Source organism: Taudactylus pleione, unplaced genomic scaffold (assembly GCF_031769625.1).
Source record: "Taudactylus pleione unplaced genomic scaffold, aTauple2 ptg000471l, whole genome shotgun sequence".
In the NCBI taxonomy this organism is placed as follows: domain Eukaryota; kingdom Metazoa; phylum Chordata; class Amphibia; order Anura; family Myobatrachidae; genus Taudactylus; species Taudactylus pleione.
Genome location: NW_028284873.1, coordinates 3518048 through 3640779, shown reverse-complemented (window position 1 = coordinate 3640779; position 122732 = coordinate 3518048). Strand labels below are relative to the sequence as shown.

At 44.8% G+C, this 122732-nt stretch overlaps 1 protein-coding gene across 3 annotated transcripts; it reads right to left on the bottom strand.

Annotated features, from left to right (window-relative positions):
- Window positions 1-6507: 6507 nt before the first annotated feature.
- Window positions 6508-96292, bottom strand: LOC148504024 (excitatory amino acid transporter 1-like). 3 transcript variants are annotated; one of them, XM_088448891.1, is made up of 15 exons: window positions 92753-92874; window positions 92128-92211; window positions 81029-81169; window positions 80408-80491; window positions 63920-64015; window positions 61852-61919; window positions 34718-34971; window positions 33632-33769; window positions 32586-32790; window positions 31325-31367; window positions 17612-17946; window positions 11496-11729; window positions 10649-10843; window positions 8321-8455; window positions 6508-8005 (listed from the first exon to the last, which is right to left on the bottom strand). In XM_088448891.1, exons 7-15 carry the CDS (start codon window positions 34935-34937, stop codon window positions 7807-7809), a joined length of 1704 nt encoding a protein of 567 aa, XP_088305017.1. In that variant the 5' UTR covers window positions 34938-34971; window positions 61852-61919; window positions 63920-64015; window positions 80408-80491; window positions 81029-81169; window positions 92128-92211; window positions 92753-92874; the 3' UTR covers window positions 6508-7806. The 3 variants fall into 3 exon arrangements, with proteins under 3 accessions (XP_088305017.1, XP_088305016.1, XP_088305015.1); XM_088448890.1 differs by lacking the exons at window positions 63920-64015; window positions 92753-92874 and adding an exon at window positions 96193-96292; XM_088448889.1 differs by lacking the exon at window positions 63920-64015.
- Between the last annotated feature and the right edge of the window lie 26440 nt (window positions 96293-122732).

The window sequence follows — 122732 nt, the reverse complement described above, 5'->3', positions numbered from 1 at the left end:
AGCAGTCACTTGTGTGCGGCTCTGCAATTCTGTCCATCTCTGAATCAGGGCCATTATCTGTATCACATCACAAATACTAGTCCGTCCTTCATGTCTCCAGCATGCATGGTCTCACCTAATTTAACCTAACCACACATTGACTGCTTTAATATTGGTGACTCATAATGTTTCTTTATTACAGTAGTTACCCACTCTTATCCCACCAGCAGCAATAGTTGTGATTCTGCTACCTTATGGTATCAAGTGCCCCTACACCTCTTAGATAGTAAGCCCATATAGGCAAGGTCATCTTTACCTTCTGTTTCATATTATTGTTAGTCATTTTTGTTTGTTCCATCATCTTTTCAATAATCAGTTCTGTGTAATACGTGTACACTATACGAATAAAAATAATAATAATCACCCCTTTATGGTTAGCACATGGCTTCATTATGGCTATATATATATATATATATATATATATATATATATATATATATATATATTTTTTTTTTTTTTTTTTTTTTTTTTTTTTCAATTCCTCTCTACAAGTATTCTTTTGAATTTATCCAGTTTCTCAACTTATAAACCCATGTTTTCATACTTTCTTATCTATATGTTCTGTACATTTCAATATACAAAATAAAACGACTCCACATTAAATATATACATCTTTATTTTCTGCAAATGTCTGCACACAAGGTCACAGTATTCCACTTAAAGTGTGGTCACACAGCACCACTTACCGGGTGTGCAAGAATACAGCTCATACATGGAGCTCTGATAGGTAAGGACACCATTTGTGTTCCACCATTTAAAAAGTATCAACATACATTTCTAAAAGAACTATTAAAACTTTAGAACAGATGTTTATAAATACTATACACATGATACATGAGTTGACATTTGTTCAAGTTAGTATAGATTCCATTTTCTTTCTTAACATTTTATTTAACTGTATGAATATTTTTTTTTCCTTGAAAGATCACAATTGTACATGTTTACATGATTAACAAAAACAACTGTGGAAACTGCCTTTATTGTATATTATTTGGCTACACAATATGGCAGTCCTGGACCATGTGAGGTGGCCTGACAAATGCTAGACATCCCAGTCACAGAGGATAATAATATAGTCATTTAAGAGCCAATAGCAGACACAATTGAGATTCCTTTAAAATATTATAAAATATCAAAAGATTCATACACTCTAACATTTTACAAAACACAATACCATCTTATTAAATCAAATTCTTAATAAACTATCTTTTTAAAACGTCAAAATCGGAGAAAAAAAACAGCAATGTTGTCATAGGTTGTGGTCTTCCAGAGATTTTAGTTCTAGAACATCGTATCATACAAAATGTATCTTTAACCTTAATCCTATAGGTTTTGAAGTTTGATTAAAGAAATGAAGTAAAAAATAATTATTTTAGTAATTTACAATTAAATAAAGAAATTAGTGGTGTAAATTGTTGTTGTTTTTTTTTTGTTTTGAATGACTCCTAAACCAAAATGTAAAATGGGTATGAATTCAGTGGTTATCAATAGTACACATTCACTATACAAAAATACTCAATCCTAAAATGCTGTCTGCCATACATTAACAAACTAACAGCAGCCTACACAAGTATCTGAACAAAATATATAGCAAAAGTAAAAAATAAACTATGGCAAAGCATTTTCTATGAACACTACATGAAACCAATGAAAGCCCAATGTGACGTATAACATATTTCAAAAGCATGCACAGACCATTATGGACATCAAAAGGTTTTGATTCTTTATTGGGAGACTGTTAATGTGACTGTTATAAAATGCAATTTTATAGAGTTAAATTTACTGCATTTTTTATTGTATTTTAGATTTAATGGCACTTTAAATGCTGTCTTATCTATTTAGCAGCAACTGTCTTTTGCTCAGATCTTGTCACACTTATAGTTTAATAGTTAAGATTTTTATTATTTAGTGCCCCGTTTACCCCATATGTAGTCACAAAATCTCCTATTTATACTGTATAATATACAAAGCAACACACAGATTAAGAAAGAAACAAAAACCCATCATTTGGATATCATGTTTGGATGAGTTTTTTTCTTTGCTTAGTTTTGCCCCTAATAGATTTCAATTCAACCTAACCATTAACTATATACACTTATTTAATATTGATAAAGAAAACATCAACATAAAATTAAAAAAACAATCAATCAGAGAGGTTATAGTACAATAAAAGTAAATGCAGATATTTATGTACAGACATCCAGATCCCAGGTAGCAGTATTAACATTGCCATTAATTAATCTTACTAACATAATAATTACCCATTTATAATAGGTAACACAATCATTGTTTACAAGTTAATTTATGTTACAAATCCTGATGCATTTTAATTGTTATATTCACAGATATAAATCAAACCAGGAGATGCTGTACCATACCTGAACTGGGTATCCAGCATATAACTCTGGCTATTTAGTCAATTTTCATGTATGGTTACATAGAGTCCAGTTACACCCAGGCGCAAGCTATGCTACATTGCGGCATTAGACGCAATACTACAGTTTTTACTTTTCTTTTCTTTACCAAAAAGCTTCTCTACATTAGGCTTCTTGCACTGTATGCAAGGTACTTCTACTGTCCACACCTTGCTCAAGCTCAGTTACTGAGACGATTACTTCAAATGCAGGGGAGTATACATAAACACAAGCACAAAAAAAACAAGCACCTCAGCAGTGAAATTGAAATGATTATGGTGTTGTGTCTGGATTTCATGACAACCTCTTACATGGGAAATTAGGAAGCAGCGTCCTATGCTGTCCTGCCTAGTTTCATTGCCTATACAGCCACGGACCTGCAAAAATACCTCAAAACCCAACACCGTCACCGACAAACTTTCTATCATGGGACAGTTCAACTGTGCTAAATATGTAGACACTTTGCATTGCCAAAGTAAGACGACTCCTGGGGTGAGAGGTGACAGAACATACCACTGCACAATTCATGAAAGTATTAACATTTACTTATATAGCACCAACATTTTCTGTGTAGACTTACAGAGGCATTCCATTCAGGACTATGTTTTATGTAACCGAGAACTCAATTTTGGGGCAAGTAATATACACCAAAGGGTAGTTGTTGTTTTCTTATTATTACTTTCTTCTGTATAACTGGAATGATTCAGAGTTGTATGGAAATAGGAGAAGGCTCCTTAGGAGTGATAATCAGCCAAATGTGCATGCGCAAAACAATGAAAACTAAAAGAGAAAATGTGCACATTGTAAACTATGGCCCTGATTCAGAGCCGGACGCTCTGACCAGAGCGCTCGCTCTGAATCAGGGCCCACCTCCATAAATATGGAGCGTCCTCCTGGACGCTCGTATAGCTGTGGGTCACCACCCACAGCCTATACGAGCGTGCAGGATGATGGTCGCGATGGTCTTGACCATCGCGACCATCGCCAGTGCGAGCAGAAGCCTGCGGTTGAGTTTCTCAACCGCAAGGCCAGGAGTGACTTTGGCTCTATCAGAGCCAAAATCACTCTCACTGACATCACTAGTGATGTCAGTGGGGCCGGCTTCTGACGGTAGGCGTTCCCTTGGGAACGCCTCCGTCTGGCAGGCACGCCCCCGGCACGCCCACCAAAGGGGGCGTGCTGTCAATCAACATCGACAGCACGCCCCCTTTGATCAGACACAACGAGCGAAGGAAAGTCCTTCGCTCGTCGCGTCTCGCGCATGCGCATGACGGAGCTCCCTCCGTCGTGCGCATGCGCAGTGCACACCATCGACCCACTTGCGAGCGGACAGCCGCTCGCGAGTGGGTCTGAATCAGGCCCTATGTACACACTGGCCATTGCACATAGTGAAACACTGGCTTAAGAAAAGTGAGTGTGTGATGGGTGTGTGTGGTGGCTGCACTCGCACTGCGATTGAGGGCATGACATGGGCGGATCATTTGGTCCACTGAGTATCATAGGGCTTACTCAGAAACTGCTACTAATATTCGATAATGATCGAATAAACCATCGATTTTTGGAGCACTGCACATAGCAGAAGTTGTAGGCAAGAACATTTTCAATCTAATTATTACCTAACTCTAATGTTAAACTTATATAGTGGTTTTTCTAAAAACTTTTTGCACACAGATGTAATTTATGTGTTTGAAGTTTGGCAATTTGTAACTATTTTTTGAACTGTAAATAACTGGTGGCAGATTTACCTAGGGGCTGCGAGACTGCAGCCCCCCCAGTAAAATCAACCACTTCAGTGAGCCAGTGCAGTCAGTGACTGCACTGGCTATACTGTGACTGGAGGTGGCTTCCCATTGGAAGCGAAAAATGCCAGTCACGCACAGAACAGGCAGCCCAGGCCTGTGGAGGAGGTGATGTGTGGCAGACGGGTAACATGTCTCTGTAACATGGTCACGTGCCACAGGTTCCAAGGTAAGATGAAGCTGTGTTTAGGAGTGTCTATAACTTTAACTGTGTTGTTGAATTGTAGGTCCCACTATAATTTTTATTATAGATAGATATATTAGAGACCATCGCAAAGAGATATCTATCTAAGGATAGGCAACTAGCCCCGGTGCTCTTCACAATGTAATGTATATGGAAATAGTTGCAGTAGAAGGCACTCAGGGACTCCTTAATAATTAAATTAAGATGCAGAAACTTGATTTATTGAACAGACCGTTTCTGCATTTTAATTTCATTATGAAGGAGTTCCTGAGTGCCTTCTACTGCAAATATATATATATATATATATGGATTTTCCGGTACTCACTGCATACTGCCGCGATCTGACCCCGTTGTCCTCCGTCACGAAGATGATGGTAACCACTATCTTCTACACAAAGCCACACAATCGGTGGCACTCAGGGATTGAAAGGGATTGACTTTATATCTATCTATATAGATATAAAGTCAATATCTATATAGAGTCAATATAGATCTATATAGATAGCTATAAAGTCAATCCCTGAGTGCCGCCGATTGTGTGACTTTGTGTAGAAGATAGTGGTTACCATCATCTTCGTGACGGAGGACAACGGGGTCAGATCTCCGCAGTATGCAGTGAGTGCCAGGAAATCCATATTATAATGTGTTTTGGGATCATCTGTATCGTGCCGCACAACAAGCAAACAGTGGTGGAAATAGTTACATGTGCTTTATATATAGAAAGTCTTACACATTGTATTAATTACAGCACAAGTCTAAAAGTGACTTATGTAACATGACTTGCGTTCCTCTAGAGAAAGGAAATCACTTGTAAAAAAAGGATACTACGTTGTATCTAATTTATAATTAAATAGTGAACATACATGATTTACTTTATTTCATCACATTAAGCACAGAAGTTACTGACAAGAAATAAGTGTTTCATTCTGGTTTTTAAATTAAATGGTCATTTAAAAATCCAAAAGCAGTGTACGTTTACATGGATTAGTGTAAAATAGCTGTGTAATGATGCATAATTCACTGAATAAGGTGTTAATTACATGGATGTGAGCACACTGACTAATGTTTCTGATGTATTAAGTGGAAGAATTGGTTACATTGCCATGAAGATTGAACAAAGCAAAAGCATGGGAGGTAATGTCACCCAACTACCGATGTAGGCTGACAGCAGATGCAGAAATACATTGGTTACATTATTCAAACCACAGATGATTGCATGTGGGAATTGTTCGCAGTTGTGTAGAAATGCACATGCACTTAAGGTTCTGGGCAGGACATGAAGTGTGGCCTTGTGAGCATTATCGCATACAGGCAGTGTGGGCAGCAATTCATTAGCATGCGTTCTGTCGCGGCCATTCACGGATGTGGCTGCGTTTATTTGTTATTGCGTACAACTCTGAATCAGGCCCATCCTGCGTCATGACGGCCTACCATAAAATGCAGATGGCCATGAAATAGTGTAGTGTGGGCAGCGGCCAATGCTAAATTAATATCTCCCCCCTCCATTAACCCATAAGGTAGGGGGGTTTGGCTCATAGGTAATACACTCCACCAGGAATTCCACCAGTATCTCAGTGACACAGAGTATATCAATAGCGAACTTATTCTGTAAGACTCACAAGCTGCAACAGAGTAAAGTTCAGGAACCGGTGCTAAGTGGGCAACAGGATTCCATCGCATTAACACTGAGGTATGCAAATCACAGTCTTTCTATTCCAAGTAAGCATTATGACAATAGAGAACTAAATGTGTTTTTAAAGCAGTCATTACACTTATTCACTGCTTGCCTTCATATACAGTCTGTGTAGAATAGGTCTTTCTGATCATCATTTCACCATAGAATGCCTAACTATCAGAATCTGGCTATAGCCTGGAACCTGCACCTGAGAAAAAGACCTAGGGGTCTATTTACTAAGCAGTGTTAGGAGACAGAGTGAAAAGTGATAAGGTGTCAGCCAATCAGCTCCTAATTGCCATCTCACAGGCTGTGTTTGAAAAATGACAGTTGGGAGCCGATTGGCTGGTACCTTATCACTTTGCACTCTGTCTCCTAACACTGCTTAGTAAATAGACCCCTAGAAATCTTGTGTCAACCCCCATAGCTTGTATTACTTATATATCATAAGCAGCCAGTACAGAAAGTTTTAATAACCATTTGTACCATATACTTGTTGCCACCAGCACCATAATGTAATACTTTATTAACATCTAGTATTCAAGTGCAATGAAAAGGCCTGCTCTAGCTAACATGATATACTCATAATAAATCGCTTTGCATCTACTTGTTCTCAGCTGACTAAACAACTGAAAGCGAGACCATCCCATGCAAGTAAAATTAGTGGCATTTTATATTGGACCAGAATCTAAAAAGAGCTTCATGAAGATTATGACAATCTGTTTAGCATTATTATTACTTCAGTAATGTTAAAAACGACAGTACTGTAGCGAGTACTGCTAAGGATATTAGTTAGTGTAGTGTAGTGTAGTGAAACAACAAACTATTACCTATTTCAGCAACAGGATTACATGTAGGATCAGTCTGTTCCGGTCGGTAATGCAGTTTGCACAATAAAATTGAAATCCCAGTTTTTCTAAAGAATTTATCTTCCTCAAAAGTATGTACCGCCTACGTAATGACCTGGAATATGGGAGTTTTGTGACCTGAAAAGCTACTGACATCTGTAGAATATGAGGATCTAGTATAAATGTGTGGCTTTCCATTTCTTCAAAGTTCTTTTAATAAGCAATATACTACTATGGGAATACCTATGTTACTTATCCATTAAGCTGCCATTCATTTTCAAAAAGTAATTTTCTTCATAAAGTTAATGTGAAGGAAATACTATGCTCATATTTGTTATACACAAAAGAAAATGTCCAGCTTAATGGGATTTCCAGCATTATCTTTCCTATTCATAAGACTCTATTAACACTTTACATTGTAACTGCAGCATTGGCAGACATATATGGCAAATGGAGGGGACAAGAGGGTATTTACTAAGCCTTGGATGGAGATCAAGTGAACGGTGATAAGGTACCAGCCAATCAGCTCCTAACTGCCATGTCACAGGCTGTGTTTGAAAAATGATTGGCTGGCACCTTATCTCCGTTCACTTTATCTCCTAACACAGCTTAGTAAATAGACCCCAAGATCTATTGTATTTGTCCAAAACACAACACAACTTTTCTGTTGACATTAATGCAGATTTCCTAGTGTGCTATGTTGTATGTGTCCTTTGTGTTGCCAAAACATTGACACAGAGAGGAATATTCTTTAGAACTGTCCAATTAAGCCAAACGTTGCAAAAATCCAATTCACATATACCGGGAGGAGATGACACAGGGTGCAGAACACCGTCACATATACCACTCACATAGATGTTTCACTATTGACCTGCTTCTGCATGTCATTTTCAGTACAGATGAGCTGATAGGGCTTTTCATCCTCTTCTAGAACAGAGTTTCCCAGCTCTGCATCTCGTTTCTGAAGCTCGTGTCTAGAAAGGTGCTCAACTATGCCAGCTCCTAAAGAGTCCCCAAGAACATTAGTGGTTGTGCGGAGACGGTCTCTGGAATACACAGAAAAATTAATGATACAAAACTACAAGGGTAAAAGTCATATTATAGCAGTGGCACAACAATAGCTATTTCTAACATCACTTTTTTTAAGACAAATATCAATGTTTCATTCCAAGATAGGAATTGTCTATATTCTACTACATTATTTATTATAATTGTGTCAGTTTTCTTCCTCACTGCATTAATAATTGAACACTCGTGCTCTATAAAGTGGTCTAATGAATTGTTTTATCCCTGCTAACAGTTTCTGGTATCAAGTCAGGTAACTGTCCCATATTTTGCTACCCCACTGCTTTGAGACTTACAGGAACCAATCCACAGCGATAATGAGCGTTATATCCTCTGTTGGAAGCCCCACCGATGTCAACACTATAACCATGGTAACCAGGCCGGCCTGAGGGATGCCCGCTGCTCCAATACTGGCAGCAGTTGCTGTGATACTGTGTGGAGAATAAAGATGATATTTCATACATCTATACTTATAATAAAGTTGTGATAGTTGTGTCTGTACATAGATTTTTTTTTTTCTGCAGAAATGTACTCCTTGGGACTCTGTATGAACTATGGAGACAAAAAAAAGATTTCTTTGAAATCTTTGTTTGTTTGACTGATCATTCCAACATCACATAAAAACTACTGGATGAATTAGGGTTACATTTTTTATTGTATACCTTAGTCACCTAGAAAGAACTGAGGTATGTATTATCTCAATGTGAAATCAGGGAGAGGAGCAATAAAGGAAAAGTCAGGTTCGTGCAGTGTGCAGGCTCCTCAAGCCAAAAATGACTAGATGTGTATAAATATAATTTTTGGGACAGATATACTTTTGGTGACTGTTTATGAACTATGACTTATATATATATATATATATAAGAAGTGTGATCTAATTTTATTATGTGAAGATTTCCATGTGTGAACATCTCCTGGCATTGGAGTACTGCACCATCTCTATGGCTTGTGCATTCTGTAAAATTCCTGCATTTTACCTGTATTGGTTATAACTTTCAGAGTTTCAGACCATGTTTAAAGCATGGAAACAAAATTGCCATGACATAGAATGTATATCTAATGCCCCGTATAAGAAGATTGCTACCACATAGAATAGATCTATGAAGATAAGAGCATTAAGACAGAAATTGGGGGCAGCATGGTTGGTGTAATGGTTAGCATTACTGTCTCACAGGACTGAGGTCTTGGGTTTGATTCCCAACACGGCTCTAACTGTCTAGAGTTTGTGTACTCTCTCAATGCTTGCATGGGTTTTGCTCAGGTACTCCAGTTTCCTCCCACAACCACAATCCAAACATATACAGGTACATATTGGCTCCAGACAAAAATTTGCCCTACTGTGTACATATAGTAGAGAATATAGATTGTAAGCACCAAAGTGGCAGGGACTGAATGGTGAATGGCCAAATATTCTCTCTAAAGCGCTGTGGAATATGTGTGCGGTATATAAATAACTGCTAAAATAAATAAATGGAATCTGGGGCAGTACTATGGAAAAGAAGCTAGTGTTGATGCCTCACAGTGCTAGGATCAGTGGCGTAAATTCATCCAAGACGCCGGAGGCAAGTTATAATTTGGTGCCCCCCACCCATCACAGCCTCTGACACTGTAATGTAGCAATTCACATGCAGACAGGCTATAGATGGACGAAGGTAGCAGCTGGTGGTCGGACATGGAGCTCTGCACTAGTGTATGGTGGCTCTCAGGTGCCGGGAAGGGGTGCCATGTATTGGACGGCTGTGACAGTACACCGGGTACATAGTTACAGCCCTAAGTGGGGTGAATATGTTGTGGACAATGGAGGAGGTGCCCCTTCAGAGCTGGAGCCGTTGGCAGGCACCTCCATTGTCTCCCATAGTTCTGCCCTTGGCTAGGATCATGGGTTCCATTCTGACAAGTACCCCATCTGTGTGGAGTTTGTATGTTCATTCAGTTTGTATTTTTGGACAGGCAACCATGAATAACATATCTATTGAATTGGATTAACACAATAGCCATTACTTTAATTCATAGGTGCCTACTCTCCTGGATTTTCTGTGAGAATAATTTATTTTGGTGAGTTCTCCTGGCTCTCAAGATGTTGGGTAACACTCCTGCATCCCCACTTCTCCCATGAAGTGGGTGTGGCAGGGGGCATGATGGTGCAATTTGTTAAGAATTATGTTGTTGCAATCCTGTCCACTGCAACATAATGCAGCTAATTGTGACATTACATCAAGACGGGTAGGGCCATGATTCGTAGCCTGACCTCCCCAGAACGCCCCAGAGGTCAGATAGGAAAAGTAGGAATTACGCTTTACCTATATTTCTTGCACTAGCTTTTACAATTTAAACTGTATAAGAAAATAAGAACTTCTGCTGCGGTTTTATTTACTTATATTGATGCAATATGCAGAAATTGTTATGCATAAAAGCTACCCGAGCAGTGTATCCTGTGCCAAGTGACTACACACTATTATCCTGCCTAACAGTGTAATCAAAGAGAATAAACTGCCAGACTAGCGCATACTTGCAGTTTTGACATGTGAAGCATATAATGAAAGACAAGGCACAGAAGGAAATGAATGGGGGACCATTCCTAAAACACTGACCGGGTACAAAATGGTACTGGGTCACCAACTTACCTGATAGTGATGATCTGACCAAAGTTCAATTCATAATTGTTTACTTGTGCAATAAAAATGGCAGCCAGTGCCTCATACAATGCTGTTCCATCCATATTTATGGTGGCTCCCACAGGCAGCACAAAACGAGTGATACGCTTGTCCACACCATTGTTTTCTTCTAAACACTTGAAAGTGATAGGAAGGGTAGCAGAACTGAAAAAGTAAAAATACATAGAATTATATATTACTCTATTTTAAAGTCAGCTAGACATGCAGGGCTCTATGTACCTGAATACAGGCTTATAGAGGAATTTACTAAAAAGCACATTGACAAAACAATTTTTGTTGCATTCCAAATGGAACACAGCACCACATTTTCTTGCAGTAACACCAAAGCCACGGATTTGACTGACGTCTGTGTAACCAGCATAGATGGCACACCATATAGATAGTGCATTCTGTTTGGAACGGAACAAGAAAAAACTCATGTGGTGAAGCCCAAAGGCAGTATTGTTCAAGCGACAGCAGTAAAATTGTTTATTTCAGTTTCCCTTATTTTTCCCTTTTTTTTTGTTATTATCTTGTGCTATTTGGTCTGATCAGTATGCCCACTTGTCCAAGTAATTGGTCAGTGCAACATGACCACACACACACACACAATATAATAAAATCACACATTTAGGGTGCATTCATTCAATGTGCATAGGCCAGCAGAGTAGGTCAGTTTGGCAAACTGCTTCCTTCAAACTGCCAGAGAAATTAATAGGACAATAACTATTCTCACAAATAACAACTCGGCTCAAATAATGTCTCCGTGTAGGAATCAAGAACTCATTAAGAGAACAGAGGTCATGTGGTTCTCTACCTTGATGATGTTCCCAAAGCAGTGACAAGGGCCTGAAGGAGCCCACCAATAAATGGCCAGGGGTTTCGCCGGGTAACAATGAAAAATAACAATGGGAGTACCACCAAAGCATGTATTAGAAGTCCTATTATGACAGTGATGGTGTACATGCCCAGCTGTCCCCCCATAACCAGTATGTCATCCATCTCTAGTATTTTTCCTGAGATCAGAAACAGGATTCCAATTGGAGCATACCTATGAGCCAATAGAAACAGAAACAGGTATTAGTTGAAAACCTGAGACATAGGTTACTAAAGCCACAAAATACTGTGTAGTACAAGTAATTTATAAGACATGCACCTAGGGTTGGTGTAGTCTGAGCTACCATTTTCTCTACAAGACACCTGTAAGAAAAAAATTAATTGCAGAAATGAGAAAAAAATAATGATAGATTGACCCTTCATGGACCAATCACATTTCACATATTGGGGATGTTTTAGTTTCACTGGGAAGAATGGTTACTTTTTATCTACTCAAAGTGAATTATATATGTACTATGTATATACAGTATATTCAAGACAGCCTGGGTTATTTTATCCTATTCATAGATTTCATTGGTTTATATGGAAAATAAGCAGCAACAGAAGAAGACTATAATAATATACTTTGTGTTTGTCATGTGTGGATTCCAAGTTTTGGACTTCTGTCTGGGACACATTGGAGAGATACTTGAAGAGAACTGGTTGTTTGACCATCCTGGTCAGACCAGATAAGGGAGTACCTGTTTTCTTGCTTGAGAGCAAAGTGTAAAATGATTAGGAAGGTTTTCAATGCCACCGATTTTCTAAAATGTTGATTGTAGGATTTAAAACGGCAATAACACTAAATGCAAAAACATTGCATTAAATATTTTTGCCAATTTTAATCCCTTGGGCAAAACCACACAAAACCAGCTTTGAAAACCTGTCACTTATTAAATATAGTAGATATAGAGCTTAGTATTAATGAAACACTCCATGGGCTGAATCCAATTAGGGGCAAGTTGGGCCCTGCGTGTCGTTCTCATGGAAAACGTGCAACATGAATTGCATTTGCAATCAGTGGCATTGCTATGTGGGCCAAAATGTCAGCTCCTCCTCGGTGACAGGAGCCAGGAGCTGCAGTGTGACATTCTTCTGCAGCACTCAGCCTCTGTCACAGAGGAGGAGCACAAAGCGCAATCACTAGCCTCCGGGAGCAGCCCAGCATCACTGGGGATGCTGGGCACGCCCCCAGAGGGTTTTCCCATGAAGCCATGCCCCCTTTTTTGGGCGCACGTGCCGCCGTTGCATAAGGGGTATATGGCGTGCGCACCGGTTGTCACCAGACCCTGTGATGCCTCTATTTGCACACCAGTTCAAACCCGCATAAATTTATCAGTGGAAATTTGCATTTCTTTGTGCACAGCCCCCTGAGAAGCAGAAAAGTTGGGACACAGTGCAGAACTTCTGGTACACCCCTCCCAATGAATAATCATGCACTTGAAGGGGTTTAAATAGCATATTACATGTCAGTTTTCAGGTAGAACTCTTAAAAGCTAATAAAGGGTTAAATTATGTAGGAAAGGTATGTAGAGGTATAAGTGATGTGGGACAGGTATGTGGATACGTAAGGGATGTGGGACAGGGATGTGGAGGTGTAAATGATGTGGGACAGGTATGTGAAGGTGTAAATGATGTGGGACAGGGATGTGGAGTTGTAATTGATGTGGGACAGGGATGTGGAGGTGTAAATGATGTGGGACAGGTATGGGGAGGTATAAATGATGTGGGACAGGGATGTGGAGGTATAAATGATGTGGGACAGGTATGGGGAGGTATAAATGATGTGGGACAGGGATGTAGAGGTATAAATGATGTGGGACAGGGATGTGGAGGTGTAAGTGATGTGGGAAAGGTATGTGGAGGTGTAAGTGATGTGGAACAGGTATGTGGAGGTGTAAATGTGGGACAGGGATGTGGATATGTAAGTGATGTGGGACAGGGATGTGGGGGGGTGTAAGTGATGTGGGACAGGTATGTGGAGGTATAAGTGATGTGGGACAGTGATGTGGAGGTGTAAGTGATGTGGGACAGGTATGTGGAGATGTATTGATAAGAGAGGGGTTTTAGAACTTGCATATGAGAGGTAAAAGTGTTTATTCCAACTTTTTACAAACTTGTATAAAAACACTGAAATACTATTATACAGACATTTTCTTTACCTCAGAATGCTGGAAAGACTTTTATTTGCTGAAAAACACTTGTTTAATTTTTTTCCACCATTAATAAAAAGTGCAAAAAAATGCTCTGAGTGATGTAATTAGGAATGGTGCTTTGCTATCCTTTGCAAGCCTTCGGGAACAATATTCTATTTCCTCTACAGATTTTTATAAGTATCTACAACCACATCATTGGTTGCAAAGTATGTATGGAGCTTTATTAATTCTGGTGACCACCCCAAAATATATTACTGAGATTTTTTTTTTTTTGGTAGGGTCTAAGAAGGATATGGTGGTATAGTTTGCTTTTGGGCTCTCAGAAACCTGGTCCCTTTCTAGCCTTAATAAATATGAAGTCGATCTTTCTAAAAGTCCCTTACAGAAGATGATTGGAGCTCTATATTCAGCATGTGTTTTATCTCTTCTAAATGTATCTTACATGCCGAGATGTTTTACAAACTGATTCACCTCACCGGCTATATTTGACCCCTGATAGATTACACAAAATATGGCCCTCTATTTCTAATCAATGCTGGCGAAACTGTGGTCAGGTGGGGGACCTTCACCACATTTTCTGGGCTTGCCCAAAACTTAAACAGTTGTGGCATCAAGTTTTTGAGTTAATTTCTAAAGTACGGTAACTGGGATTTCTACACCTCTAGATCCCCTTGTAGCATTATTTTTATTTCCACCAAGGAGCTGTAGCTTCTGGAGAAGGTATGTGATGGGACATATTATTGCTTACCATAGGCATTCAAATCTTTTACTAAATCTTACTGCTAGAGAAAATAAAATACAAACTCACTGTGATACTGAAACAGCTGGTGGGTCCTACTCTTGATCAGCTCCTAACACATCAATGAAGTGGTTTTGGTGGAGTGATTATAGGGCAGATGCTAGAGCCCCTGTCGGTATAGTCGGTACTTAAGTTGATTTAAATTATTTGGGCAGTTTTTAAGCAAGTTAAGTCTCCCTTATTATTTGTTTAGGGATGGGGATTGGATTTTTATTCTGACTCAGTGTAGCGAATAGGCCCAGAATGATTGCTAAAAATTATATTTCTTGATCTATACAGGGGCGTATCTATAGTGGGTGCAGGGTGTGTGGTGCACACGGGCCCCTGGGTCCAGGGGGGCCCCGCACTACACACCCTACACCCATAGCATTACTTGCCTCTCCAGAGTCCCACGTCAGAGCGGGGGTCGGCACTCTAAAAACTACTGGAAAATGGCCGCCGCAGCCATATTTCCGTCGCTTGCGCATGCGCAGTACAGGGAAAATGGCCATGGCAGCCATTTTTCCGGTGACCTGTGCATACTCTATAGACTCCGGCCCTGGCCGTGCACAGTTCAGTGTGCTGCCGGCCACCGGACAGAGAGGAGGGGGCTCGTGTCGGAGACTGCACACGGGCCCCCTCCTCTCTAGAAATGCCCCTGAATCTATATGCGATAAACCAGCTGCATTTGATGTCCTGTAGTTGACCTGTGGTTGGTTCAGAGGGGCTGATGGGTATACTGTGGTTTACAACTTGTAAAGCCAGCCACACAGAGAAGAGAGGGTGATAACCATCTAGGACCATTCTTGTGATTTGGGGAATGTTTACACAACTATGTACTGGCCTGTGTCAGTTTAAGAGGGGATTATGCAGTCACACATCTTTATAACAGGGACCCTGTTGGTTTGGCCAGGTAACCCTGTATTGGAAGTCACAGGGGCCCTCTATTGGTCTCAAACCCTGCTGACTTGATAGGGAAAACCTGTTTAAGTAGGACCAAAGAATTAGAGATCTATAAAAGGAAATGCCATCCAGCATTTAATGTAACAATAACTTTCTGTGATCTCCTGCACAACAGAGACTTATGCTTTGTAAGTTCTTATTCTCTAATTCCTCCCTTTTATTTGATTTCTGAAATTATTTGCATATACTGTATATAATCTGTGCATCATTTTTATTGATATTTTTTGTAACTAAGCCTTGAAAATATTTTTTGGATTAAACACATTTAATCTAACATATTCTCTGTGATTCTTATTGAATTTGTGAGCCTGTTAGGCCCATGCAACAAGCATGCAATGCAATGAAAAAGCTACCTAATGGTAGCGAAACGCGTTGGTGGCTTCCCCTGATCTAGGCACTTATCATTGGGACTATTCTAAGGACACACACTGGAGCCTGCATTGGAGTTGGGACACACCTTTTTCCAGCACTGATTTCCCAGAGGTATTTCCTTGCGTTGGATGTTCGCCAGCTGTGATGCCCTCGCTAATTATAGGATCCTCATTTCATCTGGACTTAAGCTGGTAATCATTTCCCCATTGTTGGACATACAACTATACTTCAGTTTTGCCTGAAAGACATTGTCTTCCATCTTTATGTCCTAATATTGCTGCAGCAATTAGTGCCTACAGGGTCAATATCATGCATGATTATTTCTTTTATGTTTATTGAACTTTTAAACTATCCTTTTAGTGTATCCACATTTATTTGTGTATTAATTACTGTGTACTAGTTATTGTTTTTTTAGTATTGTTTTTTTATTATTGTTTTTTCATTAAATTTGTGTATTTATTAGCGCTGCATATTTCCTCTTTTTTTTCACTAGGCCCATGCAACATACCTGTGTGTAACTGAAGGTAAAGTGTTAATAATTTGTTCAGGAAATGCAAAGGGTTCGTTAATCGTTTTGTGGTGGCAGTGAAATTGTGTATTTTGGTAAGTGACTGAGGTGCGACATCGTCACGACCATCTGATCCAGATTGCTGTATCTGTGAGTCAGTAAGGGGATGTGAAACTCAAGTTTGTGTTTTTATTCTTTATTATAAGTATTGTTTTTCTACTGTTGGTGATCAATTACAATATGTTTCCGGTGTGTCTATTTGCGATTTGTATTTCTCTTTTAAATTTTTTGGACGTACTCTTATTACTGATATTTTTCCCTTCTCCCGTTTTCCCTCCCCCCTCTTATATTTTACTTTGTTTTATATGTTTGAAAGAATATTTTCCAAGATTGTTTGTATCTGGTTATATTACGGATTTTCAATAAAATTTTTATTTTTTTTAAAACATGTGTACCTGTGAGTACCGCAAATTATCATTTCTAATTGGATCTCCCATTTCTCGGGGAAGCGTGTTGCCTGTGAGTACCGCAAATTATCATTTCTAATTGGATCTCCCATTTCTCGGGGAAGCGTGTTGAAAGTGGAGTGAGCTACTGTGCAGACTCAATGATACCCAAACTGTCCTAAATTGTATAATATACCACACATGGGCAGTTTAAGAGAGGAGGTCTCCTTTAAAATGGCACCCACGCCATGGCCCCAGAGACACCTCTACTACACATGTGCAAATCTCTGGGGAAATGGCTGCTGCACCATTTTCCTTATGATTTGCACTGCTACTACAGCACCAAAGCGAGACTCCGGAGAGGTAAGTATCAATAATGGGCGCAGAGTGTGCAGTGTGGGCCCGCACACCCTGCACCCATTATAGATGTGCCAATTATACTCCATACTAAATTACAATAAACAGCAAGTACATAGCCAACATCTGTGGAACATACATAGTCCACAAATTCCACTTCACTTTACCATTTCTAAAATGTCATAATTGCACCACAGTATTCTCTCATATGCGGAATCCTGTGCTCCCTTACATCATTGGGCCGGATCTGCCGCCTAAAGCAATCTGACAATAATCCACCACTGGGATAATTCAACCACAGACATTTCATATCATTTTGAATATTGAAGAGATGAAATAACTATGCTTAATTTATAAAGCATATTATGCATATATTAATGACGTCAATAAGATTTACAATATGGCATGTATCAATAAAATATATATATTTTTTTATCCTATATTTGCAATATCATTGTTAAGTGATTTTATCCTTACCATATAATGATCGCCACCAACCTCATGATTGCCTCATTAAGGCAATCAAAGAACTCTCTCAAAGCCCTTCCTTGTTCTTTCATCTTTCCAATCACCAGCCCAAAGCACATGGAGAAGACCACCAGGCCTAATGCATTCACTCCATTTGCTGAGCCTGCCACAGGCACCACCTCTTCCATATTCATCATGTCTTGCAGATTTCCTATTGCGCGGGTCACATTCTCAACAATGTTACTTATGTTAAATGATTCTGTGGGCTGTTCTGTGGTCACTGTGAGGTTCTGGTCAAGTGGGACAGGCAATTGGTAAACTCTTGTGTTGTAATGTGTCTTGTACTGAAACAACAGCAACAAAAAAAAAGATCAGCTAGATGTATTGCATTACAGAATAAATTTGGTTTTAATCATAAAGAATGTTTGTTTTCACTTTATTGCTCTGTAGTTAACAAAGCATTTCTTAAATTGGCCATACATTGCAGTAGACCAGCCAACAAGGGTGAAGCAAACAGCCCAATAGTTGGAGCACTTCCATACAGAGGGTGGGGTACGAATTACTCTAGGCCGGGTTTGTTGGAGGGGCCAGATGGGGCTCAGGTCAGCTGCTGAAAGGGACCTATGCTGTGCACAGCGCCAAGTATAGTAATCATTTTTTTTTGGAGGAGGCATGAACATGCCTTCCATGTTTGACCACTCCCCCCGTACCCGAGCCCATCTCAGCTCTGGACTATCCTGCCTCCATACACTACATGATGCATGGAGGAGATATCCATTCACAGCATGAAGTTGGTTGATCGGTTTGGCTTTCAAACATAATGATCCAGACCGGTTAAATTAACAATAATCGTTCAGTACCATACACTGTACCAGCCATTTAGTTGATGGTGTACACGATCATTGTGCAGTATAGACCAGCTTTGATAATTCCATTTATGAGAGTACCCATATAGCTTCCTCTTCAGAGGTTACATGTATCATCCACCTACACAAAAACAAACAGAAAAAAATCTCCCAACAGCGTCAAATATAGGAATTCTGTAAAATGTACAGAAAATGTATCCATTATATGGAAGCTATCATAGTAGGGGCTGACAGAGTGTTGAGCGCCGTCTCATAATTACATTTCTAATTCATTGTCAAATACCACATTATTATTTTGCTATATGAATAGCATAAATGTCATTTACAGGCATACATATAGATTCTGAATGCACATGTATATTACATATTTGTATCAGGCAATAAGTATAAAGGTTTTAAAAAGAAGGGACGTGTAGTTGTGAAGTAATACTGACATATCTAGCTTCCTAATTCCATCTAAAACACACCGGTGTGCCAATTAGAATCAGGCACAATGGTTCTAACTAGAGATAAGCGGGTTCGGATCTCAGAGACCACTCGAATTTTGATATCCGGGGAGAGAACCAAGGCAAAACCATAGAGATGAAATCTCACGGTTCGTGAGCTTTCGTCTATATAAGGGACCACTGCTGTAGAGACTGAACAGCGAGGGTGGGTAGTGTAGGGCTGGGAGGTACTTACCTGTGCTGGTGCTGTGCAGTCTGCTGTGCCCTGGCCTGGTGCACTGCTGATCCATCTGGTGCTGTCACTGCTGTGCTGTCTGCTGTGTCCATCTGGGCTGGTGCTGATCCATCTGGGCTGGTGCTGTGCTGTCTACTGTGTCCATCTGGGCTGGTGCTGTGCTGTCTACTGTGTCCATCTGGGCTGGTGCTGTGCTGTCTGCTGGGTCCTTCTGGGCGGGTGCTGATCCATCTGGGCTGGTGCTGTGTCCATCTGGGCTGGTGCTGTTGCTGATCCATCTGGACTGGTGATGTGCAGTCTGCTGCATCCATATGGGCCCAAGTTCTGGACCCGAAAAAAAAAAATCTGTGCTCTGGGCCCAAGTTCTGGCCGCAAATTTAATTTTTTTTTTAAATGTCTTTTTTGTCTATTATTTTTCCTAGTGTGTGCGTGTTAGGCTTAGCCGCACAAGACACAGCAAGTCAGCAATGCAACCTAGTGCTGCCGAACTCGTCGTCATCAATCTGTGCTCTGGGCCCAAGTTGTGGACCTGAAAAAAACATAAAAAAGTGTATTTTTTTTTTATATTTGTCTCTGTGTGTGCACGTGTTAGGCTTAGCCACACAAGATACAGCAAGTCAGCAATGCAGCCTAGTGCTGCCCGACTCCAGTTGTCATCAATCTGTGCTCTGGGCCCAAGTTGTGGACCGGCAAAAAAAATAAAACACATAGTGTCTTTTTTTTTGCTCTAATTTTGTTCTGTGTGTGTGTGTGCCAGTTAGGCTTAGCCACACAAGATACAGCCAGTAACGCAAGTTGCAACCTAGTGCTGCCCAACTCCAGTTTTCATCAATAGGTGCCCCGAGCAAGAAAAATAAAACATAGTGTATTTTTATTGTCAAATTTTTTTCTGTGTGCGCACGACTGCACGTGTGTGAATTTTGTAAACGCACCTTGGCTACACTATTGGTGCTTGTGACACTGCTTCAAGACCGCAGAAAATATGGAGGGCTGTCACATGACAGGTGACCAAGGCAAAGAACCACATGTTGTAGCTGCCGCCAGCAGTGCAAGGCTGTCAACTTCCTCATCCTCTATGAAGGCCCAAGCCCCAGGGCTTAACTCACGCCATCAATATGGTAAACCTACTTTTACTGAAGTTAAGAAAAAAAAATTGAAAGGCAAGTTGCCTTTAGATAGACAAAAAATTGGCAATATGCCATTCACTACACAAAGTGACAAGGAAAGGATAAGGTCTTGGCCTTTATTTATTTACTGCTGGTTCCGATTCTGATAGCCCTTCTGCTTGTAGTAGTAGTGGTACCAGTAAAAAAAACTTAAGTTGTTAAGATGAGTAAGACAACTCTGGAAAAAAACAACTGTGTGCCCTGAGAAATCGAAATCACAAATCCCAGAGGAGAGTGCAAGTGTATCCGTGGTTGCCATGTGTGAGCCAGACCTAAATTCTAGTGTACTGGAGGATCCTCCAAGTTCCAACATTTGTGTGCCCTCTGTAAATGTGGGGAAGGGCAGTCAACATCTTGCAGACGTAGTTGGTGAGGGTGCTTCTGTGGAATTGTACATGGAAGAGGAGGATATTTTGGTAGTTGAAGGCGCTAAACATGATGAGGATATTGATGATGAAGATGTTGGTGATGAGAATGTTGATGATGAAGATGTTGGTGATGAGGATGTTGGTGCCGAGGATGTCCTTTCTGTAAGTAAGGCAACAGCTGTTGCCCATGGATTGAAAAAGCCATAGCCCATTGTTGTCATGCCGGGGCAAAAGACAAAAAAATCCACTTCTCACGTGTGGAATTATTTCCACCCCAATCCGGACAATAGTTGTCAAGCCATATGTACCCGTTGCCACGCAAGAGTAAGTAGAGGGAGGGACCTAAACCACCTAGGAACCTCCTCCTAGTTACGTCACTTGGAGCGCATTCATCAAATATCAAAGTGTATGTCGCCAAGTTCCAAAATTCAAAGCATAACAAGTCCAGTGTAACCTACCTGCTCCCTCTCTGTGGGTTCCTAGCGCCTTAGATCTCCAACACAAACACCTGCATCATCAACATCCTCATTCGTCATTGGGAGTAGTTCTGCTGCATCTAATGTTGGTATTCGAAGCATGATTGACTCCTCTCCTATCCGTGATTCCTCAGAAGAATCTTGATGACTACGCCTGTTGCTGCTGCTGTTGCTGTAAGTGGATCTTCATCCCAGAAGGGGACCAGGAGGAAGACTACTTGAAGTGTATCCTCCAAATTACAATTAACTGTCAAACAATCATTTGCAAGGGCAAACAAGTATGACAGCAATCACCCAGTTGTGCAGCAGATTACTGATGCCATAACAGCTATGCTGATATTGGATGTGCATCCAGTATCCGCCATTACTGCAGTGGGTTTTCAGCAGTCCTCAGAAAAGCCATTGTACCCACTATCCACTTGACCACTGATATGTGGACAAGTGGGATAGGGCAAACTAAGGAATACATGACTGTGACAGCCCACTGGGTAGATGTATTGCCTACAACAGCAACAACATCTACCAAAAGACAGCTGATACAGAGGCAGGCTACTCTTTGCATAACTGGTTTCACTAAGAGGCATACCGCTGAAAACCTATTAGAAAAACTCAAGGAAATCATTGCTAAATGGCTTACCCCCCTTGGACTCTCCTCAGGATTTGTGATTTTGGACAATGCCACCAATATTGTGAGAGCATTACATGTGGGCAAATTCCAACACGTCCCATGTTTTGCTCACACATTTAATTTGGTGGTGCAACATTTTTTTAAAAATGACAGGGGTGTGCAGGAGATGCTCTCCGTGGCCCGCAAAATATCTGGACATATTAGACATTCGGCAAACGCTTGAAGATTGCATGACCAGCAAGTACTGTTAAATTTGCCCTGCCATCAGCTGAAGCAAGAGGTAGTAACTCGATGGAATTCTACTCTCTATATGCTTCAGCGGCTGGAGGAACAGCAAAAGGCCATCCAGGGCTATACAACGGCCTATGACATAGGCCGTGGAGGGGGAATGCACCTTACTCAGGCGCAGTGGAGAATAATTTCCGTGTTGTGCAAGGTTCTCAAACCCTTTGAACTTGCTACACATGAAGTTAGTTCAGACACTGCCAGCTTGAGTCAGATTATTCCCTTCATCAGACTTTTGCAAAAACAACTGGAGAAACTGAAAGAAGAACGGAAACGGAGCGATTGCGCAAGGTATGTCAGACTGGTGGATCAAGCCCTTGATTCACTTCACCAGGATCGAAGAGTCGTCAATCTATTGAAATCTGAAAAATATATTTTGGCAACCATTCTGGATCCTAGGTTTAAGTCCTACCTTGTGAGTTTTTTTTCCAACAGAACGAAATCTTAAACTATGCAAAGAGCTGTTGGTAAAAAAAATGTCAGCTGCAGCCGCACGTGAAATGCCATAATCTCCTCCTTCGGTTTCTGCAGCTGCCAGGAAAAAACAAAATTTTCCTTACAGAATGCCTGCTGGTCATGCAGATCATTCACCAAAAAATTACATCTGGTCGGGCCTGAGAGAACTGCCTACTAGCGACATGTCTTCTACCGTGACTATGTGTGATACGGTCTCCATTCACAGAATGGTGGAGGACTATTTCACAGATAACATCCTAATAGGCATGTCAGACAGTCCCTTTCAGTACTGGCAGGAAAAAGAGGCAATTTGGAGGCCCATACACAAACTGGCTTTGCATTACTTAAGTTGCCCACCCTCCAGTGTGTATTCTGAAAGAGTTTTCAGTGCAGCTGGCAACCTTGTCAGTGATTGGCATAGGGGATTACTTCCTCAAAATGTGAAAAAGATGATGTTCATTAAATTGAATTGCAAATTCCATGAGGAAGACCTCTACCAACAATTACATCAAAAAATTACAAAGGCGCCTATGGTGGATTCCAGCGGGGACAAATTAAGAATGAAGAAGAGGATGTACACACTGATTGGGATGACAAGGACAACTTGTAATGTAAAGCCAGTTTGTGTATGGGATAATTTTCATTTCCATGTCCAATGCACATTGGCAGCTTGTTTTATGGGGGTCCAAACAAACCAATAATTTCAGCCACAATTGGCAGTCCTTGTCGCTGAAATGATTGGTTTGTCAAACTGTGAATGTCCTGTTTCGTATACAACATAAGGGTGGGTGGGAGGGCCCAAGGACTATTCCATCTTGCACCTTTTTCCTTTCCATTATGTGCTGGTTGGGGCATTGCTGCCTGACATTTTAAATTAATGTTATGGTTGGTTTAGGAACCAATGATTTGTTTTTAAATCAATTTATTATCAATTTTACAGCCAGGGGCTGCACCAATGAATTTATTTTTATTATTAATTATTCAACCCGGGGCTGCACCAATGAATTGTTTTTTAATTAATTTATTATCAATTTTACAGCCAGGGGCTGCACCAACTATCAATTCTTCAATCCTCAAGGGTATTCCAACCATCATCTTTGCACAGTCCTCAACTCTATTAATAATTACATCAATCAGTTTTGAGCCAGCAAGCTGGATGCAACCTTTTGGCCCTTTAACTAGATGAAAAAAATGAATATTGTGAGCTGTGAGGTGGTCAAAATTGACTGTAAATGAGTGGAAATAAATGTTATTGAGGTTATTAATACTGTAGGAACAAAAAAGGCCAATTTAATGTGATTTTAGCTGTTTTTTTTTATTTTTTAAGAAAAAAATCCAGAACCAAAACCAAATCCGAACACAAAACACGGAGGTGAGGTTTTGGCAAAACCAATCCAGATCCAAAACCAAAACACAGGAGTCGGCGCACATCTCTAAGACTTTATAGTATGTTAGAACTAAATAGTGCATTTCATAGTCATTGAAGACCTTTTATCTCAAACAGATGAGGAGAGATCTTCTAAAATACCTGAACACAATTGCAATGGGCTAGATTTTATACATTTAGATATTGTTACAAAACAATAGCAGGGATATGGTACAGAAGGCAGAAATCATAGGACACACAGATTGGTTTCTGCTGCTTATAACCTTCCTCTGATTGTGCCCCCTGAGAAAAGATGAGACACATCTGAGAAAAGGCTGGGGGATACGGATGTCCTTGTAGCACCATATGGTTTGTGGTACCGTGTCCTGAAAAGACCGGCAGCAGGGGGCCTTCCCGAACACAACCTCTTGAACTGTAAAAAATATTCATCAGGACCTTTTAAATAGGAATGACAACATGAAACAAAACAGAAGTTTGAAAAAAAAAAAAGGAGGATAAGAAAAAGTGAAAGAATGAATGTATAGCTGTAACCTGGACCGGGGTGGGCAGTAACGCCCCTCCAGCTGTTGTTGAACTATACGTCCCAGCATACCTTGCAACAGTTTTAGCATGGTTCAAAAGGGAAACTGTAGCAGGGCATGCTGGGATGTGCAGTTACACAACAGCTGGGGGATCGCTTATTGCCCACCCTTATAAGGTATTGTTTAAAGTGCAGAGGAAACGTGTTAAAATTAAAAATCAAATATTTTTGGTTAAACCTTTGACCTACAAAGATCACATGGCTAAAAAGTATTTTTTCTATTTTAAAAGGTAGTGTACACTGCACACCTAAGCACCACATACCGAATGCATACCGGCGTTAATAAGGCTGGTATGCCCTTCCAAATGTGATTACAATGGCAAAGGACAGCTCTTGCAAAAAAGAGCTGCCCTTTGCGAAAAGGAGACTTCCGGGTATATGATATGGGAAGTCCTTCTGCGCATGTGCATGCCGGCGCGCAAGCCACAAGGGACCCTGGGAGGGATACTATTGTGAGGAATGTGAAAAAGAAGCCCATAGGCTTCAATTAGGCAATGTCATCTGTAGATGTCATTGCCTACAGGAAACAAGCTCTGGAAAGTCAGACTTATGTTATATAATATTCATTAATAAAAGTTAGTTGACTAAAATTGTGTATGAGTCTTACTGATATGAGAAGATAAAAAAGTGAGACTTGTGAATGGTCCATTTTGTGCAAGAAACAATACAGTGGGATATGTATTAAATAACTTGTTATGGAGCTGAACATTATATGTAGGGCTTATGCAGAGTGCGTTTTATGGCAGTTTGTGTAGTAGTTCTTGCAAGAATTTGCACTGCGCATGTTCAGAAAGTGAATGCAAGCACGTGTTGCCAAACAGACACACATGCATTTAGAACATATCAAATGAACAGTGAAGCAGACCTGTTAGTGGGAAGGGGCATCCGCACATGGAAACAGCAGAGCCGGCCCTAGGCATAGGCATTGTAGGCAAATGCCTAGGGGTAACTAGAATGCCTATAGGCATCCCAAGGCTTGGGCCAGCGTTACATTTTTTTTTTTTTTCAACTGGCTGAGGCGCTGATCGCTATCTCAGTGATCCGAGCCAGCCAGGAGGAGATGTCAGGAAGCTGCAGCAGCAGAACAGAAAGTCGGTGCTTATGGTGCATACACACGGTCAGATTTTCTGTGAGATCTGAACGATAACCAGGGCCGGAGCTACCACTAGGCAAACTTAGGCAGCTGCCTAAGAGCACCGGCCACTGCAGGGCGATAATGTGGACCACACAGAAGTGCAGTCCGCACTACACCAGGGCAGCAACTAGGGGGGTCTGGAGGTGCACGTTCACCGGGTGCGCCGCTGTACCCGGTGCCAGTGACCTCCAGCCTGGCGCTGCAGAGAGGCTCCAAGCCAGACGTCCGCTGGTAATATTTATTACCAGCGGGCGCCCGGCTCCTTCTCTGCAGTGACCCGGTGTAGCCGGAGGCTGGAGTTCTCTCCTGAACTCCAGCTTCCGGCTCTCCCGACGGGCACTATGGGGGAGATGTCATGACGTCTCCCCCATAGTTCCGAGGAGCAGCCGGCGGAACGGACGCGACGCTAGATGCAGGAGCAGGGTTCAAGGTAAGTATTTTTTTTAAATAAGCTGCACTACAGGGGCATGGGCATTATCACAGGGGCATTACTATGGGGGCATGGGCATTACCACAGTGGCATTACTATGGGGGCATGGGCATTACCACAGGGGCATTACTATGGGAGCATGGGCACTACAGGGGCATGAGCACTGCAGGAGCATTACTATTGGGGCATGAGCACTACAGGGGCATTACTATTGGGGCATGGACACTACAGAGGCATTACCACAGGAGCATTAATATGGGGGCATGGGCATTACCACAGGGGCATTATAATGGGGGCAGGGGTATTACCACAAGGGCATTAATATGAGAGCATGGGCATTACTATGGGGTATTAACATATGGGCATTACTATGGGGGCATTACAATATGGGCACTACTACAGGGGCATTACTATGGGGGCATTATCATATGGGCACTACTACAGGGGCATTACTATATGGGCACTTCTACAGGGGCATTACCTCAGGGGACATTACTATAGGGGCACTGATGCAGGGGGAATTACCAGGGGGGGGCAAATTACTGTCTTGCCCCTGGTGACAAAAATCCTAGTTTCGGCCCTGACTACACTACTGGTATAACCGCGCCGGCAGCTGTGTGTTTGTTTTACCAGCCTCTCATTGGCTGCTGCGCCCACTGCCGGAGCCGGGCTGGAGCTCACTCATGAGCTCCATCTTCAAGTTCCCACAGTGGGTGATGGGAGAGACGTCATGACGTCTCTCCCATCATGCAGAGCGGGCCAGCCCGGGAGGACGCTGGACGGAGAAGCAGATGCTGGAGCGGGAATTAAGGTAAGTGGAGGTTTTTTTATTTTCGTGTGTGTGTGTGTGTGTGTCTGTCTGGCCGGTTGGGACCACTACTATGGGGACATGGGGGACACTGCCTAGAGGGGGATTACTACTGGGGGTACTACTAGGGGCAGTGATGGGTGTACTACTGGGGGCACTGCACACTGGTGTGACCACTACTGGAAGATACGCATAGAGGGGAATTACTACTAGGGTCACTGCTGGGGGTACTACTAGGGGCACTGCACATTGGTGGGACACTGAATAGAGGGGGATTACTACTAGGGGTACTGCTGGGAGGACTACTGCTGGGGGGGGCTACTACTGGGGCACTACATAGTGGAGGGCTTACTGCTGGGGGGTTATTACTGGGGGCGCTACATAGGGGGGGATTCCTGCTGGGGGGGCTACTAATAGGTGCACTGCTGCTGGAGGACTACTACTATTGGGGGCACTGCACTGGTGGGACCACTACTGGGGGCACTGCATAGGGTGGGATTACTGCTGGGGGGTGGGGAACTACTACTAGGGGCACTGCTGGTGGAGGGGTGCTACTGGGGGGATTACTACTGGGGGCACTGCTGGGGGGGAGACTACTACTGGGAGCACTGCAACGGGGGGACACACTACTGGGGGCACTGCATAGGAAACATTACTATTGGTGGGGGACTACTACTGGGGGCACTGTATAAGGGGCACTACTGAGGGCACTGTATAAGGGGCACTATATTGGGGACATGGGGGGACCACTACTGGGGGCACTGTATAAGGTCTTGTTTAGCCATCGAGGGGGGGGGGGGCGTAAGGCTGAAGAAATGCCTAGGGTGCCAAGAAACCATGCACCGGCCCTGACGATAACGATTTTAAAAATTGTTCAATCGTTCACATCTGAAAGAAAATCTGACATGTGAACCTGCAGCGATGAACGATGTGCGTTCCCGCTTGTCAGATAAGAAATATCCGACATCTGATGTGTTTGCAGTCAGATTTGGACGATTCGATTCATTATAATACAGTCTAAAATCATTCAATCGTTGAAATCGTTGGTAAAATTGTTCATCGTTCATCTAACAGATCTGACCGTGTGCATGCACCATTAGTCTCAGACAGGCAGGAAGTAGGGATGGTCGTCGACCATCTAGGATTATAAACCATCGATGGACCATGGCAGATGTTGAATACTTTAACCATTGATGGTGGAGAACCAGATGGTTTTCCACCATCGATGATAGCCGTGGGCCCAATGTTTTTTTTTTTTTTACACTTACAGAGGGCTGCTGCTGCACAGAGCTGCTTGGCTGTCACCCAGCAGCCCTGTGCAGCCCACGGCTTTTACATACAGTGTTTTGTTTCAGAAATGGGATGGCCCGTCTCATTGACAGGCTCAGCTTTCAGTCAAACACTAACCCCACCCTCACCCCTCTGCTCTTGCATAGAAGCTGCAGCGCCAGCTTCTGTTCTGCACATGCTCAAAAACACCAATGTTAAAACTATCAATGGCAGTACACAGAATAGTTACCTACTATTGATGGTTTGTGCCATCATCGCCATCAATAGTATCCATCGATGGAAGACACATCGATGGCCATCCCTAGCAGGAAGTGTATTTACAATTTCTGCCTGAGTCTAGGGACGGCCAATGGTGGGTAACCATTGATGGTCACCATCAATTCTACCATCGGTGATTATCATCGATGGTATAAAACCATATAAAGGGAAACCATTGATGGTTTCAACCACCGATGGTCATGTATGCTCTATGATATTCTGCGTTGCCGACCAATCAGAACAGAGGGGTGGGGCTTCACAGGTGAATGAGGGCATAGTTAGGCTCAGTGTCCTGTCATTAAGTTAATAAAAAAAAAAAAAAAAAAACATTTAGGGGGCTCTTTGTCATCGATGGTAAATGTATCAGACATTGGCTGTTAACCATCGATGTTTTGTTTACATCGATGACCGATGGCCATCCCTATCTGAGGGTGAGCAGCTGCAGAGGAAGCCAGGCAACACGCGTGGAGCTTCAGGTCCCTGCCTAGCCGTACAGGATGCAGGTAAGAGCTGGAAGGGGAGGCAGATACATATGGAGAGTTAGGGCTTAAGTGGCTGATTACACTTATGGGGGAGGGGGAAAAGCAGAAGCATGAAGTTGTGGGAGCTCAGGGCTGATGACACTGCTATTGGGGGGCAGGGCAGGAGGCAGACACACATGAGGAGTGGGGGCTTAGGGTGCTAATGACACTGCCTAATCTCCTGTCCCTGTGTATGCTGAGGTCTGGAGGAGAGAGAACTTCCTCCAGGTAGCGGCAGCCACGTTCCTTTCATGTAGGTGTAACAACTATGACACTAGTGCACTATTGGTCCGTAGTCTCCCCCTCCCAGGGACGTCTTAAGAGAGGAGGGCACCAGTGTGCACTCCCCGTGCGGGGCCCCCTCCTCTCTCCCCGGTGGCCGGCAGCTGACTGACCAGCCACCAGAGCATTAGTAGACTCCGGGCACTAGAGATTACTTGTTTATACCCTGCACCATTATGAGGGGAGTTTGTTTGTTTCTTTCATAAGTAATTATTTATGGAGATAGTGAGACTCGGTGAAATTCTTTATCAGAAATCCTTCTATGGAACCAACATTCTGTACTTTAAAGTGCTTCTGCCCTTAGACTGAATATTTACTAATATGTGTGGGGGAGCCAGATTTTCAACAATCTAAAAAAACCTCCCACATCAAGTTGTGCTTGTCCAGAACTAGACATAGTGATCTCTGCCTCAGATACCTCCTGTGAGAACATTGCTGCAGGCAGAAAGGCACTCCCTCGTCACTGTGCTCAACCTACTAAGAGGTTTTTTGGAAACTCAGAGCCTAAAGCACCTCCTGTTGCTGTTCACACATTCACAGAAAGGGTTCTCACAGTTAGTGGCTCAAGAACAGGGTCTTAGGCCCTCATTCAGAGCCACTCGCTAGCGGCAGTACGCTCGTTCCGAGCGATGTTCGCACATCTGCGCATGCGTACGGTTTTTAGTACGCATGCGCGAACCAGTCAGTGCGGCCGAAAATCGTTGGTACGCAATATAGCGAGTGCCTGCTATTTTGAGTGACAGAATGAGGCGTATGTGGGTGGTAACAGGGGAAGGTGCTTGAAAACGGGGAGTGGAGATCAGAACGCAGGCGTGCTTAAAGGTCAAAATGGGCGTTTTAAGGGAGTGCATAATTAATACAGCAGCGTCATTGACCACGTCACTTGGTTTTTTTTAACTCAGAACTGCTCGCAAAATAGCGGTTGAAATCACCAACCACAAGAATAGCGAGCAGTTCATACGCTGTACGATGTACTCGATTAATCTAATAAATAGCGGACATGACGTATGGTGCATGCGGCCAGGGGGCGTTTTTATCAAAAAAACGAGCGTATGTTTTGCTCGCTCGTTCAGACTTAGAGGTGTGAACAGACTGCAATGTGCGAACGGATTATTTGCATAGCCACCCCTTGTTTTTGAACGAACGCAAATAGCGAACGGCTCTGAATGAGGGCCTTAGTGCGCAGACATATTAAATATTATGCACCTACAAAGAACATAAATCAGTAAATGAAAGCGTTATGCTATAACTGAGCATGTGGAGCACAGAACCCCATGGATTGTACAACTTACTATAGAAGTATAGTATAGTGGGCCTGGTTCAGAGCCGGACGCTCTGACCAGAGCACTCGCTCTGAATCAGTGCCCTCCTACCTAAAAATGGAGCGGCCTCCTGGTCGCTCGCATAGCTGTGGGTGACCACCCACAGCATATGCGAGCGGCCAAAAAGGTGGTCGCGATGGTCAAGACCATCGCGAGCATCAGGCTTGCGATGAGACCCTGTGGTAGGGTCTCGGTGACCGCAAGCCCTGGAGTGATTTTGGCTCTATCAGAGCCAAAATCACTCCCACTGACTTCACTAGTGATGTCAGTGGGGCCGGACCCAGACGGTAGGCGTTCCCAAGGGAATGCCTCCGTCTGACAGCCACGCCCCCGGCACGCCCACCAAAGGGGGTGTGCTGTCAGTCACCATCGACAGCACGCCCCCTTTGGTGCGAGACGCATAGCGACGGCTTGGCTGTCGCTGTCCGGGTCTCGCGCATGCACACGACGGAGCTCCCTCCATCGTGCGCATGCGCATTGGGGTAACATCGACCCGTTTGCGAGCGTCCTGCGCTTGCGAGCGGGTCTGAATGACCCCCAGAGTCACTACAGATATACAAAAATATTTAGAGTGAACCAACCACAATATAGAGTGCAAAAAAATGTTATACAGAAATACATAATTAGAAATACGGAAGCAAGTCACATTCGGTGCTTGGAGATTAATGGAGGAAAAAAAAATATATTATATATATAATAAAAAGGGTATATTTATAGCAGGTTTTTAACACAAAGGAAATGACAACGACAAACTGAAGACCACATCTCTTCTCAAACACATACCTGTTTGAAGCAAGCTTCCACCAAATTGGGAGGGAACATATTCCTTTAAGAAAAGAAAGTTACATGCTAAATAAAATCATGGCAGTGTCCACATGCTAAGCATCCAGCGTGCCCCCTCCCCTCTAAGCCAGCACTTACAGTCTATGAATTACTGGAGAAGAAAGCTCTTCAGTTTAACAACATTAATCACGTATGATTACAGCAGTGTAACAGTTAATGATGACTGCAGATTAATGTACTCATTGGCTTGGTGTCTCTCTGCAGGAACAGAGCAGCGGGAGGTCAAGTCAAGCTATTGATTCATTTAACATTTAGCTGGTGGTATTAAAGTCAGCTGTTTTTGCCCTTGCCAACAAATTACACTTGATTTGTGCACACTACCCTGTTATTGTGGTATGTATATTTCTCTTATTGGATGTGTAGTGGCTGCAGCTAACAAGTGCAATATGTTTAGCTGCCCAGATGCTGAAATGTGGTTCATTTTATCTTCAGTGATATCCATTACTTCACAGTACTTTATAGTCTATTACTTCATAGTTTGTCCTCAAATCATTACCAGAACGTATAGATAACTTGTTGAAAGCCCTTTGGGTAAGGACGCATGGACTTACCGGGGTTGGTAGAATAACTGCCCCTCTATGTTAGTCTTTGGGGCTTAGTGTGGGCTTACAAAAACGTTTTATGGGGCCTCCTAAACCTTAGTTCCTTAGGAGACCACCAAGGTTTGATTAAGAGGTGAGCCATCCTTGCTGGGGACACTGTAGCTTTGTGTCACTTATTGTCTTTGGTGTTATTGCCAATGTAGGGTAACATGGGCTGTATGTTTTAAATTCAAAAATCTAGACCAGCTCAGAGAGGTGTGTGTGTGTGTGTGTGTGGGGGTGTGTGAAAACAATAGGGACAGTCCCTTATTCTAGACATCAAAAACAGCTTTAAAAGGGGCTGATTAAGTTTAGCAGAAAATTCAGACAACTGCCAGATTAGGCCTTCAAATGTTACTCTTACTCCAAGACTAAAAGCCATAGTAGCTGGACAATGCCTCTTCTTTATATTGACATGTTAATGGGTGAGCCAGCACATGCTAGGTCCATATAACAGATTCAAACTAAAGATATACTATGGGCAATAACTTTGTCAGCTAAAAAAGAGCAACCTACAACACAACACAAACTACTAAATTTCAGAAATTCCAGAGCACTACTAGTCAGCTAGAGCAGGGACCCTTTCTATTGTGTTACCTGCAGAAATTCAGAATTCCTACCGTATTAAATCCAAAATGGCATCTGTAGCCTGTACTCTCTCAATTTTCCCTTGGGATGTCATGTTCTCCTTGGTGCCTTTGCCTGGATGAATGATGATCACCATTACAATGCCAATGAAAACAGCTATGAAGGTGGTTACAGTGTAATATACCACAGCACGAAGGCCCATTTTGCCAGACGCTTTGCTGTCCAGAGATGCCATACCTATAACAGATAACCAGTTCATTGTCAAGAAGGTACGTAGCACAGAAATCAGTGCACATCTGATAACTATGGCTGTTAATGTGTTGATATAGTTGGAAGAGGCAAACAGCGATCCATCCTGTGCACACCATATACAAATAAAATAGAACATTGTGGGGTTTCTACTTGTATGAGCATTCAGGGCCGTAACTAGGGTAGTGTGACCAGTGCCATGGCACAAGGGCACCGCATGGCAGGGGGTGCTGTTTGGGCCTGTCAATTTTCCTGTTTATTATCATTCTCACTTATAGCTTCCTCTTCTTTTATCCCCAGCATCTCCTGGCCTCCCCTATCTCTTCCCTGACCCTTCCCCATGATGCCATGGCCCTTTTTCAAATGCGTTATCTTATGTCCCTATTTAAAAAACTAAGAAAACTTAAATGATTAGGGAACTCTAGGAAAAAACTGTGTTGGACTGTTAAGCTGTGTATACACAATGTATCGTATGATATATCGTTCTAGCTCAGATCGATATATTCTACACATCGTATGGTGTGTACGCCCGATTCATCATTCATTGCATCATCCCATCTGCTGTCCTGCATGGAAGATGCAATGAACGACGTGGCGTAGTTACATGCAGCATGTACATCGCATTGGTATATGACGGATCATACAGAGTTTACAGCGCGCGTGATGTATTGTTACATCTGTTGGGTCACACCGACGTATGGTGTGTACCCAGCTTTGGTAAACATTGGTGAACTTGTAACATAATCAGCTTTGGAGGGTTTATGCTGCAAATAACTGGATAATCCAGATCTTTATTGCTGGTCATTGGAAACAAGACGCTGAGCCTTACCGGTCACTAAACTGGACACTATGAGCGGCAGCACTAGCATCTGCAGCATCCTCATAAGCAGCTCTCCCGGGAAGGAAAAATACTTGATCTGACGATAAGACATCTTATATGGCCTCAGTGCAAAGGCCAGCACAATACCTAGAAAATTCACAAAATCCATATTAACAAAACTGTGCAGACATTTAGGTTTATATTTGGCTATTTGCAATATAAAAATATGTTATAATACCTGTGTCAAAATGTTTTAAGGGCTTTATGTATCAAGCAGTGAAATGAGTGAAGAAGAGGACCAGTAGAGAAGTTGCCCTTAGCAACCAATCAGCTCCTACAGATGTGTATATGGGTGCAGGGTGTGCGTTGCACATGGGCCCCTGGGGCGAGGGGGACTCACACCGCACCCTGCACCCTTATCATACTTACCACTCCAGAGTCCCACATCGGCGCCGGTGTCAGCGCTGCGGAAAACGCTTGTAAAATGGACACTGTGGCCATTTTCCCAGCATTTTGTGCATGCGCAGTATGAAAACACCGGGAAAATAGTGCGGCAGCCATGCCGCAACCTGCTCATACGCTGTAGACGGAGACTGCATTCGGGCCCTCGCCTCTCTTGAAATGCCCCTGGCTCCTACCTATTATTTTATAGACTGTACTTGATAAATGCTACTTCAAAACTGTTTGGTTGCTATGGGCAACTTCTCCACTTCCACACAGTTTCCACTGCTTGATACATAAACCCCATAGTTGTAATAACCATCACATGTACATAAAAGTATGTAAACATTTCAGCAATTTATCACTGAAGATATTTCATATACTGAAAAATATCTGATGAAAAAGTCTTGAACATCAAAAGGGTGGTACGGGGACTCATACAGGGACCTACTTATACTTTAACTAATGGGTGGTAATGTAACAGATTGGGACCATCACTGCACAATGACTGCTATTTTTAAATGGACAGTGGGTTTTCAGCTTTTCAGAACTGTCCCACGATAAATGATAGCCCTGTGTACGTCCTATAACTATAAACTGAATTAGTAGTAAAAATGTGAATCACAATAATGACAACAGCACAAGATATCATACCCAGAACTACAGCTGCGATGGTGAGGATCACAAAAGCATTTCGACACAGGAATCCACGGACACTGCCAAGTGTCACCTTGCGCATTCGCTTCCCAGCTCGCGTTGCTCTCATCCGCATTGCATGTTGCCAGCTGTGCACGCATCCTTCTGGCTTAACCCCCTTTGCAGAGTCCTCCTTTAAGAACAGGCTGTCAGCATTACCATCTTTCTCGCTCATCATGAAATTTTGACGCTTGATTTAGGAAATATGGCTGCTGTAAAAATGAGAAAATAGATAAAATATCTTTGTTGAATGTGATACTGGAAGAAAAGTTGCTTTATGGCAATAAAGATGTGCCAATGTAAGTAGTTGCATATATGTTGTTTAATAAGCATTTAGCATTTCAGTTAAAAAAATTAAAGAATACATTTTACAAAAATTTGGACCTGGTTACATTATTACGTTATAGAAACAATCCTTTCCTTGTAGGGGGCAGAAATACAGAAATACAGTTTGTTCCTTAATATGTCAGCAGCTTGGCACGCATACATACAGATACTTAGGTTCTCAGTCCCTTTGGTTGAATGTTGCTCTCTTTTTAAGACACTGAAGAATGTTTATAAAACCAAGCTGGTAGAAAGTGCTGGCTAACAATCACAGAAATGGTGCAACTTGTTATAATTGAAAAACGAATTTCATCTGTTGTTTTACAGTGTAATGAGCTCAGACGTGGCAGGAACCCGGAACTCAGAGTTTATAATAGCTTGGGAAATGCATGAGTGAGTGCTAAAAGCCACCTAATACCTTAAAGGTATGCTAACCCTGTATATTTTCTAGGGGTACAGTAAAGAATAAGGGATGCATGTATAAAAATGTTACCTTTTTATTATAATCTCTTTACCTCCGCCCTAGGGTCTCCTGTCAATCTTACAGAGTTGAGTTAATCCCCTGACAAAACAATAACTTGAGAGGTGGTCTATTGGTAAACAGCTACGAGTGTCACATTGCTGGGAGGAGGTATAAAGTCATTGTGGGTGTGCCCAAATACAGAAAGTACTGAAAATATGACAGAGGAGGCACTATTTTCACTAAGCAATGCTGAGTAGTTTTGGAATTGCTCATCTCTTAGGTATTTGCTCCATATTTCCAACAATTTTGTGTCACTTTGCTATATAGCTACTGGCTATAGTCATCTACTTTTAGTATTTTAAGACATTTAACACTCAAAATTTAGCAACACAGGACAGAACAAAAGACAATTTGCACATGTGTAGCTGGTTATGTAGGCTTATTATATTTCGATGTATAGCCATCATATTCCATCCCCTGTACTAGGCAAAATAAGCAACGAACATGTAGAAATTACATTTTTTATGGTACTAAATGGTGGAGGTGGCAACTACTTTTTTGGGGAGGTTAATGATTTTATTACAATATCCAGTAATACTTGGTACTTTTTGACTCCTGCGGTTTGTTGATAATACTTTGTATTACTTGAGCTGGTGAAACAAATGGGACCAATAGCTTCCACAAGATGATTTTTTCAGTGGAGGTGGTGTTCATTTACATCTTCTACAAGCTATGCTGCAAACGGTTCATTTTAAAGGTCAGGTCAGGTGATAGAGTGCTGCAGGGTATGTTGTGTCCATTTTAACAGTAAGTACAAATGATATTTATGTAAGGAGTTCCATGCTAAGTTGATACTTAAAAAAAACTGTTCTACCACCTGCAATTTCAATAACATTTCCTATTTGCCCCATCCCTCCCAAAAATTACTGGAAAGCCAAGACAGCGATTTCTTTTTTTCTTTGATAGATTGTGGTAAAGAAGATTTTTATTGCTGCAATAAACAACAAGAGAAAACCTTTTCAGAGGGATCTAAATAAATACACCCCTAAGTGTGAGTCATATTACACAAGTATATGGTTGTTTATCTTGGAATATTATATGTACCATGGAGCCCTGGGATTTTCAGTTTGTTGATAATCTAAAATTACACATATTTATATATATATATATATTTCCCCCCAAAAAATGTACAGCTATTGGGACTGGATACTTTAAATGGATAGCATAATGGGAGTGGGACATAAAGATGTAATACAAGGTACTATGATTTGATGGACATTTGGAGTGTAGCACGGTATGACTAGCAGGCAAGAGGAGAGGAGACACCTATATCGGTGTTTGGGGTGGCAAAACCTAACCACTAATTCCACGTTCTTTGTGCGAGGCTAGCATCTTATCATTCAACATATATTCTTCCATTCTACGTTTTACCTCTGAGAAGTCTAGTCTACGGGACGTTCAGGCTCTAGCTATGGTTTGCTTATCTTCATGTTTTATATGCTCCACATGCAACAGTAGGGCATATGAAGTGCTAGAAGCGTCCTCATACAGATGTGTCCATATACATCTATCCTCCGTGCACTATAAGTAACATTACACAAATTGATGTGAATAAGATAAAAAAGAAGCTTCTGGTAATTAAAATGAAACGTGGCATGCCTATATTCTGTGTGCGACTACGGATGTATCTGCATGCGAAATGTTAGTGTCAGTGGCTGCAACACTGTAAAGTAGCATTTCACATGCAGATACATGCTCATACCCAGAGTCCATGAAACTGGGATAAGGAGTCGATCCAATCGATGGTGAACCAATGTTTTAGATCACTGCGCTATTGCTTTTCTCTGTGGTATAGAGATATACAGATAGCCAATTTCTCAGTTGTGTTGTCGATTGCCCTGTGAGATCGGGATGCAGTTATATGACCGGCGGGCGGCTAATGCCCGATGGAGGATATAACATAGGTGTCGAAATACTGGAGGACGTGTGACCGAACGAGGTAAGTCCTAGATGTCCTTAGTGATAGCCACGGGGGGGGGGGGGAGGGGAGGAGGATTAGCATTAGGCACTTAGGGCACGATTCTATTCAACGCGATGTAAATAGCGCCCGGAGATAGCTCCCAGAGCTATTCAATTCATCGCGATGTTAGGTCGGGTAAGGCTCGCTCCCGCGCCTTAAACAGGGTGTTTAGGCGCGATAACTGGCATTCCCCGACCTAACTTCCCAGCGCGAGGCTGTTTTCCAGGCGCAAAGGGCAGAAAACAGCCTCGCGCCGGGACTTTTGTCGGATTTCTTCTCTCATCCCCGGAGGGATGAGAGAAGAAATCATTAGTCGGACTTGGCAGCGCGGTGTATTGAATAGCTCCGGGAGCTCACTCCCGGAGCTATTTACATCGCGTTGAATAGAATCGTGCCCTTAGAGTTAGGCACCCCCTGGAGAGGGTTAGTGTTAGGCTAGGAGAAGGAGGGGGTTTAGGGTTAGGCGCCACAGGGGGGAGGTTGGGGTTAGAAACCCTCCCCCCCCCGGGAGGGTTAGGTTTAGGGTGCAGAAAGGGCGGGTTAGGATTAGGCACCCCCAGAGGAATTTAGGGTTAGGCACCCCTAAGGGAGGGGGGAAAGGGGAGGGTAATAGTACCGACCTGCCCCAGTTGGGATCTTCATCCTGTCGGGCATCCGCAGTCAGTATTTGAACCAGCCGGCATTTCAATACCATTCCGTGAGATAATTTTCTATGTAACTGGGTTAAAGAGTCAAGACTATCGATGGTACTATCAATAATGTACCAATTTTTCAGGTTATATTGCAATAATTTTTTCATCTGTGTTGTGGACTGCTTTGTGATATCACATTTTAGTAAATAATTATATTAAAACCTGCACCCCATAATCATTAGAGACTTTCTTTGGTGAATTTGCCAGGTTAAAATAAATATTTTTTTACAATCTTCCACTACATATTTTGGTACAGAACTTGTGGAAACAATGAATTGTCATATGCTATAGCAGACAGAACCCACTGCTCTAATGCAAATAGAATATGGCCTCAGAATTGCAATATGTTCTGTGGGTTACACTGTCACTCAGCAGAGCTTTGGACCACAAATTTTCACCTTGACGATTTAGATCATGGTGGAAGAAGTACACAATTAGCTATTTATACTGTGTGAACACTTGGGTATATTTACTAAAATGAGAGTTTTTAGAAATGGAGATGTTGCCCATAGCAACCAATCAGATTCTACGTAACATTCAACTAGCACCTTCTAGACGATAATAGTTAGAATCTGATTGGTTGCTATGGGCAACATCTCCACATCTAAAAACTCTCACTTTAGTAAATATACCCTTACACTAATTTCCATCTTTATACAGTCAGTGTATATTACACTAAAGATTGCAACCAGGGTTTATAGAAATAGAAGTTTTAAAGAAAAACGAGTCAACACTCAGAGACTTGTTAATATCATATTTTACTAAATTATTTATTAACAGTTATATTTTAAAACACACATTAATCTAATAGCGTGCCCCCCCAAAAAAAGAGTTTCTCTTTTTGTTTTGTTGCTCTAGGCACAAAATATAAATACATACTATTAACATGCAAGGAGGCTTAATGTATGTGTACACATCTGTATAACATAAAAGCATTTACAAATGTGTGGGGCATGTATATAGAAAAACTGTGTGTGCCAGTGCTATGTCTTATGGGTGAATATGGATGTTTAATAGATGTAAATGAAATGTGTGCTGAAAGGGTTACAATTCACACACTAAAGCTGGCCACACACTAGACCAGTGATTCCCAAACTCGGTCCTCAAGGCACACTAACAGTCCTGGTTTTAGTGATATCCATGCTTAAGCACAGATGGTTAAATAAAAAAAACTGAGGTACTAATTAAGTCACCTGTGCTCAACTATGGCTAACCTTAAAACCTGGACTGTTAGTGTGCCTTGAGGACCGTGGTTGGGAACCCCTGCACTAGACCAACTTACATCCAACCATCCAACTAGTTGATTAACAGTCCTGGTTTTAGTGATATCCATGATTGTGCACAGATGGTTAAATCAATATAACTAAGGTACTAATTAAGTCACTTGTGCTCAAGTATGGCTATCCCTAAAATCTGGACTGTTAGTGTGCCTTGAGGACCTTGGTTGGGAACCCCTGTTGTAGGGTATGACAAGTAGAATGACTCAAATTGGCCTTTTGTTGACATAAGTTATGAGACTTTAAATTTTCTATTTTAACTATAGCAATTGCCAATGACAAAATATCCTGTTTACATTAAATCTTGTTTTCATGAACTGTTTATAGGAAGAGCTCTGAATTATTAAGTAGTAATGCACTGCAGGAGTTATACACTTCCATTTAAAAGGGAAAACAACATCCTCCCTTTCAAATAAAACATTTGCTTATTTTACCCCCCATGAATCACAGACTTACAGTACCTAATAGAGATAGATATTCAATGATTTTATACCATTAAATCATGGCTTGCTGAAACATTGTTACATAAACATTAAATAAGCAGTGCATAATATACAGCCAGACACATTGTATTGCATGGCACTAAGTGCTCAATCCAATTAGGTGCGAATGGCAAGTAGAGAGTTTGTTTCTTGAAACTCGCACAGTTCGTAGTGAAGTGCGCTCCCGGGAATTCTCCAATCAAATGAAAAATACCTATTCGCACTACTCGCAGCGGAAGCGTGCGAATGACTGCCAAATGAGATTTGCGAGAAATGCATGAAAATGTGGGGGAGACCATCCTGGATCCTCCAAAACAAATAATTTAGTTAGCAGAACCATATAGAAGCCTGTTTGTGGGCATTAGGAAGGTACTGTAGGTTTTTAAATGATGCCAAATGGCTGATTTCTGTGGGGTTTTTTAAATGCAAGAAAATTATAAAAAACTATCTTTTTTCGTTTAATCTCAAACAAATTAAATGAAAAATGAAAGAAAAAAAAAGTAGGAAAAAAAAAAAAGGTGATTTGGTCGTACTTTGAGGGCACCTTGAAAAATGTAAAAAAAAGTTCTGAAACAATTATTTTTCAACTAAAAAATTATGGTAATTAAATTTGGGGTGCCTAAACGAATGATAAAGTTGACTTTGGGGTAATTTGAGGACATTTTTTTTTTTTACTCCAAAAAATTACATGTAATTATTGGACTACTTAAGATAATTGGAAACTTCCAAATGCCTAATTTGTCATTAGGGGGAGTGTCCAAGGGGTTCAGCACGGTGTCCCGACATTTTAATTTTAAAATAATGATTTTCCTTTCCATCTCTCACCCTCAGGGAGGTGCGAGTGGAAAGCTGCGAATTCAGTCTGACTGATTCAGTGAGAGTTGCCAATAACTGAATTCGCTATGCGAATTCGAAGTGAAAATAGTAACTCGCACCTAATAGGACTGACCCCTAAAAGTCTCAGCATGGTATCACCTCTTATGTTTAGAATTAGGGTGTGCAGTTCAGCCTCCCCTAAACCTCTTTTTCCTCTGTATGTGTGTCATACCTGCCTACTCTCCCCCACTGAAGAGTAGGCAGCCCTACCACATCTAGTCAACTTCCTAGTGAAGTGGGCACTATGGGGAGGTTAATCCCGCGAATTGTGGGTAAACAGTGAAGGGGCCAGTATTTGTAAGAAAATTATGTCATATTGGCTCCGCCCCCTCTCGGTTAACCCACGATTAATGGCATTTCCTCTGAGGGAGCGGGGCCTAGTGACATGTTGCGCTGGGCTCCATCCCCACCTCAAGTCAGCTGCGTCTCTCCTCCTGCCATCAGACCATACAGATGCCCCTTATATGCCATCAGACTCCTTCATATACTTTTAAATGTTATCACACTCTCCCACATGCCCCTTATAGACCATCAGACCCCGCTCTTTCTTCGGTCCCCCTTCCATCATTTAGGGCTGCTTCATATATTTCCTGGACTGGTATTTCTGCCGAATCTACCCCTGGCAACACTCACGTTCTACATGGGATTCACATAACTTTCGAGTTCTCACCCTAAAGCCACGTACAGTACTTTCACAATACAAAAGAGGAAGGAGGGGGATTCCGCACAGAATACTAAATTTGTATATGTATAGTTTTGATGACCAACATTTCAATTATTTAATCCTCATACGAGGTCCAATTAGCTCAAGTTGGTGGTGCTCCCTAGAGTCAAGAACAAGTATGTGTATCAGGAGAGAGAATAAAGATGGACTCCTTTTCTGGGGCACTCTTAACAAGTAGTATTATATACAGTCAGGTGCATAAATATTGGGACATTGACAGAAATTTCATATTTTGGCCTCTATTCGCCACCACAATGGCTTTGAAATGAAACAAACAAGATGTGATTTAACTGCAGACTTTCAGATTTAATTTGAGGGCAATTACATCCAAATCAGGTGAACGGTGTAGGAATTACAATGGTTTCTATATGTGACTCCCACTTTTTAAGGGGCCAAAAGTAATGGGACTATCAGCTCAAAAGCTATTTCATGGACAGGTGTGGGCTATTCCCTCATTATTTCATTATCAATTAAGCAGGTAAAAGGTCTGGAGTTGATTCTAGGTGTGACATTTGCATTTGGAATCAGTTGCTGTCGACTCTCAATTAGAGATCGAAAGTGCTGTCACTATCAGTGAAGCAAGCCATTATTAGGATGAAAAATCAAAACAAACCCATCAGGGAGATAGCAAAAACATTAGGTGTGGCCAAATCAACTGTTTGGAACATTCTTAAAAAGAAAGAATGCACCGGAGAGCTCAGCAACACCAAAAGACACTGAAGACCACGGAAAACAACTGTGGTGGATGACAGAAGAATTATTTCCCTGGTGAAGAAAAACCCCTTCACAACAGTTGGCCAAATCAAGAACACTCTCCAGGAGGTAGGTGTATATGTGTCAAAGTCAACAATCAAGAGAAGACTTCACAAGAGTGAATATAGAGGGTTCACCACAAGATGTAAACCATTGGTGAGCCTCAAAAACAGGAAGACCAGATTAGAGTTTGCCAAACAACATCTAAAAAAGCCATTACAGTTCTGGAACAACATCCTATGGACAGATGAGACAAAGATCAACTTGTACCAGAGTGATGGGAAGAGAAGAGTATGGAGAAGGAAAGGAACTGCTCATGATCCAAAACATACCACCTCATCAGTGAAGCATGGTGGTGGTAGTGTCATGGCGTGGGCATGTATGGCTGCCAATGGAACTGGTTCCCTTGTATTTATTGATTATGTGACTGCTGACAAAAGCAGCAGAATTAATTCTGAAGTGTTTTGGGCAATATTATATGCTCATATTCAGTCAAATGCTTCACAACTCATTGGACGGCACTTCACAGTGCAGATAGACAATGACCCGAAGCATACTGCAAAAGCAACCAAACAGTTTTTTTAGGCTAAAAAGTGGAATGTTATGCAATGGCCAAGTCAATCCCCTGACCTGAATCCAATTGAGCATGCATTTCACTTGATGAAGACAAAACTGAAGGGGAAATGCCCCAAGAACAAGCAGGAACTGGAGACATTTGCAGTAGAGGCCTGGCAGAGCATCACCAGGGATGAAACCCAGCGTCTGCTGATGTCTATGCCTTCCAGACTTCAGGCTGTAATTGCCTGCAAAGGATTTGCAACAAAGTATTAAAAAGTGAAAGTTAGATTTAGGATTGTGGGAGGCACATATAGAAACCATTGTAATTCCTACACCATTCACCTGATTTGGATGTAATTACCCTCAAATTAAATCTGAAAGTCTGCAGTTAAAGCACATCTTGTTTGTTTCATTTCATTTCAAAGCTATTGTGGTGGTGAATAGAGGCCAAAATATGAAAATTCTGTCAATGTCCCAATATTTATGCACCCGACTGTATATTAAAATTTAACTTTTATTTATGTCTGTTTAAAATATGTCTCTAGCAATCATGAATCACAATAAAGTTTCTAAAACAGTTAGAATAAAGTCCATGTAAGAAAGGAGTTTTATTACATCAAGCTCCGAAAATACAATATTTTCGGAGCTTAAGTGCGGGAGCATTCGCCATCTTCAGATGGTGAGTGCTCCCACGCCGAGCTCCCAACCCGCTCCTTTCGTATGGGAAGAAGTCCTTTCGGATCCCTCCGCCCCTGTCCGGCCCCTCCTGGCGGATGTCAGGGCTCTTGTGCGCATGCATGATCTGTAGGTCACGCATGCACACTAGTGTCACTGTGAAGCCGCTCGAAGATACAGCTGATTTTCGGATCAGCTGTCTCCACACCGGAGCAATGATGAATTGCTCGGGCGCTCGTGCTTAATTAGAATGTTAATTATCAGGGTTTGGATAATTAACATCATGAATATGCCCTTAAGGTGTATATTTCCTAAGTGGCATATTATTTTTATTTTTGCGATTTAAAACATCAATAATATTAAATGCCTTGTTTTCATTCCTTTGGGCAAAAAAGCCAAAACATGTGGCATTTAGTAAGTATACTGCTAAATCTTTGCATACCCTGGTATTAAAAATAAATAAAGTTTTTTGGAGTATAGATCAATTTGAGCATGCATTAGGGTTGATGCATTGCACCAAAGTCAGGGCCGCAACTAGGGGGGGGCTAGAGGTGCACGTGCACCGGGCGCCGGAATGCGGGAGTGAAAAACGGCTGACTCAGGGTGGCTTGGGGGCTGCAGATTCAGAAAATGGACATCCAAAAATGGCCGCCGCCAAGAAGGAGACAGATGCTAGACGTCCTTACTGGACCTCTAGTGTCTGTCTCCTCCTTGGCGGTGGCCACTTTGGATGGCTGTTTTCAGCAGATTCCATGTGGACTAGCCATCCGCATGGACTCTGCTGAAAACGGCCATCCAAAAATGGCCGCCGCCAAGGAGGAGACAGATGCTAGAGGCCCTACTGGACCTCTAGTGTCTGTTAGGCCAGCGCAGTGCACACAGTGTTCCCGGAAGTGCCGGGAATGCTGGCGCTGCCGGGAGAAGATGCATCTTCTCCCATGAAACCCCCTGGCAACGAGCATGAAACCCCCTGGCAACAAGCATGAAACCCCCTGGCAACGAGCATGAAACCCCTGGTAACGAGTATGAAACTCCTTGGCAAGGAGCATGAAACCCCTGGTAACGAGTATGAAACTCCTTGGCAAGGAGCATGAAACCCCAGGCAACGAGCATGAAATCCCCTGGCAACAATCATGTAACCCCTGGCACTGAACATAAACCCCATGGCAACGAGCATGAAACCCTCTGGCAATGAGCATGTAACCCCTGGCAACGAGCATGGAACCCCTGGTAATATGCATAAAACCAACGACAACGAGCAGGTAATTTTAAAGTAATTAGAAGCCTTACTGTGGGGCATAAAATGGGGGAAATATGTAAGTGGCACTTTGGTAATAGGCATTACAGTGTGTGGCATAATGTGTAATGGGCATTATGGTGTGTGGAAAGTCACTATACCAGGGACGTCTGAGTAGTGCAGCACTGCCTTATTGAGGAGCAAGGACAAAATCCAAGTATGGGAGGGGAGGGGGCGCAAAATTACTGCCTTGCACCGGGTGACAGATATCCTAGTTTCGGCCCTGCCATAGTGTATAAGAGTGCTTTCACATGAGCTGAATGAGCATGGCACGCGCCATGGGGAGACACAGTAAGTTTCCTCGCATCGGAGCTCTGGTATGCTGCTGGTCTGATGGGGCCACCCGAACGCCAGGAGATACCTTTTTCTTTCCATTAGGACTAATTTTTTAAAATGTTGTCAACCAACAGGGGGAAGGGTCGCAGGTGGCAAATTGTTGTGAAGAATGTGAGGGGTGTGGTTAGGGCTGCTTTGTCAGTCTGAAGCAACAGGACCTGCACCCACATAAAGAGGGCAAAGAAGGCTGTAACATGATGCATGTGTGGCAGGTAGCCTACCCAAAGAGCTCTTCAACTGAAAGCTATTCACAAACGAAGACCTAGCTTATAGGAAAGCACTGTGTAAATATATATATATATATATATATACACACACACACACACACACACATATACACACACACACTTTTTAAGTTTTTCAGTCTCTAATCTGAAAAAAAAAAATGGATTGAGGGGGAAGGGGGTTGTGTCTAGAGGAGGCCTGACCCCTACCTAACTACACCTCCAAATCCCCCCCCCCCCCCCCTGTGCAGGCAATGTCAAAATTGTAGAAACACCAAGCAAAGTGAATGCATCATAGTTTGTTAAAATTGTTTGACACCAATTTGAACAACAGTTTGTATGAACCCCAAAAATTATAAAATAAACTTCATAACAAAACAAAAGTGAAATTACCAGTTTACAGAAAGAAACTATTTTGTGACATATAACTGTGTTGAAAACTTGTATTTTATCGCAATACTACTAATAATAATAAACAACAATATCTCATTTTATAGTACATATTTTCTTATTGTGTAAAAATGTCATATATGAGGAAATCAAAAACAAATTCCTGTATCGTACAAATTAAAGTATGCGATCCAGATTAGATTTTCGACTGCAAACAAACATTGTTGCTAAAAATATCGCCTCCATCTGTGTTTCTACGATATGAAGACACTATAGTAAACATATAAGGAAGGCACATACTGTAGTTGCCATGACATTGCTATAGAAACCCCATCTGTTGCTATGTGGGTGCATTTCTGTTGCTATAAGTGATTGTAACATTATTACTGAAAAATATGTAATGTATTTGTGAAACTCATCCAGAGTAGAAAAAACCCTGAAACATTATTGTATTCTGTGTATGTGTCTTTCTTGCAACTTCAGACACATGTCTCCAAACATCAGAAGTGGCTGCAGCAGGACAATATGCATGCCACCAGAAACAGGAAGGCGGTGTGGTCATGTGTCACAGGGGCATGGCCAGCGCTTCCAATGCACTGGACTGCACCCTGCCACAATTGCTTTCCTTTGAATGCCACAAGCATCTGCTGAGCAGTATTGAATGGGACTAAGGGGTCTATTTACTAAGCAGCATTAGGAGACAGAGTGAAAAGTGATAAGGTGCCAGTCAACCAGCTCTTAACTGCCATCTCACAGGCTGTGTTTGAAAAATGACAGTTGGGAGCTGATTGGCTGGCACCTTATCACTTTGCACTCTGTCTTCTAACACTGCTTAGTAAATAGACCCCTAAGTGGCTTGATTTACAGCATATAACCTCCCACTCCCCCATATAACTGATAAGTTGTAAAGGTGGATACAATGTACTGCCTTGCCTTATTATGAAACAAGATATATAGTTTTGTTTTGTTTTTGTTTTTTTTTAGAAAACTCAGTCTTAACTTGCTTATTGTATACTGATAAAGGTCCTGATTCTGAGTTGTACATAAACCCGATGTTTTGCGTAGGAATCCGATGTTTGAAGATCTGCGCATGCACACCTACTATGGGCCTTATTCAGCAGTGCACGCAGTTGCACTGCTAATCGCAGATTCCCGACTATCGGGAATCTGCGTGTGTGCAGGCAGGGGCACCGAGAGAGGGGGTGAGTGGGTACAAATTACCCGGGCCCGGGCATGCGGGAGGGGCCCAGGTCTGCGAACTCACTCACAGTGCCGGATGCTGCAGCCTGATTGGCAGTTTAGGAGCAGAGCAGTGGTGGCATCAGGCTGCATCCCAGAAAACGGAGTTGTGCGCCCTTTAATGTAGCTTCACTAGCTTCAGGTTACTCAGATGACCGATGTTAACGCAGTGATCCAATACTGCATCTACGGACGCAGCAGCGGATCACAGTAGCTGGCAGGAGGTGTCTATTTACACAAGATGACTCCTGCGTCATTAGCATATTTTTGCACAGCCGCTGCGTACAAAGTCCAGCGGCTGTGCAATAGCATGCAACTCTGAATCGGACCCAAAGTTCAATAAAGGTCGCTCCTACATCCTTCCATCCTTTATAACCCTTTAAGCAATAATGTTTGCTGCAGTAGACTTATTTACTTTGCCCAATTACATTATACTTTTACAAAAAGTTCTCTCTTCCATTTGCATTATCCGTATCACCAGGGCCGGCTCTTGGGGTGTTCGACCAGTGCGGTCGAACATGGGCGCCACCCCATAGAGGGCACACCCGTCCCAAGCATCCCGATTTTAACGGGACGGTACTGTCCCGCTGTTCCACCCGTGGGCCGAAGTAGCCCGCGGGTGGTCAAATCGGGAGGTTGGGGACCCCCACTGCCGCAGTTGTGCGGTGGTGCCGGACCCCGGAGTAGCTGAATGGATGCTGCGCATGCTAGCCTGACATTATGTTGAGGCGCGCCATGCGGGCACGCCTCCAAATAACATCACTTAGGGGGTGTGGCCGGTGGTAATTAGGCCACACACCCATTTTCGGTCACTCGCAGCTTCGCCGAGCGCGAATATTGAGCGGGCACAGTATGCTTCAACCCCTGGAGCTGGCCCTGCGTATCACTGAGTCTGAGAAAGATCTTCATTACATTCTGCTACCTCTCCCAATTCTCCAATTGCTTGAAAAGATCCTTTCCAAAACAAAAGTGCAGGAGTCCTGCTTTTCTATTTCAAGTGCAAGAAAATATGAACTATGCCAGTGGTCTCCAACCTGTAGCTCGCGGTCTTAATTTTGGTAGCTCATCTATATGCAGTATCGCCGAGTCAACTAGGAGGAAGTGATCTCTGACGTGTGCTACCCCGTGGCATCAATACCATGGGTGGAGCCACAGGAAAGCACGTCAGGTGATTGCCGCAGCCTCTACAGCAGTCACCTGACGTGCTTCCCCATGGTTCCACCCACGGCGCCTAAGCTACGGCAAAATCACACAGCACCCTGCCTATATGTGTTGCTCCTCTACTGCACGTACCTCCTTGGAGCCGGTAATTAACAGTGAAATGTGCCTGTGCTTAAATGCTATTTACAAACTACAACAATATCACTGTAATAATTAAATGCATTTTTTATGAATTTTTTTTTTTTTAATTTTCATTAAATTACCTTCAATTGTTCGGGTCATTAGCCAGGGGTCGGGTAGGAGATACCAGCAGTCGGGATGCCGCTGGTCAGAATACCGACACCCTGAAGGAAAGAAGGTAAGACTAACCCTAATCCCTAACCCTCCCCCTAGTGCCTAACCCCGCACCCTAACCCTCCCTCCAACGCCCGATACTTACCTTCGGGTTGCCATCGGTCGGGATTCTGGTCCCGGGATGCGGAGTACAACCCATAAACCAATTAACATTGGAGGCAATAAGTATTTTGGTCTTACCAACACATACATGTCATAAATGGGTCATCAAATGGCCACAAGGATGTGCACAAGGGAAAAAGTTTGTAGCGCATTTGCATAAACTCACACACAAGCGACCACCAATAGACGCTGCGTGCACTTCTGCGTCCACCTCTGAATCAGGCACCACATTATACCATGAATGAGCAGATGCCTCATATTCATTGCATTATTCTTTTTGGGGTTTAGCATTACTCACCTCCAGTCCTTTGGACATTTCAAATTGAAATATTGTGCATGCCAGGGGTGGAAACACCAGCGGTGCAGCTGGCCCGTATCGCCTGACCATTTACGCAGTGTTGATGCTAGATCCGAGTGGGTAGAAGGGCCTATGACAAAAGGGGGAGGGACATTGAGCTTGCAGTTTTACTATCCACATGGACATATAGTGGGAATAGCAACCTGTGGAGAGCGATGAGAGCCACTGTGCCTGAAGCATGAGTCCCAATCTGAACCTTGCCCCCCCCCCCTACCATTGCAGGTCACATTTTTGTGATGTTAGAGGTCCCTCAGCCCAGTTCACTTTAGACTTAAACAATACAGCAGGGTTTGACTGACGACCAGTGAGGAGCAGCTAATATGACAATGCGACGTCGGGGGGCACAGCCAAGGGATGTGGTCAAGGCAGAGCCAGATTAACAATTGGGCTAATGGAGCTCCAGGCCTCCACGTAAAAATATGCCCATCATCATGAGAGCATGATAATGACCAAGCAACAGCTGATCATACACTTGGCCATAAATCATAAGTATTAAAATTGCATTTCTATTTTCCTCTCAAAAAGATAAAATTGTTATACTTTAACATATTTAGGGAGACATTGGGGCTGACAGAGTAAAGGTGGCACTGGCCACACCCACACAGCATTAATCACACCCACATGGCACTGGCCAGTGCCATGTGGGTGTGATCAGTGCTGTGATCAGCACTGGTCACAGCTCCTCTGCTGCTCACAATAGGCTCTTTCACGTTTTCAGCACCGGGCCCATGTGGCCCTTAAACCAGCCCTGGGTCAAGGGAGGCAACAAGAAGAATGACAGGAGAGAATAACACTACAGCAGAATGTGGTTTGTGCTTCCAGCATCCATGCGGTTTAGCTGCAGGGAGGAGGCTGCGGGCAGCATCTATTGGCTCCATGCCAGGCGGGGCAGTATCAGTTAGTGGAGGGACACATGCATCACCATGGTAGGGAGGGTAAGGCACTTTTAATCACTGGCCAGGGGAAGGGACTAAAATGATGCAATCCTTATAGCTTTGTATTATATTGGCTCAGCTCCCTACGAACCCACGAATCGTGGCCTATCGGGGCTCTAATTGAGGTCCACGGCTCAGCATAAAAAAATTTTGTCCATCAGTGGGAAACTTAAATACATGAACCACTGGGAGGCCAGTGTTAGAAATGATGTGTGTGAAGAGTTATGGAGGCACACACCATTGAATAACTCAAACTTTAACTGCCCAGTTACTTAACTAGCAGTGTTGGTTTATTGATAGATAACAGGTACATACTCACTGTTACATGCTCACTGGTTAAGGGGCAGAACTTGAGCAGCAGGTGAGTGTATACTGCTTGCAGATAGTGGTCCAGGATGCTTGGACAGCCTTATATGCAGGTAATTAACCTGGCCAATTTATCATTAATCGCATTTATAATGAGATCTGGGCGCGATATTAGTGCCCATGATCGCATTGCAGAATGTGATTACATCATCAGGATGTATTATACAGCACCCACAGGGACAGGGGCTCTGAAAAGAGCACATCCCTGCAATGTAGTCCAAATCCTGCAGGGGCTACTGCGCATGTTTGGCCCCGCTGACCGCACATGCACAGGGCCCATATCCAGGGAGGGTTCCAGGGGGAACCCTCTGACGCCTGAACCTGCATTGTGTAGCCCATAGACAAATCTTCGGATGGTGGTAGCTAATCTCTGCAATACTTTGCATTCTGGATATTGGCAAATATGGCAGCATCGTATCCCCCATAGAAACCTATGGGGGAAGGGGTTGCTGGCGGGAATGGAGGGATTCTAGCAGGTATCACAGATATCTGCTGTGGTCCCTCTGTGATACATCTGGGGGAAATGTAATATTTGCATTGACACCTGAATATTGGTGTTTCAGGGTTTAAGCCGCATATATATACACAATGATAAATGGGCAGCTATAGGAGCTAAGTTGGAGACTTCTGTCTCCCATCATGTCACTCTTACACAGCAAAGACAAGGTGACCCCTACACATACACGTAGTCACCTCGTGGCCATCTGGATGGACAGAACACTGGATTCTATGTAGTGCACTCCACCTTTAACAGCTGGCCATTTTATTCAGATGCCCACCAGGAATGCTAAAGTATGAACATCACACATAAATACAGCACGGCCTGGGCTGACTAGCGGTCAGGGTTGATGCTTCGGCCGGGGGGGCCAGTGAAAGGGCTCCCCTGGCTGTGACATTAGCCCAAGAAAAAGTCTGGTGCTGGTTCTGGTAAATACAGGGGAACTCTATGCATTTTTTCCCCTGTATTTCCAGAACCAGGTTCTGCTCAGAGCCCAGTGCTGGTTGCGCTGAATATGGGGGACCCCTACGTCATTTGTCACCAATATTTTGGCAACCAGGACTGGTTCTGAATAGCCTGGTGCTGGTTGTGCTTCATATGGGGGACCCCTACTTTGTTTGTCCCCTGTATTTAGCACAACCAGTACTGGGTCTCCAAAGCTCGGTGCTTGTTTTTTTTTTTTCACACAGTCCCATTAAGGCTTCTTAGACATGATCTAAAATTTCACAAAACCTACTGAATTTCTGCCACTCAAACTAAAAAAAGCAATGAAATTACGAACATTAAGGCTGATGCCTTAATGGACGTGTTCCTTGCACAATACAGATATGGTATGTCATCACACGATGTTGTTAACTGTAGATTCAGCACTGGTGGAGCTGCTAATTCACAAAATTGTGTGTTCATTGGAATACACACATGCAGTCTATGCAACTGAAGTCTGAGCAGAAGATAGAGCTGTACAGATGGAATAAGAGTGGAGTGGATGGGGGAAGAGACAGAGTGGTGTGGATGGGGACATATAGGCATGGAGAGGGGGGAACATTAAGCAGCACTGATGGGAAGGAGCCAAAGTGATGCAGATGGGTGGAAAAGAGTGGTGCAGATGGGGGGGACAAAGTGATGCAAATGCGTGTAAAACAGTGGAGCGGATGTAGGGGAGACAGAGTGGCACGGTTTGGGAGAACAGAGTGACGTAGATGGGGGTACAGAGTGGCATGGATGCGGGAAGACAGAGCAGCGCAGATGGATAAAGACAGATTGGTATGGATGATGGAATACAGACTAGCACAATGGGAGACAACACATCAATAGAGATTGAGGAAAAACAGATTGGTGCGGATAGGGGGAAAGACAGATTGCCATCGTTGGGCTGAGTGGTGCAATGGAGGAAGAAAGAGTAGAACAGATGAGGGGAAGACAGAGTGGTGTGACTAGGGGGAATGTGGTGGTGCAGATGGAAGGAAACAGGGTGGCACGGATGCACGAAGACAGGGTGGCGGTAAATGCGGATGAGGGAATAAAGAACTAGCACAGATAGGAGACCTCACAGCTGCAAGGATTGGAGAAGTAATAGCAGCATGGAGGTGAAGATAGTGTACATGCATAGACAGAGTATGATAGTTCTAGAAATTAGGGAGCTGAATGTGTATTTTGAATGAGATAGGTGTATGGATTGAGAAGGATGTTGGTACCCACTGGAATTGTTGTGGTAAACGAATGGAAGATTGTGGGCACTGAATGGGATGTGGGAGCCACATAACTGCTTTGACCTCAGTTGCATAGACTGCGTGTGTACTCCAATGAGCACACAACTCTGTGAATTAGCAGCTCCACCATTTCGTGAGTGACAGCAATCTCACTCTGTGAGAGTGTTGAATCTGCAGTTAACCACAGGGTGTGATGGCATACCATATCTCTATTGCACAAGGAACACATCCATTAAGGCGTCAGCCTTAATGATCGAAAATTCATTGCTTTTTTTAGTTTGAGTGGCACAAATTCAGTAGGTTTTGTGAAATTTCATATCACGTCTAAGAAGCCTTAATGGGACATGTGAAACCATAAGTTTTTTTGTCTATGGAATATTTTTTATATATATATATATATATAATATATATATATATATATATACATATACGCACACACGGTAATTATATATTATATATATATATATACATATATAATTACATACACTTACATATGTACATACAAGCATAGACATATATTAAATTAACCCTTTCAAGTTGGAACAACCCCCTACCTCTAATCTTCTATAATCTGCAGCGCTGACTTCCTCGTCCTCACGGGGGTCATAGCTTATGTGAAATTATTACAGATGGCCCACATTCTGTTGTTATAAAATCACCAGTCCAAGAATGATCTTGTCCTTATTCTCTGCATTTTATTTATAGAGCTCTAGCCTTACAAATCCTTTTCTAATCTGTCACAGAGCTTCCTACACGGATTCTTATTCCGTACTACACATCCAATTGTCCTGTGTATATATAACAGGTATTTATAGGATAACTGTGGTTGTACCCAAAACTATATCATAATCTGTCACAAGAAACACAAAGAAAAAAGTGTTCAGACAACATATATTAAAAAGTTAAATATAATTGGAGAGAAATTAAACCACGAATATCTCCCTTTGATATGCAATCCTCAAGATTTGAATAAAATAAGTAAAAATGATCTCACTCATTTGAATATGGAGGGGATTGGTATATATATATATGCAGTGAGTATGATTTGTATTGATGTTGTCCCTATGTATGTTTATGGCAATTCATGTTCTGTATGTGAGGTTTGTGGTTTCTTGCATAAATGTTTTGTATACGGAGAGTTTGGTCTATTTGTGCGTGAGCCACTAATGGAAGTGTTTGGAGCACTAATATGTGTGTCTTACTTGGTACCTTTTGTAAAACCAGTTTGTTTTTTTTGCCTTTATTGATTATTGAGTAAATTTAGTTACAAGCTAGTGTCTTTACAATTATTTCACTGACTTTTATTTACTTAATTTCCTGTTTGGTGCATTTTGCTATTTTATTTTTTATGTGTGTGTCATATCCTCTACCTATTACTAGCTGGGATGTGCCAATGATATGTGCCATATCCTCCACCACGCAGTACTAGCTGGGAAGTAAAAGGTAAGTGTGCATATACTGCACATAATATCAACTGGGGCATTAAAGGTAATTTATTTTACCATATTAACGGTGAGGTGAAAGGTACAGGTGCCACACACACAAAAGTAGGAAAGTGAGAGGTAGCTGCAATATTCTCAGCACTACATTATTTATTGTTGGGAGAGAAATGGTATGTGTTACCCAGGGGCGTTTCTAGAGGGGAGGGGGCCAGTGTGCAGTCTCCGACACGGGCCCCTCCTCTCTGCCCGGCAGCGCACTGAGTTGTGCGCGGCCAGTGCCGGAGTTATAGACTCTGGGCACTAGAGTGTGCCCAGAGTCTAAAGTGTCTTTACAGGTCAACGGGAAAATAGCCGCGGTGGCCAATTTCCCTGTACTGTGCATGCGCAAATGAGGGGAAAATGTCCGCTGCAGCCATTTTCCAGTCGTTTTACAGCACCGGACCCCCGCGCCGACGTGTGACTCCAGAGAGGTAAGTAATATTGTGGGTGGGTACAATATTACTAGGCCCGTGTTCCCCGCACACCCATTATAGATACGCCCCTGGTGTTACAGTTATCTAGATGGAGAGGGGGGGGGGGGTGTTGGAATCACAGAATGGCATCAAGGAGCAGGTACATTAGGTATAACTCAGTATGGAATCCAGAGAGGCCTTTAGCTACATGGAGGTACAGGGTGTGTTGGGAGTAGAGTGTGTGCAGTGGGAGAGTAACATTCTAGACCAATACCTGGTGAAGGAGATCTAGTCTATCATGAAGGGGATATGTGAGCTTTACCATGCCAGATGCAACTTTTTGGTGGAGAGGTGGGTGGGCGGCATTTATTGGAGAAAGTGTGTACTTGAAAATACTCAAAGGATCTCAGGTGCAATGAGGGGACATAGGGTCTCATTCAGACCCGGTCGCAAGCACCGATGCGCTCAAAACCGGGTCGATGGTCCCCACAGAGCATGTGCACGACGGAGCCGGCTCCATCGTGCGCATGCGCGAGACCCGGCTAGCGACGGGCGCTCCATCGCTAGGGGTCTCGTAACTGACGTGGCGAGCTGTCGATGTTGAGTGACAGCTCGCCCCGTTTGCTGGGCGGGCCGGGGGCGTGCCCGGCCAAACGGAGGTGTTTGAGACGGAACGCTTGCCATTTGGGGGCGGCCCCACTGACATCATTGATGATGTCAGTTGGGAACTTCCTGCTCAAACAGAGCAGAAAGTTCCCTGGGGCTTACGAGAGCCCAGACCCAACCTTAGGGTCTGGTCGTAAGCTCCGATGGTCGCGATGGTGATGACCATCGCGACCATCACCCTGATCGCAAGCTAAGCTGTGGGTGGTAAGCCACAGCTTAGCTTGCGACCTGGAGGCAGCACTTCAAAACAAGAAGTGCCCGCCCTCATTCAGAGTGAGCGATCGCTTCTTGCGATCGACTCTGAATAAGGGCCATTGTTTTTAGTCAAGTGAGACTTAGGGGCTGATGTAGTACAGAAATATCCGCAGAGTCAGTGGACTTTAGTGGGCGTTCCCAGGAGAAAACAGAGGGAGTGGCTAAGTAGACGTAGGCGTGGCACTGAAAGTGGCTGCGTCCAAAGACGCACAGCCACTCACACAGGAGGCTATACTCAGGCAGAGAAACTGCACCTGCCATAGGTCTGGTGCAAGTTTCGATGGTGTGAACAATGGGGTGTCTATAGACGTTCCGAGAGAGAATTGCAGCGATAAGAATTATTATTTTGGGGGGATTTAAAGGTACTATTAATAAATTATCCCCAAGAAGAGATGAGCTTTGTGCTACAGTATTTCCACCACTATAAGGTACGTGGTCTTAAAACCTTTTTTTTTTATTATGCTTTTGAATCAACATTATTTCATGCAACTAACGAGATGTACAGTTGTTGTAGAAATATAAGCAGAACTGGAGAACAGATTATCCACAGCACAAAACTAGTAGTACCAATCGAATGGGGAAGGGGAATTCCAGTCATTTAACCCTAGACTGAAAAAAAAAAAACAGTCACAATAATTTGCACAACTCAGATTACCAATGGAGAGTCTTATACATTTCTATGTGACTGAGCTGTCACAATCTCTCAATACACCATTTAGCCAATTAAAACCTTTATATACTGTAGTTTGTAAATGCTTCAATACACATATAAACATCATCAGGTATACAATGGCACCTCCTGCTTGTATTGCTTCCAAAAAGTGTTTCTTGATGTATTTTAAGAATTGTATCTTTACTCCGCAATCTTCCATTAGATCCCATTGAAATTTAGGAACATTGGCCCTCATTCAGAGCCGTTCGCTATTTGCGTTCGTTCAAAAACAAGGGGTGGCTATGCAAATAATCCGTTCGCACATTGCAGTCTGTTCACACCTCTAAGTCTGAACGAGCGAGCGAAACATACGCTCGTTTATTTGATAAAAACGCCCCCTGGCCGCTCGCACCATACGTCATGTCCGCTATTTATTAGATTAATCGAGTACATCGAACAGGATATGAACTGCTCGCTATTCTTGTGGTTGGTTTTTTCAACCGCTATTTTGCGAGCAGTTCTGAGTTAAAAAATGACGTGGTCATTGACGCTGCTGTATTAATTATGCACACCCATAAAATGCCCGTTTTGAACTTTTGGCACGCCTGCATTCGGATCTCCACTCCCCGTTTTCAAGCACCTTCCCCTGTTACCACCCACATACGCCTCATTCTGTCACTCAAAATAGCAGGCACTCGCTATATTGCGTACAAATGATTTTCGGCCGCACTGACTGGTTCGCGCATGCGTACTAAAAACCGTACGCACGCGCAGATGTGCGAACATCGCTCGGAACGAGCGTACTGCCGCTAGCGAGTGGCTCTGAATGAGGGCCATTGCTCCAAAGCTAAATGCACTCACAATCAATCAGTAAGAGGTCATAAGGTGCCCATACATCTGCGACGGATCACCGCGATGCAGGGCTGCGATCGGAAATTTCCGATTGCCATCGGATATTTTCGATCGCCCACCATCGATGGTCTGCGATCCGTCGCCGGATCGCGGACATTTGACATGTTAAATGTCCCCGATTTGACGATTGAGATAATTTTTTGATCGCGATCGTCAAAATCCAACATGTTGGATTTCTGGGATCATGCGATGCCGGGTTGCAGCATCGCAGGATCGTGGCAAGCCATCTCTGATGTATGGGGCCCATTAGACATTTCTTTGTTGATCCCCTTACAGTTTACAGCAGGCTTGCCTACCCTCCCGATTTGGTCGGGAGCCTCCCGAATATCGGGTGCCACTCCCGCCCCCCTGGAGAGGAAGGCAAGCCTCCCGGCTGCTGCCTGCCCACCCCGACTAGTACAAGAAACTCCCGCAAGGAGGGAGCTGAATGTCGGCAAGTATGGTTTACAGTTTTTTTCATCTACTCTTCTCGGTAGACAAATGGGTTTGTTTATGATAGAATGAATAGCCCCAAATCTAGTCAAAACTCGTAGAGGTATATTTACTAAAGTGCTGGTTTATAGAAGTGAAGATGTTGCCCATAGCAACCAATCAGATCTAGCCAATATCTTCTAGAAGGTGCTAGATAAATGATAAGTAGAATCTTATTGGTTGCTAAGGGCAACAATTCCACTTCTATAAGCCTGCACTTTAGTAAATATACCCCCTAGAGAGCGTTTAGGAGAGAGGGCTTCTACCCATTTAAAAATAACCCAGCCGGTGATACATGCAGAGTATGGTGAAGCTAAATTGAGAATGACATGTACTGCAATAATCCTAGCAGGGAGTCAGAAGTACGGGCTAACGGCTGCACTGCACATGCCCAAGTTGGCTTATATAGGGGGAGATGCACTAAGCCTTGGAGAGAGATAAAGTACCAACCAATGAGCTCCTGCATTTTTCAAACACAGCCTGTAAACTGACAGAAGCTGATTGGGTGGTACTTTATCACTCTCCAATTTATCTCTCTCCAAAGCTAAGTGCATCTCCCCCATAGTGAATGAGCAGAAGGCCCGAAGACTGGCTGGCGAAGCAGTAGGGAGTCCTGTTACCTCTGGGGAGCTGAGTTTTGGTGAGCTGCCCTAGCAAACTTTTATTGATTAATTGTTGTGTGTAGATTTTCTATTGTTTCAATAAGCAGGGAGAGAAAGTCTTTTCTATCGCCATATATTCATAAATTGACTTTGACTCTATTACTACAGTATATGTTTCAATTGTGTATTTTGCCCTTGCTTAAGCCATCTATATTATGTATTGTATGTACTTGGGAAGTAGGCTACCATTTGTGTCACTTACAGAACCCATTGTGGTAGAAGACATTAACTGTTGCCAAAGGCAAAAAAACAACAACACTTTGGGGTATATTTACTAAAGCATGAGTTTTTAGAAGTAGAGTTCTTGCCCATAGCATCCAATCAGATTCTAGCTATTATCTTCTAGCGTAGGGGTGGGCAATAAGCAGCCCAGCAGCTGTTGTAGAAGTACACATTCCAGCATCCCCTGCAACAGTTTTGCTATTTAGCCATGCTAAAACTGTTGCAATGCATCCTGTGATTTGTACCTCAAAAACACCTGAAGGGCAGCTTAATGCCCACGCCACCAGATAAATGATACGTAGTATTTGATTGGTTACTATGGACAACAACTGCACTTCTAAAAACCTGCACTTTAGTTCAGTGGTTCCCAAACTGTGTGCCTAGGCACCCTGGGGTGCCCCGGGACACTAGCAGGGGTGCCTCAGGTTGGTGGTCTAGCACAAAATCAAATTATATATGGTCAATGTAATGTAAATATGTGGACAAACAGAAGCAAAAACCTGTCCACCACCACATAATTGAAGCTCAAGAGGACAGGTCAACACAATTTACTTTACTACAATTTTTTTCAGAATTTCTCAATAACAAACATTTGGCTTAGGGGTGCCGTGAAAACAATGCTGATACTCTAGGGCGCCGTCATTCAAAAAAGTTTGGAAACCACTGCTTTAGTTAGTATGGAGTAGAAAACAGCAATAGGATTTGCATCTTTGAATTTATTTTACAACACCACCCCCTACTCAGGTGCAAATCCTATTGCTGTTTTCTACTCAATATCTTTGTAAGGAGGTGGGGACCTCTATATAATGTTTTTGCTGCCACCTGGCAGTGAGCGTTAAGCACCCTGTTATACAAACAACTTTAGTTAGTATACCCCTTTGATAATCAGCAACTTGTTTTCACTCTGTCCTCATCAACACTCACTGCTACTCTCCTATCTGTAGCTCTTTCTCTGATGACACAGATAGGATGTACTCATACAGCAGGGACCATATCAGATCACTTGTATAACCCAGTGAGGTTCAGGGGTTACAGTAATGAGACTGAATTACACCATGTGTAGGCAGACACTTTCAGTCAGCACTGGATATCTTCCCACTGTCCACTAATCAGTGATCTAAAGGGAAAAAAACAGAGGATCTGACCTTAGTATCCCAGTGAAAATGGTGGCTATAAAACCAAATGATTCTGCTAATATACTTGTATAAAAAATTTATTTACTATTTGAACACTGTGTTCTAATATTATAGTCAATCCCAGAGACTGGAATGGCATAATCTCATAAAACACAACTATTCAAACTCAAACCTGGACACACACTGGTATTGTTCTTAGAATGGTATATTGTTCTCTCACCAGCATAAATGTATCAGGCATTTGTCACAAGACATAATTACGCAGTATTAGCTTCTTAATTGCCAAAATTAGTCAGTAAAGAATTATTCCATAAGTAAAATAAAACAGCAATGTCATTGGCGCTAAATAGCATGCTTTATAACAAAGTGACTTGTCTAGATCTTAACAGATATGTGTATGAGGAATAGATAAGAAGAACAGTTTGATTTGATATTTACTTACTTCAAAATGATGGTCCCATAACTGAAAATGCAGTTTTGGGTGTGATTTCTAAAACACAGATTCTAAAGATCACTTACCCGGTTGTGCTGCATTCAGGCAATCATGCAGGTGCCCCAATACTTTGATTACACCCTCTGTGCTCGATATGCACCTATAGCGCCTGATGGCAGTGTGAGGTCAGGAGACAATATCCTGCCTGTATGAAAAAAGACCTGGGTATTCCTGGCATAACACTAGATCATACTTACCAACTCTCCCTGATTGTTAGGAAGACTCGCTGAAATAGTAGCAATCTCCCTGACCACTGAAAAGTCTGACAATCTCCATGATTACACATTACCCCCATTATGTAGCTGTTACATATTTAAAAAAAAACAGAGATATATACATTGAAATTGGACAATTAGTATAATTTCAATGCATTGGTTATAAGGCACAATGATCCTTACGGCTACATGCATTTTCTGAAAAGTATCAGTATGTTTTCATGAACAAATAGATCTTACTAACTGCTTTGGGGCTAGTTTACATTTGGGTGTAAATCAGTGTTATGACACCTCTCAGATGTAGCAGTACACGCCCACTTTACTGCCACATTCATAGATGTTGCTTTCACAATCTCTCCCTGAAATGCAAGTAGGCAAGTATGCACTAGATCTATTTCTCATACTGACTGGACTCTGGGCAGCTGGCACAGATCAACTAGCAAATAAATGAAGAGTATAGAAAATGAATATGTAGCTGTATTAATGCTTATCCCCTGAGAGTACCACTAAGGCCTATATAGTATATAAAGCCTAATATAGCCTATAGATACATCCTGAATGATGTTTGAGTTTTAGGAGAAAGGTTATAGGATGGTGTACAGAGTTCTTGGAATCTAAAGCCACACATCCACTAGATGATTAAATTGAGCGACTGAACGATAATGATATCGTTAGATTGTTCAATAATCGTTTGAAAATCGTTTGCAGATTGTTTAAAAAATGTCTCAAACGACCAGTGATGTGCGTTCCCGCTGGTCATTTAGACATCTATCATCATACAAATATGTTGTACAGCCTGACGATAACGTCAGGTTCAACATGTTTGCTGATGATTGATGTGCCTTCACTGAACGACTGCTCGTTCAGTGAAGGCACATTAAAGACTGACAAACGACTGCACGATTACAATGTCGTAATTGTGCAGTCTTTTGCCTGTCGTCTAGTGCAGTGGTTCTCAAACTCGGTCCTCGGGACCCGACACAGTTCACTTTTTGCAGGTCATCCAGCAGGTGCACAGGTGTACTCATTACTCACTGACACATTTTAAAATATCTACAGGTGCAGCTATCTATTTCACTAGTAATTATGTGAGGAGACCTGCAAAACATGCACTGCTTGGGGTCCTGAGGACCGAGTTTGAGAACCTGTGGTCTAGTGGACGTGTGCCTTTAGAAGAAGGTAAGAGGCTTGATTTGAGTTCTGGCTATTAGCAGTAAGTGAGCGCTGCTGTGTGCTCTTTGATGCTTGTGTGCCGAGAGGCACATGATTAGCTGTCTGTGTATTACTAATACATAGTTATACATTAGTTTTTACTACCAGTGTATTAGGAATAGATGTGTGTATTAGTCGGAGACAGTAAGAGCCTACAGTATGTGCCCTAATGTGTAAGTATTAGGAGGAGGTGAGAGGTACGGGTTCTCATGTCAGTATATTAGGAAGAGGTGAGAGCCAGAGGTGTGATGTTTATGTATGGAGATGAGGTAAGAGTTATGTGCCGTTCCCTTGTTGTAGGAAATGATAGGTGCAATATCTCTGTATTAGGCAATTATAGAGCTACATGTCCTGACTTCTGTGAATCAGGAGCAGGATAGAAACAAGATGTACATGCCCTAAAGCCTATGTATTATAAATTGACAGGTATGTGCATGGATGCGTGTGCTCAAAATTAGGTGACAGTAGTTTTCAACAGATTCAAATACCTTTTCCAATGATCTTGTTCCTAATGATCTCCACTTGTGTTACCAGAAGGGTCTGCGACTTTCTGAAGCTGGTAAAGAAGAAATACAGAGATGTGTGAAGGAGGGAGAGCAAGGGCTGCCTACATGGGAGGGGGTGTTACAGAGAGAGTCTCAGTGTAGGGGAGGAATAAAGTGTGTGGGTGATATAAAAAAAAAAAAAAAAGCATTGAGCATTAGAGGAACGGGATAAAGCAACAGGGAATGGAGGATAGTACATTAGCTATAAATGCTATATAATGCAAATATAGAAATATAATATAGTGTGCCCTATGATCGATATATAATATCGGTACTCAACTGCCCCTACAGCAACAAGCTGGTACCCTGTATAAGTAGTGGAATGACAAGAGGTAATAAGTGAGCGCTGTATTTTTTATTTAGCAACTTTTTTATTAATCTTATTTAAAATATAATCAAAAAGTTATGAAATAATTGCACAGAACTGGATAACACAGCATGTATTTGTTACTTAGATCTTATTTAAATATCTGTGGCCACAGACAAGAATAATACATTAGATTTAAACTGCATCCAACTGTATATATGCCATGCTTCAACATGCGGGAACGCTACCATTTCCTCTGCACCCCTCACAGAACTCAGGAGAGTACAAACATTTCATTCTGTTCAGTGTAAGGTACACAGAGCAAATCACAGGCTGAGCTACCACTTTATTGTGGGGAGCAGCTGGGAGTTTTCTTTTTTATTTATTAGATGGGTTAGGGCAGGGGTAGGCAACCTGTGGCAATCCCAGCACGCCCTGCCACAGTTTTTGCATGCATTGACAGTGAACCTGTGGCAGAGCATGCTAAAATATGTAGTTCCACAGCAACTGGAGTGCCACAGGTTGCCTACCCCTGGTTTAGGGGTCACATTTTTTTTAAAAGTAACATTGAGGGAAGTAAACTATTATAAAACAAAGTGTATGCGTGTGTTTCATATCTCCTAATTACACAGTGCTGGAAAGTCAGTACAAAACCACAAATCCTACAAAGAAATAGAAAAAGGACTGTGAGGCTGATGGAGAAGTTGCAGAAATAAGACAGAAGTTAGAGATGGCCCCTGCTTTGTGAGTGCGAGTGTGCGTATATATATTATATACATGGGCGCCGAGAGGGGGGGCAGGTACAGTGGGCCCCGGGCTTGCTAGAGGGGCCCGACATTGCCCCCCTCCCTCACAGCAGCTCAGCACACAGCTTGTGCTGGGCTGCAGTGCGAGACTGCTCGCGGCTGCTGCAGCATCCGGAGCAGTCTCCTATGGCTGTGGGGGGGCGCAATCACACTGATCGCCCCCCCACCTGCATAGCGCCGGGCTGGGGGGCTTACAGCGCCCCCCCCCGGTGCGCAGCAAAAGTTTTATATATATATATATATATATATATATATATTAAGTGGGCGTGGCCATGCCTGTCACATTTAGGCCATGCCCCCTCCTTTACCCGAGCCCAGCCAGGCTCTCTACTGCCCTGATTGGAGATATATATAAATCTATATCTCCAATCAAACCGGCACCCAGCTCTTTGTAATAAATAAAAAATGCCTCGGTGGCTCCCCTCCTCCGCAATGGTCACTCGTCGGCGGCACTCATAGTACTTCACGTAATCACAAAACAAACAGGAGACACAACTCTATGCTGCTGGCTAACGTGTCAGTAGTTCTATCTACTGATGAAAAATGTTAACCGGCAGTGTGTGTGTGTGTATGTGTGTATATATATATATATATATATATATATATATATATATAAATATAGGAATGGGGTATGGAAAGAACATGCGCCTAATAGTGTAGTATTTCAAAAAATATTTTTAGCACATGCTCGAATATAAATGTGCGTACCAGAAAATAAATCTTTATAGCTTATCTGTGGTTGTTTCACTGGAACCTCATATGGTGAAATGGTTTCACAACTTCAGGGTGACCAGGAACCTTAAATAAAATTAGCTCATGTCGAGCCAAAATACGCATACATAGTGTAGTAATTTGTGTCCCAAACAAATAATATGGTGAAGTAGTTATAAATGCGTACCAGAATGTTACTTGAATTAATGCGTCAAGTACTAAGTCGCCTCTTCAAACTCGTACAATGGCCCCAGCATTAGCATGTGCAGGTGGAGTAGGTAAACTTAAATCAAACAGAAAGTGATTCTTACTCAGGGGGGCTTACATCAACAAGTGGTTTAATAATACTTAGTACATGGGGAATACACGGTACAGACAGGGTTAAAAAACATAGAAATAAGATAAAAGGATGCTTATCTGCATAATCAATAGTGTGTAGAGGAGCTGCAACATGGGTCCCAACGCGTTTTGTCCACAAGAACTTCCCTGAGGAAGCTCCGAGGGCCAGACCCAATGACTCCGCGGCCTTACACGGCCCCCGGACATGAGGCTTCCCATCCCTGATTTAAACATTGACATTGGTGTCTTTTGTATATCATCTCAAATGATAAATGTGCATATATTATCAGGCTCTGTTTCACAACAAAGGCATTAGACCAGGGGTGGCCAGTCTTTTGGACTCGGTGATCTACTTTTAAAACTAAAAACCATTTGTGATCTACAGAGCCCAAAAAAATGGGTGTAGCATGCAAAACAAGGGGCGTGACCTCACAGAATGGGGTTTGTCCTGCCAAAATCACACATAGCATCCCCAATTCAAATTACTCCACACAGCAGCACAATCTTATTCACATTACACCACATAGTAGTGGCCCTTATACACAATGCCCACAGTTGTGCCCCTATACACTAATCATTGTAGTAGTGCCCCTTATGCAATCCCCACTGTAGTAGTGTCCCTTATTCAATGCCCCCAGTAATAGTGTCCCATATGCAATGCCTCCAGTAGTAGTGCCCCTTGTGCAATACCCCCTATAGTTGTGCCCATTATGCAATGCCCCCTATAGTTGTGCCCATTATGCAATGCCTCCGGTATTAGAGCCTTTTATGGAATGCCCCTGTAGTTGTGCCCATTATGCAATGCCCCCTTCATTAGAGCCCCTTATCCAGTGCCCCCAGTAGTGCCCTGTATGCAGAGCCCCCAGTAATGCCCCCAGTAGTGCCCCTTATGCTGTGTCCCCAGTACTGGTGCCCCCTCCCCTGTGCAGTACTTACCTCTCTACATGCTGGTTAGCGATCCCACTTCCACTCCCGCGTAGACGTCAACCGCGTGCTGCATCACTGAGAATGCTGGCCTCTGAAGCCTCTGAGGCTTCTCTGCAACCCCTGACTTCAGTACAACTTAAAAAGTGCCTGGTAAGGAGAAGCAATACTCACTGACACGGTCACACCGAAAAATAATGAAACAGACGGTCAATTAGGACCCAAATCATAACTCATACTCAATACGACTGAGCATGAGGGAGGGAAGGCAGTGTCCCCCAGCCTGACTCAGAGAAAAGGATTCAACGGTAAGTACCAAAAATCCTCTTTTCTCTTTCCTCAAGGCTGGGGGACACTGGACCATGGGTCGTTCAAAAGCCGCCCCCAGGGGAGGGAACGCTCAGGTTGCCTGACCGGAAAACTGTACGACCAAAATGGGCATCACCAGAGAAAAATATGAAACCTGTAGAACCGTGCAAACGTGTGGACAGAGGACCAGGTAGCTGCGCGACAAACTTGTTCAGCTGAGGCCCCGTGATGCGCCGCCCAGGAGTGGAACGAGTCGACACCTTGGCTGGTGCCGGGCACCCCGCATCAGAATAAGCCTTTAAAATCACTGAGTGGAGCCATCTTGCAATGGTCTGCTTCGTGGCTGGCCAGCCACATTTGTGGGCATCGTAGAGGACCAACAGAAAGTCCATCCGACGTAAGTCCGAAGTTCTGTCTAAGTAAATACGCAGGGCCCCAACGACATCCAACGGTGAGGGATCTTCTTGGTCCCCTGAAGAATGGGAAGGTGAGAAAACATGAAAAACCATTTCCTGGTTCAAGTGGAAAGATGAAGCCACTTTTGGTTGAAAAGAAGGAACCATTCTGAGAACAGCCCTGTTGTCTTGGAAAACAAGAAAAGGTAGTTTGCAAGACAAGGCCCCCAACTCAGAGACCCGCCGAGCCGAGGTAATGGCCATAAGAAAAACCACTTTCCACGTGACGAACAGAAGGTCCACGGATTACAAAGGCTCAAACGGAGCCTGCTTAAGAGCCAACAGAACCAGGGGCAAATCCCATGGTGCTACTGGCGGCTGAAATGGAGGCTGCACTCACAATACCCCCTGTAAAAAAGTCTGCACCTCTGGGAGGAGAGCCAGACGTTGCAGAAAGTAAATGGACAGAGCCGAAATCTGTACCTTCAAAGTTTGAAGCCGTAAGCCGGCTTCCAAACCACCCTGCAGAAATGCTAAAAGCCTTGGTAGGCGGAATTGGGCAGTATGCACTATGTGCTGCTCACACCACATGATATAAGTTTTCCAAACCCTGTGGTATATCTGTGCAGAAACCTGCTTCCATGTCCAGAGCATGGTCCCAATGACTGAAGGGGAAAAACCCTTAGCCTTTAAAAGCTCGGTCTCAACAACTAGGCCGTTAAAGCAAACAGAGGTAGGGCCTCGTGACAGAATGGTCCCTGCAGAAAAACATCAGGTTGCAGCGGAAGATGCCAACCTGGACTTGCGGCTAGTTTGAAGACCGCGATGAACCACGACCAGCACGGCTAGTTTGGAGCCACTAAAATGACTGAAACCTGCTGCTCCCTGACTCGACGGAGTATTCTTGGTAACATGGGAATTGGAGGAAAGATGTAGGCCAGACGGAAGTTCCAGGGAACTGTCATGGAATCCACTGCGAATGCCAAAGGATATCTGGACCTCGCACAAAATCGAGGGACCTTGCAATTGTGGTGAGACGCCATCAGGTCCACCTCTGGCAGGCCCCACCTCCGGACCAACTGCTGGAAAACCTCTGGGTGGAGAGAGACCACTCCCCTGGTAGGAAAGTGGTCCTGCTGAGGTAGTCTGCCTCCCAATTCTCTACCCCCAGTATGAAGACCGCTGAAATTGCTGGGACAAATGGCTCCGCCCAAGTGACAATGAGACTTGTCTCTGCCATGGCAATTGCGCTTTTGGTTCTGCCCTGGTGGTTTACATATACCACCATCGTGGCGTTGTCTGATTGGTTTCTCACTGGCCAGCCGGCCAGGAGGGCCTGGGCCCTGCACAGGGCCAGATAAATGGCCAGGTGCTCCAGCACATTTATCGAACTTATCTCCGATGACGACCAGGTCCCCTGGAGACAGAGGTTCTCAGTCACCATTCCCCAACCATTGAGACTTGCATCTGTGGTGACAATGATCCAGTTGGGAGTAACCAGGGACCGACCCTGGAGAAGGTGATCGGTAATCGGCCACCAGCAAAGTGACTGACGAGTGCTGTCTGACAGAAGCAGCAAGGAGAGGTAATCCGAGCGGTCCATCCAATTCCGGAGAATCTCCCACTAAAGAATCCGTGAATGGGAGCGGCCGTACTGGAGGGTCTCAAGGATAGAGACCATCGTACCCAGTAACTTCATGCCCAGCCAGACGGATGGGCGAGGGGCAGACAGCACTTTCCTGACTAAGTCCTGAAGAGCCCGGGCAGGAAAACTCTTTGTAGTGCCGTATCAAAGATCACCCGAGAAATATCAGATGTTGGCCAGGCATGAGGTGACGCTTCTCGAGATTCAGTATCCAACCGTGATACTGTAACACCTGAACCGTGTGATCCAGGTGGAGCTGTAGTTGGGCAGCCGAATCCACCTTCACTAGAAAATCGTTCAAGTAGAGCACGATCGTTATCCCCTCGGAATGCAGCCGACTCGCCATTGCTGCCATGATCTTTGTGAAAACCCACAGAGCTGTAGCCAGTTCAAAAGGCAGAGCCTGGAACTGGTAATGAGCTCTCCCAGCTGTGAACCTGAGTAGAGAATGATGCCCCGCCCAAATCGGTATGTGGAGATATGAGTCTCTGATGTCGAGAGATGCAAAAAACTTGTTTGCCGACATACCCTGGATCACCGATCCCATGGCGAAAAAACGTTGCGGCGGTGGCCACCTTATGTCGATCACATAACCTCAGGAGACAACGCATCCGCTCCAGAAGCTACCCACCAGTCTTGGAAAAGGAGGAGATGGCCCCCCACCTTCTCAGAGACCAGATGGGCTGAGATCCTGTCAGGTACTTGGCTTCTCGGGTGCCGTAGCACCCGGGCGCCTGAATGTACCGGAGAATCTACCCTGCTGGGGAAATAGTGTCCTCGGGCCGTTTGACCTCTAACCGGTCCCTCCCCACGAAAGGAAGAACGGAAGACCCGGAATCTTGAGCCCTTTTGCTTCTGTGGCACCACTCGTGCAGATGCCAACAATGGGCAAATAACAACCCTGGCGCCCATAAAAATACGCCTAAGGCATCCTTCCAATTTTTTATCCAGCGGATCCTTAAAGGAAGCTGCCCCTTGGACCGGAAGAGCCGTGTGTTTGGCTAAACGAGCCACAGCCGCATCCACTCTCAGAGGCAGCTCCCACTTGGCGACCTGCTCCTGTGGAAAAGGATAAAGGGCTGCAAATTTACGAGGAGTGGCGTACTTCTTATCCGTGGTCTTCCATCTTCCTTGACAAGATCCAAAAGATCCCAAGAAGCCTGAAAACAAACGACCCTCTTACACCTGCGTTTGAATGGCTCCTCTGCCGCTGCTGAGGCGTCAAGGTCCAGGCAGTCAAAAGACTGTCGTACTGTCATAATAAGGTCCTACACGCCGTGACTTAACGCGGGCTCTGAACCTTCCTCTTCGGGCAGAAGCTCCTCTACTGGGAGTGCCCCCTCCTCCTCCTCCTCAGGATCTGACCCCTCTAACGGGCTCCTGGATGGAGGAAGACGCTTATGCGCAGTGCGGAGCCTAGGATCCTCAAAGAAGCGTTCCATATAGAAGGATACATTCTCAATCCCTGCCGCTGTGCACTCCATGGTACGGACCCAAGGTGGTACAGGGCCTTGGTGACCGATCCCCCGCTACAGCAGGTGGCGATGGCACAATAGGGGCTGGTGCTGCTTGAGCTTGTTCTTCTCTCTGGTGGACCATGAGTCTCACCAAGCCAGAGAGTGAATGGTTCTTCAATAACCAGCGTGGCTCCCCCTCCTGGCTGCGCACAAGTGGGCCCCTGACAGTCCACACACAAAGCCCCCGCATCCAGTTGTCCACATGGTAATTTAACCTGACACTGGGCACACGTAAAAATATAGCCATAGTGAGGTTTTGGCCCTTAATGGACTTTAATTTATCAGTCATTTGAGCCCCCCTCTTCCTGCGCTACCCTGCCGCGGCAGGTAGCCCAGAAATAACAATAAAGACTTCATAAATAAATATGTCACATGCGGCAAAATGAATACTGCAAAAACTCCCCAAACAGGTACAGAAAACATTTAACAATAACTATAAAATACTTAGCTGCACCCCGCAGAGGGAAAGGAGCTTGAGAAGCTAACCCCCCCTTCCCCGCACCCTAAACCTAGGACTCCCGGGGGGTTCCTAACAATAACATCCCCCCGGGGTGCCTAATGCTAACCCCCCGTTCCCCTACCCTAACCCTCCCAGGGTGGGTGCCTAACTCGAAGTCCCCCCAGGAGCCCTGAAACCTAATCCCCACCCCCCCACGGCTGTCTGCGCCCGGCTCACCTTCGTTCGGTATGCCGGGCATCGGGCTCCCGGCGTAGGTCTAATGACAGGCGTCGGGATGCCTGTCATTAGTACCCTGCCTGGATTTGACAGTCGGGAAGCCGGCAGTCGCCATTTCGACCATCGGCATCCCTTGCTGTCACTTGTAGTGCTACAAGTGTGCACTATAAATTATGCCTGATCATGAACTAATAAGTGTTGCCTTGTCATCTGTTAATTATTATTTCCCTACTAAAATAACACATTTATATTGCTTTGCTTCTAATAATAAATGCCCCTATTATGAAACACATTTATATTGTCTACTTATTAAAATAATAAATTATCATTGGATGTTTGATAAATTATTATTGCACCTTTAATTGGTCAATATTGTAACCCTAATAATTGCAGAAACCACATCTGTTTTCATTGTATTTGTTTTAATTATGAAAATTTTGCTATGAATTGCAACCAACATCATCCACAAATAAGAGATCTAGACAAGCACTTCTAAGCATAATAGATTCCAAAGTAATTAGCACTAAGCCAACTGTTCTTATTTCAAAATGCACTGTGTGATATGATACTGCAACACATACGGACATTTCCTGTTGGTAGCCCTTTAAGTCTACAACAACATTTGGCTCCCTAAAAATACTAATTTTGCTTCTGGCAGAAGGCTCCATCTGTTGTAATATACAGTAGGTGCCAGAGACTGTACTACATACCCTACCACTACTTAAATCTGCTCATTTTTATTTTCTACAGTGTTACCAAGAATTAGACAAATGTGTAAGCAGGAAAACTGCCAAATAACACCAATTTACTCACTTGGTTACATGCCATTACAATGACCCAGCAGCATTATATATTGTCAATGCAAAAATGCAGCTATAAAAGATAAATAAATGGCATTCTTTCGTGCCACAAATGTGCTGTTAAAATGGCTTAAACAGCATATTCTACGAGCAGGGGCGTCTTTAGAGAGGAGGGGGTCCGTGTGCATCCCATGTCATGGGCCCCCTCCTCTCACTCCGGTGGCCGGCAGCTGACTGACCCGGCTGGCCGGCCACGACAGCATCAATAGACTCTGGGCACTAGAGTGTGCCCGGAGTCTATTGCGCATGCGCCGATCGCCGTGGAAATAGCACAGTGCCATTTTCTCTGCAATTTCCTCACAGCGCATGCTCAAAACACAGAATAAATGGCCGCGGTGGACATTTTCAGGCGTTTGAGCATCGTTGGGAGACCCGACGCGGGACCTCGGAGAGGTAAGTTTTACATAATATGGGTGCAGGGTGTGCGGTGCGGGCCCCCCCTGCACCCATTATAGATACGCCCCTGTCTACGAGTCTGTAATGATTTCTAGGAGAGCAATGTAACAAACTATGTATATGACCCAAACAAAATGTTGTTTCCATCACTTCAATTAATAGCCCTGATCCCCTAATGGACTGATCTGGGGAGAGGAGGCAAGTCTCTCAAGAAGAGAGCAAAGGGTAAATTTACTAAGATTCGAATTTGGTCGAGTTGGCATTCTTTGGAGAGTCTGGGCTTTTGTTTCCACTCGCAAATTTACTTATGTCAAACTCAGAGAAATCTCCTTGCTACAGGAAATTACTGGAGATTTAGCAAACCCTCTTCACTTCACAATCAGCCAAACTCGAGTAATTTTTCACTAGTGAAGATAGGATTTGGGAATTTACCAAGATGAGCGTTTCTAAACTCTCATGAGAACGGACAATACTCCTGTAAAAATTTGTGAAATAAATTCACCTGCCTGTGAGCTGCGAGTTTGACAGAAACATACACAGATTAGTGTGATCCATGTATGTTTCTGCCTGTAAATAGTAAATTACAGGTTAATTTGTTAAAAAAAATAAAATTACATAGGGTTACCCCCCCCCCCCAAAAAAAAAAAGCATAACCAGCCCTGAGCTGCTCAGCCAGTCCCAGTTTCTAAAAATTTGTTGGGGAAAACGTGTAGGGTTCCCCCATAATTTAGGAACCAGCACCTGGCTGCAGAGCCAGTGATGGTTTTAAATATGAGGGGGGAAAAAATGCGTAGGGCTCCTCCCTATATTTAAAACCAGCCTGGGTGTAATGCCACAGCTAGGAGACCCTATCACCAGGTCTCCAGGGCCAAAGCATTAACACCCCAAGCTGGTCAGCCCAAGCCGGGGATCTCAGGGAAGGTGTGGACCCCCCAAAGAAGGTGTCCCCCCTCTCCCAAAACCCCTGGCTTAATTTGAAGCCTGGGGCTCTTCCCTGTACCCCTGGGCTGTGGGTACGGGAGTAATAATATGGAAAATAGTTCAAAACTATTGTATTTTACAGTGGAACTACAGGTGCCAGCATGCCTGCCCTTTTGCACTCATGGAACTACAAGTGCCAGCAGTCGGCCAGCACCCGTACCCCCACTGTAAAATAAATAGTTAAAAAAAAAAAAAAAAAAGTACACACAGTCTAAAGTACAACTTTATTACATTCACCTATCTTACTTACACATACTTACCTGCTGCCAGATGTTCACGTACGCTTCTCTCGTAGAATCCAATGGGAGTACCTGTAAAAAAGATCCCATACTCACCTACATCCTGGCGCTGCTCTCCGTAGCATCCACGGATCTTGGCAAAAAAACAAACCGAGTGATCTGACTAGACACTTACATTAGCGGTGTGTGTGTGTGACCACATACACAGCTAACCGGCTCCTGACTGTTCAGTGTGAACTGTCGGGAGCCGGCAGCCAATCAGCGCCCGCTAACTGTAGAGCGCCCGCTAACTGTAGAGCCCCTGACAGTTCCCACGTGGGCTGGTCAGTGAGTTAGGAGCCAATCAGCGGCCGCTCTACAGTTAGCGGGCGCTGATTGGCTGCCGGCTTCTGACAATTCACACTGAGCAGTCAGGAGCCGGTTAGCGGTGTATGTGGTCACACACACACACCGCTAATGTAAGTGTCTAGTCAGGTCACTCGGTTGCGATACATGGTGCTGATCCCCAAGGAGCTCACCTTCTCGGCAGACACCCTGCAGTATTAGAAAACGTTTAAAAAGGTACAGTTAAGGTTATGTTTTATCCACAACCCCTCCCCTCTTCTGCTCTTTCAGCCCCCACTGAGCAACAGCCATTGGTACCTAATATCAGAGGGGGAACTAGCGGTGGTGCAGCCAGTGGCTTGCCCATAGCCACCGCTACACCCACCGCTAGTGTTCCCCGGGCCCCACAACTGTAGGGCAGACAGTAGTGAGAGCGGTCAGCACTATACAGTAACAAACACACAGCCGCCAATTACAGACTCTCATTGGCTGCTGCATCCACAGAGGGAGCCGTCTGAAGCTCACTCATTAGCTCCGCCTTCCGGCTCCTCCCGCAGTGGGTGATGGGACAGATGTCATGACGTCTCTCCCATAGTGCAGAAGAGTGGGCCAGGACTTGGAGCGGACAGCGGTGGTCGCGTCAGGAGGGGGGATTCAGGTAAGTTGGTGTGTGTGTGTGAGTGTGTGTGTGGGGTTCGGACACTGGAACTGCATAGGGGGGGAGCTACTCGGGGCACTGAATAGGGGGTGGTGGCCGTTACTAGGAGCACTGTATAGGGGGACTACTACTGGGGGCAATGCATAGGTGGGACTTCTACTGGGGGCACTGCAGAGGGGGGATTACTACTGTGGGCAATGCATAGTGGGGATTACTACTGGGGGCAATGCATAGGGGGACTACTACTATGGGCAATGCATTGGGGGAGGGATTACTACTGAGGGCAAAGCATAGGGGGGATTACTACTGGGGGCAATGCATAGTGGGGATTACTACTGGCGGCAATGCATAGTGGGGATTACTACTGGAGGCAATGCATAGTGGGGATTACTACTGGGGACAATGCATAGGGAGGACTACTACTGGGGGACAATGCATAGGGAGGACTACTACTGGGGGGCAATGCATAGGGAGGACTACTACTGGGGGGCAATGCATAGGGAGGACTACTACTGGGGGCAATGAATAGGGGGGCCCAAAGCATATTCTTGCACCTGGGCCCACCACTGCCTAGTATTTCTCTTTTTCTTTGACATAGTTATGGCATTTGTATGCTTTAACCTTTTCTGTCATTTTCTTTATTTCTCCTTAAAAGTTAAATCATTCTTTTTTTTCTGGTAATGTATACTCTGATTTTCAGCCTTCTTGGCTTTCTGTTCAATTTCCATATTTGATAATGTTTGATTATAGAATAAACATGGAGTTTGAAATCAAGTAACTTCCTTTAACCACTTAACTGGCGTGGTCGCATGGGATGTGACCACAGCCAGCTATGCTTCAGTTGACATGGTCGCATCCCATGTGTAGAATGGATCTTGTCAAGATCGGGCCCGCACTCAGAACTCCATAAGTCGTGTGGTTGTGACGTTGGTGTTTTACAAATCACCCTAACAATAAAATATACTTTTCTGCCACTACCAAGGAATTAGTTTAGGAAGAAATCCTCCCACAGCGGCATTATGAAGCTCATGCGCCAGGGACTAAAGTGCAATGAGGGGAGTTCCCCCCCCCTGAGCACTATTTGGATGATCTCTGTAAGTGCATAGACCAGCTGCAGCAGGGGGGGGCTGATCATTCGTCCCCCCTGGCACATTCTCCTCTGCATGTGGGGAAGGAAGTAATGCATGGGGATGGGGGCATAATACCCCCGGGGGGATCTACTATCAGTGGGGGTGGGGAGAGGGGTACATAAAGTAATATGATGCTGGAGAGGGGGTGGGGGGGTGTGTGTGTAAACTAATTAGAAAAAAATGACACTGATCACAGGGAAGGAGGAGGAGAATTGTGTTGTTGTTTTCCTCCCATGTGATCTAATCAGGAAGTTGTTACTAATGACCTCTAGTAAGAATATCGGAAAATGGAAAATAAAAATGCGCTCTAGGGAGATAAACAAAATAATATGTCACATACATGATCATTATACTAAAAAAAAAAAAAAAAAAAAAAAAGGATTCTTAATTTTTGGCGGTTTTTAGGTAAGCTGAAGTGAATTGCTTTTTGCACACAATGGGGGGAATCCAATTGGCCCCGAAGCTTTTTTCAGGCATTCAGCAGGCTCTGAAAAAAAATCCCCAATAATGAACCAGTTATCGGGAAGCCAGTGGCGAAAACACATTGGTCCGTGAATTTATCACAGGTCTGATGTGTATTCGCCCGAAAACATGTAATTATTTGGGTGGTAAAATGGACTTAAGTTGAATTGCTCGAAGGTAAATAAAAATTATCAGGACTAATTGACCCCCCCAAAAAAAAAAAATCTGGGAGGAGGGAGGATATTCTGCAAACAGAACAGACAGGTATGTGACTGTTGAAAATGACCCAAGTATTTTCACCTTTGCATAATTAAAGAAAACCACAAAACATGACCTATTGGCGGTACTTGATGACTGGATTTGAGAACCACTAGTTTAGTAAATACAAGATCAAGGCAGGAGAATGTAGATTATCAATAGGGATGTTGAAACAAGATGTAGTCTGGAAACAGACAGTCTAAATGCCGACTGCCGGCTTCCAGACCGCTGTATCCCGACTAGGGACGAATGACAGGCGTCTAAATCGAGCGGATCCCGGGCGCCGCAGCGGACAGCCGTGGGGAAGGGGGGGGGGGTGGAGGGTCTGGTTTTGGGCTCCCGGGGGGGACTTAGGGTTAGGCACCCCCCCACGGGAGGTTAGGGTTAGGCTAGGGGGAGGGAGGGTTAGGGTTAGCCACCCCCGGGGGGAGGTTAGGGATAGGCACCCCTCCAGGGGACTTAGGCTTAGGCAGCGGGGAAGGGGGGTTAGGTTTAGTCACTTAGAGGGGGGAGTTAGGGTTAGGCACAGGGGGGGGGGGAGGTTAGGCACCCCTAAGGAGGGTTAGGGGGGTTAGGTTAGTAAATACTTACCTTTAGGACGATCGGGATTTCCTCCTTTGTCGGGCAGCGGCCGGCGGTATTACATATCACACCCGTTGAAATCTCCCATGTTGATGAAGATGATGATGGGGATGTCAGAGGAAAGAAATGACAGCCAAGCAGAGAAATTGTTGGTGTGGCCCAGAGGGGGTCTGACTGTATTTCTCCCCTTCCTGCATCCCGCCCAATTAGAAGTGACCACTGGCCACAGAAACTGTAAGCATGTGACCGCATGTGCAGGCTGTATAATACGAACTGAACGTCGCTCATCTAATGTTTGCAGGCCATCCGCTATATCACTACGGAGGGGGGACTACTCGGGATGGTGGAGCTACACAGGGGAGAAGCTAGTTTGGGTAAAGGCAATGTTACACTGGGTGCTGCTGGATGCTATAGCCAGTCTGGCTTTGGTGTGGGTATGAGTATGTGTGTAATAATGTCCGATGGTCCTGGCAGCAAACTCCTTCTTAGTCACAGGCAGATATCTGCCTGTGACTAAGGGGTAAATTTACTAAGATACGAGATGGTCCCGATTTTCAAAGTGATTTATCTCACTGGTACTTGCCAAAACTCGGGGTGATTTAATCCCTTTTTTTTTACCAAATTTACCAACAGGCGATTTGAAGCTAAACGAGTTGGCCGATGGTGAAGCAGACCGAGATATCTCTCCAGAGTATCTCGATTTGCAGGAGATTACTCACCCGAGATTGCAGTGTTTTCTCTCTGCAAATCTCTCCCGAGCTAGCAGCCTGCACATATACATGAGATATGTGTTGGCTGCTTGTGTGTTAAGACTTGTAAAAAGGTGTTAAATGACGTGAGGTTTCCCCCCCCCCCAAAAGACTAACCAGCCCCGTACTTGCCAGCCTGTCCTGGTACTTAATTTACAGGGAAAAAAATGTGTAGAGTTCCACTGTAAATTTAAGAACCAGCACCAGGCAGCAGGGACAGAGCTGGTTTTAAAAATAGATAGAAAAAAAATTACGTGAGGCTCCACGTATGTTTAAAACCAGCCCTGGACCCTTTCTAGCGGGGGGGCTGATGCCACAGCCAGGGGTGCCCTTTCACCGGACCCCCCCAGCCGCAGCATCAGTCCTGACGGCTAGCCAGCCCAGGCCAGGGATCCCTGGGGAGTGAGTACCCCTCCAATAAAGGGGCACCCCTCTCCAGGGCACCCCTGGCCTAGGCCAATAGCCCGGGGCTATCCCCACCACCCCTGGGCAGTGGGTAGCGGGTTGATAGTGTAGGTGTAGTGTAAAATTAGAATTAGCAACATTGTCTTTACAGTGGAACTACAGGTCCCAGCAAGCCTCCCCCGCATTCTGGTACTTGGAGAACCACAAGTACCAGCATGTGGGGCGTTAAGGGCCCACTGGTATGTGTAGTTCACCTTTGAAGAAATGTGTAAATAAACACAACACACACCGTGAGAATAAAGTTTTATTACATACATACATACACATACTTACCTGCTGCCAGATGTTCACGACGTCCACTTCTCAACGTAAAGTATCCATTCGAAATATCTGAAAAAAAGCCAATACTCACCGTTTTCGATTTCACTGCCATAACACGCCCATGAAACACCCCCCTTTTACTATCACTTTAGGTCACCTTCCAGTCTCCACCCTAATATGCCCAGGGATCACAAACCCCTTATCAAGTGTTAGCAATTCCATACACAATTCCAAAATGGCATAGAACACTTGGGTTTGCACATGCTCCCACTCTTCCTGTACAAGACTCTTTCCTTTCATCTCAGGATTCCAGTCGACACTCCTGTAAGCTGCTACTACGCCGAACAGCAAGTCCAGGCGGCCGCCTAAGTACCGGTGAGCTATTCATCTCTAAGGGAACTACGGGCGGTTGTTAATGGCGGAAGACCTCGTAGCCTGAGTTCTAGTTGGCTTACTAGGAGTGGTCACTAGAAATCTTAACAGCGCCAAAGGAAACTTTCGCCCTGTGCTCCAGAAGTTCTAGAACCAGCCCTGTGTACACCCATTCTATATACTTATGCTGGGCAGAAATGCTGCAGTATCACAGCTTATATTAAACAATTGGACCCATATCGCAGCATGCAAGAGCTTAATCCATTCACCCATGCTACTTTTGCCTACAGCCTTATGGAGTGGGGGGGATGGCACAGTTGGGGATGGCGATGGGGTCACGGGCACACGAGAGCCGATGGTGCTACTTGTGTGCAGATGGTATGGTGCGGAAATACCCGGTGGTAGATAGTCAATGGTAATACTGTGGCTTTGGAAGCAGATGGTGCTACAAATGTGCCGATGGTAGCAGGGCAGTGTAGGTGCGGCTTGGAAGCCGTAGAAGAAGCTGGAGAACCGGGAACAGCCGAAGGTGCGGCAAGAGCCGATGGTAGAGGAGTAGGTAGTTGGTGCTGTGGCTTGGAGAGCCGATGGCAGCACGGTAGTATAGGTGCAGCTAAGACTCCGTAGGGAGGCTTGAGAGCCGGAGACAGCACGGAAGCCACTTCGGGAAGGCCAAAATCCGCACCACAAGGAGGAATAGAACGCTGAGAAATCGAGGGAACTCACAGCTATAGTTGGCAAAAGTCCAGTATGTACAAATAGGAGGAACCACCAATCACGCTGCACTGTGAAAGACACGTCACTTCTTGAGGCGTGCCGATCACCTAGCAATAGGAGAAACTGGAGTAACCCCGTCCTGACTGGGTAACCTGCTCGAAGGAGACAAGTCATGACAGTAGCAAAATATAGGGGTTTGGCTTCGTGGGGAAGGGCCATGGCCACAGAATAGTACTAATTCCCATAACACTACACAGTAGTGTCCGTTATTCAGATTACACTACACAGTAGTGTCCATAATTCACATTACAGCACACAATAGTACTCCTTACACACGTTACACCTCAATTAAGCCCCTTACACACGTTGCACCACAATAGAGCCCCTTAAACATGGTTCATCACAGTATAGCCCCTTTTACATATTTTGCCATGGTAGAGTCCTTTATACATGTTACACCACAGTAGAGCTGCTTATACACGTTACATTACAGTAGAGTCGTTTCTATACATTATGCCACAGTAGAACAGTAGAGCCCTTTATACATGTTACAATGCAGTACGTTTGTACACTGTAAGCAACAGTAGAGCCCCTTATACACTGCAGGACACTGGGAGGGGGTGGAGCGCATGTTAAAACTCTTAAATAAGAACACTGCCCCCTTAACTGAAAACCCAATACCGTTATTGTTCATTATATCGTCCAGTGGATATGCCATCAATGACCAGCAATGCGCACTCCCACTGGTCGTTGATGACGTCACTCATCGCCTGAACCTGCTGTCCAACCTGACAATATCGTCAGGTTGTGCAGGTTCGGGGATGAGGGAGGGTGACGGCACTGAACGATATCGTGAATTATATCGTTCAGTGTGTGTGCTCAATGTCGTTAAGGGCATTGAGAACACCACTGCAGGGGACACACTACACAATATCGCTCATGGAGCGAATAGTGTAGTGTATATGCCCCATAACACTCCACACACCCACAGATCCTAGTTGGAAAGGACCTCTCTGATGTTGCAAACCACGTGAAAGCTGCAGAAGGGCAGGACCGCTTCAGTGTTACCATCCACGTGGGCATAGAGGGGGAATATATTTTTGTGGCGAGAGTAGTGAGCCACTGTACCCGAAGCATGGCGAGCACAGCGAGCACGCGAGGGGCTGCTTTTGGCCACCATTCTGATCCTTGCCCCTCCCCCTTTGGTCGCGGGTCACGTGGGTGTGAAGTCAGAAGTCCATTGCAGCACCCAGTTCTAGACCTAACCCTCCCCTCACTGTGCTGCACTTACCTTTTACTTTCACTTCACTCACGGGTGGTAGCTGCTGCTGGGAGAGACTGAGCACTGTGTTGGGGGCAGGGCTGCTTGATGGTGACTCATCGGACCACTGACAGAGATCTGAGGAGTCATCAAGTAGCCTCATCCCCACGCCAGTTGCTCAGCCTCACCAGCGGAGTGTCTTAGACATTAATGCTGGTGCCAGGCAGTTCCGGGAGGGAAATGGCAGCAGCGCATCCGCGGCGGACAAGGACAGTACGAGCAGCTATAGAGGGCGATCACCCCACTTCCCTCCTCCCTCCTGGATCCACCACTGCCTCTTGCTGCCACAGTCCCTGAAGGAACCACCGCTCACATGTCCTCCCTGCAGCAGGACTCAGGGGCGACCCTGTGGGAGGGGAGCAGCACCAGGGGCAGAACTATGGGAGACAATGGAGGCACCTGCCGCCGGGCTCCAGCACTGAAGGGGCACCTCCTCCATTGTCCACAACATATTCACTCCACTTAGGGCTGTAACTATGTACCCGAAGTGTACTGTCATGGCCGCCCAATACATGGCACCCCTTTCCGGCACCCGTGAAGCCACCATACATTAGTGGAGAGCTCCATGTCAGACCATCAGCTGCCGCCTTCTATCTATAGCCTGTCTACATGCGAATTGCTACATTACAGTGTCAGCGGCCGTGACGGGGGGGCACTAAATTATAACTTGCCTCCGGGCACCTGAGATGAACTTAAGCCACTGAGCAGCACAGCCCCTTCTCATACACTTTTTCTAGCCCCGGCAGGAACCTTACCTTCCTTGAAGTCCGGGGCATGGCTGACAGCAGGGAGCATTAGTTCCTTGCGGGCCGCGCTGTACATACCAGCGTAGTCAGACAGTCTTCTTCTTTTTTATATATATATATGTGGCCTCAGCAGCACCCTCTAGGGGCCGGCGCTCTGGGCGACGGCCCTGTTAGCCCACCCCTAGAGCCATCCCTGGGTGTAGAAGCCCAGTGTAGACACTGTATAAACCACAGGCTTCTATTAGCAGGACTGGGTGATCTGACCAGCAATGTCAAGGCAAAATTGCTAAACATTCCCTACAAGATTAAAATACCTAACAAAATAAATAATAACATTACAATTACTTACCAGGCTATTCTCCAGCACAGTTGTCCTGTCAGTGAGTGAGATCCTATCCTGTGCTCAGATGTTGATTCTTGTGATGACGCTTTCCTGCAGAGAGGACATGATAATTACCTTCTGACATTAAACATAAGAAACTCCTTATAAAAGGGGCAAGTCCACTGCTAGAATTCTTAGCAACAGAGCGCTAGTGACACACACAAACACACACACACACACACAGTCAACTCCAGATACTCGGCACTAGCACCTAAATCCACAATAGTTGTAAGGTGCCTTCCTCAGTGTAACAAATGCAGTTAATAGAAGTAACAGGCGGCACTCGAACCATGCATCAAAAATAATGACACGGAAACTCCGTAGAATAAGTCAGTCAACGTTTCAATTCCTTTCAAAGAATTTTCATCAGGATGTCCAATGTCCTGATGAAAATTCTTTGAAAGGAATTGAAACGTTGACTGACTTATTCAACGGAGTTTCCGTGTCATTATTTTTGATGCATGGTTCGAGTGCCGCCCGTTACTTCTATTAAATATATATATATATCTAGAAAGGAGGTGAGAAAAGGCGCTCTCTGGTGTAGTATTTAAGAGTATTTGAATTTCCAAAAATAGGTATAACAAGTACCTTCATCAATTATAAAACAGGCACATCGGGGGTCTTAATATGGAGCCAGCGTGTACTCGATCTCAAAAGAATCCCGGAATCGACAGGTAACTTTATCAAAGGTGCCCTCGGAATTCTGAGACAACCACTTTGGTTCCGCTCCTCCCCGTGCATTCAATAGTGGAACATGCAGGTAAAATGGAAGAATTTGCGCTCTCAAAATATCATAATTTTTGAGATTTTATTGCAACAAAATAAAATTAACAAACAGAAAAACAAAAAGAAGTTCTTACATTAAAAGTAGGTGGGTCTCATATAGAGACACTAGGCATAGTATAACCGCACACCACCGTCAGGACGAAGTCCAACCCAGTGAGCTGGGTATAAGAGACAAAACGCGTTGAGGTGGTGTGCGGTTATCCTAATAAGTTATGAACTAATAAGTGTTGCCTTGTCATCTGTTAATTATTATTTCCCTACTAAAATAACACATTTATATTGCTTTGCTTCTAATAATAAATGCCCCTATTATGAAACACATTTATATTATCTACTTATTAAAATAATAAATTATCATTGGATGTTTGATAAATTATTATTGCACCTTTAATTGGTCAATATTGTAACCCTAATAATTGCAGAAACCACATCTGTTTTCATTGTATTTGTTTTAATTATGAAAATTTTGCTATGAATTGCAACCAACATCATCCACAAATAAGAGATCTAGACAAGCACTTCTAAGCATAATAGATTCCAAAGTAATTAGCACTAAGCCAACTGTTCTTATTTCAAAATGCACTGTGTGATATGATACTGCAACACATACGGACATTTCCTGTTGGTAGCCCTTTAAGTCTGCAACAACATTTGGCTCCCTAAAAATACTAATTTTGCTTCTGGCAGAAGGCTCCATCTGTTGTAATATACAGTAGGTGCCAGAGACTGTACTACATACCCTACCACTACTTAAATCTGCTCATTTTTATTTTCTACAGTGTTACCACGAATTAGACAAATGTGTAAGCAGGAAAACTGCCAAATAACACCAATTTACTCACTTGGTTACATGCCATTACAATGACCCAGCAGCATTATATATTGTCAATGCAAAAATGCAGCTATAAAAGATAAATAAATGGCATTCTTTCGTGCCACAAATGTGCTGTTAAAATGGCTTAAACAGCATATTCTACGAGCAGGGGCGTCTTTAGAGAGGAGGGGGTCCGTGTGCATCCCATGTCATGGGCCCCCTCCTCTCACTCCGGTGGCCGGCAGCTGACTGACCCGGCTGGCCGGCCACGACAGCATCAATAGACTCTGGGCACTAGAGTGTGCCCGGAGTCTATTGCGCATGCGCCGATCGCCGTGGAAATAGCACAGTGCCATTTTCTCTGCAATTTCCTCACAGCGCATGCTCAAAACACAGAATAAATGGCCGCGGTGGACATTTTCAGGCGTTTGAGCATCGTTGGGAGACCCGACGCGGGACCTCGGAGAGGTAAGTTTTACATAATATGGGTGCAGGGTGTGCGGTGCGGGCCCCCCCTGCACCCATTATAGATACGCCCCTGTCTACGAGTCTGTAATGATTTCTAGGAGAGCAATGTAACAAACTATGTATATGACCCAAACAAAATGTTGTTTCCATCACTTCAATTAATAGCCCTGATCCCCTAATGGACTGATCTGGGGAGAGGAGGCAAGTCTCTCAAGAAGAGAGCAAAGGGTAAATTTACTAAGATTCGAATTTGGTCGAGTTGGCATTCTTTGGAGAGTCTGGGCTTTTGTTTCCACTCGCAAATTTACTTATGTCAAACTCAGAGAAATCTCCTTGCTACAGGAAATTACTGGAGATTTAGCAAACCCTCTTCACTTCACAATCAGCCAAACTCGAGTAATTTTTCACTAGTGAAGATAGGATTTGGGAATTTACCAAGATGAGCGTTTCTAAACTCTCATGAGAACGGACAATACTCCTGTAAAAATTTGTGAAATAAATTCACCTGCCTGTGAGCTGCGAGTTTGACAGAAACATACACAGATTAGTGTGATCCATGTATGTTTCTGCCTGTAAATAGTAAATGACGGGTTAATTTGTTAAAAAAAATAAAATTACATAGGGTTACCCCCCCCCCCCCAAAAAAAAAAAAGCATAACCAGCCCTGAGCTGCTCAGCCAGTCCCAGTTTCTAAAAAATTTTTGGGGAAAACGTGTAGGGTTCCCCCATAATTTAGGAACCAGCACCTGGCTGCAGAGCCAGTGATGGTTTTAAATATGAGGGGGGAAAAAATGCGTAGGGCTCCTCCCTATATTTAAAACCAGCCTGGGTGTAATGCCACAGCTAGGAGACCCTATCACCAGGTCTCCAGGGCCAAAGCATTAACACCCCAAGCTGGTCAGCCCAAGCCGGGGATCTCAGGGAAGGTGTGGACCCCCCAAAGAAGGTGTCCCCCCTCTCCCAAAACCCCTGGCTTAATTTGAAGCCTGGGGCTCTTCCCTGTACCCCTGGGCTGTGGGTACGGGAGTAATAATATGGAAAATAGTTCAAAACTATTGTATTTTACAGTGGAACTACAGGTGCCAGCATGCCTGCCCTTTTGCACTCATGGAACTACAAGTGCCAGCAGTCGGCCAGCACCCGTACCCCCACTGTAAAATAAATAGTTAAAAAAAAAAAAGTACACACAGTCTAAAGTACAACTTTATTACATTCACCTATCTTACTTACACATACTTACCTGCTGCCAGATGTTCACGTACGCTTCTCTCGTAGAATCCAATGGGAGTACCTGTAAAAAAGATCCCATACTCACCTACATCCTGGCGCTGCTCTCCGTAGCATCCACGGATCTTGGCAAAAAAACAAACCGAGTGATCTGACTAGACACTTACATTAGCGGTGTGTGTGTGTGACCACATACACAGCTAACCGGCTCCTGACTGTTCAGTGTGAACTGTCGGGAGCCGGCAGCCAATCAGCGCCCGCTAACTGTAGAGCGCCCGCTAACTGTAGAGCCCCTGACAGTTCCCACGTGGGCTGGTCAGTGAGTTAGGAGCCAATCAGCGGCCGCTCTACAGTTAGCGGGCGCTGATTGGCTGCCGGCTTCTGACAATTCACACTGAGCAGTCAGGAGCCGGTTAGCGGTGTATGTGGTCACACACACACACCGCTAATGTAAGTGTCTAGTCAGGTCACTCGGTTGCGATACATGGTGCTGATCCCCAAGGAGCTCACCTTCTCGGCAGACACCCTGCAGTATTAGAAAACGTTTAAAAAGGTACAGTTAAGGTTATGTTTTATCCACAACCCCTCCCCTCTTCTGCTCTTTCAGCCCCCACTGAGCAACAGCCATTGGTACCTAATATCAGAGGGGGAACTAGCGGTGGTGCAGCCAGTGGCTTGCCCATAGCCACCGCTACACCCACCGCTAGTGTTCCCCGGGCCCCACAACTGTAGGGCAGACAGTAGTGAGAGCGGTCAGCACTATACAGTAACAAACACACAGCCGCCAATTACAGACTCTCATTGGCTGCTGCATCCACAGAGGGAGCCGTCTGAAGCTCACTCATTAGCTCCGCCTTCCGGCTCCTCCCGCAGTGGGTGATGGGACAGATGTCATGACGTCTCTCCCATAGTGCAGAAGAGTGGGCCAGGACTTGGAGCGGACAGCGGTGGTCGCGTCAGGAGGGGGGATTCAGGTAAGTTGGTGTGTGTGTGTGAGTGTGTGTGTGGGGTTCGGACACTGGAACTGCATAGGGGGGGAGCTACTCGGGGCACTGAATAGGGGGTGGTGGCCGTTACTAGGAGCACTGTATAGGGGGACTACTACTGGGGGCAATGCATAGGTGGGACTTCTACTGGGGGCACTGCAGAGGGGGGATTACTACTGTGGGCAATGCATAGTGGGGATTACTACTGGGGGCAATGCATAGGGGGACTACTACTATGGGCAATGCATTGGGGGAGGGATTACTACTGAGGGCAAAGCATAGGGGGGATTACTACTGGGGGCAATGCATAGTGGGGATTACTACTGGCGGCAATGCATAGTGGGGATTACTACTGGAGGCAATGCATAGTGGGGATTACTACTGGGGACAATGCATAGGGAGGACTACTACTGGGGGACAATGCATAGGGAGGACTACTACTGGGGGACAATGCATAGGGAGGACTACTACTGGGGGGCAATGCATAGGGAGGACTACTACTGGGGGCAATGAATAGGGGGGCCCAAAGCATATTCTTGCACCTGGGCCCACCACTGCCTAGTATTTCTCTTTTTCTTTGACATAGTTATGGCATTTGTATGCTTTAACCTTTTCTGTAATTTTCTTTATTTCTCCTTAAAAGTTAAATCATTCTTTTTTTTCTGGTAATGTATACTCTGATTTTCAGCCTTCTTGGCTTTCTGTTCAATTTCCATATTTGATAATGTTTGATTATAGAATAAACATGGAGTTTGAAATCAAGTAACTTCCTTTAACCACTTAACTGGCGTGGTCGCATGGGATGTGACCACAGCCAGCTATGCTTCAGTTGACATGGTCGCATCCCATGTGTAGAATGGATCTTGTCAAGATCGGGCCCGCACTCAGAACTCCATAAGTCGTGTGGTTGTGACGTTGGTGTTTTACAAATCACCCTAACAATAAAATATACTTTTCTGCCACTACCAAGGAATTAGTTTAGGAAGAAATCCTCCCACAGCGGCATTATGAAGCTCATGCGCCAGGGACTAAAGTGCAATGAGGGGAGTTCCCCCCCCCTGAGCACTATTTGGATGATCTCTGTAAGTGCATAGACCAGCTGCAGCAGGGGGGGGCTGATCATTCGTCCCCCCTGGCACATTCTCCTCTGCATGTGGGGAAGGAAGTAATGCATGGGGATGGGGGCATAATACCCCCGGGGGGATCTACTATCAGTGGGGGTGGGGAGAGGGGTACATAAAGTAATATGATGCTGGAGAGGGGGTGGGGGGGTGTGTGTGTAAACTAATTAGAAAAAAATGACACTGATCACAGGGAAGGAGGAGGAGAATTGTGTTGTTGTTTTCCTCCCATGTGATCTAATCAGGAAGTTGTTACTAATGACCTCTAGTAAGAATATCGGAAAATGGAAAATAAAAATGCGCTCTAGGGAGATAAACAAAATAATATGTCACATACATGATCATTATACTAAAAAAAAAAAAAAAAAAAAAAAAGGATTCTTAATTTTTGGCGGTTTTTAGGTAAGCTGAAGTGAATTGCTTTTTGCACACAATGGGGGGAATCCAATTGGCCCCGAAGCTTTTTTCAGGCATTCAGCAGGCTCTGAAAAAAAATCCCCAATAATGAACCAGTTATCGGGAAGCCAGTGGCGAAAACACATTGGTCCGTGAATTTATCACAGGTCTGATGTGTATTCGCCCGAAAACATGTAATTATTTGGGTGGTAAAATGGACTTAAGTTGAATTGCTCGAAGGTAAATAAAAATTATCAGGACTAATTGACCCCCCCAAAAAAAAAAAATCTGGGAGGAGGGAGGATATTCTGCAAACAGAACAGACAGGTATGTGACTGTTGAAAATGACCCAAGTATTTTCACCTTTGCATAATTAAAGAAAACCACAAAACATGACCTATTGGCGGTACTTGATGACTGGATTTGAGAACCACTAGTTTAGTAAATACAAGATCAAGGCAGGAGAATGTAGATTATCAATAGGGATGTTGAAACAAGATGTAGTCTGGAAACAGACAGTCTAAATGCCGACTGCCGGCTTCCAGACCGCTGTATCCCGACTAGGGACGAATGACAGGCGTCTAAATCGAGCGGATCCCGGGCGCCGCAGCGGACAGCCGTGGGGAAGGGGGGGGGGGGTGGAGGGTCTGGTTTTGGGCTCCCGGGGGGGACTTAGGGTTAGGCACCCCCCCACGGGAGGTTAGGGTTAGGCTAGGGGGAGGGAGGGTTAGGGTTAGCCACCCCCGGGGGGAGGTTAGGGATAGGCACCCCTCCAGGGGACTTAGGCTTAGGCAGCGGGGAAGGGGGGTTAGGTTTAGTCACTTAGAGGGGGGAGTTAGGGTTAGGCACAGGGGGGGGGGGAGGTTAGGCACCCCTAAGGAGGGTTAGGGGGGTTAGGTTAGTAAATACTTACCTTTAGGACGATCGGGATTTCCTCCTTTGTCGGGCAGCGGCCGGCGGTATTACATATCACACCCGTTGAAATCTCCCATGTTGATGAAGATGATGATGGGGATGTCAGAGGAAAGAAATGACAGCCAAGCAGAGAAATTGTTGGTGTGGCCCAGAGGGGGTCTGACTGTATTTCTCCCCTTCCTGCATCCCGCCCAATTAGAAGTGACCACTGGCCACAGAAACTGTAAGCATGTGACCGCATGTGCAGGCTGTATAATACGAACTGAACGTCGCTCATCTAATGTTTGCAGGCCATCCGCTATATCACTACGGAGGGGGGACTACTCGGGATGGTGGAGCTACACAGGGGAGAAGCTAGTTTGGGTAAAGGCAATGTTACACTGGGTGCTGCTGGATGCTATAGCCAGTCTGGCTTTGGTGTGGGTATGAGTATGTGTGTAATAATGTCCGATGGTCCTGGCAGCAAACTCCTTCTTAGTCACAGGCAGATATCTGCCTGTGACTAAGGGGTAAATTTACTAAGATACGAGATGGTCCCGATTTTCAAAGTGATTTATCTCACTGGTACTTGCCAAAACTCGGGGTGATTTAATCCCTTTTTTTTTACCAAATTTACCAACAGGCGATTTGAAGCTAAACGAGTTGGCCGATGGTGAAGCAGACCGAGATATCTCTCCAGAGTATCTCGATTTGCAGGAGATTACTCACCCGAGATTGCAGTGTTTTCTCTCTGCAAATCTCTCCCGAGCTAGCAGCCTGCACATATACATGAGATATGTGTTGGCTGCTTGTGTGTTAAGACTTGTAAAAAGGTGTTAAATGACGTGAGGTTTCCCCCCCCCCCAAAAGACTAACCAGCCCCGTACTTGCCAGCCTGTCCTGGTACTTAATTTACAGGGAAAAAAATGTGTAGAGTTCCACTGTAAATTTAAGAACCAGCACCAGGCAGCAGGGACAGAGCTGGTTTTAAAAATAGATAGAAAAAAAATTACGTGAGGCTCCACGTATGTTTAAAACCAGCCCTGGACCCTTTCTAGCGGGGGGGCTGATGCCACAGCCAGGGGTGCCCTTTCACCGGACCCCCCCAGCCGCAGCATCAGTCCTGACGGCTAGCCAGCCCAGGCCAGGGATCCCTGGGGAGTGAGTACCCCTCCAATAAAGGGGCACCCCTCTCCAGGGCACCCCTGGCCTAGGCCAATAGCCCGGGGCTATCCCCACCACCCCTGGGCAGTGGGTAGCGGGTTGATAGTGTAGGTGTAGTGTAAAATTAGAATTAGCAACATTGTCTTTACAGTGGAACTACAGGTCCCAGCAAGCCTCCCCCGCATTCTGGTACTTGGAGAACCACAAGTACCAGCATGTGGGGCGTTAAGGGCCCACTGGTATGTGTAGTTCACCTTTGAAGAAATGTGTAAATAAACACAACACACACCGTGAGAATAAAGTTTTATTACATACATACATACACATACTTACCTGCTGCCAGATGTTCACGACGTCCACTTCTCAACGTAAAGTATCCATTCGAAATATCTGAAAAAAAGCCAATACTCACCGTTTTCGATTTCACTGCCATAACACGCCCATGAAACACCCCCCTTTTACTATCACTTTAGGTCACCTTCCAGTCTCCACCCTAATATGCCCAGGGATCACAAACCCCTTATCAAGTGTTAGCAATTCCATACACAATTCCAAAATGGCATAGAACACTTGGGTTTGCACATGCTCCCACTCTTCCTGTACAAGACTCTTTCCTTTCATCTCAGGATTCCAGTCGACACTCCTGTAAGCTGCTACTACGCCGAACAGCAAGTCCAGGCGGCCGCCTAAGTACCGGTGAGCTATTCATCTCTAAGGGAACTACGGGCGGTTGTTAATGGCGGAAGACCTCGTAGCCTGAGTTCTAGTTGGCTTACTAGGAGTGGTCACTAGAAATCTTAACAGCGCCAAAGGAAACTTTCGCCCTGTGCTCCAGAAGTTCTAGAACCAGCCCTGTGTACACCCATTCTATATACTTATGCTGGGCAGAAATGCTGCAGTATCACAGCTTATATTAAACAATTGGACCCATATCGCAGCATGCAAGAGCTTAATCCATTCACCCATGCTACTTTTGCCTACAGCCTTATGGAGTGGGGGGGATGGCACAGTTGGGGATGGAGATGGGGTCACGGGCACACGAGAGCCGATGGTGCTACTTGTGTGCAGATGGTATGGTGCGGAAATACCCGGTGGTAGATAGTCAATGGTAATACTGTGGCTTTGGGAGCAGATGGTGCTACAAATGTGCCGATGGTAGCAGGGCAGTGTAGGTGCGGCTTGGAAGCCGTAGAAGAAGCTGGAGAACCGGGAACAGCCGAAGGTGCGGCAAGAGCCGATGGTAGAGGAGTAGGTAGTTGGTGCTGTGGCTTGGAGAGCCGATGGCAGCACGGTAGTATAGGTGCAGCTAAGACTCCGTAGGGAGGCTTGAGAGCCGGAGACAGCACGGAAGCCACTTCGGGAAGGCCAAAATCCGCACCACAAGGAGGAATAGAACGCTGAGAAATCGAGGGAACTCACAGCTATAGTTGGCAAAAGTCCAGTATGTACAAATAGGAGGAACCACCAATCACGCTGCACTGTGAAAGACACGTCACTTCTTGAGGCGTGCCGATCACCTAGCAATAGGAGAAACTGGAGTAACCCCGTCCTGACTGGGTAACCTGCTCGAAGGAGACAAGTCATGACAGTAGCAAAATATAGGGGTTTGGCTTCGTGGGGAAGGGCCATGGCCACAGAATAGTACTAATTCCCATAACACTACACAGTAGTGTCCGTTATTCAGATTACACTACACAGTAGTGTCCATAATTCACATTACAGCACACAATAGTACTCCTTACACACGTTACACCTCAATTAAGCCCCTTACACACGTTGCACCACAATAGAGCCCCTTAAACATGGTTCATCACAGTATAGCCCCTTTTACATATTTTGCCATGGTAGAGTCCTTTATACATGTTACACCACAGTAGAGCTGCTTATACACGTTACATTACAGTAGAGTCGTTTCTATACATTATGCCACAGTAGAACAGTAGAGCCCTTTATACATGTTACAATGCAGTACGTTTGTACACTGTAAGCAACAGTAGAGCCCCTTATACACTGCAGGACACTGGGAGGGGGTGGAGCGCATGTTAAAACTCTTAAATAAGAACACTGCCCCCTTAACTGAAAACCCAATACCGTTATTGTTCATTATATCGTCCAGTGGATATGCCATCAATGACCAGCAATGCGCACTCCCACTGGTCGTTGATGACGTCACTCATCGCCTGAACCTGCTGTCCAACCTGACAATATCGTCAGGTTGTGCAGGTTCGGGGATGAGGGAGGGTGACGGCACTGAACGATATCGTGAATTATATCGTTCAGTGTGTGTGCTCAATGTCGTTAAGGGCATTGAGAACACCACTGCAGGGGACACACTACACAATATCGCTCATGGAGCGAATAGTGTAGTGTATATGCCCCATAACACTCCACACACCCACAGATCCTAGTTGGAAAGGACCTCTCTGATGTTGCAAACCACGTGAAAGCTGCAGAAGGGCAGGACCGCTTCAGTGTTACCATCCACGTGGGCATAGAGGGGGAATATATTTTTGTGGCGAGAGTAGTGAGCCACTGTACCCGAAGCATGGCGAGCACAGCGAGCACGCGAGGGGCTGCTTTTGGCCACCATTCTGATCCTTGCCCCTCCCCCTTTGGTCGCGGGTCACGTGGGTGTGAAGTCAGAAGTCCATTGCAGCACCCAGTTCTAGACCTAACCCTCCCCTCACTGTGCTGCACTTACCTTTTACTTTCACTTCACTCACGGGTGGTAGCTGCTGCTGGGAGAGACTGAGCACTGTGTTGGGGGCAGGGCTGCTTGATGGTGACTCATCGGACCACTGACAGAGATCTGAGGAGTCATCAAGTAGCCTCATCCCCACCCCAGTTGCTCAGCCTCACCAGCGGAGTGTCTTAGACATTAATGCTGGTGCCAGGCAGTTCCGGGAGGGAAATGGCAGCAGCGCATCCGCGGCGGACAAGGACAGTACGAGCAGCTATAGAGGGCGATCACCCCACTTCCCTCCTCCCTCCTGGATCCACCACTGCCTCTTGCTGCCACAGTCCCTGAAGGAACCACCGCTCACATGTCCTCCCTGCAGCAGGACTCAGGGGCGACCCTGTGGGAGGGGAGCAGCACCAGGGGCAGAACTATGGGAGACAATGGAGGCACCTGCCGCCGGGCTCCAGCACTGAAGGGGCACCTCCTCCATTGTCCACAACATATTCACTCCACTTAGGGCTGTAACTATGTACCCGAAGTGTACTGTCATGGCCGCCCAATACATGGCACCCCTTCCCGGCACCCGTGAAGCCACCATACATTAGTGGAGAGCTCCATGTCAGACCATCAGCTGCCGCCTTCTATCTATAGCCTGTCTACATGCGAATTGCTACATTACAGTGTCAGCGGCCGTGACGGGGGGGGGGGGCACTAAATTATAACTTGCCTCCGGGCACCTGAGATGAACTTAAGCCACTGAGCAGCACAGCCCCTTCTCATACACTTTTTCTAGCCCCGGCAGGAACCTTACCTTCCTTGAAGTCCGGGGCATGGCTGACAGCAGGGAGCATTAGTTCCTTGCGGGCCGCGCTGTACATACCAGCGTAGTCAGACAGTCTTCTTCTTTTTTATATATATATATGTGGCCTCAGCAGCACCCTCTAGGGGCCGGCGCTCTGGGCGACGGCCCTGTTAGCCCACCCCTAGAGCCATCCCTGGGTGTAGAAGCCCAGTGTAGACACTGTATAAACCACAGGCTTCTATTAGCAGGACTGGGTGATCTGACCAGCAATGTCAAGGCAAAATTGCTAAACATTCCCTACAAGATTAAAATACCTAACAAAATAAATAATAACATTACAATTACTTACCAGGCTATTCTCCAGCACAGTTGTCCTGTCAGTGAGTGAGATCCTATCCTGTGCTCAGATGTTGATTCTTGTGATGACGCTTTCCTGCAGAGAGGACATGATAATTACCTTCTGACATTAAACATAAGAAACTCCTTATAAAAGGGGCAAGTCCACTGCTAGAATTCTTAGCAACAGAGCGCTAGTGACACACACAAACACACACACACACACACACACAGTCAACTCCAGATACTCGGCACTAGCACCTAAATCCACAATAGTTGTAAGGTGCCTTCCTCAGTGTAACAAATGCAGTTAATAGAAGTAACAGGCGGCACTCGAACCATGCATCAAAAATAATGACACGGAAACTCCGTAGAATAAGTCAGTCAACGTTTCAATTCCTTTCAAAGAATTTTCATCAGGATGTCCAATGTCCTGATGAAAATTCTTTGAAAGGAATTGAAACGTTGACTGACTTATTCAACGGAGTTTCCGTGTCATTATTTTTGATGCATGGTTCGAGTGCCGCCCGTTACTTCTATTAAATATATATATATATCTAGAAAGGAGGTGAGAAAAGGCGCTCTCTGGTGTAGTATTTAAGAGTATTTGAATTTCCAAAAATAGGTATAACAAGTACCTTCATCAATTATAAAACAGGCACATCGGGGGTCTTAATATGGAGCCAGCGTGTACTCGATCTCAAAAGAATCCCGGAATCGACAGGTAACTTTATCAAAGGTGCCCTCGGAATTCTGAGACAACCACTTTGGTTCCGCTCCTCCCCGTGCATTCAATAGTGGAACATGCAGGTAAAATGGAAGAATTTGCGCTCTCAAAATATCATAATTTTTGAGATTTTATTGCAACAAAATAAAATTAACAAACAGAAAAACAAAAAGAAGTTCTTACATTAAAAGTAGGTGGGTCTCATATAGAGACACTAGGCATAGCATAACCGCACACCACCGTCAGGACGAAGTCCAACCCAGTGAGCTGGGTATAAGAGACAAAACGCGTTGAGGTGGTGTGCGGTTATCCTATGCCTAGTGTCTCTATATGAGACCCACCTACTTTTAATGTAAGAACTTCTTTTTGTTTTTCTGTTTGTTTATTTTATTTTGTTGCAATAAAATCTCAAAAATTATGATATATTGAGAGCGCAGATTCTTCCATTTTACCTGCATGTTCCACTATTGAATGCACGGGGAGGAGCGGAACCAAAGTGGTTGTCTCAGAATTCCGAGGGCACCTTTGATAAAGTTACCTGTCGATTCCGGGATTCTTTTGAGATCGAGTACACGCTGGCTCCATATTAAGACCCCCGATGTGCCTGTTTTATAATTGATGAAGGTACTTGTTATACCTATTTTTGGAAATTCAAATACTCTTAAATACTACACCAGAGAGCGCCTTTTCTCACCTCCTTCCTAGATATTCTACTATTTGAGACGATACTACAACAGTCTCTCGGGAGAAAATCCTGTCACACGGGGAGTGTAATTTTGAAGAATTCATTTTAAAAAAGGACTGAAACACACAGATATATTGTGGTGCAGCGCTTTTAACAGTACCCTTGTTCTGTAAATAAATTATATATATATATATATATATATATACACACACACACACACACACACACATATAAATACTGTATATATTTTACACACTTACATACAAAATGAACCCTTATATCACGCTTACACAGGTTCAGCTGCACCAATTAGGTGGACCTCTGCTAGTAGAGGACCTAAAAATAGAAATGGAAAAGAGTGGGTACCTTTGGTGCGCTATAACTTTGAATAGGAGAAATTTCCACCACTTAGCATCGCTTTATGTACTTATAATTATCTGGCTTCAACAATTTTTCCCTCTGTTGATATACCAAGAATAAAATATTCAGGTATAAGAATTACAGGCTGCCATAGGGCTTTTATTTTATGAATAATATCCAAAACATAAACAAATGGTGATTTGAAGTGTAACTAGAAGGCTGTGTTTGACCAACAACTAATATTGCAATAAATACCCCTAAGTGGAGGAAATTTCTCCTATTCAATTAATATTCAAAGTTATAGTGCACCAAAGGTTCCCCCATACTAATATAATATATATATATATATATATATATATATATATATATATATATACACACACACACATACACACACGCAGAATTGGGCCAACAGATTGTTAATGTATGGATCCCTCAAGAGAATGTGTGAACATATGCAGATTGCACAAAGCATTAGATACACCTGCCAGTAGTCATATGACTGAGTACTGTTGCAAATATACACTATGGGCCTGATTAGAGCTGTACACTATTCCAATGTCCAGGCAGTTGAGCGATTATCGGTGATCTGGGCATGAGTACCAGCCACATTGCGCACATGCAGCAATTGAATTGCGATTACGGTTGCAGTGAGGATTCAATTGCAAATGATTCACAGGAAGACATTTTGTGTGAGGTAACGGGGTGGGACGACTAAAACAGAGGCGTGTTCTGGACATTTTCGGGGCGTGTTACTGGCAGTGTCTGTGATCCTGTATGCAGGAAACATGGCTTTAGCATCGTGCAACGGCAATGCTATATGACCATAGACTCACTCAAGAAATTGATGTTTTGAGTGATACTGCGAAAATCGCGGCTGCAAAAGCATAAACTGTGAATCAGGCCGTATATGCTGCGGATGATGAATGGTGGTCATCAGCAGTAGGTAGGCACTTCTGATTGGCTAATTGTAAATTCCCCTCTGAAGCTAATAGGTGCTTTTTTCGTTGATCATGCCTATGTATGATTTTGTGGACATATTTTAACATTTATTTTCTACATTCATTCATATGCCATGAAGAAGATTTTATCTGCTGTATTATAGAGCAATATATTATATATCACAGGTTTTCAAACTCGGTCCTCAGGACCCCAAACAGCGCATGTTTTGCAGGTGTCCTCACAGAATTACAAGTGAAATAATTCGCTCCACCTGTAAATCTTTTAAAATGTGTCAGTGTGTAATGACTACACCTGTGCATCTGCTATGTGACCTGGAATACGTGACCTGTGTGGGGTCCTGAGGACCGAGTTTGAGAACCTCGGTGTTATATTATATTTTATATATGTATATGTATTATATTGTATATATGTATTATAAGGTATTTTACAGCAAATGCATTTTTCAATATTAAAACAAATGTTTAAAATGTTTGTTGGGTATAAGTATTTCTGAATGTAAGTACACATGATGTAAACCTGGCACATATGCTACTGAGGCACAGCTGGAGGCATGTTATGATTTCTACCTATCATATGTGCAGAAATAAATGCTAAGAAGCTGAGCAAACAAATAGCGTCACTGTTGGACACATATAGTCAGCATCACCCCCAGGCCACATAATAACTCAACACTATTAACCATTTATTTTTATAGTCAGGCTCCGACAATTTTAAATGGTTATATATAGTAAGCTTGCCATATCATCCCTTTAATTTCGTGCACGTGAATTACACAGGTTCTGTGGCTGATTAAACCCAGGTGAAGTGGAGAAGTCAGCCAGTCCCAGAATCTGTGTAATTCATGTGTGTCCCGAATTAAAGGGATGGTATGGCAAGCCTACTGTATATAGTTGCATAACTAAACTAGTCAGGTGACAAAATATACCAGCTCATCAGCACAATTACTTTGTTACTTTCTTCAACCATTCATTTGTACAGCTGTCTATCATATATGGAGCACATATACTGTACCTAATTAATAATATAAAAGTTACATATAAGAGAGCTGACTATAGCAAGTTACCGCCTGTATTCCTATACATAGGTGGGTGGTAATAAAACAGCTGGGATGACCCTGCACTATTGTATCATAGAAACTTGGCAGTGAAAGTGTTAAAATGAAGAGCTGTGTGTTTGTGCAATCCTCAGGATAAGCAGACTGTATCATCTTAGTAAGATAGTAATTCAAATACATCACATACACGTTTTGAATGCACAAACCACACGATGTGGTGTAAATACATGCACAGGAAACACATGATCAAATTCCATTGTACAGAAAGACAATGCAGCTGTATACTTACAGTGTAAGGAGGAGAGCACAAACCATATGGCTTGAGAAAAGAATGAGAACTTGTGTGGCTGGAAGCAAAAGGGTGGAGGAGTGTGACTGGGTGGGAAGGAACCCTCTTGCCGCCAAACCAGCACGTATCTGATCTACTTTAAATATTAGTTTCTGCAAAATCAACTGTTCCTTGCAATCGCTTGTGTTACACAATACTGTACATACAGTTATTTTCACTGTGTCTGCACGCCAGCTCAGAGCTAGCAATATAGCATATAAGGGATTATAGCATACCTCCCAACATGACCCTCTCCAGGAGGGACACAATGCTCTGTTCCTGGACTTCCCTGCTAATTTATTATTGCCATCACCTGTGGTGAAACACCTTTCTTATCAAATAACTAGTTCAACACAGGTGATAACAATCAGAAATTACCAGGGAAGTCCAGAAATAGAGCATTGTGTCCCTCCTGGAGAGGGTCATGTTAGGAGGTATGTTATAGAACACAGTTTACTTACAGAGCAGTGGATCATACTTGCCAGCTCTCCATGATTGTCAGGGAGAATCTCTGAAGAGTCTAGCAATTTTCCTGATTGCATCTTACCCCTATTATGTAGCTGTTATATACCTGAGAATAAAAGAAATAAGATATATAATATATACATTCAAATGGGATCATCAGTGTCATTTCCCTGCATTGGTTATTAGGTAAAATGATGTATCAGTGTGTTTTCATCAACAAGTAGATTTTATTGAGCAACAACTGCTACTTTGGGGCTCATTTCCATTTGGATGGAAGGGTATACTTGCCAACTTTCCCTCATTGTCAGGGAGACTCCTTGAAATAGTAGCAATCTCCCTGATTGCACCTTGCACCTGTAAGAGGGGAGAGGTGCAGTGCCTGCTGCCGTGCAGGTGTACTTCTGTTTCTTACCTTGCGTCGCACCCTCTCACCTTCAGGCTCTATGTTGAACAGACGGTCCTGGAATTCCCAAACAGAACACGGACACTATGAGGGGTATTCAATATGGGAGCGAAAAGTCCATGCTGGACTTTTCGCTCCACATCGGAGATTTTCCTGGGATAAAGTATCGGTTGCTCACCCGCTTTATCCCAGTATTCAATATAAAAGCTACGAAAACGGGAAACTGCGAAGTGGGATCTGCGTAAAAAAATTAATTTTTCCTTGAATAAATTGTAGGACCCCCCTAAAGTTGTAAAAACATGGGGGATCACTATGGGTACCCCCGTTTTTGCCTGCAAATGAAAGTCGGGGATTTAAATAATCGCAGCAGGTGTTTTTTCCCAACATTGAAGAAGTGTTGCAGAAGAGCACTTAGGTTATTTTTTTCATTTTTTTAAAGCGGTCCCATCAAATTTGGGGTACATGAAAATGGGTACTAGCATATTTTTATGTCCCTAAAGTAAGTTTTAAAAAATTCTGCAACTATGCACCTGCCGCTAATAGCCTATTCTAGAAAACACCTGCCGCATATTTGCAGAATAGCCTTGAACCTATTTCCCTATTTCTAAACACTTTTTTTTCCCATTTTTTTTTTTGTTCACCCCAATTTTTAAATTCATTTTTTGGGTTGTCCCTATTTTTTTCAAAAACTTTTTTTGCACCCCTAAACCCCAATTCTGCACTTTTTTCGACACCTATTCAGTGGTGAAAAGTTATCCCCGTTTTTTTTTCAAAGACTTTTCGAACCTGCGAAAAGTCTTTGAAATTGAATACAGTGTAAATCCAAAACCAGCGAAAATGATGTCATTTTTTGCGAAATTATCGCAAAAAAAGACTTTTTGCTCCATATTGAATACCCCTATATGACTTAGGAGGAAGGAGATGAGGCGAGAACCGTCCTTCCTCACGTTGACCGACACGCCCTACCGGACTGGGGATAGATTCAGGGTTTTAAGTGAAGATTATCACTGGCACTTTTGGCCTCAGATCCCGAGTTTCCACCTATAGGTACTCTCGCACCAGGTGAAGACCCGACCTTGCACCGGGATGCAAGACCCTCTTTACGCCCTGAAGGAAGGTAGACAGAATGCAACAAACAGACAGTGAGAGACGGTACATACAGATATTGCTCACCGTGTTCATTCTTGCTCTTCGTCCGCTCACTCGCCTGCAGGTCCCTGTAAGGAGATACACACCACAGCCATGCAGGGCCTAAACCTGTGTCACACTCAGGGCCGTAACTAGGGTAGTGCGACCTGTGCCAAGGCACAGGGCACCGCAGGGCAAGGGGCACTGTTTGGGTCTGTCAATTTTCCTGTTTATTATCATTCTCACTTGAAGGTTCCTCTTCTTTTATCCCCAGCATTCCTGTTCTCCCCTATCTCTTCCCTGGCCCTTCCCCATGAGGCCATGGCACTTTTTCAGATGCACTTATGTCCCTATTTAAAAAATGGGCGAGGGGGCGCCAATGCTCTCTCTGGCACAGGGCACCAAAAAGTCTAGTTACTACACATACAGTACTAAAACAACTTTGCCCTCAACCTACAGTGTGTGTAGTGCGGCATGCATAACAAATAACCACTAAACTTTTGCCCTGCACGGAACAATCACAGACGGTAATTTACACAAGAGTAAAACACGGTACTGTCCCTTTAAATGCTTGTTTCCTGCCTAACTAGAGCTGGCCAGCTCCTCTTCTAAATGACGGGGGAAACACTACCTTATTTTTGGTGGGAGTCTGACAGTTCTCCATGGGGGTTCCAGTGAGGGTGAGAGTCACATAACTGCTCACACCTCTTGAGATTTACATAGGGGGCTACCTACTTGTTATACCAGTGATCTAGGCCTACTGCCCAGAACCACTTTGAACGGGCTGGCGGCTCAGGCTTTGTGCCTGCCTACTGCGGGGCACAGGAGGGACTTGGGCCTACTGCCCAGAGTCCCCTTTTATGTTGCTGGCTCAGGCCTATGGGCCTGCCTAATGGTGGGGCTCAGATAGTGGCCTGGGCCTAATACCCAGGGCCACCTTATACAGGGCTCAGGCCAGTGGCGGAACTCCCGGAGACAATGGAGTCATTTGCCGCCGGGCGTCAGCCCATGAAGGGGGCACCTGGCTCCATTGTCCCCGGGAGCTGCATGGAGAAGGAGCGCCGTTGATCGGCGCTTCACCTCCATTGCCGTAACTACGGAGGGTGCAAGGGGTGCGGTCGCACCCCTGCACCCTCCATTTTCCGGGCGCCCGCTGAGTGTGTTACCAGCGGGCGCCCAGCTCCTATCCTCCTGGCGGTAGCCGGAGGACGGAGCTCCCTCCATCTTCCGGGTCCCGCAGTGTACTATGGGAGTGACGTCATAACGTCACTCCCATAGTGCCGAGGAACGGACGCCGGGGATGGACGGCAGCAGCACTGGAGCAGGGATAAAGGTAAGTGTTTGTTTGTTGTTTTTTTTTGTGTGTGTGCGCGCGGTGGGGGCCATCACTACTGGGGGCAACTACAGGGGCCTACTACTGGGGGCAACTACAGGGGCCTCACTACTGGGGGTAACTACAGGGGCCTCACTACTGGGGGCAACTACAGGGGCCTCACTACTGGGGGCAACTACAGGGGCCTCACTACTGGGGGCAACTACAGGGGCCTCACTACTGGGGGTAACTACAGGGGCCTACTACTGGGGGCAACTACAGGGGCCTCACTACTGGGGGCAACTACAGGGGCCTCACTACTGGGGGCAACTACAGGGTGCTCACTACTGGGGCAACTACAGGGTGCTCACTACTGGGGGCAACTACAGGGTGCTCACTACTGGGGGCAACTACAGGGGCCTCACTACTGGGGGTAACTACAGGGGCCTCACTACTGGGGGTAACTACAGGGGCCTCACTACTGGGAGCAACTACAGGGGCCTACTGCTGGGGGCAACTACAGGGTGCTCACTACTGGGGGGCAACTACAGGGTGCTCACTACTGGGGGCAACTACAGGGGGCTCACTACTGGGGGCCCCCACAAAGCCACACAGGGCCTACCCCTACCCCTCTGATTACTTACCTTCTGGCTCTGTGTTGTAAATGAAGCAGCACAGTCAGCACTGCTGCATGGATGCGCAGAGCGGCTCCTGAGGCCCGACATCAGTGCTCAGTGTACTGGACATGTACTTAGTGGCGTAAGTTCATCTCAGACGCCAGGAGGCAAGTTATATTTTAGTGCTCCCCCTAAAAAAAAGGGAAAGTATATATGGTGCATATCTATCTATCTATCTATCTATCTATCTATCTATCTATCTATCTATCTATCTAACAAAAACACTAATATAAAATAGCCTTAAGCGGGGTGAATATATTGTGGGCAATGGAGGAGGTGCCCCTTCAGTGCTGGCACCCGGCGGCAGGCACCTCCATTGTCTCCCATAGTTCTGCCTCTGCATGTACTGGTATATATGTACATATATATATATATATACACATGAGTGCCAAACACGCACACACGCATATGTATAAATATATATATATATATATATATATATGTAACAAACATATATATTCTATGTAACATACACACTAACACATACATATACAGTATACACACACATACATATGCACTAACACATATACATACACAGTATACACACATATATAAACCCATATATATACACAATATCACATACCTACACACATATAAGCACTAACACATACACAGTATACACACACTAACACATACTGTATATGCAATAACACATACACTTAAATACACACTAACCCATACATACACGATAAATTAGTACATATACACTTACATTTTAATGCAGCAGCTGCAGGATGATAATGTGGCGGGCTCTTCACCTCATTAGGCCCTCGTGCCATAATGCCGTGATTCACGGGTCATATGGGGCAGGGCTTGTTGTGTTGGCTCCACCCCCACTTCGGCTGGCGTAGCTGGGGGAATTGAGTGGTCAGGGAGGGTTTCTAAGTACTTATGGACTTAGGGTCAGGCATCCCCCGGGAAGGGTTAGGTGCCACTGGGGGGTTGTTAGTGCTAGGTACCCCACCCGGGAGGATTAGGTTTAGGGTGTGGGAAGGGGGGCAGGGGCGGAACTAGTGGCGGTGCAGCCGGTGCCTTGCACCGGGGCCCGCTGTGGTGCAGGGGCCCATGGCCGTCTGCATCCGACAGCGCCGCTGCCCGCCGACCTAGTCCCCATTACCTAAATGTTTGGAGCTGGAGCGGGCCCGCTTCGGCCGCTCCGGCTCCAACATGAGAGATACCCACCGTGGCCCCTCCCCTTGATCCAGCAGCCTGGCCCCTTGTTATGACACGGCGTGCATGACGTCATGACGTCACGTGCGCCATGTCATAATAAGGGGCCGCGGATCACGAGGAGCAGAAGAGGAAGAAATAAGGTAAGTGGCGGTGGTATGGAGGGGGGGAGGGGGAAAGAGGCTGACATACACTGGGGGGGATGAAGAGGCTGACACACACTGGGGCTGGGGGGGAGAAAGGCTGACACACACACTGGGGCTGGGGGGGAAAAAGACTGAGACATGCTGGGGCTGGGGGAAAGATGCTGACACGCTGGGGAAAAGAGGCTGACACGCTGGGGCAGAGGGGGGGGAGAGGCTGACACACACACGGGCTGGGGGGGGAAAGGCTGACACACACACTGGGGCTGGGGGGGAGAGGCTGACACACACACTGGGGCTGGGGTGAAAAGGCTGAGACACACGCTGGGGCTGGCGGGGAAATCCTGACACGCTGGGGGGAAAGAGGCTGACACACGCTGGGGCTGAGGGGGGGGAAGAGGCTGACACACACACTGGGGCTGGGGGGGAAAGGCTGACACACACTGGGGCTGGGGGGGGAAGAGGCTGACACACACACTGGGGCTGGGGGGAAAAGGCTGAGACACATGCTGGGCCTGGGGGAAAGATGCTGACACACACGCTGGGGCTGGGGGGGAAAGAGGCTGACACACACGCTGGGGCTGGGGGGAAAGAGGCTGACACACACGCTGGGAGGAAAGAGGCTGACACACACGTTGGGGGGGAAAGAGGCTGACACACACGCTGGAGCTGGGGGGGAAAGAGGCTGACACATGCTGGGGCTGGGGGGGAAAGAGGCTGACACACACTGGGGCTGGGGGGGAAAGAGGCTGACACACACTGGGGCTGGGGGGGAAAGAGGCTGACACACACGCTGGGGCTGGGGGGGAAAGAGGCTGACACACACGCTGGGGCTGGGGGGGAAAGAGGCTGACACACATGCTGGGGCTGGGGGGAAAGAGGCTGACACACGCTGGGGGGGAAAGAGGCTGACACATGCTGGGGGGGAAAAAGGCTGACACGCTGGGGCTGGGGGGGAAAGAGGCTGACACACACTGGGGGGGAAAGAGGCTGACACACGCTGGGGGGGAAAAAGGCTGACACACGCTGGGGCTGGGGGGGAAAGAGGCTGACACACGCTGGGGGGGAAAGAGGCTGACACACACTGGGGGGGAAAGAGGCTGACACATGCTGGGGCTGGGGGGGAAAGAGGCTGACACACACTGGGGGGAAAAAAGGCTGACACATGCTGGGGCTGGGGGGGAAAGAGGCTGACACACGCTGGGGGGGAAAGAGGCTGACACACACTGGGGGGAAAGAGGCTGACACATGCTGGGGCTGGGGGGAAAGAGGCTGACACACACTGGGGGGAAAAGAGGCTGACGCTGGGAGGGAAAGAGGCTGACATGCTGGGGTTGGGACACGCTGGCAGGAAGAACGAGGCAGAGACATGCTGGGGATGGAGGGAGAACGAGGCTGACACACTCGGGCTGGACAGACTGAATTTACTGACTGGGGGGGCAGTGAGGGGTGGTGAGAAAACAAGGCTGGGCAGCAGGACAGACACTGTATTTAATTACTGGGGAAAGGGTGAGGGTTGGTGAAAAAATGTTGGGGTGCCAGGAATGGGTGGGGTGGGGGTGGGATGGGGGAGGCCCAAAGCATATTCTTGCACCTGGGCCCACCACTCTCTAGTTCTGCCACTGAAGGGGGGGATAGGGTTGGGCACCAACTGGGGGAGGTTATGGATAGGCACCACTAAGGGAGGGTTAGGGGGGGGGAGAGGGGAGGGTTAGGGTACTTACCAGCCCCAGTCGGGATCCTGATGGTTCGGGCTTCCAGTGTCTGTATTTAGTCTGCGGTATTACATACCGATTCCATAATGAGTGTCTGCAGGCAACAGTGAAGCATGGTGGAGGTTCCTTGCAAGTTTGGGGCTGCATTTCAGCAAATGGAGTTGGGAATTTGATCAGGATTAATGGTGTTCTCAATGCTGAGAAATACATATGCAGGTACTTATCCATCATGCAATACCATCAGGGAGGCGTCGGATTGACTTCAAATTTATTCTGCAGCAGAACAACGGCCCCAAACATACAGCCAATATCATTAAGAATTATCTTCAGTGTAAAGAAGAACAAGGAGTCCTGGAAGTGATGACATGGCCCCCACAGATTACTGATCTCAACATCATCGAGTCTGTCTGGGATTACATGAAGAGATAGAAGGATTTTAGCAAGCCTACATCCACAGAAGATCTGTGGTTAGTTCTCCAAGATGTTTGGAACAACCTCCATGCCGAGCTCCTTAAAAAACTATGTGTAAGTGTACCTAAAAGAATTGATGCTGTTTTGAAGGCAAAGGGTGGTCTCAGTAAATATTGATTTATTTAGATGTATCTCCTGTTTATTCACTTTGCACTTTGTTACTCGATAAAAATAAACTAATAACACCTCTATTTTTTAAAGCATTCTTACGCAGAATTTTTTCCACACCTGCCTAAAACTTTTGCACAGTACTGTATATATAATATAGGTACTGTACATTATATATATGTGACAGCATAGCGATTGCAATGGATTAGCATATCATCACAGGGAGACTGCTGCGAAATCGCTGCCGCGATGGCAGTTGTGATCCTTGCTGAATCAGGCCCATAGTTCTATGAATAGACCTTTAGGTTCTTGAAGAGCAGGGTTAGCAATCATGAAAAATAATTTTAATTGGTAGCTAGCATTTTTACTGACATTTGTAAATGAAGAATAAATGATTATTAGGAATGGGTATGAAGTTCCGGCAACTCGAAGGGAGAAGATCCTGACAGGGCAGGCGAGTACCCTATCCCTAACCCTCCCTTAGTGGTGCATAACCCTATCCTCCTCCCCTAGTGCCTAACCCTAACCTCCCCCCCTGGGGTGCCTAAACCTAACCCTTCCACCCGCGGCTAACGCTAAGGGCTTTCGGTCTGGCGTCCTTCGGCATTCCGGCATCGGGATTAAGATAGGCGACGTTCTCCTTGCGTCCACCGGTCTCATAACTACATCCCGATTATTATTATTATTAACATCTACTTATATAGTGCAGAGTTATTTTTTTTTATCTTGTATATAAATGTCATTGTTATGTTTGTTTGTTTGTCTGTCCGGTTATGCATGCGGACACCCCTGAACCGATTGGGATGAAACCAATATGTGGTAGTCCAGTTGGATCCTGGCCAGGTTTTAGGGGGGTTAGGGTCCCAGTCAGACCTCCCGTTGGTGTACACTGGGCAGAACTTCGAGCCATGGAGCCTGTTCTGAGCCTTCTACTGGATGGATTTAGATGAAAACTTCACAGAGTGGTAACATTGGATCCCATTTAACCCTGTTTACTTTGTTCTATCTTAGAAGTGGGTTACCAGATAGCAGGTGATTTTAATGGTCCTCCAGTAGCGACCCACCCAAGCTTCCTCACTTGTATTGTATACCTTCCACCAAGGGGCTTGCTTGGGAAAACCCCTAAGCCTGGGGTATAGGTCTTATTTGTGGAAAACTAATTACCATCAGTTTCCTGTTTTCTATTACACAAATAAAATACCTGAGATCTGATTAACAGTGGTCACAGAAACCCAAGTTTTATTATGCAGTATACAGCCGCAATGAAAGTATTCTTCGCTGTAACAAAAGTAAGTTAGCTTATCCCTAAAGGCATACATTTATATATTACATTTTAGCCGATGTAACTTCCCTTATAGATTAGAAGGGAAATATGTCATGCTATTTTCTACCACATATATATATATACAGTATGGTTACTTGGAAATATTCTGTTTGAGAAACAGTACTATCACTGACAATAACATAACAATTCATATACTAGAATCACATCTCAGATAATATACTGATACCCCACACTAACAACCACTTAACAAGTCATATTTGGCCAGTTTACTCGTTGGTGTACACATTTGATAGTTGCAAACTTAGGTTTGTGTTAGGTCCTGTTAGGTTGCTTATTAAAGGAATGTTCCCTCTAAAATTTGTCATCTTTCCAATATAATAGTAATAGCATCTGCACCATGTAACTGATGGTAAGTATGAAGTTGTTCCTGTAACTACAGTGTTTGTGACTTTGCTTTTTATAAAGTAGCCATATGCAAGAATACAGTATATCTTCCACTTTCACTACTATAGTATTGCGGTAATCCCAGGGAGATAGAGTGCAAATAAGGTTTTTTTTTTTATAACTCTATGGGCCTCATTTAGTAACGAGTTTTATCACCAAAACAAGTGATAAATGTCACTGTGTATGATAAATGAAGCTCCAGCCAATCAGCTCCCAACTGTCAACTGTTAAAAAAATGACAGTTGGGAGCTGATCATACACAGTGAAATATATCACTCGTTTTGGCGATAAAACTTGTTACTAAATGGGGGCCTATATTAGAACTGATTCTCCCTCACATTGCCAGGGGTAATGGGCCTGATTCAGAACCGGTCACTAAGCTGCGCTCACTCGCTCTGAGCAATGGTCGCACAATTGCGCACGTGTATAAGTCGCAGTGCGTGTGCGCAAACAAGCGTCTGCGATGTGAAATCGTCCACTCGTAGTACACAGCCTGGCCGCTACTTTGAGTGGCAGATAGCGCCGTTTGTGGGTGGTAACAGGGGAAGGTGCTTGTGAACGGAGGAGTGGATATGCGAAAGCAAGCGTGCCTGACCGTCAGAATGGAGTTTAATGGGTGTGCATAATTAGCAAAGTAGCATCATTGAACACGTGACGTGGTTGGTTTTTCCCTGAACTGCTCGCAGTGCTTGCGGGAGGGTAGAATCTATCTCAAGCGCTGCGAGCAGCTCCGATGGCTCCCGATGTTCCTGATTAATCCTACATTTCCCGGAGATGACATGTGTAGCGAGTGGCATGGGGGCATCTTTAAACACTTGCGAGCGCAATATGCCATCACTCACTTAGACATAGAGGCGTCCTTACACCGCAAAGAGCGAGCACATTATTTGTATAGACGGCCCCTTTTTGACAGCGAGCGGCCGCAAATGGCGACCGAGGCTGAATCAGGCCTAATATTCTGAAATGCTAGAAAGTTTTGAACATTGCTAAACGTGGCCAGGGCCGCCGACAGCAGCGCTGGGCCCAGGTGACAGGGGGTGTGGCCTAATTGCAGGAGGCGTGGCCACGTGGGCTGAGGGGGGTGCTGTGTGCTCCTCAGACCGACGCACAGCCAATGGGGGGTGTGATCAGTGTGATCGCCCCCCCACAGGCATAGTAGACTGCTCCGGCTGCTGATTTAGCAGCCACGAGCAGTCTCCCAGTGCAGCTCAGCACACAGCAGCGTGTGCTGGGCTGCTATGACGTATGAATGTGGCCACCTCTTGACTACTCCTTATTAAATTGTCCCCAGACGGAAAGGATCTTCCCTTACTTGGCAATAGAGCTTGCATTACTGAATAGCAATATGCTTAGTCATATGCTTGAATGTCACTTAATGGGCTTGAAGTGTATGTATACAGCTGTTTAGCTAATAGGTAGTCTGGGTCCTGAGATGTGCGGAGGTGATAATTGTCATAAAGACGTACACACCTTGGTTTAGGTCTCAGTCAGGACTCTGGCTCTGGTCAGTACCTTGTTCCTGATCAGCTCCTGTACCCCAGCCCCCTCGCAGGTCTGTCCTCTGGCTGTAATCAGACACCACTCTGCCCTATAGCGTACCTCCCAACTGTCCCGCATTCAGCGGGACAGTCCCGTTTTTCTGGGACTGTCCCACTGTCCCACCCGTGTGCTGCTGTGTCCCGCGGTGGAGGGGAACATACACTGCTGCTCTGCATAGCAGAGCAGCGGGTATGCAGAGCAAGAATAGATGCTGTGCGCATGCGCACAGCATCTATTCACAGTACAAGGGGAAGCCTTGGGGCAGCCCAGCTTCTCGGAGATAATGGGCATGCCCCTTAGTGATGTAAATGGGGGCGTGCCATCAGGCCACACCCCCTTTACCACCAGGCCATGCCTAGTCCTGAATCCTCAACAAATGTTGGGAGGTATGCTATAGTGTGTGGGTGGGATGTCTCAGGCTCTGTGACTCCTCTGCATCTATCTCACTGTGCTGAATAGTAGCTACTGCTCCTGTTAAACTGACCGTGCACCTTCCTCACTAATAGGATAAAGCACTGTCTCTCCTCAGTGCACCTGCTCTCTCCTCAGTGCTCTCTCCTTCAGGTAATCTCACTCTGTCTATATGGTTTGTGCTGTATGGGGCTTAATTCCAGCTCTCTGTCCCTTTATTGGCTCTAAAGGGACGCAACTTTAGCTCTCCTCCTCTCACTGTTGGCTCATCCTCTTCTTCTCATTCTTAACAGCTCCCAGCTGACTGCCACTAGATCCCTCAACTCTAGAGAGCACGGGCTCCGTCTCTCTATCAGGTACCTGACATTCCTCTGGCAGCCGTTACCTCAGGGCCATCCCCACTCTAACTGACCCCTCCCTCCAACCGTCACTATTCTCTAATGTCTGTGTGCACAGTCTGCAGCACTGGTCCCAACCAGTTCTAAGCAGCCTGAACCCTCGAGCAGACTCTGGCCCACACCATCAAAAATACATGAATCCACCTCTCAAATACATTTCCTGGGCTATAGGGTAAAAAACAGTGTGCCCAACCTATTCTCTTTATGATCATTAACCTCTCATCCCCACAGATATTCTAAATACATATATATATATATATATATATATATATGTGTGTGTGTGTGTTTACATTATTTGTTAGAGTAGCTAATATACATAACATTTATTGGTCATATGGGTTACACCCACAAAACATACTAAGGGGTTGAGGTCCCGGTCGGACCTCCCGTTGGTGCATGCTGGGCAAAACTTTGACCTGGGGACGCTCGGCAGAACTTTGACTTCCACTGATGGATTTGGATGAAACTTTACAGAGTGGTGTCAATTGATCTGTGTTGCCTAATGGAGTAGTTGGAATCCCAGTCGGACCTCACGGCAGAGTGCGCTGGGCAAAACATTGATCCAAGGAGCCTGTTCTGGGCCTTACACTGGGTGGTTTTGGACAACATCACATAATAAACGTAATAACTTGAAGATTTAAACACAGGCAACTCCGGGCACTTCAGCTAGTAGTATAGCACCTATGCTTCAGACAATATTTAGTCATTCACATCAGTACCTTTTGTAAGTAGAGGCTATAATCATAGACACCGGAACATGCGGGGCAAGGGGGGTGGCACTCCCCAACCCAAAACACTTGAAAAGCGCCAGTGGGACTGTGGCAGCGGATTGTCAGGGGCTGTGCATTGTAGCAATAGACTGCACAACCCCTTCACTACAAAGAGGAGGAGGTGTAATGTGAGGTCTTAAAAGTTAAAAGCCCACACATTACACCTCTTCCCCCATGCAGTGCAGGGGCTGTGCAGCCTATTGCTATGAAGCAAAGCCCCTGACCGTCCGAGGCCGCCATACCAGTCCCTGCATCCTGCTGTTCCAGTATGATGCTCCAGTGCCCAGGAACAGGTAAGTTGGAGGGAGAGGGGGGTGGTCACCCAAATTAAGTTATATATTGCCCCTCCAACATTAAATCATTTTGACACCCCTGGCTATAATGTACACTAGGGTGTTTTTTTTGTCAAAAGCCAATTAATTTACTAATAAAAACCATCCCAATTTTGGAGGGACAGCCCATGGGGAGGAAAGGCCTGTCTCACTCACTGGTCTGCATGCATGCAACATCCAAATATTGGAGAGAGAGACTGCGGGCAGCTCAGGAAGCCCTCGGCATGCCCCCAGCGTGACGAAAACTGGGAATTGACATTTGACCATTCCACCATGACAAGAGGTTACTCCTCATGATGAGACAACAAACACCCTTTTTGAGGGCCTTGATCATAAATTTGCATTCTATAGGAGTTTGATACAGGAGGTATTATACCTCTCCTGTCCCAATTTGAGCAGACTATCTCCTCTAATTGCAATTCACTGACTTTTTGGCAGAGTTTTTTTATGGAAGAGGGTTTAGGGGCGGCCTATTCTTGGCATGCTGCCAGGTGAGGGAGCCACTTTTGGATTGGACTAGGACCAGTTTTGGTGGTATGGCTTACATTCCAAATTACATATCGGCCCAGTCAGACTGAAGGGGAAAAAGCGTTATATGATCCAGTTACATGACCATTTTGTTTTGGGATCAGTAGTTTATTTAAATAAAGAGAATACATGTATATTTTTCAGACACTGTAAAGAGGAGAGGTAATATGGTAGAAATAAGGTGGTTTAGGCATCTGATAAATTTGCCTAAAAAGGGAGTTTTGTTGTGCGAGGGAGGGCTTTCCACAAAGTGGAAGCAGCTCCAAAAATATCCTGTAGCCAGGAATGGCAGCAAACAGTATGTATAAGAGGCACAGATCATAGGTTAAGATGATTGGTTGTGTTGGGAGATAATTTGGCATAAGTGAAAGATATTTTGTTAAAGGCTTTGCATATTATGGACTGGCTGAACTAATCAGCAGCAGCCAGTGGCGTCACTAGGGTCGGTGTCACCCAGTGCAGTAAATGGACCTGAAAAGGGGCTTTTGCCTCATGGGGAAGGGGTGTGATTTTGCAGCACAACCCCATTTTCATCATTCTGGGGATGCTGCGCTGCCCCAGAGACTCTTCCTGCACTGACTGCTCCTTCTCAGTGACCGGGTGCCAGGTGCTGCACTGCAATGTTATCGTGCACCGTCTGCTCGCGGCTTCTATCATTTTGGTGTCACTCCCGGACTCCCCTAGAGATGCCACTGGCAGCAGCAGAATGTATTGCGAAGAAATGTAGTCTTGTGGCTGCATTCAACCACTGAATGGTGTATGTGTAACTTAGTAATGTGAGCGTTCACTAACTCTTTTACTGACGGACAAAAATCTGGCTTATTCTTACTGTCAGAAAAATGTATACAGTCTGTCAAATAATAGCTTTATGATTACATTGTTTCTATTTTTCACTAGACTCTTCTGGACATCCATTCATACTGATAGGAAGGCAATTACATTTAAAATTAAAAAAATCAAAGGGTTCCAAACATGCTGTATTCTCACAGTGCTTTTCACCATACTATGGCCCTCATTCAGATCCGCTCGCAAGTGCTATGCGCTCGCAAGTGGGTTGTTGTTGAGGGACTGCACATGCGCAGCGCATGCAGTGCGCATGCGCAAGCCCCGGAGCGAGTGACAAATTCACTCGCTCCGGGGCTCGCTACAAACAGGGCGGCTGTCGATGTTGATCGACAGCTCGTCCCGTTTTGTAGGCGGGGTGGGGGGGTGGCCGTACAAACTGAGGTATTCCCGAAGGAACGACTGCCGTTTGTAGGCAGCCCTACCGACATCACCAGTGATGTCAGTAGGGAGCTTCCTGCTCTGTTAGAGCAGGAAGCTACCTGGGGCTTGTGGTAGACGAGACCCTACCGCAAGGGTCTCGTCGCAAATCGCTATGGTCGAGACCATCGTGACCATCACCTGGTCACTCGCTAAAGCTGTGGGTGGTAACCCACAGCTTAGCGAGAGGCCAGGAGGCCGGCTTTCAAAACAAAAGCGGCCGCCCTCATTCAGAGCGAGCGCTCGCTTTTTGCGAGCGGCTCTGAATGAGGGCCATTATTTCCTACTTGCTGACACTGCAGTATTTTTATTGGTATTTATCCCTGTTTGGTCACTTGCAAACACTCAAATGCTTAAGAATAACTAAGTGACAAAATAACAAAATACAGAAAATAACAAAAGAAAATACTATCTTGAATATATGAACTAGATACTTTATAGAGCTGCTACATGACCTTTTATATACATGTCTAGTCATACAGCGGAAAAAGGTACATTTAAAAGAGCAATGTTGATATTTGGATTCACAATATGATTATTTTTTATTGAAGCCTATATCCAGACGAAATGCATAGGACATTCCTTGGAGCTACTGTATTATTTGATGTTACCTCCACTCTATTATCTCACCAAGACTCGAAATGTAGTAGATAGGTGAAAATGGCACTCCGCAATGTGATTAAACAGCCAAAATGTCTATTAAAGCAACATTTCGGGCAACTTAAATATGTGCCCTTTCTCAAGATATATAGGGCTCTATTTATTAACATTATTTTTACTAAAGTAAAGTGAAAAAGGGTGTTTCACATTATTTTAGTATCACCTATAGTTATTACAGGGCAATTGGAGTAGAATTCGTAAAATTCTACTCCAACCCCTAAGTATCACTTATTTTTTTGTAATCAGATCGCATTTCCCATAATTATAATGAGAAATGTGATCTGTCTGGTAGTTACTAAAAATAAATTGTGAAAAAAATACTTGGGGAGGCCCTGTGATAATAAAGCCACTTGGAGGTGGCGTTATCCAGGGTCTCCCCCAGTTACCGGACTCCTACTCTGCTCTAACGGGGATAGCAGAGCCCAGAGCCGGTCCCACTGATCAGCTGTGTGGTCTAAACAGACCGCAAGCTGATACACTGCAAAAAAATTTTTTAAAAATAGTAAAAAAAATATTAACTTACCTGACTCCATGGACCGGTGATCGGGGCTCCGGTGATGCCTCCCCTCCGGTCAGCTGGTCTCCCATGCTGCACTGCGGGCCGGTCATCAGGTGATTGGGTCCCAGTGCAGTATGGGAGATCACCTGATGGAGGACATCACCAGAGGCCCGAATCATGCAGGTAAGTGTAATTAAGGGAGGGGGGGTCGCGGGGGTCCACGATCGTGGGGGCGAGGCTTAGCGCCGGGGCGGTAGCAGCGGCGGCCAGTCGGCGATTGCGGGGGCACTTTGTCACGGTATTTTTTCCAAAAATACCGTGACTAGTGTGCAGAGGGGATTCGCAGGGACAGAGCTTTATCGCAAGCTCTGTCCCTGCAAGGGATTTGTAGTAAATCCCTGTGATATTGCCTGAATTCGCAATGCAAATTCAGTCGTTAATATCACTCTACAATCTGCATTCAATATGCGGATTGTAGTAAATAGGCCCATAGTGTGTGTGTGTATAGGGCAGAGTTGAGCGGACCTGTGAATAATCTGGGTGGAGCTACTTCAGGGGTGGTGCATCAATTGGAGCGTAAACCAGGGATGGCTAGACATGGTGGAGAGGGGAGGGTGGCATAGGGCAGGGAAGGCTGGACATTAATAGGTGGGCACAGGGCAGGGAAGACTGGACAAGGGGTGACACTGGGCTGGGAAGGGTGGTCTGGGGTGGCAAAGGGCAGGGAACACTGTTTGGACTAGTGGGGGCAAAGGGCAGGGAAGGCCAGCTAGACTAGGGGAGGGGCAGAGCAGGAAGGAAGGCAGGTTGGCTGGACATGACGCGGGTCACAGGGAAAGCTGGCTGGACTGGGACAGGGAAGGCAGGCTGGCTGGCTGGACTATTGAGGGGGTGCAGGGAAGACTGGCTGGACTGGGGGAGGGGCAGGGAAGGCAGGCTGGCTGGAATATTAGGCTGGCTTGATTGGAGGGGCCCGAGCAGGGAAGGAAGGGTGGCTGGACTGGGAGGGAGGGGACATAGGGAAGGCTGGCTGGGCTGGTGTAGGGGAGACAGGCAGACTGGCTGACTGGACTGGTAATTGGGGAGCGGGCAGGGAAAGCAGGTTGGCTGGCTGGACAGGGGAGGGGACAGTGCAGGGAAGGCTGGGTGGACTGGGTGAGGGCAGTGCAGGGAAAGCTGGCTGGAATGGGGGGAACAGTGCAGGGAAGGCTGGCTGGACTGGGGTGGACAGCGCAGGGAAGGCTGGCTGGACTGGGGGGGGCAGTGCAGGGAAGGCTTGCTGGACTGGGGGGACAGTGCAGGGAAGGCTGGCTGGACTGGGGGGGGGGGGCGCAGTACAGGGAAGGCTTGCTGGACTTGGGGGACAGTGCAGGGAAGGCTGGCTGCACTGGGTGGGGCAGTGCAGGGAAGGCTAGCTGGAGTAGAGAGCGAGGTACAGGGCAAGGTCAGCATACCTTTCTTTCTTAGTTTTCCTGAGAGCGATGAGGCCCGGGTGGCACCGGTGAGGAATGCACTGGGTGGCAGGCAGGGAGAAAGAGCTTTGGCACTGCAGCATTTGGACAATTGAGTCAGCTGCGAGCCAATCACAGCTCATGGAACGGCAGCCAATCAGGAGCAGCTGCTGGCTGGACGGCGTCCGGCTCCTTCATCTTGGCTGACACTTCTCTATCCATTCGTACACACTTCTTCGCGACAAAAAACACTTTCTCCATACTGTGCACAAAGTCTTTGATAAATATCGGCACCAGACACATCCTCAGACCACAAAGAAACTGATCACTGAACGCTGTTCTTCTTTCATGCAAATCACAAGTGGGGCAGCCATTTCTACTTGTACTGCAGTAACAACTGAACTGATGTAACATGTTCAAACCTGCACAGCAGTGATTGCGGAGACAGCGACCTAGTATGGAAAGCGTAGATTAGACAGTGCGGCCAACAGAAGTTTTAATATAACTGGAGTGCGGATAATTTCTGAATCACCCTTGTGTGTGCATATACTGTGCGTATGTGTATATATATATATATATATATATATATATAATATGTCACAGTGATATTAGGATTTGAATAATGCTTAATATTTGAAAAATCTTGGATAAGTAATAGAGCCACTACTCATTGGTTCATATGAGCCATCAATCCAAAATGGTCCAGGGTAATATAGTTTTGTGATTGAATTCCACCTCAAGGCCTTCCAAATAATTGTGCTTAGTTTCAACAAAGAACAGTTGCCTTTTACATTTGGTAAGAGTTGTATGTTTTATACACTGCTGTATCAAGTGCTGATTGATGTAGTATGTTGCAATGGAGAGTTCTGGGTAAAAGACAGAATATCTCCATTAGATCATGTGCTATACAGACCAGGGGCCAGATGGACATACATCCCAACTTTCCCAAAGCAGGTCACGTGTTTGCAGGCAAGATGGCAGATCAGAACCCTCAAACCAGGAATGGACACCTAAACCAGGACATTTGGGAGGTATGTAAGAGTGAAGACTATCAAGCTTTATATTCAAGGGCTGCGAGTCTGTATACATTGGCTGGGTTTAGGTATTTTAACTACTATACCTGTTTCTTAACCACCATAAAATGATTTCATTTTCAACCCAAAAATGTAGATTGTACAGGTTATTTATTGTAAAGGAAAACTTCATTAAGGTTTTCAGGCACAAGGAAAGACTAATGTTGTGCATGAAGATCTCATTAGGTATATGTACATAGCAATCCTTAATACTGTACTACCAGTACGTTCAAACTACAGCAGAACTATGACATTTACTTAAGAGGAAGTGAGTTAACAAATACTTGTTCATGCAGCACATTTTGGCAGCTGTTACTTTGCCCTCAGGCATTTGAGGCATGAATCTGATACCAGCTAGAACGATCCAATATAATTTAAGAATTAATGGGGTGTTCTGCGTATGTGCAGTGAAAGTAATTGGTGAGATGAAATTGCTCTTTCTACAAAAGGGGAACTAAAAGCCAAAGTTTTGTCAAAGCCCCCAGCATCTCACCACACCCTAAGTCATGTCACCATAGACCCCTGCATTTCACCACAACACCCTGCTTCTCACTCCTGCCCCCTGCATCTCACCACTATCACCACAACCCCCACTACTGGTGCCTTGCAGTTGGCTGTGGCCGGGCCACTGGGATGTGCTGGTAAGGGCAGGACATCATGGATGAGAGATTTGTATTGCAGCTATCGTAAGCATTATCAGCAGCATGTCCCTGGTGGCTGGGGCACCTGTGCATATTTCCGCAGCCTCCCTGCACACACTTCCCCAGCTGCAAACATGGCAAAGAGCAATGTCCTCTTTGCAAAATGTACCCTGTATTTCCTGGGCTTCCTGTTGAGCTTCCTCGCTGTGGTGTCCCTGTCCTAGAACAGGGCTGACTTCTTTGGGAGGCGCCTCCTGTTCACCGAGGGCATGTGGCTGAACGGAAACATCACACTGGAGAGGGAGCATTTCATGGTGGATGAGTGGTGGAGTCCACCTACAGGTTCAGTGTAGGGATGGACATCTGAATCTGATGTTTATTAACCATCAATGTTTTTGTTCCGATTGTAGTGTTTTCACTATTTGATGGTGGTGGTCCAATGTTTGCCACCATCAAATGGAAATCATTTGATCGTGTTCCGATGGTTGATTTATTTATTTATTTAAAACCCTGATAGCCTCCTCTGGCTCCTTCCTGGCTACTGTGTCTGCATCAGGACATCTTCATGGGTTCGATGGAGGCTCTCACTCTCTTTCTGCCTCAGAAGTGTCCCTGCTCAGTCCCTGACTCCCTCCCTTCTCTAGGCTGTTGCTTAGCAACAGGGCACATTGCTATCTCTGGCTGTAACTATCTCAGAGAGCCAAACGGAGCGCAGCCATGGGCCTTGCCACAGCAGAAGTCACTCACTCACACAGCACAACATTTTTTTCTGTGACTTGCTTCATTGCAAACCTCAGTTTCAGATGCTCTCTCGCTGTTTCAGCACCATGGGCAGCTCCTATACAGCCGCTTGGTGCACAATTTTTTTCTGTGACTTGCTTCACTAAAATAGTCACTGCTCGACTCCCTTTTGTCACAGATAAATGGTTCATACACCTAACCCTTTCTTTCAATACTTTTTTTTATAAAAGGATAATACAAAGAAACAGACCAATTCATTTTATATATAAGATTTCAAGTAGTATGTATAGGTTGAGTCTCCCATATCCAAATATTCCAAAAATACAGAATATTCCGAAATACGGAATAATTTTGGCATGACTGAGATAATGAAACCTTGATTTTTGAAGGTTCAATGTACACTAACTTTGTCTAAGGCACAAATTATTAAAAATATTGTATAAAATTATCTTCAGGCTTTGTTTATAAGGTGTATATGAAAATATAATGAATTTCATTCTGTACACAAACTTTGCTAGAGCCACAAAATTATTGAAAATATTATATAAAATGACCTGCAGGCTGTGTGTATAAGGTGTATATAAAACATAAATGCATTCTGTGTGTACATTGGGGTCCCATTCCCAAGATATTTCATTATGATATGCAAATATTCCAAAATACGGAATATTCCATTATCCAAAATACCCCTGGTACCAAGTATTTTGGATATGGGAGACTCAACCTGTATTGCTATGAGGGGTATATTTACTAAAGTGAAAGTTTTTAGAAATGAAGATGTTGCTCATAGCAACCAATCACATCAAAGGAGATATGGTGGCATGGTGGAAAGCATTATTGGGGACAATAAAAGTCAGCACGGTTATGCTACAAATTGAGGGAGGAACTTACTGCATTACGGGAAGCATTAGATACTATCAATACCAGATTAGAGATTTAATAAAACCCCTAACAAATCTGTAACAGTAGCTCAGATAAAATAGTGAGGAAAGTGACGGAACAAACTATTCATCCACTCATTTACGTATCATCACTGAATATGTTGCTTTTGCAGCATTAAGTGGTATTACAAGTGGTACCATTGCTAATAATGAATAAGGAAGGAAGGGCTATATTTATGTCATAGATTGTTAGGCAGCTACACTATCCATTCACTTATAAAGAGACAATGAGCTAACTGCAATAATTTACGCAAGACACCAGTAACCGGCAAAAGAAAAGGTGATTGGAACTCAAAGTGTAATCTTATTTTTGGGATTATATCAGCCTTGAGGAATCCAGTATTTATTTAAAGACATTAAAGTGAAAGTCAGGAAACCTACATACTTCATTTCTTCTTAAATGTCTGTTTTGTACTTTTGGACTTGCAACGTTTACTGTAGTTATCATAAGCAAATACTCAATGCTATTACTCTTTGAAATACTTACATTTATACCTATTGTGTATATGTGGAATGTTTACTATTTCATGTAATTGTGTATTTAGTCCTGTATGTCACAAAGTTTAGGTAATGTAATATTTAAGTTGTAAAGAAGAACATTGCATATAAACCTGTGAATATACTGTCGTTATACTTGCTTGTATAATATAGGGAAATGTTGCCAAGGTGAAGCGTTCCTGAATAGAGATAGAGAAGAAATATAAACATATTGGTAGTGAGATATTATTTGTGTGCAACACTGAGTATCTTCCTAGTACCACACACCAGTTTTACTTAAATATTTCAGCAGACTCAAATTTGTCCTACATTAGCTTTGGTGGAGGCACTTAAGATCTTACAAGGTATGTGGGTATTACATTTATCTCCTTTTAAAGGGGTTACAGTGGTTATGCCCAGGGGTGCCAAGAGGGGGGGGAGCGGGTACAAATTACCCAGGCCCGGGCCTGGCACTGCTCCCACTCCCTCTCAAGTCACAGCAGCCCACACTGCACAGCACACTGCTGTGTGCTGGGCTGCACTGGGAGACTGCTCGTGGCTGCTAAAGCAGCAGCCGGAGCAGTCTCCTATGCCTATGGGGGGAGCGATCACGCTTATCGCGCCCCCCATATTGGCTGTGTGCCGGGCTGAGGGAACACAGCGCCCCCCTCCCCAGTGCGGCGCTGAATTTTTTTTTTCTAAGGGGGCGTGGCCACACCTCCCACAATTAGGCCACGCCCCCTTCACCTGGGCCCGGCCTGGCTGTTGGTTGCCCTAGTTATGCCAAAGCTAAAACACAGGGGTTTGTGCATATCTCTAGTGTATACTGAGTGGTCCATTTATGAAGCAGTGTTAGAACCTGTCACTGATGGTTTATCATGCTTCCTCCCATTTAAGAAAAGAAATACAGCAGATAAATCACAGATGTCCATTGCAGTCCCTCTATATTTGCAGTGTACTCTGGGTCTGATTCAGATGTGGACTCTAATGCAATCACAGCTGCGATCCTGTACACAGCTGCTGTGCGAAAATAAGCTAATGCTGTAGCCATTTGGAAATGTATTGAGACACCAACCGGCGGCTTCACAGATGCAAACAAATGTGCACAAATACACAGCGGTGGTCGTAGATCCTTCCATAATTCCTACCATCTGAATAACCCTATGGTCATGCAGAATGCGCGAGAAAATTTAGGCGCTGGTGTCATATTTTCTGCATACGGAATTGCAGATGTAGGTGGATACATTCCCCCGAATATGGTCATAACACACCTGCGTTATTGCTGCCACTCCCAGTAACTGCCCCCAAATGGTCCCTGAATATAAATTTAGCAAAACAAATCCTTACTTGCGAGCGGCATCGCTATGGTATCTTGGCGTGTGCACAGTGTGATCGTGACGCATGCGCAGTCAGCCGATAATCGCTCAACTGTGTAAATATTAGCATCTGTATCAGGCCCTGTGTCCACATAGCTTATTATGAGGACTAAAGTGTCTGCTTCTCTTAACGCTATTATGCAACAGCATCTTGAGATGATGTTCCATATACCTGGCAATGAGGGACCCTGGAAGCCCGAGAGGCATCTCTGGGGGGTCCTGTCACACGGTCGACAATGGTCATGTTGACTTTCATAATTTCAACACTACAATGTCGACATGGTTCAATGTGTTGACATCCTCAAAATGTCGACTTGTGAAATGTTGCCATTTTCTATTTGCCTACAGTTAAGGTTAGGCACTGCAGGAGGCGTTAGGTTTAGGCTGCGGGGAGTGGTTAGGTTTAGGCACTAGGATCAGGGCCGGCAACAGAAATCATGGAGCCATGTACACACTTTTTTTTAATGGGCCCCCCATCCCCAGTTCCATCGTTCCATGTGTACGCACCTATAGGGTGATGGGGAGAAGCATTGGATGACAGGGAAAGGGTGACAAACAGAGGGTCATTTGGAGAAACAGAGGGTGATATGGTAAAGGTAAAAGGGAGAGGGTGACGAGTAGGGGCAGAGGGTAAGTGAAGCCTCTGTGTGAGGGAGGGAGGGAGAGAGAGAGAGAGAGAGAGAGAGAGAGAGAGAGAGAGAGAGAGAGAGAATACCATGTTCTTTCTAGCAATGAGAGCAATCAATATTGTTAAGGTAATAATTGATATAATATGTTGACATATGATTTGTAAGACACTTCATCTTTATTGCTGTACTATACTCCATTTGTGTTAAAATTATATAACTGCTATTACAGGACTTGTTTGTATCTATTTGTTTTTAAAAAAAAAAAAACATTATACATTTAGGAGATTGATATTGTTTTTAATATTTACCTTAATAAAAGTTATACATTAGATAAACTAATAAAAAGAGTGCCCCATCCAAGAGTTTACTTTTTCGAGAGAGAGAGACTCACTTACCTTTCACCTAATTCTTCAAAAGACGCTGAAGGGAACATCTCCTGGCCAACGCAGTTGTATAGAAGTGGAACACTGATTTTTCCGCCGGAGTCTGTCACTACAGTGTGACGTCAGGTCCCTGGCAACAGCAGTGTGAGAGAGTTGGTAAGAGGAGGGGACGGAGCAGACAGGAGGGGAAAAGAGGGGAGGAGACGAGTGGGGATGAGGGCGGTCGGACCGCCTCCTCAATCTGTGTTACGGCCCAGCCACGGCAGTGTACTGCTGCCGGACACTCCTCCACTGATGTAGTGTGCGCTGCAGGCATGTTCGGGCCCTTTCTGCCTGTGATGGACCATGCATCACTGCTGTAGCATTAGGTTTGTCTGTGGGCCCCTAGGATCTTGGGGCCCGGTAAGGCTGTGTCCCTAGTCCCCCCCTGTCGCCGGGCCTGACTAGGATAGGGGTGGGGATTAGGGTAGGGATTGGAGAATAACACTGTACTTACCAGAAGGTCTGCATTAGAACTGAGGCACATTTGACCTCTGGGATCTGGAAGAAGATGCTGGAGTGGCCGGGACTGTTGAGCCACCAGGGACGTTAGGTCAACTTTCTATCATGCTGATATTTCATCCGTGTAGACATGATGAATGTTGACATGGTCACTGCCGGCATTTCAATCATGTCGACATTCTAATGTTGACTTGAGGCATGTCAATATGGTAATACATTTCAACCTAACACACCACACCCAATTTCTGGGATCCCTTAGCGTCCAATGCCATTGCATTAGGCTGCCTGTGAGGGTTAAAAAAAACCTCAGCATTAGAAAAGAGTTGTAGTCATGGTTCCAAGAGAAGCCTACATTGCATACAAACAAACAAATCGATAAATTGCATACAAACAACATTCCAAATTGTCTTAATATAAAAATATTCATAAACAGACCACTGAAACTGAAGTTAGAGCTAGGTTACAGTAACTGGGTATCCTTTCCTGATGTGCATTTTTTCATAGCGCTTATATAGTTAACTGATGCTAAACCGTGAGCACAGTCTGTGCTTCTCTGTTTCTGCATACAGTGAGGAAGAAGGCAGAACTGCCTGTCTGCCTATGCCCAATCACGCATTTGGAAATGGAACACACCCATACTGTAGAATGATTCATTTTAACTGTGATTCTGTTTCTGTGTCATGTGAACATCAAAATAAACTAACTGTATTGTATTATTGTGTAACTTTAGTTTTTATCTTAACAATTACACAAAAATTCTAGAGAGCAAATTGCAGTAACATTTACTATTGAAAAAAACATTTATATATAGAAGTAATGGCTTGTACATGGACTTCTCAACTTGCACTATACATGTAAAGCGTGCAAAGTAAGTAAAACATTGGAGATAAAATATAAAGGTCAGATGCAGCCTTGGACCATGCTACTCAGACATTTGCACCAGTGCACCTAGGTTTCTGGCCTGGTGCATAGATTTATAGAGCAAAACACCTGCATTTGCAGAAGAGCGGAAATGTTATTTGGTGGAGTGAAGGTGTTCCCAGTGAAGGATGGAGTCGGCCCCTTTGTGAGCATAATTTTGCACATGTACACAAAAAAGGCTTTCATATTATTGAACATGATTACTATAATGAGATAGAGTGGAGTAGGATCTGAGCACATTATCAGGAATGTTCCTTCATTTTCATGGCCATTCCCATTCTGTAAAATAACCTAAGTTCTGAACTGGCTTGGAGCTGGCAGACATTGCATCTTGTATAAAGTAGAAGATCACAAACGCACTTCTAATCACCAATCGTCTAAAAACATGGACATGCAAAAATCGTGTTGCTCTAAGGTGCTTCACAAATACAATTAAAAATATTAAAATTCTGCAATGTTCAGAAAGGGAGAGTCCCAAAATGTCTTCTTTCTTTTGATCTGTTTTTTCGGAAGGATAGTGACTCATATATTAAAAAGAGGAGAAAAAGTTAAAAACAGTGTAATACTGAAGACTGTTTTACAATTTATAGTGATGTAATTTCACTCACAGTTTGTTACTCATTCAGTTATTTATGTACTCCCTACACAATCGCATTGGGTTTTCTAGTGGTAGTGCCGGGATCCAGACATTAGCAACTGAGCTTAATGAGTAGCAGCAGGTAGTGAAAATTGCAAGAGTAGATAGGAAAGACCAGTACAGTCTGACAACTGTCTTGATTCTGGTGTGACAGTCACAATTTTGGGCAGCTTTTCCATTCAGTCAGAACTTCGGGCCTGATTCAGATCCGCACGCAAAACTGATATTTACGATTGTTTTGCGATTACGGAAGATCCGTTTGCAAAGTGAGTGACAGGTAGTCAGAGTTTGGGGGAGGTACCGGGAGGTGGCTAGGCAAATGCAGGCGTGCCTCACTGTTTAAACTCTGTGCATAAATTCGTTATTGCGATCTCCAATAAAACTGAGAGCTCTCTGTATGTCATGAGAGCTGCAGTGCTTGTGGCTGGTCAGAATCGCCACATATGCTGCATGGCTGCTCGATCTACATCGATGTTTACGCTGTTGTACATCGTCATGTGGATAAGAGAAAGCAGCAGTGGGCGTCCCTATGCTTGGCTAAGCTTTGGAAGGCATTAGCATATTCTGGCAACGGTGATCCCTGAGAGAATGCAGTTGCGATTGCATTAGCGTACAGCTCTGAATCAGGTCCTTAATGCTGACTTCAGAAGCAGTTGAAGGATATCTCCCACTTCACACTGCTCTGATCATGAACTTGAAGCTAATGATAAGTGTACACAGTAATTCATGTGTATTTGAAGAAAATTGGATGATGTTGATGATGTTTGAGAGCATCCTAGCTCTGTCTAAAGCCATGGCTACGTCAATTGCATTCTGGTCATACCACCTCTAGTGGCATGGTGTGGAAACCTCTAGAAATCCTGAATTTCCCCCCAGGAATCACTATGCTGCAGGACTGTTGATAGAGTCTTGCAGTGATATAATATGAGACGTGCGCCAACCCCATGTTTTGGTTCTAATTCATCGTCGTGTTTTTGTTTTGCCAAAACCACCCTTATGTATTTTGGTT

Excerpts from the sequence above, each read along its gene's own strand:
- LOC148504024 (XM_088448890.1), bottom strand. The coding sequence starts at position 34,937 with ATGATGAGCGAGAAAGATGGTAATGCTGACAGCCTGTTCTTAAAGGAG. Across the intron at positions 17,947-31,324 it reads TGGAAGCTTGCTTCAAACAG|TACAAGACACATTACAACAC; the intron begins GTATGTGTTTGA and ends CTGTTGTTTCAG. Across the intron at positions 8,006-8,320 it reads ATCGCTGTGGATTGGTTCCT|AGACCGTCTCCGCACAACCA; the intron begins GTAAGTCTCAAA and ends TGTGTATTCCAG.